Raw genomic sequence first — 121,828 nt, 5'->3', positions numbered from 1 at the left:
TGTTTTAGGATTTATGTAAGTATAAGAATTAGGGTTACATCTTACACTTTAAATTAGTTGTGTGGAATTGGTCTAAAAGATAGATTTGTGCGTTACTTGATTTTAGGAAAACACTTGGTTTAAAATCTCATCTTTTTGAATTTATGAAAAGGATTTTATTTTCTCTTATTTTCGAAATATTAGTTAAAAAATAAAATCTGAGTTTTGGTTTTCCAAAACTTGCGGACTACTCTCCATGACTTAGTTCATGTCATGGTCTTACACATTGAGAAGATTGTGTCCCTAATTTTAGGGCATATTATGCTTAGTGGGTTTAGAGTAGTGGCAACATGGATATGCAGCACAAAGATGTTTTCCAAAGTAAATTTGACCTATAAATAGCCAATTAATTTCAGTTGGAAAAACTCACCCTCTCAAATAGATTTCATATTTTGTTTTCTTTTAATCGAGTCTAAGAGCCCAAGTCCACATTAGTAAAATAGAGTGTTTTTATGTTCTTATACTAGAGCTAATTCTTTTGAGTTGTATTTTTTGGGAATTGGGAAGTTTGAGTGAACTTCAGTTTTAGCTTTGAGTGAAGCTAGGAAAAAGAGAAGAGAGAAAGAGAAGAGAAGGATAACAAGTTGGGCTGACTTGTTGCTTGAGGCTTTGAATTCGTTGAGGAACTTGAAATTAGAGTCTTTAGTTTGTAATAGGTATTGCCCTATTCTCGTGAAGATTTTTTTTCCTAAAATCTCATGGGGTCTTGGTTTTTCTCCTTGTTTAGGGCCAACGAGTTTTCCACATAAAATCACTCTTGCACTTTAAGTTCCTTACGATTGTTTTTATTTTCGCAAAAAGTTTGACAAATCTGTCATACTACAATCCAACTCCCTTTCCTTCTTATAGTTTTTATAGAAACTACAACAATTCATAGCACTCTTTTCACTCTAACATAGTTGAGTCTCTCAAAAACTGAGAGACAAGGAGTACCTAGTCAAGAGCCATTGCAAGTCCAATATTATGAGATATTTGGTTATGAAGAAAATTTTCTAGCCAGAATGTCGTTTAAGGTGGCCCAATGACCAATATTATGTGAAAGAAATTTTGGACTAGTATATTATTTTAGATTTTTTTTTTATTCTCAAATATTTGTTGTTGAATCTTAAAGTAGTATTGTACAGTTAGATTCCTACACCAAAACTTAATCATTACATATATATATATATATATATATATATATATATATATACACGGGGTGATTTTGTAACACTCTAGAAATTTCTTTCCTTTAAAATACCTGTTTTGCCCTTTTTAAAAACTCAAAATAGGAAAATCTAAGATATTACCGCCACCGTGATAACGGCTAAGGCAATTATCAAAGACACACAGCGGAAGACTATCTTTAAAAACATTCAAAACAAGTCAACTTAGAAAGTCAACCAAACGAAAGTAAAGTCAAACCAAAGTAAAACGAAATCAACCTACAACTTGGAACCATTGTAGGCCCTTATTAAAACCGAGCAATACCAAAACCTTTGCGTTAGTCTCACAAGTAAAGATAAATATACAATATTCAAAGCAATAAAACACATCATATTCCTATGGAAACTAAGCATGATTCGCTCTTCACTCATGCCCTTCATGAATATGCTTCATTACCTGAAAAGCTTTTCTCTACTTGTCCCCACTACTCGCCATTAGAAATGGGTCGTCGTAGGGCCAAGATAAAGACAAGGTCAAACAAACATACAAACATACAATCAGCAATGCTAAGTACATAAGAGTAAATAAAACACGCTAACATGCTTTCACCCTATCATCACACGACTTACCTTGTTGCTCATGTTTACAAGCATACAACATATTCAATGACCAACTAATACATAACTAATTTATTAATTAGCTTGATTACGCATCGAACGAGTTTTCCCCTAACCTGCCCCAATAAAGGGGTACTAACACGGGAGCTAACCGTGCTAATATAAAAGAACCACTCGTAAGTGGCGGAATTCCTACGCATAATAATAAAAGGAAAATACAACGTCCTGTACTCCCAGTAGAAGTTATGGTTAAATATAAAACCCCATAACTCCCCCTATATGTTCATACTCAAGGTGTATACGTTCCAAGAGTTTTGGTGCGTAATGTCTTTCACTTTACGTTATTTACATATTATTAAACTTGGTGATGACTCTCAAACCATGACATAATCAAACATTATAATTATCCAAACAACTAAACATTTTAATTTAATTCTTGAATAATTAGTGACCACATAATATTTAATGTTGAACCCTTTTTAAATCTACCTCGGTGTCAAAGACACCTTAAACGCATAATGCGCCAAAATTCCTATCCCTCGGTGTTAGAAATACCTTAAGTGCACTAAGGCACCAAAAATATAATTTTATTCCTCGTGTACAAAGACACTTAAATAACTCATTTCTCATGCTTATAGCATCAATAAAAATTACATGAACCATAATAAAATTCCTTTTTAATATTCCAAACCAAATTAAACATTTAGTTTAATTAAATAAATCTTCAAACATGCCAATAATAAAATTATGGTTCAATGACAATATTCCAATATCACCAATTTCAATAAGTAATTTATTTCAACCAATCATGCTTCACAAATAATTCACCAAAACCATTCTCAATTCGATCAATCCATTTCAAATCACCATTCTCATTTCAATTCAACCATTCTAACCAATTCCTAGCATGACATTAACTTGGAATCACTTAAATAATCCTAGCATGTTTCTACATGTTTAATAAACTTCTAAGTACGCGTACATACCTCAAATAAGCTCTTATAATAGCCGAGTACACTACAACAATTTCCGAACCAAGTCTCCTACATAAAGGGACAATAATACTATATTAATTACCCTTGTATACACAATTTCCAGCAATTTAAAACCCACTTTAAACAACTTATAATAATCTGAAAATTACTTTAAAACCCCTGATTAACTTCTCTTTAAATGGGTAATTAAACCCTTTCATTAAAATCACAATACTACTACTGTAAATAATATTCTAGCAATAATACTTTGTTAAAAACTCCTTAAAACTCATCAAAAATCATATCTTTATACTTGGTTAATAATCAAAATTAATGGGTATTCAAAACCCCCAAATTAATTTATACAAAAACCCTAAAAATTAAGTCTAAAATAAATTAAAACCCTAACTTTTAATACTTTACAAAAATCCAAAATCAAACCTCTTTATAATTTGAAATTTATACTCTTTAATCATAAAAACATAATTATAAAACGTACTAATCATACTCTAATAATTAAAATCAAAATCCCAAAATATATACTACTTAAAAATAAACTACTACCTCTGTTTCATATTATTTGCAACGATTAGAAATTTTTCCTCTCTATTTTATGTCAAATCGTTGCAAATAATATGTAACAGAGGTAGTAAAAAAAACAAGAGGAGGGAGTAGGGTGGCTCACGGCCAAGGTGGGTGGTCGTCGGGCCTGTAGCGATGACCGACGACGTGGTTGGTGGCGGTGGTGAGGTGGCAGCGGCGGTGCTGGGGTGGCAGCAAGCCCATGCACAGCAGGTGGTCCCTGCATGAAACAAAGAACAAAAGGAAAAGAAAGGGGAAAGAGAAAAAGAAAAGGAAAATTGTTTACCTTGACCATTTGGTCTTTTGGGTGGCAAAATTTTGGGGATTAAATGAGTATTTATAGTATAGGGTTGTTTAGGGTAAGTTTGGGCTTTATAAAAATTGTGGACTTGAATAATAAAATAGATAGCCCAAATGTAAAAATAGAATGATTGGGTTTATTATGAAGGTGGACTATATTCGGATTGAACACTTACTAACCCAAAAATTAAACCTTGTATTATTTAAATCCCATAATAAAAATAATTTGACCCAAAATTATATTTCACAAAAAAAAAAAAATAATTTATAAAGTATATTAAAAATACGAGGTATTACAGATTCCACTGAAAATAAGGCTTATGCTGAAAACAAGACTTTTGCTGAAAACAACAAATCTCAACCATTCATTATTAGCACAAAAGATCAGACGGTTTAAAAGCCCTAAGATCTTTCCAACCTTACATATAATCAATTCAACAGTGTTAAAGGTCACTACATACTAAAATTACCTTATCTAAATTGACGACATTTACATAGAGTCACTATATATAAAAATTACATAACTATATCAATTTGAAAATAATTACATAGAGGTCACTAATATGAACTTAGGGTAATTATATCAATTTGACCCCATTTACCTAGAGGTCACTATATATAAAAATAAGGTAATTATATAAAGCTATATTAATTTTGACGACATTTACACAAAGGTCACTATATATAAAAATAAGGTAAAAATATCAATTTTGACAGCGCTTGCACATAGGTCACTATATATAAAAATAAGGTAGTTTTATAAATTTGACGACTTTACACAAAGGTCACTATATATAAAAATAAGGTAACTATATACATTAAGGTCACTATCTACAAAAATAAGATAATTATATCAATTGATAATTATATCAATTTTGACCACATTTATATTAAGGTCACTATATAAAAATAGGGTAACTATATCAATTTTGACCATATTCTCATAGAAGCCACTATTATACAAAAGAAGGGTAACTATATCAATTTTGACCACATTTACATAAAGGTCACTATATACAAAAATATCAATTTTGACGGCGGTTGTACAGAGATCACTTTATATATATATATATATATATATATATATATATATATATATAAAGGTAACTTTATCAATTTTGACGAGATTTACACAAAGGTCACTATATATAAATATAAGGTAACTATATCATTGATAACTGTATACAAATAGAGGTAACCATATCATTGATAACTATATTATTGGTGCATATATGCAAAATTGTAAATAGAGATCACTATATATAAAATAAGGTATCTATATCATTATAACTATATACAAATAGAGTTCACTATTTATAACAACAAAGATATCATTACATGTCAAAACAGAGTTACTATATGTAAGCCTACGTAGGATTTGAACCTACATCCCATGTGTACCCGTAATTACACATTGCTTGACTCACTTAAGCTAATAGGCTTTTAACGCACCAACCTAGAAAAAACTACCTCATCTTCGTAATTTACAAAAGGTTTGTAAATAAAGTCATTATGAAATTCGTGTTGATGATGATGTCTAAGATGTAGTAATTTATTTAGAATCATAATCTTTTTAAGCATTCCAATTAACACCAAAAGCAACACCACAATTATAACGATGATCATAGATATGGGCACACATTCCTCTGTTATCTCATCATATTGGATTAAGTGTTGTAAAGTTTACTACTCCAAACTTCTTCTCAAGGTCATTGTATTAAGTGTTAGCACTGAACCCACATACCAACAATGATATACAAATTTTAATGCAAGGAAAGCTGTAATCTTTCAATAACCATTGCTCTTTGTTTTTGATATGTTGCACAATTATACCAATTTATTTTGCCGTCTAGCAATGATCCAGCTGATCAGTTTTGTAGTTTGAGCATCAAGTATATACCAAGCATCATTGAATAAAACTTTGAAAGAGTACTATGACAACAGTGGACTTCAACACAATAGTTGTTCTTAGTTTCCTCATATAATCAGTAATACAATATATCTAGTAACTAATCTCATTAGAGTGGTAAAATTAGTCAACGCAGAAATAATAATAGGCTCGGTTTGTCTATTCATTACTGCCTAAAGCAACAAGACATCATAATAGCTAGTACATAATTTACCAAACCTAGGCCTGTTAATCTCTCTCCTCCTCCTATACTCTATGCAATATGAAGATTTCGAGGAATTTTTGGTGCTCTAATATCACTAATTAAAAATAATATCCAATTTTACTCAAATCAAGCTAAAATCAAACTAAAATCAAGCTAAAATCACACATAAAAACCCAATTTACACAAATTAAGAAAAAATATACAAATGAATCTCAAATAATACCACACAAAAAATTAAGTTGAATTTAAACATAATTTCCCAAACCTAGGCCTGCTAATCTCTCTCCTCCTCCTATACTCAACAGAACACAAAACCATATGCAAATACACTGAAATTCACATCCAACAAGCCACAATCTCAACAAAACCTCCGTTTTCTCATTGCCGCTTCAGATAATATAATAATTATGGCAACAAACACAAAAATCGTGAAAATTAAATTAAACAAGCCACAAATTGAAATTTAAATCAAAACTCAAAAAAATCAAATCGATAATCAGTTTGATTTCAGAAAAACATAGAAAATACAAAATTAAACATAAATATAGAACCTAAAAATAACATTATAGCTCAAAAACAACAATATGATGAAATTAATTTGATTTTAAAAATAAACTCACCGATTCGTGACCTAAAATAAAGAAAAATTAATCAAATAAGGTAAAAATCATCTCATAAAGCGAAATTTAAAACGATAATTCACTTGATAGATTATAGACAATGATGGCAACGAATTTGATGAGAATCGAAGCAATTACACTATGATATGGAGATACTGCATAAAGTTTGAAGAACATTTGAGAAATTAGGAGAGAGAAATGACAGGAGAGAGAAAATAATGCATGATAATGAAGGAGGAGATAGAAAGGAAAGGCTTTTGTTCGTAATTGAGAGAAAAAAAAACCAACCGTCAAATTTGATATGTTAGTGGTAGATTATAATCCATGGTCAATATGTTATGTTTTCAGTTTTCAGCTTAAGTCTTATTTTCACATGATCCACTCCCTATATATATATATATATAGAGAGAGAGAGAGTATTTATAGACTACTCCGTGTTCACTAAAAACCAGGTACCATATATATATATATATATATATATATATATATATATATATATATATATATACACGTTCCACTTAACTGTCTAATAAGACTAATAAACAAAATTTAGAGTCGTCACCTTATTTTTATCCGAATAAGGATGGATTTTAAAACAGTCAATTTTAAGAAATAAAACTAAAAAAAAAAAAAAAAAAAAAAACAATTGTTAACTCCATAAAGATAAATAAGGCACAGGGTTCGGGGTTTATCTTAAGAGAATCGAACGTCTGGAACTCGTCTTCCCTTCCGTTCTAAGGAACGGGCTCTTACTATTGCGTTGTTAAAAGTCAAATTTTAAGACATGTTAATCACAAAAAAAAATGATTCAATAATTAATATAAGGTAGGTTTGAACACCAAAGTTGCACTACGTACCGATCATAGTGAAAATTTTGAATTCACTCACGGATCAAAACCTTCGTAGTTCGGACAGATGTCATGTTTTAAATAACCAATTCCATTGGGTTTTTAATTTGGGTAGTTAACATAAACGTCATTTTTTGTAAGTGGGATCTTAGTGATCTTTGACGGATTCACTCATAAAAGTAAAATGAACCACCTTGGTTGAGGAAATCACCCCAATTAGTGATCACCAAAAATGTCTTTTGAAGAAGACAATTCAACAAATGCGTTCCAATTGACGCCTTTTTAGTGGGTCAAGGTATTTTTTGGAGTGAAACTGTAAGGGTTCACTGTATAATCTCACTTTGGGTTTAAAAACACTCAAGGGTAATTTTTGTAAGGTTTTAAGGGTTATGTGTTTAGGCTTAATGGAGTTGACCAAATAAAACACGACACCTGTCAAGGCCTTACTTCCAAATAAAAGGGAACAATAAACTATTTAATCATATCTGATTGTCAATTAATCCATCGGGTAATTATAATGGGATATAAGCTTATTTTTATGGAGATGGATAATTGTTACAACCTTATACAACTAAATAATTAATCTTAACCTCATGTTTGAAATTGAGGCCATAACCTTATATTAACTATCATTAATTATTAGAAATAAACAAGCAAAGTTATGATTCATTCTTGTGTTACAAAAGGATTTGAAATGAGAAGGTTCACAAAATTATAAAAAATTTTAAAGTTTGTCAAAACTTTTATTTCTGAAGTCGTAATAAAATTAAAGTCCGTAAGACATCACTTATTTCGAAAGTCATCTTTTAAATAATATTAAAGATTTTTTTAAAAACATCTTTTGGATTTAGAGTTTGTCAAAAATTCTTATTTCTAAAGTCATCTTTAAAATAAGATTAAGATTTCTTAAAACAACATTTAGAATTAAAGCTTGTTAAAACTCTTATTTCTAAAGTCATCTCTTAAATAAAAATAAAGCATTTAAGACTCTTAATAACTAAGTTTCATAAATGAAAAATACATAATATAGTGTAATATAGGTTCCATGACACCGTTAGTTTCTTAAAAATAAATTAATACAATTTTAAAAAACAATCAAGAGAAAAAAAAACGTGCCTTTTTCATCTCTTTGACAGCTTAAACTAAAAAAAATCATTAAAAATCATAGAAAATCGAAAAAATTATTGTGAGATACGGTAGGAAAGCTCTTGAAAAGTTCTATCACTTGAGCTAAAGAAATAGAACTGCTTCTGGGTGTAAGGGTTGTTTCATAGGCCATCTTTGGGACGTGGTAAGAAACTCTTCACACTTGAACATCCTTTAAATAAACTCTTAATTCCTTAGGTTTTTAAGCTCACTTTAAGAAGGAAATTATTTTTAAAAAAATATCTTAGACAAACACATGAATGTATTAACCTTTCATATTTAAAATGCATTAGAAAGAGATGCAATGCAAAATGCAATTAACCCCCCCTCTTTGTAACCTATCAACTCACCAATAGGTTTGGCTTTCTAATTTGCAGTAATGAAAGATTTAGGGTTAATTTAGCACCTAATATCGTCATTACCCCTATTGGTATCATCACATGGAAACAAACACATTAGTTAGCTTAATAATAATAATAATAATTAAATAAATTAAGAAAGGAATAAAGATAATACCTTGAGCTAGATGTAGCAATTTTTTGGATAACCTCTTTTGTTTATCAAGGATGAAAAGATGATAACTCCTTAATTAAAATGCAATAAAAGAGACAAAGTGATATTTTTTGGAATTTTGAGATATTAAAAGAAATTAGTGCAAAATAAAGCTAAGGAACTTTTTTTTGATTTTTGATTATAGAAAATAAACTTGAAAAATAAAACTAAATCTTAAGAAATAAACTTTTTTTTTTTATTTTAATATAGAATAAGAATACTTAAATAATTAACTAATTTTTTAACAAAGATGAAAATAACAACAATACTTGAACTTGAATTTTTTTTTTTTTTTATACGAATTGAAGATAATAACAATACTTAAATAAAATAACAACTTAATTATATGATGCTTTTAATAAGCCAATAACTTAAAAATAAAGCTAAATTAGAGAGATTTTAACTAAAGCAAAATATTAGAGGAGAATTTTTTTTAGAGAGAATTTTTAGAGAGAGAATTTGTAGGAAATTTTGGTGTGTTAAAATGAGAAAATTAGGGGGGGTATTTATAGGAAAATAAAGGGGTTAATTTGTAAATAAAAAAAAGTAAATAAAATATAATTCGAGGATTATAAAGGTAAATATCAAGATTTTGGTAATAATGAGAATCTTGATATTAAATTTTTCGTTTTATATGTAACAAACTACTTAATCTGTTTTGCAACACTTAAACTGATAAAATAAAGAAAATCGTAATTAAATCAGACTCTAATATTCATATAATTAAAAGGTTCTAAAATGCCATGACATTACAAAAAAGAAAATATATAACCAAGTCATGTCACAACTCAAAAATACTCACATGGTATACGTATGGCAGAGTGCTTACATTTATTTAGTGACTTTTATACTCACCAAGGTACTAAAACAATACTTATAAAACAAACATCTCCCTAAGATGTAAGCTCTGAAAGTTACACACAGACATTAGGTTACAATACTAGTAGGGTTGGACATAATATTTCAGAGTTTATATAAAAAGTATAAAAAAAATAACCCCTGCCCTTATTAGACAGTACATATAAATTTACCCAAGAACATCTAACCATACGACAAAACCTTATAAATACGAGCATTACAAATAATAACTCTTACTAAAAATATAAAGTAATGTAAATCATATAAAATCATAAGATTGACATGATCAAAGTGAAAATACACCATGTAAAATTACACAATATTAAGTCATACGACATAAATTTAAGGTAGTCTGGAGTAAAATATATTCCCTTAACCGAATGACCTAAAAAAAGGGTAAACTCTTATCTTACCTCATTCTACTAAAACATAAATTTATATTTATCATAGTCGTAATGGAAAAAAAAAGATAAAAGGTACAAAACTAGATCAAAACAACAGGCAAACGAATAAAACAGAAGACCAAATTCATGTCGGGAACGTAACGGAAAATACTATTTGAATAGTGTCAAATAGTGTTTGAATAGTGTCAAATAATAGTGTTTTGAATAGTGATATGCAATATGTGACGCGTTTGAAATCTAGCGGTCCCAATTAGCGTCAGATAAATATTGATACAATTGATCCAAATTGAAATTTATTGAATACAATATTAACCGCGGGGGATAAAAAAAAGTAACGTTAATTCACTATTGACGATTGTTTATCAAAATTGACGAAAGAATACACAAACTAGACCGAATAAACAAATCATAAAAAAAGATAAAAGACAAAAGAAAAAGAAAAAAAAAAGAAAAAAAAAAAGTAATACAAAACAACAAAACGAAATGGCCTAAACAATATATCAGAAAGCCATGCATTTAATCAGCGAAGAGAAAGAATGAAAAAACTCGATCCTAAAATAATGTTGAAAATACACTATTCATCTAAAGCTACGCGTAACAAACATACACAATTATACATACGTATCCCTCTTTTACTCTCGTCCATACAACACCTAGATAAATATCGACGGGTTTGGTCCGAACTTGTATTTATCGGAACAAGTATTAACTGCGTAATAAAAAGACAATGACATGTTAACAAGCGTATATAAAAGGAGGTCCCTTTAGCACTACAACATGTAGTACCTATTTAGGTGTGGGAATGTTTGTCATTTCCCTACATTGGTTGGGCATGAGTCTTTAGAGTAGCGGACTTTATAGGTAAACTGGTCATATAATAGGGTATTGCACAAATCGCAAAAAACACTAGATAAAATAATAAAAAAATAAAAAATACTCTAACAATCTAAGTGAACATACGAATATACTTATTATACTCTAAAGGAGTAAACAATACTTGTTTATAAAGAAAATGATATATTCCCCTGACGAGACAAAAAATATTATACTTTATACTTATGCGATTATTATAGATATACATGTATAAAAATACAGTATAAATTGCCTACTTTTTACTATAAAAAGAAAATTGCCCTTATCCAAAATCTCCACTCACTACTTAATTCTAATCTTCTTCCATCTCCCTCCTTACCTGAAAAAACCAAACAAAAACCACCATTAATTTCGGCCACCATGTTTCAAGATAACCAAAAAGATCAGCCTGTCTTTACTTTTGAGGAAGACATGAGGATGATACGGGTGTACTTCATGTACATTGTGGGACTAGTGATCCTCCTAATGGCTGCATTAATTTACTTGTTAATTCACAAGTAAAGCCCGAAAAGAACTTCGGTGGAGCAGAGTAAAAATGCATGTGGTGTTAGCTGTATTTCAATATTTAATAATTTAGTAATTTAGAAGTACAAATTGTAACATGTATTTTGGAAATTATGAATAAAAATCATTATTATTACTCGTTTTCTTTGTTTTAAATAATAAAAAAAAAACGTCATTAAGTTTATAAAAATATTTAGCAAAATAATGATAATTATTTGCAAAAACAATAAAGATAATAATAGTGATAATTACAAAAGTAGGATCAAAATTTGGTGTCTACAATATAAATATATATATATATATATATATATATATATATATATATAAAATAAAATAAAATAAATAGCTAGAATATTAGTCTTATCTGAATGTATGGATGTTCATAGAACTCTTTTCATTATAACTCTTAGTTGAGTCTCTCAAAAACCGGGAGACAAGGAGTACCTAATCAAGAGCCAGTGCAAGTCCCAAAGAAATTTACTCCCTCCGTTCCACAATGATGTTCTTGTTTGGATCTTTGACTTTTTTAAAAAAAGAGAGAATCTTCTAAATTTTCCGTGATGTATAATACTCCCTCTGTCCCCAAAACTTCGATCCTTTTGGCCTAATTTTAGTCCCAAAATAATCGACCTATTTGCATTAAAATACCCACCAATTTACAACAATGTTTGTGCAAAATTAGCTTCCTCATATAAAATTTTGTTTTTTCATATATTTTTAATACTTTATCTCTCTACTTTTTTACAAACCCCATGTAAATTTATCTTTTCAATATGTTTTTATTTCTTTTTATTCAAGTTTCTTAATAACTGCGAAATCAACCCAAAAGGGTCGAAGTTTTGGGGACGGAGGGAGTAACAAATATAGTCATGTGAGATCTAGTTTGATTCGTCTTGGTGAGTATATTATTAATAGGAAAAGTATTGTGTAGAACGGACTCACGTGAGTCCAATCATACAAAAAAAAAATTAATTGTTAGAAATTAGATAATAATGGTCAGATATTTGATAATAAGTATAAAAAATTAGATAATAAGTGTCAGAAATTAGATATTATTAGTCAGGTATTAGATAATAAGTATCAGAAATTATATAATACTGGTCAGATATTAAATAATAAGTATCAGAAATTTGATAATAAGTGTCAGATATTAGAAAATATTGATCAGATATTAGACAATATTGATCAGATATTAGACATATATTCGGTAAATACACAGCTGCTACAATAAAAAGCCTTACTGCATTTAGTGATCTGAAAACCAGCAGCAGAGCTTCATGACCAAGGGATTATTAAATTATGCACCATGAAATCAAGTGATGAGCAAATGACACTCACGCTACCATCTCAACTACGTTTGCAGTTTGCACGAAGGACTAAGAGAAAATGAAAATTTTCCATCAACTATCAAATACAGAGCATGAACCAAGGCAGTAAAACAGATTAAATAAACAAGCTAAGGGTGCACATCAAAACTTGAACAGAAAGAATGAACATTTGAAGCAAGGGTGGAGTAGCGACTAAGAGTTGTTCGATTGGTGCGTATTGTGTGCGATGGATGGAGCAGCGAGTAGGGGTTTTGGCTGGGCGAGTGGTGGACGGTACTACGGGTAAGCAGTTGGGTATGGGAGGGGGAGGGTGGTCGTCGGCCGCCGACAAATGGCTAGGTAGTGGACTAGTGGTAGTGGCAGTGGGTGAGGACTGCATGTGTGATTATAAACCGGATTCACGTGAAACGATCTCACGCAAAACCTTCTCTTATTAATATCCAACTTTTATAATTTTTGATAGTGTGGGATTAAAGATATTTACGGTTAAATATGGGTAAAAATTTGCATCGATTTATGAAATAGGAACATCATTCTGAAACGGATAGAGTATGACTTTAGGTCATTAGAATTGCTCGTTTGACTAGTATCACACCTCGTCATTTTTAGTCTTATTCTGGTTGACTATGAAAGCTCTCCCATCCCACACCTTCCATCCAAGTTCAAGTCTTTCATACTATAAGAAGGCTAACTCAACAAGGTTGCTACTTAATTAGCCCTCTACTCGTCCCTTATTGTGATGGTAATCAAGCATCGAGGTCAATTGGCCTCTCTATAAATTACCCTTATATTGTTATCAAGCATTCGAAATTTCGAACCAAGACATATGTAGTGCCTGCCTTATTTATCGTAATTGTACTCGAGTCCATATCCTAGAACAGGTTGTGTATAATAGTTGCAATGAGTTTGTTAGCGTTTTAGCATATTAATCAAGCTCTTTGTTTCTTCCTTGCTAAAAAAAAAATGAATGCTAATGATGTATGGATCAGACTCATTAGAGTATTATGTATATTTACATTTGGTGGGCTGTTGGACAAGGGTTAAACTAGGCCCAATGTGCATAGTTTGAAGCTTGCAAATGTCTAAGAGGCTAAAGAGTAAAATCCGAAAATATAGATATTATCAAAGGAGCCAAAAACGACTTTTCTTTTATTAGCAGTTGCACATTTACTCAAGAAGAATGCATCACTCACTTGAATATCCACCCTTCATTTTTACAAATAATGAATCCTACGGTTTAAAGTATATTGGATGATGACAATAATCTCAACAAGAATGCATCACTCACTTGAATATCCACCCTTCATTTTTACAAATAACGAATCCAACGGTTTAAAATATATTGGATGCTGACAATAATAAGTTACCTTATTATTAATATCCTTTGTTCTTGTTGTCGTGAGAAATAGTATAAATACCCATCTTACTTTGTTGCAATTTCATGCAATACATTTTGTCTATTATTTCTCATTTCTCCAACAAAATTGTAAACTCAAAAGAAGAATTTTCAAGTTTATTTCCACATTCAAGAAATAAAAATGGTAATTTATTATGTATTTAAATCATTTTGTGCAATTTTTTTTTTTTTTTTTTTTAAAAAAATTTAAGAAGAAATAAAATGATATGGTAAACTGTTATGCAGTCTTATTCCTTTTCAACAAGGCTTTTTTCGGTTTTGGATGGAGAATAAAGAAGTCTCATTTAAACTCTTTAATTAGAAGATCAAGTTTTGGTCAATTTTATTACTCCATATTATTTTATGGTCTAAGAAACTTTTACTATGTCTAATATCAAGTACATATATAGAGGGTAGAGTAAAGTCTAAGAAACTTTTACTATGTCTAATATCAAGTACATATATAGAGGGTAGAGTAAAATTGATATTCACTAATACAAATCTTAGTATAGTATTTTTTTTAAAGTGTAAAGTCGTGTCATATTTTAAATTTTTGAGTGTTTGAAATAAACAAATTCATATGTATATGTTTCTTCCAAGTCAGAATTGAATGAAATTTCTTATATCGATCTACATTTGTGCCTTTAATTAACTACATATGTATTTTTCATTGTTTATTGCAGTCTCTCATCAACACCAACACCAATGAATTCCAGGTGATACATCTATTCCACAAAAATCAAATTTAAATTGTCATAATCTCTATTTTTAGAAATTCATAAGCCTTATTGCAAATTTTCTATTTTCAGGCTGAATTTACTCAAAAATCCGCTAGAGTAAAGTCATTGGACCTTCATCCAGTGCAACCATGGTAATTTAATGAACGATTTTCAACAACCATTCATATATATAAACTTGTGTGCCCTGTATAGTTTACCATATTTGCATTTAATTAACAAAACAAACTATTTATTTAGTCTTTATAAAAACGCATGTAAAAGGCAACTGGATTTTTTTTTTTTGGAACTCCGTAAAAATATTGTTATACATAGCATGTCAATAAGGCATTAACTAATTGTTATCACTTATCAGTAAATATGTAGATAGAAACTAAAATACATCTTCCTAGTTAAAAAAAATAAATTGTAATCCCCTAAATATGCAGGGTCTTGGTTGGTCTTTACTCTGGAACAGTCCAAATTTGGAACTATCAGTCGAAGGTAATAATCGAGATGTTTCATATTTATAAATTGATTTTCTTTTGCTATTTTACTTTCTACTTGAAATTTACAACTTATTTATTTTCTAATCTTTTTTCTCTCAGAGTATGGAGAAATCGTTCGAGGTTACTACCAATGTACCAGGCATGTCTTCGATTTTCCCTAAGAGCCTATTATGTATACCCGGGTGTATCAAACTTTTACTTGGTACTCCATATATGTTATGTCTTGTTAATAAAGTAGCTATGTGATAATTTTGACAGTGAGATCAGCAATATTTGTAACACAAAAGGATTGGATAGTAATTGGGAGCGATGACAAAATGATCCGAGTGTATGACTACAAAACTGAAGAGAAGGTGAAGGAGTTTATAGCACATGATGATTACGTGAGGGACATTGTTGTTCATCCCACTCTTCCATACATTTTAACCGCATCCGATGATAAACAAATCAAGCTCTGGGATTGGGAAATCGATTGGGTTTGTACTCGAACCTTCCAAGGACACTCACATTATGTGATGCAGGTGGCTATCAACCCGAATGACCATAACAACTTTGTGAGTGTATCTCTTGATGGATCGATTAAGGTACGTACTACATAGGAATTTTGATCATATATAACATCACTGCCTGACTAATTAAAGTTGGAATGGTTTCTCAAGAAAACTACTAGTATTAATAATAAACCTAACCATAAGACATTTGTAAAGATTATCATGATTAGATTTGTGAAACATTGATTTAGAGAATCAACACATTTAGAATTGCACAATAGTCATATTTGAGTCTATTAATTATATTAATTTTGTCATTATTATCTCTTCTATTAATATAGATATGGAATCTTGACAACTCGAACCCAATTACATCAGTAGTTGCCCATAACACTGGAGTTAACTGCGTTGATTATTACTTAACAAGTGATAATAAACTCTATATATTCACTGGTTCGGATGATTTTACCACAAAGGTTAGTTCATACTCTATGCTTATTACATTAATATTATGATATATTGATAATAGTTTTCATATATTATGATTTCAATTCAATGAAAATCTAATTTCTGATAGCATGTAAAAATTAGGTATGGAACTATGAAAATATGAACTGTGTTGAAGTGTTAAAAGGACACACAAACAATGTGTCTACAGCTCTTGTTCATCCTAACCTTCCGCTCATTTTTACCGGATCTGAGGACAAAACAATTAAAATTTGGAATGCAATCACTTACAAGTAAGATTCTTACTCCTTTCAAACATTTTTTATTATTAATTTTCATTTTGTTGTGGTTTTTCTTTCTTAAAGCAACATATATATGTTTTCATTTTCATACAATTTCATTTTTGTATATTACTCCGATGATATAATCAAATTTCTTTAAATAGGCTGGAGAAGACCCTAGATCAAGGTCTTGGACGAGTGTGGACACTTAAGTATGACAAAATTTCCAACCAGTAAGACTATCAAGCTTATCCTTTATTTGAAAAACTTTAATTTTGGGTTCAAATTACTAATCATGATTTTGGGTTCAATGTGTTAGGATTGTTATTGGCTGTGACGAGGGATTTCTCGTGGGAAAGTTTGAGCCTTGAAGAATTCGAACTGTGGGATGTCTTGGAACCAAATTTGAGCAGATTGATGTCTACCTGAAATGCTGAATATGCGTTTATTTTCTAAAGATTTTAGCATGCACTGCGTGCATTTAGATCTAGTGCTACAATAAATAAAGGGCCATTGTCCTACATATTAATGTATTTTCATACTTTGCAACACCATTAATTTTAGGACTAATATGATGTTATTTGAGAAGCTTTAGAACTTCCTCTATTTTGCTTAATCTAGTTTTTTTTTTCCCTTTCTTTCATATGCACTCCTTGTGTTCTTTTTGGTTCCATTCACTTTTCATTTTTGGTCGAGCTATTATGTTTTACTCACTTTGCTATATTCGATTTGGCATACCCCTTTTACAATTTTACCCCTTCAATTCCACATATCAATTTTTCATACTCTCTTTTCATTTATTCACCTTTTCTTTACACAAACCCACTTATTTACATTTGCTATCTTACTTTATTCTACACCCATTCACATTCTTCAATAATTTTTAAATTGCGTATTTATAGTAAGCGAGTAGAACATAAGAGAATCGATATAGCATTTTTTTTCTTAACATATTAGTTTATCTTAAAATGTTTTTTTTTTTAACTAGCGAAGAAGTAAGGAAAGGAAGAGATTGGAAAGACAACATGGTTAAAGAAGAGAAAGCAGTGGGGGATCCAGAAAAATATTTAACGGGGTTAAAATGCATTTGATTAATTTTAATGGGGTCCTTTGACATAAAAACAAAAATGTAATTTTTTAAAAAATTAATAATTTTATTAAAAAAAATTCTTTTTTTTTATGCTCAAGTGGCCGGGGTCAAGAGACCCCATTCAAATGGCTTGCGTCCGCCACTTAGAGAAAGGAAGGGGAAATGTGAGCTCCACTTTTTTCCCTCCAATTCTCTTCAATATTGGAGGGATCATGCTTAACTATTAAAATGAGAGGAAAAATGAATCTCTCCCTCTCCTTCCCCCAAATGTATACATCAAATGTTTTCTACCAATCCCAATATTTTTTTAATAAAATTATTGGAATGGGTAGAAAAATGAATACTAGTTAATGTATAACTCAAATGTTGTATATTAAAAATAACAGGCCAAAGGTTATACTCCTCCGTCCCTTTTGAAGGAAAATCACGGGAATTAAGGTGAAAAATGTGAAGTAATGAAAGTATATGGGAAAGTAAAATTTTCAATTAATAAAGTAATAAAAGTGCATAGGAAAGAGACATTTCCAATTAAAAAAATAATTAAAGTACAAGGGAAAGATAAATTGATAGATTCAAGAGTGTAAAACATTAAATTAGTCAAAAGTTTACACCATTTTTATGGCAAATGTTAGGGTAAAATAGGAAGATGACTTAATAAGAACAAAAAAAAAATAAGGGTATAAAAGTCTTTCTATGTATCTTAATAATTATGAAAATGTGAAATGTGACAAACATTTTTTTTAATTTTTTTTAAGAACCAAATGTGACAAACATTTAGGGACACCAAAAATGACAAAAGTGACAATCAAATGGGGACAAAGGGAGTATTATTATTTAAAAAATTTCCTTAAATATATATAAAGTATAAAACTCTTTTTTTTTAATTTTTTTTTATTTGAAACTAAGTATGAAACTCATGTTATTTCTAAAACAGATGGAATACGAAAGTAACGCCAACAATCTAGCTATCTATAACTATTACTAAACAAATTACCGCTTACATCATAACTATACACGTGGCATCTTCTTATTAAAAATTTTCCCTCTAAAACTATTGTTGACATCATTTTTATTTATTTATTTATTTTGTTATATTTTTATTTTTTATGATTATTTTTTTTTCTTTTTCAAGGTTAAGCTAACATTTTTAAAATTTTATTATAGTTATGAAGTTAATTATAGTATTTATGTCCTCCATTTTAGCTTAATAAATTTAACGAGAGAGATCAGGATTACTACGTTTTGCTTAAAAAATTTAGGTTACACCATTACAAGTAAATTTTTTTTACCATTGAAATCGTGCATCTCACGGGACTAACCTTGTATCTATTAAAGAGGTTTCTCCAAAACCTTAATCCTCAATTCTCATGCACTCTCTCTCTCTCTCTCTCTCTCTCTTTTTTTAATTGCACTATTCTCCAAATAACATTCATCTCCTTTTCCTTTCCAAATAAAAAAACTTCCCTAAAAAAATAAAAAAAAAAAACAACTTTCTAAATAACTTCTACTTCTAATATTTTTATTATTCCCCCCCCCCTTTTTTTTGAACTTATTTCCCTTATATATCTTAATATATACACATACTTTCTATTTTACTTAATATAACAAAAAAAACACACACACACACAAAAATTACCTATTTTAATACATCATCTAATAAATTGCTTTTTAGAAATTCCAAAATTACAAGAAATCTATATTATTATTGGCTTTATTGCACATTTTTTTTCTAACATTTTTGCATAATACGTGCAAATCAATCTTTAAATTATGTGTACTTCATTTAAGAAAAAAAAAATTACAACCACCATAATATTGAGTAACCCCTTTACCGAGTAACCCTTGACCAACTTAGTAACCCCTACACAAATAACCGGCCACACGGTGTGGTCGGCCACATATGAAACTTTGTGAAACAAAAATTTATACATCATATGTTTTCTACCCATCCCAATAATTTCGCTTTTTTTTTTTTTGAGGAAATTCAATATCTACCGACATTTCACTTTGTGTTGTTTTCCTTCACGTATAATATAATCCGTGCATTTTTCCATTGAGCATAATATAATCCGTGCATTAGCACGGGTACGCACATTGACTGATATTTCAAAACAAAAAAAAGACGTTCAATAACTACCTTATTATTAATCCAATAATCATAAAAAAAATAAAAAAAAAGAAGAAGAAGAACACATTTTCTGTGCGATCAGTCACCAATGTGGGTGCTTGCAAAAAAACAAAGTAACTCTAATAACATTGACGGAGTAACCCTTTTAACACTAAAGGGGTTACTTCTAGAACACTGGATAGATAAGGGTCTGTTCTCTTCAGATTAATTTCAGTTTAGTTCAGTTCCAATAAGTTCAATTCAGTTCAGTTCTTAATTTACTTCTCTCATAAAATATTCAATTCAGTTCAGCTTATTTCAGTCAATCAGAACAGGTCCTAACTCTTATAAAACTGATAAATAACTTTTATAATAGAAGGTCACACGGTGTGACCACCCATAATTATCATATAAATTTAACTTTTTGTATTTGAAACATAATTTTTGTTATTAAATTTTTTTAAATAACATTATATATACCTGTGCATTACACTAGACACTTTAGTTACTTACAAGTCACGAGTATTAATACTCCCTCCGTTTCAATTTGTTAGTCCCATATACTATTTTGGGCGTTTTAAAAAGATCTACCTATATTGACTATATTCCACTTTTAACTTAGTTTTTATTTCCTATTTCATACATATTAGTTACTTACAAGTCACGAGTATTAATACTCCCCCCGTTTCAATTTGTTAGTCCCATATACTATTTTGGGCGTTTTAAAAAGATCTACCTATATTGACTATATTCCACTTTTAACTTAGTTTTTATTTCCTATTTCATACATATTAAATTCTGATTGGTTTAATTAATTGATGGTGAATTGATGACATGACTCTAAATCTAGAAATTATTCCCTTGACTTATGCAATTATGTTTGATGGTTTTCAAAAAAAATCAAAACAATCTAAATAAGGCAAAACTATTTATGAATTATTTTTTAATTTAATGTTAGATTCCAAATATTCTTATTTTCTTATTTTATGTGATTGATTTAATATGGAACTATCATATTGAAACGGAAGGAGCATGTATTATTAATATATACTTCGTTGGTGTCAAAAAAAATATATACATTATATATATACTTCGTACTACGTACGTATTATTGAGCATTGTATTGAAGAACGTTGATTTTCTTTGTCTTATTAATCTGAATTTTTTTGTTGAAGCGGAGCATTCTCTCCTCCATTGAAGCGACTTCTGAGGTAAGATGTTTTTTCAAAATTATCAAATATCAATTTCACAATCTAGTGTTAACCGTCAATTTAATTTGGGTTCGGATTGATTATTGAACTATTAGTTATAATTAATTATTCCGCACTGCTATTCATATCAAAAGCGAGATGAATTGTTGTTAGAATATATGATATAATTATCATATATGCAATTTATTGTACTTATCTTTATTTTAGTTAAGTAAATATTTTAATGTATATCTTAGCATGTATATGGCCTAACTTGAAGGTTTACGTTTCCTTGTCAACAACCATAATTGTAGGCTTATAGTTGACTTGTATGTTGTATATATTTGCACAATATTGCTAATGAGAAGGCATCGAATTCCATTCTTTCATGGTATCGGCTTTTTTCGATCCTCACCCTAACAATTCCCTATCTTCTCTTCTTCTACTTCCGCTGCTATTCTCATGGCTGAATCATCAAAATTTCATCCTGCTCTCACCATTTCTAATGTGAAATCCCTCATTCCCATCACATTAGATGCCCAACATGGCATGTACCATTCTTGGTCGGCTCTCTTCAAGGTTCTTGTTAGGGTCCATGATTTGCATAATCATATAAATCCTCCTACGGAGGAAACTGAAATTGCCGCATATGCAGCATCTAAGGTCGCCGATCCAGCCTTTTGGAAGCGTCTTGATGTCGCGGTTCTCAATTGGATATACGGGAATATATCCCCCGATCTCTTCACTGCTATCTTGCTAAAGGACGACACCGCTCAAGGGGCTTGGGCGCGTCTCGAGTCTATGTTACAGGACAACAAAGTCTCACGGGCTACTCATTTGGAGGAGGAGCTTGCGGACCTCGACTTTGAGAATTTCTCGTCAATTGATAGCTATTGCAACCACATCAAGTCACTTGCTGATCAACTTGCCGATGTGGATGCTCCCTTTTCTGACAGTCGGCTTGTGCTCAAGCTAACGGCTGGATTATCGGAAGCCTATGCCGGAACGGTTGACATAATTCAGAATCAAGAGCCATTGCCCTCCTTCAAAAGTTGTCGCTCCCGACTCAAACTTGCGGAGAGGACGATTAAAAATTACCTTGCCAAGGAAGGAAGTTCAAGCAATCACTTACCTACTGCTCTTGTCGCCGGCACCTCTGGCCACCACGGATCGGACAGCAACTCCGTCTCCTCTTCTTCTCACTCCAACTCCAAAGGAAACAAGCAAAAGAAGTCAGGCTCCAAATCTTCTGGAAAGGGCCACAACAACAACACCAATCCGCAAATTGTACCACAAACCTAACCCCCTCTTGGGCCCCACCGGTGCCTTTCAATTGGGAGCAGCAGCCATGGGCTGCCTGGGCTCCGTGGGTGGCGCAATGGCCCAACCCGCCCCCTGTCCATACCCTGCTTCCTCTTGGGCTTCGAGACCAGCCCACAATGCAGGGGGTCGGTCACCTAAGCCGGGTATTTTGTGTTGGGTTTCGATTAGTCCGACTCACTACGGAAGAAAACCCGAGCCAAGACCACACTCACAATAATTATAACCATAAAGCATAACTAACTTAAACAACAAGATTAAGAAAGGGATTAATACCTTTGGCGCGTGTTTCGCTCACTAAAAGAGCTCTTACTTCGAAAGCTCTAAGCCCCGCTCACACGAGGACCTCCAACGAAGTCCACCCGCAACTCGACCCCCGAAAATGGTCCAATTCTTAGGGGTTAGCTAAGCCCGACCTAAACCCGAGTAATTATATGTGTTCAAAGGTTTTCTCAATGGAGATTCCTTTTTCAACACCTTACTCAAGTGATTTTCCCAATACCCCAACTTGGGTATTTATAGGGAAAAACAAGAGTGAGATTTTCTCTTCCATCAATGTGGGAGAATTGATTTTTCTATTTTATTTTTAAATCAAAAATAAAATTAATTATCAAGATACTAATAAATCAACAAGTGGCATATTCATGAGAGAGGTTAGGTGAGGACCATTTGGAAGGGGGGGACCAAACTTGCTCCCCATTCCTCTCCCATAGCCGTCCAACATAACACTCAAGCCCCAATCTATGCGCGCCACGTGGCACCCACACTTGGGCACCAAAGCACCCCAACTGCTTGTTGCTGCCGCACACTCGGCCCAACAGGTCACGCACATATGTGCTGGCTGCTTGGTTGTGGCCTACTGCTAGCGAGCCACAGACCAATGTGTGGGCTGCTAGCCGTGGCCTGCTAGCATGCTAGCCTTGGTGTTAGAATCCGCCTTTTTTTCTATGTACCCTCTTCCTTTTCCTTGTATTTTCCTTAGGTTTTACCTTCTAAGTCTTTTCCTTTTATTTTCTAGACTCTAGGGAGTATTATTGTGTTACTGTAGTTTTAGTGTTCACTTGTATTTCTCTATGCAATCAATATAAAGCTCTTTAAGGAGTGATTGGTTATTGAATCATAGCTTCTTACCCAATTGCCATTGCTTTAAGACTTGTGTGTTGTTTTAAGCTTTTATAGATATTGTGCTTACCTTGTTTTAAAGCATCCCCCTCCAAAAGACGTCTCCATTTCGTCGGTTCAGCTTGTGCCCGCTTTGAAGCATCGGCCGTCACAAGCCCCGACTCCGCACCCGTGGTTGACGAGTGCTTCCTTGACATACCCTTGGTCCGTGTTGCTTTGTGCTCACGAACCTTTCCTGCTCTAGGCTTGCGTCCTTGTCATCAATAGACAAGAGCGCACCGCACGATCCGGTGTCAGATTATTCGGACCGTGACAGTTGGTATCAGAGCCGGCTCATTCTAAAGTTGTCCAACATGGTGATGCCTGAACATGCTGATACGTGGGAAGAGAGAATTTCCTGGCTAGAAGGCAAATCGGAATTTTGGGCTATACTCGAAGAAAGAGTACCTAAGCTCGAAGATATAGTAATAAAACAAGTTGAGCAAATAGAAAAGCTGGAGTCAATGGTTGATGGGTTGACGGAGCAGCTCAATTTCGTTCAAGGAGTAGCGGACGAGGCTCAAGACAAATGTGCTACCCTGATGCGTCCCCAAAGAGGACTCGGGGGAAGTAGGAGTAAGATAAAACCTCCCAAACCTCGAACCTTTAATGGCACAAGAGACTCAAAGGAAGTCGATAACTTCATCTTCGATATGGAACAATACTTCCGCATATGCCAATTGGAAGATGATCTTAAGGTTGACACGGCCACAATGTACTTGGTGGACGATGCGAAACTCTGGTGGCGAACTAAGTACGCCGACATACAAGCAAAGAGGACGTCGGTAGATACTTGGGAGGATTTAAAGAAGGAGCTGATAGCTCAATTTTATCCAGAGAACACGGAGTTCGTGGCTCGTACAAAGTTGGCCACCTTACAACACAAGACCTCTATTCGGGAGTATGTAAAAGAATATTCCGCGTGCATGCTAGAGATTCATGACATGTCCGAGAAGGACCGCCTGTTTAATTTTGTACGAGGCTTGAAGGATTGGGCCCAGAGAGAGATTTGGCGCCAGAAGATAGACACCTTGTCGGGGGCCATAGCCGCAGCTGAAAGGTTGATGGACTACTCGTCGGATAAGGGACTAAATCAGAAGAAAGGAGCTAGTGGATCAGCATCCAGTACCCCAAAGAGTAACACGGGGAACTCCCAAGTCAGTTCGAACATCATGGGGAGTAGGTACAAAAGTGGTGGAGATGACCCCCGAAGGAATGGAGCGTTCGCGTCGACTAACAGAGGTGCGGCCTCAAGCTCCACCTCATGGAATAAGCCCCTCACTTGTATCCTTTGTCGCGGGCCTCACAAATGCTTCAAGTGTCGCCACAAAGGAGAAATTGACAACCTTCAGAAGAAACTCTCCTCGATGTCATTCGAACAGGAGAAAGTGGAGAGCAGGGAAGAGGCGGAGAACGACGAAGAAGAAACCTCGAGACTAAGTTCAATACGTTTCATGTACTCCATGGGAGCAGACGCGTCGGAACTGATGTACGTGGAAGTATTGATTAATGGGAAAAGGGTCAAAGCTATGTTTGACACTGGAGCCACCCACAACTTTGTCACCAGGGAGATTGCTAGCCAGTTGGGGTTGGAAGTGATACGAGGCGGAGGCCGCATTAAGTCTGTCAACGCAGAAGCTCAACCTATCCACGGTATCACCAAGAACGTTAAAGCCAAGATTGGGGACTGGAATGGCACTCTCGATTTCACAGTGGCACCGATGGATGATTTCAAGATGGTATTAGGAATGGATTTTCTCCGTGTCAGCAAAGCTGTTCCAATGCCCCACCTGGGCTCCCTACTTGTTGACGGAAACCATCCTTGTCTCTTGCGAACGTGTTCGCCGGGAAAAACGGGGGAATGTAAGAAGGGCTCTCTGTTGTCCGTAATGCAACTCAAGAAGGGAATGAAGAGAAATGAGCCAACATTCCTTGCTACCCTCTCGCTGAAAGAAGATGAGATAGAGACTGACCTCCCTCCTGCCATGAAGAGATTGCTCGAAGAATTTGCTAACCTTCTTCCTAAGGAGCTGCTGAAATCACTTCCTCCTCGGAGAGCCATCGATCATACCATACAGTTGGTGCCAGGAGATAGACCTCCCACGCGAAGCCCCTACCGAATGGCACCTCCCGAGTTAGCGGAACTGCGCAGACAGCTTGATGAGTTACTCCAATCTGGGTTCATCCGACCTTCTAAGGCACCGTATGGAGCACCAGTTCTCTTTCAGAAGAAACAAGATGGGAGTTTGAGATTATGCATCGATTATCGAGCCTTAAACAAGCTTACAGTGAGAAATCACTACCCTATACCTTTGGTGGCCGACTTATTCGACCAATTGGGTGATGCTGTTTACTTCACCAAACATGATCTTCGGTCGGGCTATCATCAAGTTCGGATTGCCCAAGGAGACGAACAGAAGACAGCCTGCGTCACCAGATATGGAGCTTTCGAGTGGTTGGTTATGCCGTTTGGGCTGACAAACGCTCCAGCAACATTCTGCACGTTGATGAACCAAGTCTTCCACGAGTACCTTGATAAGTTTGTAGTGGTATACTTAGACGACATTGTGATCTTTAGCCGCACCCTTGAAGACCACCTGGAGCACTTGAGAAAGGTATTCTTGAAATTAAGAGAACATCATTTGTTTGTGAAGCAGGAGAAATGCGCTTTCGCTCAGAAAGAAGTGGGCTTCCTCGGACACTTGGTAGGTGGAGGTCGCATCATAATGGATTCAAAGAAAATCAAAGCCATCAACGACTAGCAGGCTCCAAAGAATGTTTTAGAATTAAGATCGTTCTTGGGGCTAGCTAACTACTACCTCCGTTTCATTCAGAGATATTCGACAATTGCTAACCCCTTCACAGACTTGTTGAAGAAGGATCGGAAATGGAGTTGGGCAGACGAGCAGCAGGGAGCTTTTCTCAAGCTTAAGGAAGCGGTGACGAAAGAGCCTGTCCTAACCCTTCCAAACACCAACAAACCATTCGAAGTTGAGACCGATGCATTAGACTTTGCTCTAGGTGGGGTCCTTTTGCAGGAAGGCCACCCGATCGCTTATGAGAGCCGAAAGCTGAGTGGAGCCGAAAAAAGATATGCTGCTCAAGAAAAGGAGTTACTGGCTATCGTCCACTGCTTGAGAGGGTGGAGGCACTATCTGCTGGGATCCAAGTTCCTTGTTCGCACCGACAATACCGCAGCAAGCCACTTCCTTACCCAACCGATGCTAACAGGAAAGCAAGCACGATGGCAGGAAGTGCTCGCTGATTTTGATGTGGAGTTCACCTATAGAACAGGAGCCAGTAATCGGGTAGCGGATGTTTTGAGTCGACGAGTTGACTTGGCTGCAGTACGGATGTTGTCTCCTCTAGCCGCCAGCAATGTTTCTACCTCAGTAAAAGATCAGGTCAAGCAACACCTATCCGAAGACCCCATGACGAGCACCCTCAAGGGATTGATTGAAAACGGGAAGACAAGACGTTTTTGGATGGACGGGGATCTCATCTACACCAAAGGCAACAAACTATTCATACCAAAAGCGGGAGGCCTGCGGAGGATGCTTCTGAAAAAATGCCATGATACCCTATGGGCTGGACACCCTGGCTAGCAGAGGACCTTAATCTTGTTGTCCATGGGTTATTATTGGCCAGCAATGAAGGGGGGTGTCATCAACTACACCCAAACTTGCTTAGTTTGCGAACAAGACAAAGTTGATCGTCAGAAGCCTGGAGGTCTTTTAGACTCTATGTCCGTTCCAGCACGTCCGTGGGAGAGTGTGTCTATGGATTTTATTAGTGGTCTACCTAAGGTGGATCAATATTCAGTTGTAATGGTGGTGATCGACAGGTTTTCGAAGTATGCTACCTTCGTCCCCGTGTAGAAGGCTTGCGGTGCTGAGGAGACAGCGGCGCTGTTTTTCAAACACATTGTGAAGTATTGGGGGTTGCCTCAAAGCATCGTCAGTGACAAAGATACCAGATTCACGAGCATATTTTGCATAGAGTTGTTCAAGCTAATGGGGTCGAACTTAACCATGTCTTCATGTCACCACCCCCAATCCGACGGGCAAACAGAGAGATTCAACGGTCTCTTAGAGGAATACTTGAGGCATTTCGTCAACTCCAATCAGAAAGACTGGGTGAAAATCCTTGACGTCGCTCAACTCTGCTTCAACGCCCAAAAGAGCTCCGCTTCCAACAAAAGTCCGTTTGAGTTGGTGATGGGCCAACAACCTCTTTTACCTCACACCATAACAACGTCTGAAGAAGGGAGAAGCCGCGAAGCCCGGGAATTCAAGGAAGAGTGGCAACAAAACATGGAAGTTGCTCGCGCTTACCTAAAGCGGGCAGCAAGGAGAATGAAGAAATGAGCCGATCAGAACAGGAGGCCACAAGAGTTTGATGTTGGGGACATGGTAATGGTGAAGGTGCTACCGGAACAGCTGAAGTTCCTCAGAGGGAAAGATCGCCGACTAATCAGGAAATATGAAGGCCTCATCCGCATTACTAAACGGATTGGGAAGAACGCATACAAGGTTGAACCCCCAGTGTGGATGAAGATACACCCTGTCTTCCACGTCAGTCGTCTCAAGCCCTATCATCCAGATCAAGAGGACAACAACCGCAACACCAGCAACCGCGCCAACATCAGAACGAGGACGAGGACAACACCTGCAACAGAAGATTAGTCTTTTATGTTTTGCTTTGTAAGTCGACGAGGTCGTCGACAGCTCAAGTGGGGGAGGATGTTAGAATCCGCCTCTTTTTCTATGTACCCCCTTCCTTTTCCTTGTATTTTCCTTAGGTTTTACCTTCTAAGTCTTTTCCTTTTATTTTCTAGACTTTAGGGAGTATTATTGTGTTACTGTAGTTTCAATGTTCACTTGTATTTCTCTATGCAATCAATATAAAGCTCTTTAAAGAGTGATTGGTTATTGAATCATAGCTCCTTACCCCATTGCCATTGCTTTAAGACTTGTGTGTTGTTTTAAGCCTTTATAGATATTGTGCTTACCTTGTTTTAAAGCATCCCCCTCCAAAAGACGCCTCCATTTCGTCGGTTCCGCTTGTGCCCACTTTGAAGCATCGGCCGTCACAAGCCCCGACTCCGCACCCGTGGTTGACGAGTGCTTCCTTGAGATACCCTTGGTCCGTGTTGCTGTGTGCTCACGAACCTTTCCCGCTCTAAGCTTGCGTCCTTGTCATCAATAAACAAGAGCGCGCCGCACGATCCGGTGTCAGATTATTCGGACCGTGACACTTGGCTTGCTAGCATGCCTCGCACATTTGTGCAGGTTGCTAGCCTTGGCCTGCTGCTAGCATGCCTTGCACATTTGTGCGGGCTGCTAGCCTTGGCCTGCTGCTAGCAATGGTGCGCTAGCATGCACCAGCCAGCCTAGGCTCGGCTTGGTGTGCTTTCTAGCCACCTTGCTAGGCCATATGCCCCTAACACTTGGTTTGCTCGGGGCATTCCGATGCCAGGGGTATTTTGGTAATTTTGTTGATTTATTAGTAATTTTCTCTTCTTGTCTTTTATTATTTTCGACTCGACTTCCGACGCTCGGTTTCGACGCTCCAAGCTCGAATTTCCGACGTCTAAATATAAATTACTCGGACGACTCATTAATTCCTTCCGAATTAATTCGTCGCGTCGGTTCGTCAGTTGCTTGGGTGTGACCCGAAGGGTTCAGTCAAGATTAAGCTGTAATATTAATTATACATTAATATTACTGATCTGAAGCGGCCTCCATCCAGGCATTCCGATCACTTGACCTCACTGAATAATTAGCTTTCTAATAATTCCGAACCCTCTATCGGAATAATACACTTGTTCGAAGGACATCATTCGTTTCATTTTGGGCTCGAGGCCACAAGTCAGTCTTCCTATGCTCCCACGTATACATAAGCTGCTATGCACACTCTCTCGTTCCCTCAACCGGACGGTAATTATTACATGGATACCGGCGCCACTGCTCATATGACTGCGAATCAAGGTATTCTTTCTTCCTATGTTAATTCGAGCATTCATCATAATAACATTTTTGTTGGTAGTGGTGATTTAATTCCAATAGTTGGTCACGGTAAAACTACTTTGCCCACTCTCTATCCGCCTTCTGCCCTAAACAATGTCTTACATGCTCCTAAATTAATCAAAAATTTGATTTCAGTCCGTAAATTCACTACTGATAATATGGTTTCAATTGAATTTGATCCCTTTGGGTTTTCTATGAATGACTTACAGATGGGAACCGAACTTCTGAGATGTGACAGTGCGGGGGACCTTTTCTCTTCTCCAATTCACAAGCCAACTCTCATGACAATCACTCTGCCTTTACTGCTATCACTTCCGATCCCTGGCATCAACGCTTGGGTCATCCCGGTGCTCCTGTTCTTAGATCTCTAAGTAGTAAAAAAATTAATTGATTGTAATAAGGCTTGTAATTCTTTTTGTTCTTCTTGTCCTTTAGAAAAACTATCAAAATTTCCTTTTTTTGATTTTGTGTCGCACACTGTTCTTCCTTTTGACATTATTCATAATGATCTTTGGACATCTCCTATTATTAGTTCTCCGGCCATTGTTATTATGTTTTGTTTCTTGATGATTATAGCAAGTTTTTATGGACTTTTCCCATTGCAAAAATTCCAAGTAAAACACTTGTTCAAATACTTTCATTCAATTGTTCAAACACAATTCGAACGTAACATAAAAACTTTTCAATGTGACAATGGCACTGAATATATAAATGGGACTTTTAAAGAATACTTTGATCACCATGGTATGCTATTTCGCCTTTCTTGTCCCCACACTTCCCCTCAAAATGGAAAAGCCGAGCGACACATTAAATCAATAAATAATATCATTCGGACCTTACTTGATCATGCCTCCCTACCTCTCTCTTTTTGGCACCATGCCTTAGAAATAGCTACTTATCTCATCTTTCCAACCAAAGTTCTAGGATTTCAGTCACCTACTCAAATTCTATATCAATGCGATCCAATTTATTCTGAATTGCGTGTTTTTGGTTGTCTTTGTTTTCCTCTCTTTCCTACCACTTCTATACATAAATTGCAAGAACGGTCCACTCCTTGTGTCTACCTAGGACCCGCCTCAAACCATCGTGGTTCTAAGTGCTAGGACATGTCCAATGGAAAAATTCTTATTTGTCGTAATGTGAAATTTGTCGAAACTGAGTTCCCTTTCTCCAATTCACTCACCTCAAATAGAGGATTATAATTTTTTGGATTATAATCCATTAATTTCCCATTTAAAAGCACAAAGCACTCCTTAACCTCCCTTCACACCTCCTGACACAGGGGCAGCCACACCCATCGTTCACCACTCGGGCATTGGGTCGAGCCAGGCTACCCCAGCCACGGATTCTGCTACAGCTGTTGGTTCTCCAGCGCCCGCTAGGTCGTCCACCTAGACTCGAGTTCTTGGCATCCCCCCCTCCCCTCGCACTGTTAGCTGCAGCTTGATAAGTCGATATTATACCATTATTCTTGGGTTATTTGGAATGCATTTACCATAGAATTTCAACTTATAGTTCGTGTTTTTGTATGTTTTATCCAAGTTGGACTCGATTTCTTCTATTCTGGTTGTTTGGTTGTTATATTGTGATTTCAGGATGAAATGGAGCATTTAGAATGATGATGAGGATGCCACGACATTTTGAGGTGGATTGGAGAGCTTTGCTGGAGTGTTAGATGATGATTGATGATAATGCTACATGGCCGTGTACCATAAGCTACATGGTCGTGTGATTCTTCCATCCACGCTTACATGCTACATGGCCGTGTACCCTTAACTACACGGTCATGCGATAGTTCCAAGTATGAATGTTTGCTACATGGTCGTGTACCACGAGCTACACGGTCGTGTGATGCCATCTCCATATGAAGTCTACCTACACGGTCGTGTACCTCTCAGCTACACGATCGTGTACGTATATGATGAAATCTAAAGATCAAGTATAGGTCAGCTACACGGTCGTGTACCCATCAGCACACGGCCGTGTACGTGTGCGCAGAAGATTTATTTCCTTTATTATTTTATGTTTATTTTTAGGAAAGTATAAATAGGGGTTTTAACCCTATTTTAAAACATCTAATTTTCATTATAGCCTTTTCCATTCTACGTTGTTTTGTGAGAGAGAACATAGAACTCCATTGAAGCATTCATCTTAATTCAATTTCAAGTATTTCTCTTTCATTTTTAATCTCTTTAATTTTCTATTGTTATTATGTTTTCTTTAATTATTTGTCTTGTTATTTCTATTATCATGTGTGAGTAGTTTCATAATCTAGGGTTAGGTTGAACCCTAATATGGATTGATGTGTTATTTGATTCCCAATTCCCAATTTAATTAATTTATAATTCCTCTTTGTTAGGGTTGGTTTTATTATCAATTATTAACTAGAAATAGTATTATTGAATGTGATTAGGTTTACAACGAAAGTTGATTCTTAATTGATTTTAGAACCCTAATTAAAAGTTGGAGCTTTTATGCATGAAAATAGCTAATTGTTCTTGCTAGGACTTATAGGATGCCGTTCTCAATGTCTTTAATATGTATGATTCCATGAAAATAGGTATGATTGCATGTTAGGGAAGCTATTAGTTGATCGAAAGAAACTCTTAGTATTGTTTTAGGGAGCATCTGTCCTGTGGAATGTTTATTGATTTAATTGAGGGAAAGGGATTGTTCTATTGCATTGATTCATGTTAGTGGGGATACTTAATCTTAGATGTTTTTAGTTCTTGATTAATTCCATAGTATTATATTCATTGCTTATTAGTTGATATTGCTCTTAGTTATTAATTCTATCGATATTGATTGGTTACTCGCTTAGTATTTACTTGAGTTTATTTAATTAGTTGAACCATAGTCTCTTGGGATCCGACCCTTACTTGCCCGTCTACATAGTAGTGGTCTTGTTAGGTTATTTTTGTTAGGTACGCGACACGCCTATCAAATTTTGGCGCCGTTGCCGGGGACTAACGGTTTCATTCTAGTTATTTGTGATTCGTTTTTACTAAGCATTTATTTTGTTGCTTCGGCTATTGTTCCTTGTGTTTTTGATTTCTTTGCTTTTAGTTTCTTAGTTGCATGCAAACTCGAAGTTCAGGTTCAGATGATTTAACACCTTTTGATTCTGAGATTGAAGCTACTGCAAGAAGACGAAGAAGTAAAAGGAGGAAAAATCGAAATACAAGAGACATGGGCGATCTAGGAAATAAATCTCTTTTAGAGTATGGAATTCCTGATACAACAACCGGATTCCTCTCTAGTATTGTTAGACCACCTGTCACCGCTCAGAGTTTTGAGTTGAAGCCCCAATTCATACAGTTCATCTCCAATGATTCTTTTGCGGGCTCACCTAATGATTGCCCAGTGAGTCACATTGATAGTTTCTTGGAGAAGTGTGACACCATGAAGCTCAATGGTGTCACTGATGATGCTATTAGACTACGCCTTTTCCCTTTTTCACTACGGGATAGAGCCAGGGAGTGGTTACGAGATGAAGGTATTGGTTCTTTTGATACGTGGGACAAGCTTGCCAAGGCCTTTCTTGTCAAATTCTTGGGGCAAGAGAAAACAGCAAAATTAAGGAACGAGCTATCTACTTTCCATCAATCCAATGACGAATCCCTATATGAGGCATGGAGAAGATTTAAGCGATTGCAAAGACAATGCCCTCACCATGGTATTCCAGAGTGGATGTTGATCCAAACGTTCTATAATGGTTTGACCCATGAGTTTCGCATATACATTGACGCTGCGTCCGGAGGTTCTATCATGACGAAGAACCCAACCGATGCGAAGGATTTGATTGAGAAGATGGCAGCTAATGATAATTACCATCCAAGGGGACGAAATGCTATCAACATAGGTAATAAACATGATGTTGATGCTCTAACCATGTTGAATAGTTCTGTGCAGGCACTAACTCATAAAGTCAATCAACTCCAAGTTGATTCCCCTCGACCCTCGATGGAAACTTGTCAAATGTGTGGATTGCAAGGCCATACTGCGCGGGAGTGTCAACCCAATTATGATGGAATGACGATTGAGCAAGCTAACGCTTTTTATACCAAGACCTCCACAAGGCCATTTGATGAAGGGTGGAGAAATCATCAAGGGTTCTCATACAAGAACACTCAAGCTATAACGAATCCTCCACCACCATCCGCTTTTCAAGCAAGGGCACCTTTCAATCATCAATCCACACAACCACCACCACCCCAGACCTCAACATTTGATCTTGAATCAATTATGAAGGATTTTACTACCTCCCAAATTCAACAACAAGAGCTTATATCAAGGCAATTTGAGCTACAAGCAAAGCAAAATGAATATTTTCAAAACTCAATCCAATTGCTCACCGCTCAAAATAAGAGGATAGAGACTCATCTTTCTCAACTTTCACAACAAGTGAGTCATCTAACAACTCTTCAAGATCAAGCAAAAGTCCAGACGAAACAATGCAATGCAATATTCGTGAAGAGTGTTGAATCAACTATAGGAGGACTAGAAGAGAAAGCGTGCAATGTGGAGTCAAGAACAGAGAAGAATGAGAAAGAAGGTCCCAAATATGTCGCTCCACAAGCATATGAGGAGCCGATGCCTTTCCCGCAAAGGTTATCAAAAGCCGTGCTCGATAAGCATTTTGGGAAGTATTCTGAGACTCTTAAAAAGGTATATGCTACCATTCCTTTTTCCGATCTTGTAATTCAAATGCCTCAATTTGCAAATTTTGTGAAAGGAATTTTAGATCATAATCACAATGATAAAGGATTAGAAAATTTGGTAGTAAAGGAACAATGTTCTAATCTTTTACATGATAGCCTACCACCTAAATTGCATGATCCCGGTAGTTTTACTATCCCTTGCATGATAAACGAAACATATTTTGATAGGGTCTTGTGTGATCTAGGTGCTAGTGTTAACTTAATGCCTTCTTCAGTGTATGACAAATTAGGCTTGAAAAACCTTAAACCTTCCCCCGTATCTCTTCAGATGGCTGATAGAACTGTTAGACTCGCTAAGGGTGTAGTTGAAGATGTATTAGTTGGAATTGGTGAACTTGTCTTTCCTGTTGACTTTATTGTAGTGGATATGAAAGAAGACCATAAGATCCCACTTATCTTTGGTCGCCCTTTTCTTGCTACAAGTCAAGCTTTAATAGATGTACCTAAAGGACAAGTGACCATTAGAGCTCAAGATAAACAAGTTGTGTTTAAGCTTTTCAATGACCATAATTTTACTTTTGATGGTGGTACTTGTTTGAGAATTGATGCTACTAACCCTTGGGTTGATAAGTGTGTTTCTAATAGAAATCTTGTGAGCAAAAATGACTATATTCCACCACATGATGGATTTAACTACATCAAAACAAGGTCGGATACAAAGCACATCAACTCTAATTTGAAGGAGTTGTTTGGAGGTGGATATATTAATGAGCAATGTCACGGAGTATCTTCTCCGTGTGGTGATCCAGGTTGAGCTAAAAAAGGAGGTCGAGCTTATGACCTTAAACAAGCGCTAAATGGGAGGCAACCCATTCCCTTTTTTTGTTTTTTTCCCTTTATTTTCTATTTCTTGTTTTTGTTTTTGTTTTTCTTTAGTGTCTTGGGGATATGATGCGACGTTTTTTTAGGGCGGTCCCAGCTCCGCCCTTAGGTATAATCCCTCCTCTGCTAGTAGGGCCTAGTTTTCGCTTTCTCTTGCTTGTTCTTATTCGATATATGTTCACATTGAGGACAATGTGAAGTTTAGCTTGGGGGAGAGATTACTTTTTGCTTTGGGTTGTATATATACGACTATGCCTCAATGATGATATGTAATATATGTGTAATTTTAAAAATTGAAAAACTTGTTTTTGAAAACCCATTCACTGATTGGCTTGGGATTGAACTTGTTTGTGGCTAGAATGGTCTCCCCGCTCGACCAATATGGATAGCTTGAGTACCTATGTGAGACTTTTGAGCCATTGTTGACTGGTACATCTTATTTCAGTCATTCTTTTCATGTGTGTTAGATTTTCCTTCCTGTAATTTGATTCTTGGATTTGCTTTACGATTATTTGAGACTTATGATGCAATGTGGAAGAGTGATTGAAGTTCCTCTTAGATAATTAGAGCCAAAACTTCTTAGGTGTTTGATGCTTATTCTATTTTCTTTTTATTTTACATTAACTCTTAGGATGAACCAATTTGAGCCACGATTTCCCTTCTTTGTCGCCTTACATTTTACGCCTGAGAGCCTTTTTGTAGGTTTATTTGATGGAGAATCAATGTATTAATTTATGCCCTGTTGAGTTATGTTTGGAAAATAAAGAGAAAGAAAAAAAGAAGTTAGTTAAAAACAAGAGCAAAAATGAAAAAATTCAGAAAAATAAGTTTGTGTATGCTCTAAGTTTCAAGGAAAAAAATAAGTTGAAAAAAAAGAAAAAATAATGAGAAAAAGAGGAAAAAAAATGTGAAGTTTTCATGAGAATTCGAGATTGAAATCCATGAAGAAGAAAGAAAGACAATATTTGTCATGGAAATCTATGTTGTCTTGTGAAGGAAAGTGAGAATAAGGGCATGCTTGTATGTTGTGCGGAGGATATAAGGTTGGTTTGAACCCGACATTTGACTATGTAGTGGGATTAGGATTTTTGTTATTTTTGAGCACCACATTCCCAAATGACATCGTCCAACCCCATATAACCAAGCCTACCTTTATTTAGGATCTCATGACTTCCATACTTGCATCATCGCTTTACAAGTGGAGAAAATCTATTAGCAAATCTAAAGAGGACAATTGCATGAAGTCGACGTGCATAATTGCGATTAGGATGAGTGATTTCTTATTCTAACCCTTGTAAACACATGAGTGGCTTGTTTGTTTTATTTTGCACAACTAAAGTGAGATGCTATTCATATATGACTGAGTTGGTTAGGGGAGATGTGTGGAAATATTGGTTGTCAATTTCGAGTGCTTGAAGTTTATGGTGGTTTTATAATCAATGACTTACATTTCTTGTTTTTTACTTGGTTTTAATTCATTGGCACATATATTCTTGCTTGAGGGGCTATCTTACTCTTCTTGTGTTTCATGTTTCAATGCTTGAGGACAAGCATTGATCTAGCTTGGGGGAGTTTGATAAGTCGATATTATACCATTATTCTTGGGTTATTTGGAATGCATTTACCATAGAATTTCAACTTATAGTTCGTGTTTTTGTATGTTTTATCCAAGTTGGACTCGATTTCTTCTATTCTGGTTGTTTGGTTGTTATATTGTGATTTCAGGATGAAATGGAGCATTTAGAATGATGATGAGGATGCCACGACATTTTGAGGTGGATTGGAGAGCTTTGCTGGAGTGTTAGATGATGATTGATGATAATGCTACATGGCCGTGTACCATAAGCTACATGGTCGTGTGATTCTTCCATCCACGCTTACATGCTACATGGCCGTGTACCCTTAACTACACGGTCATGCGATAGTTCCAAGTATGAATGTTTGCTACATGGTCGTGTACCACGAGCTACACGGTCGTGTGATGCCATCTCCATATGAAGTCTACCTACACGGTCGTGTACCTCTCAGCTACACGATCGTGTACGTATATGATGAAATCTAAAGATCAAGTATAGGTCAGCTACACGGTCGTGTACCCATCAGCACACGGCCGTGTACGTGTGCGCAGAAGATTTATTTCCTTTATTATTTTATGTTTATTTTTAGGAAAGTATAAATAGGGGTTTTAACCCTATTTTAAAACATCTAATTTTCATTATAGCCTTTTCCATTCTACGTTGTTTTGTGAGAGAGAACATAGAACTCCATTGAAGCATTCATCTTAATTCAATTTCAAGTATTTCTCTTTCATTTTTAATCTCTTTAATTTTCTATTGTTATTATGTTTTCTTTAATTATTTGTCTTGTTATTTCTATTATCATGTGTGAGTAGTTTCATAATCTAGGGTTAGGTTGAACCCTAATATGGATTGATGTGTTATTTGATTCCCAATTCCCAATTTAATTAATTTATAATTCCTCTTTGTTAGGGTTGGTTTTATTATCAATTATTAACTAGAAATAGTATTATTGAATGTGATTAGGTTTACAACGAAAGTTGATTCTTAATTGATTTTAGAACCCTAATTAAAAGTTGGAGCTTTTATGCATGAAAATAGCTAATTGTTCTTGCTAGGACTTATAGGATGCCGTTCTCAATGTCTTTAATATGTATGATTCCATGAAAATAGGTATGATTGCATGTTAGGGAAGCTATTAGTTGATCGAAAGAAACTCTTAGTATTGTTTTAGGGAGCATCTGTCCTGTGGAATGTTTATTGATTTAATTGAGGGAAAGGGATTGTTCTATTGCATTGATTCATGTTAGTGGGGATACTTAATCTTAGATGTTTTTAGTTCTTGATTAATTCCATAGTATTATATTCATTGCTTATTAGTTGATATTGCTCTTAGTTATTAATTCTATCGATATTGATTGGTTACTCGCTTAGTATTTACTTGAGTCTATTTAATTAGTTGAACCATAGTCTCTTGGGATCCGACCCTTACTTGCCCGTCTACATAGTAGTGGTCTTGTTAGGTTATTTTTGTTAGGTACGCGACACGCCTATCAAATTTTGCAGCTCTCCCCCTTCCCCGCAACCTGACCCGAGCACTCACACACCCTCCTTGCAGCTCGGCCAGCCTGTCACTCCTCCCTCTCCCCCACCATCGCTCCTTGACCAAACAACAACACGCCAAAAGCCTGTACCTATCTCCCACAGCATGATCACAAGAGCAAAATATGGTATCGCTAAGCCTAATTCTAAATATTTTCACAATTTAAACACCATGACTACACCTAACATCTCTCCTTTACCCAAGGACCCCGTTAGTGCTATTCGTGATCCAAATTGGAAAAATGCAATGTTAGATGAATATAATGGTCTTATTAATAATGATACATGGGAATTGGTTCCGAGGCCACCGGATGTTAATGTTATCAGGTTAATGTGGATTTTTCATCATAAGAAAAAATCTGATGGTTCATTTGAGAGGTATAAAGCAAGGCTTGTAGGTAATGGGAAAACTCAGAGGCAAGGTATTAATTGTGATGAAACTTTTAGTCCGGTTGTAAAACCGACAACCATTCGCACTGTTCTAAGCATTTCTCTTTCGAAATCATGGCCTATTCATCAATTAGATGTCTTCTTGCGTGGATATCTCAATGAAACAGTCTATATGCACCAACCTATGGGGTGACAAGAGTCATCCTGATCATGTTTGCTTACTCAAAAAATCTCTTTATGGTCTCAAACAGGCTCGTGGAGCCTGGTATCGGCGATTTGCAGATTTTGTCACCACAATTGGGTTTTCTAACAATAAATCTGATACTTCTTTGTTCATTTACAAACAGGGTTCAGAGATGGCTTACATTATGTTATATGTTGATGATATTATTCTGACAGCATCTTCTACTCATCTCAGAAAACATTTTATGACTCTTTTGGGAAATGAATTTGCTATGAAGGATCTTGGTCCTCCGAGTTTCTTTCTAGGGATTGCAGTGACTCACAGTACAACTAGTATGTTTTTGTCCCAGAAACAATATGCTACAGAAATCATTGCCAGGGCCGGAATGTCAAACTGTAGCCCATGTCATACGCCTGTTGACACTAAACCAAAACTTAGTGCCTCTGCTGACGTCCCATATGAGAATCCCACTAAGTATCGAAGTCTGGACGGTGCATTGCAATATCTTACTTTTACTCGGCCCGACGTCTCTTATGTAGTACAGCAGATATGCCTTCACATGCACAATCCCAAAAACGAACATATGAATGCCCTCAAACGTATTTTATGTTATCTGCAAGGTACTTTATCTCATGGTCTTCATCTTTATAAATCTTCCTTCAAAAAGCTCATTTCTTATACTGATGCTGATTGGGGAAGATGCCCTGACACCCGACGCTCCACTTCGGGTTATTGTGTTTTTCTTGGTGACAACTAGGTCTCTTGGTCATCAAAACGACAACCGACTTTGTCCAAATCTAGTGCAGAGGCCGAGTACCGCGGCGTTGCTAATGTTGTCTCTGATTCTTATTGGATCAGAAATTTACTTCTAGAGCTACATTGTCCGATCACTATAGCAACCGTGGTATACTGTGACAACGTGAGTGCCATTTATCTTTCCAGTAATTCGGTGCAACATCAACACACCAAACATATAGAAATGGGCATTCATTTTGTTCGTGAAAAAGTAGCTAAAGGCGAAGTTCGGGTTCTCCATGTTCCCTCCCGTTATCAGATTGCAGATATCTTCACAAAAAGACTTCCTCGGGTTCTATTTGATGATTTTCGGGACAGCCTTAGCGTTCGTGCACCTACCACTACAACTGCGGGGGTGTGTTAGAATATATGATATAATTATTATATATTCAATTTATTGCACTTATCGTTATTTTAGTTAAGTAAATATTTTAATGTATATCTTAGCATGTATATGGCCTAACTTGTAGGCTTATGTTTTCTTGTCAACAGCCATAATTGTAGGCTTATAGTTGACTTGTATGCTGTATATATTTGCACAGTATTGCTAATGAGAAGGCATCGAATTCCATTCTTTCAATTACATTTGATGATTGAGTCAAAATTTAATCGAATCATGTTCTTGATTTAGGGTTTAGGGATATTTGATTACGAGTATTTGGTTATTTTCCCAATTATATTTATTTGTTCATGTAATTTCCTGATTTAGTCTATAATTTCCTGGGACAACTGTGTATCTTTTTACAGAAATTGTTGGGTCTTAATGTAAAGTTTGTTAAATGTACTTATATGTTTTGTTTTGTGATATGAATTGAAAGGCATCTGTTTGTCCTTTGGAGATGGAATCGTCGAATTCAAATGAAAAGAAACAAGTACAAGAACGAGTGGGTTTGAAACAAGTACAAGAACGACTGCTTATGATTGACCTTATGGGGTTGAGCCGTTAAGGTATCATACCGGGGAGATGCCAGATGCTGATGAATTACGCAGAAGATTTGCAAAAGGTTTTAAAGAGCATATTAGAAAAAGAACCATTACTAATATGGATCAAGCTCCTAAACAGTAAACAGGACTGATTCTAACTTCCTAGTCTTTCAATAATTTCATTTTTAGGAAAACTTTTTAGATTTTTGCTACTTTCTTTAGTTTAGTGATTGATATCAACAGGGTGGCATCGTCTGGGTCAGGTGAGAACCTAATATTTCAGTTGGAGAATGTGCTTATACTTGATTTAATTCTTCCTGGTTGAAAGAAACCAAAGGATAATATCTGTAATGGTGGATATCATGACATTATCTGGTTATCCGAGGTGCTTCTGTCTGGCTGCCTTTTGTATTCCCTGAGAAATTGTTTGTTATTTGCATGATAGTAGCATTCCTTTTTTTTTTTTTTCCTTCTTTTGGGATTCAGCAATTATCCTGATAAAGTTATTGTTATATAAATATGTAGGTGGGAAGGAGTATCATTTTTTTTTTTTTTTTAGAGAAGCCAGAGCAAGTGCATGACTTACAGGACGAATCTGTGAAGCAAAACACAGAAATTCTCCAGAGACTCCCATGTCTTGAACTTTGAATTATAAATAAATAACAAAGGAGCAAATGTCTGGTTTATCTAGAGAATGTTGTTTGCCAACTAATGTAAAATTCAGTTCATAAGGATCGAAAGCAAAAGCTCTCCCTAACTTAAATCCTTCAGGCAACCTCAAAGTAAATATCATAACTTTTTTTAATGGGGAAAACAGTTTCAAAAATAATTAAACATAAGGAATCTACAATGATTATATAGATCGGTAAACCACATATTGTAGAGAAAATAACTTGCTACTCGTATTAAAAATACATTCAAAGTAAGGAATTTTTTCATTACCTACAAATAAAAAATTAAAAACTGAAACATGCTACTCACTTGTAGAAAAGGCATTTCCTTTTCAGATTTGACAATGCAATTAAATAAAGATTAAAGCTTGAATATTGATTGAAAATGGCAAGATTCACGAAAGACAGATTAATAGCTTTACACTATCACTCTCAAAATAGCTTGAGGTTATCACTCTCTAACCATGACTTATTTAAAGGACCTAGCTAAATAATACTCCCTCCGTCCCTTAATTAGATTTCTACTTCTAGCATTTATTCCTAACTTAAGGGACGGAGGGAGTACAACTTTACTAACTTTACTACCCTTTGTCTTTACCTAATTTGAGATTGAGAAATCAAACCAGGGCAAATACCATTATAACGGAGATCGTTTTGGAGGCAAGATGGACTTCTTCCTTCTTCTAGTGCGAGTGCAAGAATAGCTAACTTTAACCGGTGACCCTCTAGCATTTTCAACTGGTGACCCTCTAGAATCAAGCGTCTTCAACGTATAGATAGACGGACTATATATCAAGCACATTCTCTCTTAATGAAATTGCCTAAGAGGACCGCTGAAATCTGGAACCTGCTATCCAGATCTAAAATTGTAGGTAGATAATGTTCCTGGCATTGCGATGATTAGGACATCATTGTACAAAAACAGGGGATTAAAATATGTGCAAAATACATCTTTGATGTCACCATCGCGAGGATATTTATCTTCCTCACACCAGTGCACATTCATGTAATCAGCAAGACATGGAAACCTGAACGCAGCAGGTACCCAATGAGGGGGTTCATTATAGTCCTTCAACTGCCAAATCTTTATTTCATATATATAAGCACAAACATAGTGAATACAACCGTTGTATTCTCCCAAGCAACGTCTTAGGGAAGTATTCTCATCTGATGTTATATGTGGCAACTTGATGACTTGGCACGACTCTTTTCTGATGTCAAATACTACCACATAGAAACCTTCGCACACAACATGAATACCATTGCGGGATGAATTATGTGTAATCCAGTGACATCGATCAGATACAAAGGCATGGCTTTCAGGACGAATCCTTGAAGCAAAACACATAAATTCTCTAGTGACTCTCCATGTCTTGGTCTTTGAATTATAAATAACAAAGGAGCAAAAGTCTGGTTTATCTAGAGAAAACTGTATGCCAACTAACGTAAAACTCAGTTCACGAGGATCGAAAGCAAAAGAAAAAGCAAAAGCTCTCCCCAATCCCAACTTATACTCTTCAGGCAACCTCAAGGAAATCCATTCCCTTGTAGCTGGGTTGCATACATAAAATACTACTGGAAATACTACTGGTTCAAAGGGACGAATTCGGCCACAGATATGACACATGTGCATAGCAATAACCTTACAAGAGCGGCAACACAGTATACCATTTGAGGAGCCAACCAAAGCAGTTGTTTCAGGGAGGAAATCTAATAAACTACTTGTACTTAACTCTCTACTATCCATACTAGTATACAAGGGTAAAAGAACAGCAGTACGACAACAATGCCAAATTTGTTGTGTAAAAATACCAGCAGGGAAACAAGAATTTACCATCTTCGAAGAATAAGAATGTTGAAAAATAGGGTCTGAAACAAAATCATACCACCTTTTACAAGTGCACTTGAACATCAAGACTGACTTAGGAGGTAGGCTTAATAGAATATATTGAACTAGATCAGTACCCAGAACACATAAATTATCTTCCATGTTGTAAATTATATATGTCAGCTAATCCTGTCAAAATAAAAGCAATTTACATAAGATTATATTAATACTTGAAATCTTTTTCTAGGAGATTGAAAAACAAAACAAAAAGGCAAAAATTGTTAAACAATTTCAAAACCAATTATAAATCTTATTTTCAGGATCAATTTTCTTTGAAAATTACATAACTTACTCAACAAAAGTGAAATAACAAAATCACACAATTAACTATGTGTGATTTTGAGGGTAGGAGAAGGAATCTAGGGTGGTATCGGAACATAATTAACTATGATAAACTAACATGATGTCTAACATTAAAGGGTTGTGCAATGCATTAGCAACCAAATTTGATTCAATTATCAAATTATCAAATTTACATAAAAATTGGGATATGTGATTCAATTATCAAATTAGGCTCATAATTTTCTTTTCTAGCACCATAATTGCTGGTTATGATCTTTCCTAATCTTATTCCTCCCTCCGTCCCTTTATTACATACTTGTATTCCTTTTTGGGGTGATCAAAATTAAGTGTCTGTTTCTATTTATAGGTTGTACTTTTTTACAATATTATTCTCTTTTTGATGATTTGTCACCCTTTTTCTTTTTCTTTTTCTTTTTTGTATTTTAACATCAATTCCTAATACTTTCTCTCTCCTAATTCCCAACCACTTTTTCTTTCTCTCTATCTCACTCTAACCCCACATGCATATTTATACTCCCAATTATTAGTTTTAAGGAATCTTTAACTTTCTTAATTCCCGTACAAAATGAGAAATAAGCATGTAATAAAGGGACGGAGGGAGTATTATTTAGAACCAATAGTTCAGAGTTTCGATCAAAGATGAACAATGGATTTTTATGATATTAGTAAGAGATACAACAACTTACCTAATGGAGAACGTGAAGTGAGATGTAGAGTGCGCTTCAATGGAGGACTGAGAGAGAGAGGGGGGGAGCAAGAGGAGGAGGCACTACACTAGGCAAGGGATTTATTAGTGGGCCAGATCCGTCCAATAGACAATGGGCTGAGGGCCTAAGTCTTATACGCGCTAATTTTAAAGTGCACCGTAGTGTACCCATAGGTGTACCACGTCTATACTTCTGAACATTTAGTAAAAAAATATGAATGGATCCTCTCACATGTTCAATGTTACAAATTTTGAACATTTAGTAAAAAAATTATCTAAACATCGCAAATTTTAAAAATTTAGTGAAAAAAATTAACAATCATTGCAATGCACCACGCTTAACTTTTGAACATTTAGAAAAAACAAACCTGAACAATCGCAAATTTTGAACATTTAGTAAAAGTATCTAAACATCACAAATTTTGAACATTTAGTTGATAAATATGAACAATCGCAATGCACCACGCCTATACTTTTGAACATTTTGTAAAAAAAATATGACCATCGCAAATTTGAAACATTTAGTAGAAAAATCTTAACGTTCGCAATTTTGAACATGTAGTATATTAAAATACAACACTATATAATAAACATCAATTTTTCGAAAGAAGTTTGTCTGACTTGGAATAATTGAATAATTTTGTAATATAAACAGAACATTTACTTTATGTAAAATGAATATTTCCTTATAAAACTAGGTTAGGTTCCGTGTCATACACGGTATACTTTAATATTCATTGTTAATTTAATATTATATTTAATTAAAAATATTAAAAATTATCTAAAATTATTGTGAACAAATTTTGACATTATTTTCTTCTTATTTCACGTCTTTACAAAAATATAAACATAGAATATCACGTGAAAGAGTTGTTTAGTCGAATGAGTATTTTAAAATTGTATCGTTGATCATATGGGTAATTTTAAAATTTCAAACACAAATTGATGTATTGTTTTACTTATCATAAATAGGAGTATTTTAAAATTAAATATACAATCTTAAGAGAGTAGGACTTTATTAAAAAAAAAAATTGAGATATTGGTATTAATAAATAAACCCTTTTTCTTGAGATCGTTTAAGGTTGTATGTTGTTTACTCACTAACCATATATCTAATCACAATCAAGTGCAATGTATATATATACCTCATGTGGTCTAAATAGTTTATAACAATAACAACTCATATGTTATTCATTAATTAATGTCTCTGATTTTTTTTAAAAAAAAATTCAATATTAAAAGTTAATTAATTTTGATTTTTCATTAAATATTATGCAATTTTGTTTTGTAAATTCCCATTTTGGTTTTTCCCTACAAATTATTATGTTGGACAACATTTTTTTTTAAGAAGAGTAGTTGGGTAATACTATCTTTAATCTTTGCGATTAAATTCCATCTTTTGTTGTATAGTAAATATATAGCAGAAGAAGTTTCCTCAAGAAAAAAAAATTAATTAAATAGTTGAAGAAGATACATATTTTTGGTGTGATTATTGTAAAGTATATGAAGATTATATTCTTAAAAAAAATCTCAAAGATTAAGTAATTATATGTTGCCAAAAGTCCCAAAATGCATACCTTAGATTGTCAGATCCCTCTATAGAATGTAAAAGATTATTACTTATTTTATACGGTTAATTAAGACAATTATTATTATGTGATAATTTCCTAAAATAAAAGTTTTTAAAAAGATTGCTTTTTTTTCCAAAAATTGAAAAAAAAATAATAAAGACACACCAGAAATTGACACGTGTGGTGTGTCTTGTAGTATATTGTTATTGATTGATTGATATGAACACATAAAATTGCATGTTTATGTTCAATTTTTGTGACGTGTTCATATTTTTTACTAAATGTTTTCATTTTTTATAAAAGCGTTCAATTTTTTTTTTTTACTAAATGTACAAAAGTATAGACGTGGTGCACCTATTTGTGGTGCAATGGTGCATAGAGGTGCTAATTGAGCAGAGCAACTCGCGAGTAGTTCAAACTCAACTCTGTCAACGCTCGGTCAAAACTCGACTTATGTTGGCTCGTGCTCGCTCAAATCAGCTTGAAACTCGATAAGTGTAAAAGAATTTCAATATTTTTCTATTCTTCTATCTTTAAAAACAAGTATTTACCTTGATACTTAATAAATTAAAATTAATAAAATTGAGGAAAAATTTATGTAAAGAGAAAAAAATATAATCAACAAATGTTTGAATTTAAAGAGACTTAAACATCTAAACGAGCAACTCGTGATCGACTCGGCTCAACTCGATACTTAACGAGCACGGTCAAGAAATCCTCTACTCGTGATCGACTCGCTCGGTTAGCACCCCTAGGCCCCATAGGTGCACATAATAATTACTCCCTTCGTGTTTAATAAGTGTTACAGTTTAACTGGCACATAATTTTAGGCAACTAATTAACTTAATTAAAATAAGAGGTAAGTAGGGGAGTTGGAGTATTAAGAAATTGTAAAAGAAAGATAATGGGGTTAATAGTTTATTGAAAGGTTTCTTCCTTGGAAGGGTTTTTTGGTTCCCTTTAGGGTTTTCCCTTGGAAGGGTTTTTCTAGCCTCCATTGCTAGATTTTTTCTGCTTTTTTGAAGGTTTTCCTCACTTTTTCCTTTTCTCTTTCTCTTTCATCTCTTTTCTTCTGATCTAAATTGTAAATTTTTGTAGGGGCTTCCACTTGTGTATAATACCCCGTATTTCCTAATTAATTAATTAATTATTATTTTTAAAAAGGGTATTTTAGTAATTCAACTTACTATTTAAATCTTGGAGCCAAAATGATATTTGAATTTTGGCGCCAAAAGTATTTTAAAAACAAATTATTATTTTGGATAAGATTTCCCATTTATCCTATTTTAAAAACCGGATTATTTACATATTTCGGATATTTTAATTAAAGCAAAATAATTTTTTTAACTAATTAATTATTATGGCCGAAATTACCTAATAACTAGCTAGGATTTTAGGATTTTCCATGTATGGAAAATCTTATTTTTCATGGTTATTTATTGGTAAATAATTGGTAATTAATTAATTAATTATTATTCTATATTATTTATACAATTATTTTATTCCTTAAAAACCGAGCAAAATATTCCTAAATATATCTAGAGGAATCCGAAAATTAGAGCTATGGTAAGCTCCATATTTTCGGCCCTCATGAAATATTTTGGGGGAATTTAATTGGTAAAATTATATTTTGATTATCTCCCAAAATCTCCTATTTTCCTTAATTCTAATTCTCCATCTTTTTAATATCCAATCATCATATTTTCTTGCCATTCATTCTTCTTAATTATTCCCCAAGTAATTCCAATTTCCTTAATATTTTTCATGACATACATACCTTCCATATTCAATTATACACAATCTCTTTAATATCAAAATTTTCCTTAATACTTTTATTCACTTCTCCAAGTAATCCCTTAAACCCTACTTGTCATTCTTCCCACATTCTCTTGCTATAAGTCTTGCATGAGCTAGCCTATAAATACCCCTCCATACCTCTCACATTCTTCACACCAATTCTCTTTTTTTCTTCTCTTCTTTTTACATAAATCATCCGTTTATCTTTGAAGCCAATTTTCGGACACTTCTGGTCAGTTTTTGGAGTATTGCTGTTTCACAGAAGATTGTTCCTCTTGAAAAATCCTTGAGGTTAGGCTCAAGAATCACCCAATTCGGAGTTATATCAAAGGAGTTATAGCCTCTGCAAGTTCTGCCTATTCTTTCCAACGAAAATTCAATTCTTCTCTTTTCCTTGGTTTCTTATCTTTTCTTCTTCTCTTCTCTTATTCAATTATTATTATTATTATTATTATTATGGGGGATTTATAAAAATTATTATGAGTAGTTTTAATTATATAAAATTAGATTTTTAATGATGTTTATGAAAATTAATTTAAAAGGTTCATGTACATATAGTTGGGGGGTTTTTAGTTGTTGTGATTATTTTTTAACCTTATATTGATTAAGGTTATATTTATTTGTAGGGTGTGTTCGATCAAGAATCTTAAAGTTCCTTTTGTGTGTGTTTGCTAAGCGAGGATCAAGGTACCTTAGGTGGTTAGATACCTTGAAAGTGATTGGTTTGAATAAGCATGTTTGAATGATTTTTGATGATTGAATTAAAATATGATTTATGAAATAAAAGCATGTTTAAATAAATTGGAGTATTGATTTTATATCATGTTTTAAATAATTAAAATTATTATTCATGTTTAAAAGGTTTGATTTTGAAAGCATATGGATTTAAATAAAAAGCGAGTTTGAATTATTATTATTAAAGGTTGGAATTATTGGATTTAAAGAGGATTTATTGAATTATTATTATTTATGCTTTACAAGCATGTTGGTAATCCCACTATGCGGATTTGGTTTATTGATAAGGCCTTGGACTTTGTATGACCGGGTCTTTCCTCTAGAATAGCCTTGTAACATAAGGAGACTAGCTTGGGGAGTGTGCACACTCAGGAGAGGAATTGGTTTATTTGGTTTTATTGGTTTTAATATGAGGAATTGGTTTTAAAATAATTAGAATTGGTTTTATTGATTATTGAGATTGGAATATTGAGAATTGGTTTTGAATCATGAGTTTGGAATTATTGGATTAATTATTGGAATTGGTTTTAAAACATGTTTGCGAATAAATTGAGTTTAATTATCTTACACTTATCGTACTTAGCATATTTTGCTAACTCGTACTTCCTATTTGTTTTGGTTCGTCCTGTTTACCGTAATGGTAAGCAGTGTTATTTCAGGTGGAGTGAATAAATTGATGCATTGGAGTCCCGGGATTTGGTTTCATCTAAATTAGGAGTTTTGGTCTTGTATTTAATTTGAGTACTCATGACATTGGTTCTATAATAAAGAAGAGTTTTGAAGTTTCCGCTGCAAAGTATTGATTTATTTAGTAAGTGTGAGTAGCCTTGCTGTAGACACCCATTTGTGTCTCCCCAAAACCAAACCCAGTGATGAATACCTTTTGCGTCGAATGATAATCGAATAAAGTGAAAGTGTGAAGGGTCACGTGTTGCGGTTAGTTTTTATTTAAAATTCTTTCTTTCTATTTTCAAAAAACAACTCTATTTTATGAAAACAGCCAATCCAGTTTAGTTTGGTCCCCGACTAAGGTCCAATAATAGTGTAGTTGGATGGGGTTTGCAAAGAGCTTTCCAACGATATATTATAAGCCCAATTCCGATGAATAACGAGGAAGTTATGGCCAAAATACTAAACTGGGCCCAGTTGATCTTTACATGTGGTCCGATGATATAGGGGAGGGCCCAATGTTAATTATTATTCCTAAATTTATTAGAATTAATTATAGTCTTCTAGAATTCTCTAAAAGGTTCTTTTAAGTCCTAATAAAATTAGAATTAATAATTATATTTTGATAAGTTTTACTTGGAATAAATATTATTTTATATACGATTTCAGTTTTCATACGGACTTTACGAGTCAATTTTGATTGATAAGTGGACTCCGTGTTTGAAAGCGCGTAGGAATCCAGACTGTCGTTGCGCGACAAGCCTTGTCGCCACGCGACAGAGCTTGTCGCCAAGCGACAAGTCTGGTTTTGCGGCGACAGCGTGGAGTTTTATTCCTTATCAAATTCTACCTATTTTCGGACTGTTTTCTTATAAATAGGGTCCTGAACCTCCGTTTTTATTCATCAAGAATCAAGGAATTCCAATCTACAATCAATCTATTCTCTAAATTCTAAGCTCTCATCTCTTTATCTTTTCACAAACAAAATTCCACATACACGAGATCTAGAAACACCTAGCCGAGTTCGAAGTTGCCTTCGCCCTAGACATGAAAGGTTATAATTTCCGAGGGTTTAGTCCCTAATCTCTATTTCAATTATTTAATTTAATTGTTTGATTTTATATTTTTTTTGAAGTTACTGACGCGTGTATTTTGTTATTAGAAAGAGATACGAGGCATCCAAGTAAGTACTTTAATTGTTTAATTGATCTTATGGTATAGAAATCATGTTAAGATTGTTATTTATTAATTCCTAGCATCATGGTTAGGATGTTATTATTGCTTTCTAGTATAATGTTTAGGGTGCTTCCTATGCTTTCTAATATCATATCAATATCATGTTAGTATCATGTTAGGGCTAAAGCTTTGATCTTTACTGCTTAGTGACATGTTAGGATTTGTTACTGATCTTGTTAGTATCATGCCTAGGATCTTGCTAATATTATGCTTTAACATGATTATAATTGTTATGATTATTATGATAATTATTATGTTGCTTGATATTATATTTTATTTGTTGTTGCTTGATCACACCTTTTTATGCATGTTTAAAGGGAATTTGTACTTGTAATCACGCTTAATAAGATAATTAATAATCTTGTTTAGGCTAATTTGATTATAATTCAAGTGATCGCCAATAATAGTTTTATTTGTGCATTAATATTCAACCAACATAGATAAACAGGTTTAGGGTTAACCTAATGTTTGCATGTTAGTCAGAAAGCGCACATGAATACAAGAAGAATGAAGAAGAGGCCTATTTTTAGGGCAGGTTCAATCTCTTTTAGGTTGGATTTGTACCTTCATCCCCGAACCCTATTTGGTTCAAGACCTTTTGGAGTTGACGATCTCATGGATCATTAAGGGGTGTAATCTTCACCTTGTGAACGGTTTACAAGTTCCTAAAACTTGTTGGCGACTCTTTTGCTCTAGCTTCCTTCCCTTTGGACGTCACCATACTTAAGTGTATGATCACAGTGGGGCTCAAGTGTGGGATGGCTTGAAATATTCCCTACACTTGCGTAATCACGCGGCGGTAATACGCCTAAGTCTATCTCTACGGTATAATTATACGTATTATACTAGTATTTCCGTAGAGGAAGATTTGGGGGTGTTACATGGTGTTTTTACCGGTGGTAAGCCTCAAAAAAAAACTTTTTAATTGCTTTCAATAAATGGATCCCATCTTTATGATGGTGTTTATTCAATTAGGGTTATTTTCTTTGTTTGTTCGTGTGCTAAAGTTTGAAGATTTAGGGTTTCATCGTCTCCAGAAGTATCTAGAAGGCCATATGAGTTTTTTCACTCAAACAACTACTCATCCGTGGATCTCAAGCTGAATTAGTGCTAACTCACATATTGTATTGGTTCGGATGAAGTTTTTTTATTAAGGCGACCGTTGATCGAATTTGCGATGTAACTAGTTCTAAGGTGATTTGTACTTGTATTGGAATTTCAGATTTCCTAGGAATTGTTTGTAAGTGCCGTTTGGCTATCTTTCATTAATGAAATCCTTTTTCTTCTCGTAAAAAAAATAGTTTATTGAAAAGTAATGAATGTGAGAAGAATAATATAATAAAAAGTAGCAGTGGGTTTAGATGGGGGCCATGAGAGAAGAGAAATATAATATTTAAATGTAGTTTTTTACCAAAAAAAGGAACTGTAACACTTACTAAAATTCGACCGGATTTGGTAATTGTAACACTTATTAAAACACCGAGGGAGTATTGAGTATTGACCAAACTAACATTTAAATTCTAACACAGCCCAATACCAAAACTACAAATTTTTAACCAAAAAAAAAAAAAAAAAAAAAGTTTTTAAAAAAGAAAACCCTAGTGAGGGTAAAATGGGTAACAAAAATAAATAAACAAGAAGCAGAAAAGCTGGACTGCAATTCACCTATATATTCCCTTAAACCCTTCCGCCTCTTTCAAATTCTTGCAAAACGCTCCTCTCTCTCTCCTCCTTAAACCCTAAACCCCTATTTTTCATCTTCGATCTTCCGCCATGTCTATGCAATTTTGGGGTATGTTTAATCAAACTCTTCAATTTTTCTTTGATTTCTTAAATTTCTGGATTTTTGTTGTTTTTCGTGTCAATTTTACTTGATTTTGTGTTCGATATTTTTACGCGGAGTTTTCATTTTGATTTTTGTTTATTATTGCTGGAGTTTTATTTGATTGTATGATATTAGCTGTTTTGATTGATGGACTTGTGTTGTTTGTGATTATATGTGTGTTGATTTTAGGTTTTGGTGTTTTTGATTCAGTTTTCTGTAGTTTTGAAATTCGTGAATATATTCGCTGTTTGATTGATGATGATATATGAATTTTCATTTGATTTTATGTTGGTGTTGATATATAATGTGAAATTTCATGATAATTAGTACTGAAATGTAGCTTAAACTGTGTAAAAAAAATTTGCTGAAGTTTTGAAAGTTTGAAATGAACCATAACATAAGGTGTAAAAAAAATTTAAGATTATGATTCTAAAATATAATTAAATCAGAAAAATTTTGAATGCTGGAATGTTGTTTTTGCCGTCACCTATTTAGCTAATTGTTTTAGGTAGTTCATAGTCTCAATTAGATTGAATAGCTCTTATTGCCGAACACGGTTGTAATTAGGTCAGTTTTACACTTTTACCCCATTTTTAGGGGTATGTGGAACTTCAGTTTTCACCTGTTCTGTCATTTATGTTTGTTTTGGAGTGTTCTTGTTGTGAAAATGAGAGTGTATGCAATTTTAGGCTTAATGTTATGATGAATGAGTGTGGCTTTTCCTTGGCATGTGTGCCAGTCTATTGCGGGCTTGCGGCGACAGTAGCTCTTCAAGTGCTAAGTCATTTTGCGCATTTGTTGTTGTATAGGTGTTGAGGTTAAGTCCAAGGTGTCTAGCAAGGTGGAACTCGAATTTGGCAATGTCATCCATCTATCTCAGGTACATGAATTGGTACCTAGAATTCTTGGCTTTGATTAAATGCTGGAGTTTATAGTAGGCTTACTTTGGTTTTTCTGTTTTGTCAGGCTACACTAAGTGACGTGAAAAAGGATAACGAGCCTGTAGTACTTCGTGTCAAGGTAGATGGCAAGGATCATGTTCTTGGAATTCTAAGCCAGTCCACCCCTCAATTGTCCTTCGACTTGGTGTTTGATTCTGAGTTTGAGATCTCGCACAACTACAAGAATGGAAGCGTTCACTTTTTGGGATACCAGACAGAGATGCCCATGAGATATCCTTGCTAACCAATTTTTAGCTTTAATTTGTTTCATTGGTCTTATATTGAATATTGCAATTGAAAGTGATTGATGCTCTAAAATTTTAACATATATTAGATGTGCAGAAATAGTTTCTTTAGTTTGTGCGAATAACGCTAGTAGTTCACACCTGACCTGTTGAATGTGTTGTTCAGGTTTTTTTTTTTTTTTTTTTTTTTTTTTTTTTTTTTTTTAAAAAATTTTTTTTTTTATGTTATTCAATTGCTTAAAAGAATTTATTTCTATTTTGACTTGTATTATCTGGCTTCCTTGACTTTGTTTCTTCTTGTGCCACTGATGATGAAATGATGTCTGATGACGATGATGAATCAGATGAAGAGGTTCCAATTTTGCAGCAAGAAAATGGTAGATATTTTTTTAGAACAAAGTATTTGAGTTTTGTGTTTATTTTATGCATGGCCTGATGTTATTATGTCTCAGGAGTAGCCGCTGCTGCAGCTCCTAAGCCAAAGGCTGCTGCGAAGCCTGTCAAAAATGCTCCTGTTGAAGAAGACAGTGATGAAGATGATAGTGATGATGATGACTCTAGTGATGAGGTACCACCAACTCATAGTCTTACATAATATTTAGATGTGTTAACTGTTGCACAAGTTAATCTTTTTTTTTTTTTTTTTTGTTATGATTGTGGTATATATGTTGACCTGGAGTATGTATTGCTATTGCAGGACATGCCAACACCTTTCAGCAGTGAAGTTAGTAGTGACAGCGACGATGATGAAGAGGATGATGACCATGATGATGAGTCAGATGAGGACACACCAGCAAAGGCACCTGCAAAGGTGGGCATTCGTTTTACTATCTATGAAGTATATAATATAGTTGTATCAAGTTAGCATTGTTTATCTTATGTATTTGTGTTTTAGGCTGCATCTGGCAAGAAAAGGCCTAACGCTGATGCTAAGACACCCGAGTCTAAGAAGGCTAAGCTTGTCACTCCCCAGAAAACAGGTTGGCTTTCAGTGTCCAGTTGCAGCATATCTTCCTCTTTTATACAGTTGCGCATGTTGTATCTTGCTTTAGACTGACAATTCCTATGTGATCGTCTGCCAGATGGAAAGAAGGGTGCTGCTCACACAGCAACCCCCCACCCGTCGAAGAAAGGTGGCAAGACTCCTGGTGACAAGTCAGCTTCCAAGTCCGCTGGCTCAGCATCTTGCGATTCTTGCAAGAAGTAAGTCTATTCTAAGATTTGTATACATCTAATTTGTAAACTTGAAATGTCTCTGGTTTGAAGCTGACATGTTGTGTCAATGTTTTGCAGGACCTTTAACTCAGACGTTGCTCTGCAATCTCACAACAAGGCCAAGCATTCTGCCAAGTAGAGTGTTCATCATTTAAATGGGTTTTGTATGAATGATTAGTGAAAAGAAGAGGGGAAGGAGCTTAGTCTCAAATTTTGGTGTCTTTTTTTGGTTTTTTGGGTCTTCAATTGTTTGTGGGAGGGATGTGACTATCTGTCGGAGGATGTTATCTAGATCAGAGTAGAACTTTCAATATTATGTTATTCCTGCAAAATATTTGCTATATCAATGATTAAGTCGAAATTTTATGAGTACTTGTGTTGTGTCGTGTCTGTTTCCACTGTAGTATTATGTCTGTCTGCTTATGGTGTTGCTCATTACCTCCCCCCTCTGAATTGGGGATGTTTCTAGAAATATGGGAGAGATGCACCAGTCATACGGAGTAATTACTTAGGGGTACAATTACCTTAAATGCTCTTTACCTGCTTATCTTCCACATGTATACTTAAGGTCTGTTCTGATTGATTGAGTTGAACTAAATTGAATATTTTATGAGAGAAGAAAATTACGAACTGAACTGAAAATAATCTAAAGAAAATAGGCCCCTAGTGATTGGTATCCCCTAGAAGTAACAAATCCTGCCATATTCATTTGTTTTTTAAAATGAATTCAGTAAAAATTGCCTTCATAAAACATGTTTATGTTAATATTGTGTTTTGATGTTCTACTATTCAGTATTGCTATCAAGGGTTAACTGTATGATTGAAAAATTGTTCAGATATATAGCATGATTTCATATTAAAAAAAAAGGGTCTGCATAATATAAAGACATACATACATTAGAAACCAGAAAGTACCGACTTATTCTAGAAATTCTGAGGAGTTACTGCGAATAGAACAATCACTAGCCAAGGAAAGGATTGAAGGAATGATTTTCGGCAAGCGAGTCGTAAAAGAAAAAAAGTTCACCACCCCTCTTCAGATGAAACAACAAGAAACAAGCTTCAGTAATTCCTTTCGAAGGCTTTAAACTGGTGATCGAAACTCCTCGATAACATACAATATGCAAACGGAACCCTCCAACATTGCCAAAAAATGTTAACCCATACGCGAGTCATGGTTAAAAAAAAAAAAAAAAATAAATTCAAACACATCTGTTTTGGGGCATTTTTAACAAGTGTTGATATATATCCTAATATCTACAACGGCCTAACTTGGAATTCGTTAATCACTTGCTCCCTAAAAAGCTACTTGTACTTCCCCAGTTCAACATTGAATTCAGATACATAATACATAAAATCTAAAGTCAAGAAAACTTAAACAAGTCCTAGATTTAATTTCCAGTAATATCACAATCGCTACTATTACTAGCCAAACAAACTTAAATGACAGCAAAATTTCAACAAACAAAAACTCCAGTAAGATGGCATTCCTATTGACAAGAAGCAATAAGAAAATTGTTTACTAAATAACACAATTGGCTCAATTGACATTATGTCTGTCCAGTACAAGCAAGCATCCAATACTAGTATCCTACAGAATTAAATTAGTAAGATTGGCAGTCCTAAACTTCCTGCTAAACCGTTGGTCTAAAATACAAAACGCTACAAAGTTTAATATCCAACTAAAGCTTAAGATCAAATGAAAAAGAAACAGAATTACATAATTCTTTCAAAACCCTTTAAACCCGAAACACCTCTTTCCAAGAACCAGCAACCTGCAACCTGCAACCTGCAACCTACAACCTGCAACCTGCAAACGCAACCCTCCAATATTTCCAAAAATAGATCACCTGTACACAAAATTCCACCATAAACTCAGGTTAAAAAGATGCTTGTTCCTGAAGCAGGAAAAACTGCACCTGCAAAACTCATAAACGTAAGATCTTGACCGAGGATATATTATTGAGGAGGATAAAACCTAAAAAACAACCATGTGAGAAACTTTGCTGTCACTACTCTGGAAGTGCTGTGGCTTATTCCTGACTGTATCAAATAAGGGTTTTTCTTTTTAAAAACCAGACTAAACAGAATTATGTCCATGGACCATTTTAAGACAACAAAATCATACAGCAAAAAAGCATTATAGAACATTAAGTAACAATGAAGAGTTTTTTAATCTACAATATTTTGTAACTGAATGACACAGCAGGATGTCAAAATGTCAAACAAAGATTTAACCAATGTATAAGTTACAATGAAATATGACTATTAGGAGATATTGGAGAGCAAGGTTAAGCCTGCACATCCTACCACAGAAAGAAACATACACAAAGAAAGATGCAAACATAAAATTTTAAGATAAGTTTGATTAGAGGGCAAGATAAAAAGTTAAAAATAAGACACAATGAAATTTTTGCAAAAAAATCTTTTGATAGAGAAGAGAATGGTATGATACTAAACACGAAATTAGGAAGATGAATCTAAATCAGAGTTCTATCCATATAATTTTGCCTTTAAAAGAAGTCACAGAACAAACAATTAATATGCATGCAACACTAGACAAAATTAACAGCTCTGTCGGAATAAAAATATGATGAATTCAAGATTGAAAAAGGGAACTTAGAGAAGAAAACATTTTGAACACAACATGCATCATGCAATATGAAAGAAGTTTGTTAATAAAAAGGAGAAAACACATCACATTCCATATGTGACCTAAGTGTGAACCTGCACACCTGCACATTGGAAAATGGGCTGTAAGAAAAATTTAATTAAACTTTTGGACTAAGCCATTGTGAGTAATCTTTAACAAGCCACACCATGAATAAATAAAAAGTAAGAAACGAACCATGTCCAAGTTAATCAATATCCCTCCTGATGAGTTTGTTGTACTGGCTGCTGGAATCCATAGTTTTCTTCACCATTGCATGCACCTTCATTGTAATAGACATCATTACTGTTGCCAGCATCAGTCTGCATCTTAGCAGCCTCTTCCTTTTCCCTATTCCATTGCTCAATTTTTGCTCGCCTCTCTTCACTACCTTCCCTGCTAGGGCTTCTTCTGTCCCTCTTACTAGCAGGACTTCTGCTTCTTCCCCGCCTGTGATCAGGGCTAGTGCTTCTATGCCTCCTGCTTCTACTTTCATAATAGCTATCCCTATCATCATGTCTTTTGCTGCTATGACTACGCCCATGGTGTCGGTCATCATAGTCATAGCTTCTGCGTCTGTATGGACTTCTACTACGGCTTCTGCTTCTGCTATGTCTTCTTCTATACCTCCCAAACAATTGACGTCTCAACTCCCTGACCATACACATTCAAAAGTTAACACAGGCTCCAGCAATACATACAGCTGAAAGAATATCAACAAGACACCATTGAACTTACCTGCTGATCCTCTTCAGATGCATAAAGTTACAATATCCACCTCGATTGCAATTATTTTCTTCATATTGCCTGCAAGTTGCTTCGCGAAAATCTGTGACTGGAGAGAAGTCTACGATAATAGGACGACCTACAAAGCACATTGCAGATCAACTGCATTAATATCATATGATTCATTATCTATATAAAACCCAGAAAAGGCTTCCAAAGCAAGATTCTAACAAGGCTTAAAAGTAAAAATAGTATAATACCAGCATAGAATCTCCCAGTTAAATTACGATGTGCATTAGCAGCTTCTTCTTCTTCCCTGTACTGAACATAAACATTGCCCACCTGACAAAGGTTGGATGAAACAGCACAACTAAGATTTTGGCTGCACATTTCAAAATTATGGCTAGACGAAATGTAAATGTGATAAACATACTTACCATATGGTCAGCCAGATTGTCACAGATATTTAGAGACTCAATTTCTCCATATTTGTTTAATTCCTCAAATAGATCTTCATAAAAATCCTAGGAGTTCATACCAAAATAAAAATAATCAGGGCCAAGAGACAAAATGTTATCCAACTTAATTATTTGCTTGTAGAAGAATTACAAGTGCTAAATTCCAGTCCAAAGTATTTATCACATTAAACTTAGACACTACAAAACAATATGATTCTTGAATAATTTAATTTAGAATACCCATTAAAGTATCTATACTATCAAGACAGTGAGTTATTGACTACCTAAAAAAGTTGCAAGTAAACAACAAGGTCCATAACACACAAGCATACAACTAACATCATGTCCTCGAAAAAATAATACATTTCCTTTTTCCCTATGATCATCCTCCTGGTGCAAAATTCCAGTAGTCTTAGCAGCAATGTAACTACATCAACTGAACAAGCACCCAATCACAATTTCCCTCAATCCCCGAAAAACAACGATCTTTCTCGTTACCAACGCCAAGTAAGTTTCTTGAATGACAATATTAAAACCTCCACAATCCTCTTATACAAGCAATCAAGCACACAACACAACAGGTTATCGCTAAGAAATCAGCTCACCATAACTTTAATTTATCATAATTTCCCAAAAGAAAACCCAACATTACAAATTAATACAATCAAATAACTAATCTGCAAGCAAAATTAGACTGCTTTCACGATCTAATTTATTTTCTAACACGAAAGAGAACCGATTAATCAATCAATAATAAATAGTGAGAACCGCATAGTTTTAGATTTAGATTATCCAAAACCAGAAACAAATTATCAAACAACCACAAAAATTTGAGGAAATTTTATAACTTAAGATTAACACAATCAATTAATCAACCGTAAAACTTAAGGAAACTTAAAATTTTTAATAAACACAGCCGAAAACAATCAATTATCAGCTGCAAAACTTTAATAAACGCATGATTTTAGATTATCACGAAGCGAAGTAGCAAAAGAAATCAATAAATCAAATGCAAAACTTTCAAAATTCATAAATTTAGATTGATACAAACAGAAAACAAACAAATAATCAACTGCGAAAATTTTGAAATCATTCTGAAGCAGAATCAATTAATCAGCTGCAAACTTTAATCCAAAATTAATACGTAATTTAAGATTTACACGAACCAAAAACAATCAATCAAAAAAAATATTAAAATCAAACTAAAAAATTACCTCAAAATGTTCCTGAATTTTGCGAGGATCAATAGGATTACCCTGAGCATCAACACCAGGAGTAATCATATCAGGACGTTGATACATATTAGACAACAAAAGCGTAGGACTAATACTAGGCTTAGTATGAAGCCTTGAACATCGATCGCCATGTCTGCATGCTCCGATCTTAAAGTAGAAAGGACAATTAACTCTATCTTTTTCAGTACCAAAAATGGAGGCCAAGTTTTTCGCCATTGTTGATTGATTCAAGCTTTTTTCTGAGTTTTCTCTCTGAGAATTGAGATCGATCTAGGGTTTCTTCTTGTTTTTGTCACTGTTTGTGTAGAAGATTGAAGAACACGAGATTGAGGGATATAATTAGTTCTATGGTTTCTGGATAGTTCTATAATTTTGTTTTACGACAAAGTATTTGTTTATATATTTTGATTGTGAAAAAGTAAACATATTAGCTGGTTTGCCCGAGTGGTTAAGGGGGCAGACTTAAGATCTGCTGCACATAAGTGCGCGTGGGTTCGAACCCCACAGCCAGCATTTAGCACTATTTTTTGTTTTATACTAGTTTAACTTATTAGCCTAACAAAGAGGTGAAATATTATTTATTTGGGTAGTAAGAAAATTACTAACATAAAATGTATTTAAAAAAATATTTAATATAAAATATAAAATTAAATGTATATTATATAAATAATATAAAATATATCATTTAATATAAAATATATTATAAAAATAATATAATAGAGAAAATAGACTAAATATTTCTCAATATACCTACTCTGGTGGCCGGCGTACCATGAGTTAGAATTATATAAAGCAAATTTTCCAAAATATAATGGTTTCTAATTTTTTTTAAACACTCTTCATTACGATATTTACTACTTCTGTTTTCCATCTCCTTCTAATCCTTCTCCTCCCCCTTCTTATAATTCTCCTCCACCCCATCATCAGCCTTCGATATCTTGGCGCTATAATGATCTAAGGGGCTATGCAAAACCATAACATGGAACAAGGTCCCAACACCCGGACAAAGATTCTCTTTGCATGGTGGATGACATATGAATAGCACCGGTCACTTTAAGTTAAAATGCACTCAGGACCCTAAAATATATATTGCCTCTGTTTCTTATTTCGTGCAACAAAAAAATATTTTTGCCTCCGTTTTCTTATTTCGTGCAAGAAAAAAATATTTTTGCCTCCGTTTCTTATTTTGTGCAAGAAAAAAAAAAATTATGTCTCCAAGAAAAGAATAAACCCTATACCCTAAAGAAAACTATATTTGAATATGCAATAAAAACAAACATGTAAAAAAGTATTTTACGTAACAATTTGCAATGGGGGATTTTGTATGGTAGTTGACGTAGGAGCATCTATCACATTTAACAATTAAAGCAAGAATCTTCCTAAAATACTTATGATTTTGTGAAGCATAAATTTTAAGTGAGGGAGAAAAACTGGAAAAGAGTGTAATTGAGGGAGGACTATTTTTTTTTTTTTTTTTTTTTTTTTTTTTTTGTGGTGTAGAGAGAGGACTAGAATATAATTTTGTGAAACATAAATGTTCAAAGTTAAGGAGGGAAAGAATGTGATTGAGGTTAAGAGAACTGAAATCACAAATTTTTAAAAAAAGCCGGTGTTCATTAATTTAATGAATGGCGAAATTTTCGGGCAAGCAATGTAGTGGGTATGCACGTGCGGTGTAATGATTGCTAAAATTGAATAAAGAAATAAAAGTTTCTCTCTCCTCGTTTTTCTCTTGCTTTCTCTCTCCTCGTTTTTCTCTCTCTAAAACCAGTTAACTTGCGATTGCGATCGTTTTCTCTGTCCTCCATTGTTGCTTTTCGAGCTTTTTCTCTCTTTTCTTTCACTTGTGAAGTTGTTTATCGCTTAATTCTGGTTAGTTTACTTATTTTTTTGAGATTTTTGTTAGTTTAAATTGTTTTGGTTCTTCGATTTTTAGGTTTTTTTATTTTGATTTTGTTTTCGTTTTTTGTAGTGTTAGTTTCAGCAATGGTGAAGAAGAAGATTACAAAGAAGGCTGTAGATGCTGAAGAAGGTGTGTTTATTTAAATTTTTCATCATTTTTTCGAATTTTCAATTGAATTTTCGCTTATATATGTCGAATTAGTAGTGTATGTTATTTTTTATTGTTTTCTGTTGATTTATTATGCATATTATGATAATTGAATTTCAATTTTGAAGTTATTATGTTTAATTTTGCTTTATTTTATTGTTCATTGTGATAATTGGTTCAAAATTTGATATATATGTGTTGTGGTGTTGTTACATGTTAAACAAATTTTGCATGTTTGTTTTTAGAAGTTTTATTCATTATTCTTCAAATTTTGATGTTAGGTTTTAGTTAGATTATGAGAATAGTATGCATATCTGCATTGTGTTTGTGTATATGTGTTTGAGTACCAGTAATATGTGCATTGTGCATTGTGCATTGTGTGTGAGTAATATATACATATGTTATTTATATGCATGACAAATGTTATTTTATGCTTTGAAAAGGGTCACTTTATGCTGTGAAAAGGGTCACTTTATTCTGTCAAAAGGGTCACGTTTGTATTTAAAAGGGTTACTTGTTGTAATTTAAAGGGTGACTTTATGCAGTGAAAAGGGTCACTTTATATAGTTAAAAGGGTCACTTTATGCTTGTTAAAGGGTTACTTTTTAGTTAAAAGGATTACTTGTTGTATTTTAAGGGTGACTTTATGCAGTAAAAAGGGTCACTTTATTCTTTTAAAAGGGTCACTTTTTGCATTTAAAAGGATTTTTATGCATATATTCTAAATTTTCCCATGAGTAATTTGTGAATTTGTAATTTATGGTTATCCTCTGTATTAATTAGATATAGGTGGTTCAATAGGTGGATATCGTTATAAATTGCCTTCAAGGGGAAAAGGAATGGGTAAAGAGCCTGCTAAAAAGAACAAGACAGCTCCTGAGAAGGACAAACCAGAGTCTAAAACTGTGAAGGCTAAAACTGTTCCTAAGGAGGCCAAAGCAGAGCCTCAGAAGGTTAAAGCAGCTCCTAAGAAGTCTAAAATTGTATCTAAGAAGGCCAAAGCAGATGCTGAATTGCAAGTAGTTTCTGATTCTGATTCTGATACTGTTGTGTAAGTATAAATGTTTTTTGTTTTGTATTTTTTAATCATATATATCATGATTCTGATTCTGATATTGTTTTACTTATATTATTATTATTTAGGGAAAAAAGACCCTTGATTGCAAGGTGCAGACCACACACATTGGAATTAATGATGAGTACTTTTAGTCCTAATCAACAAAAAGCTGTTGAAGAAATAGGTTTTGGTGGTTTATTACATCTGAAATTGAAAACTTTGAATCGTCAAATGCTACATTGGCTGGTTGAACACTTTAATGGTGGTAGCTGCATGTTCACTATTGCTGCTGGTAAAGAGTTTGTAGTTACTAAAAATGATATATGTGATGTCTTTGGCTTGCCTATGAGTGAGATTGTTGTTCCTGAACTTCAGAAGACTCCTGAAGAAGGTAGTGTAGATAAACGTATCATTCAGTCATGGAGACTTGATTATGGTCTTACTGAGAAGCAACCTCTGCATTTGTCAAAAGTGGAGTCTAGGATGGTTGATTTGGATGATGGTTGACTTGATTATGCCTTGTATTAGGAATCACCTGCATTGAAAATAAAGGGGTCACTTTATGCTGTTAAAAGGGTTACTTTATGCACTAAAAAGGATAACTTTATGCAGATAAAAGGGTAACTTTTATGTGAAAAGAAAAACTTTATTGTCAGATCTCAAATCTGTAAGATGTCAATATAAATCTTTTACCTCCAGAATTGCATTTGCCATTGCTTGGTCCTGGTCAGTGAATATTGAAGTTGGTTTTCTATCCTCCATAGCTTTGAAGAAGGTTTGTAATAACCACACAAATGAATCTGTTGTTTCATCCCCAATAAAAGCACATGCAAACATACAATTATGCCAGTGATTATTTATGCCAACAAATGGAGCACATATAAGATTATATCTGTTGGTTCTGTATGTTGTATCAAAGACAAGAACATCTCCATATATCCTATAGTCTTCTAGCATTATTGAATCTCTCCAAAAGATATTGCAAATTCTTTCTTCTTTGTCAAACTTCACTCTAAAAAAGAAGTTTGGATCCTCTGATTGTTCTTGACTTAAAATGTTCACTAAAGTTTGAGCATCTCCAGCCTCAATTTGTTCCATTCTTAACCTTGAGCAGAAATTCAGGTGATCTACAACACTATGGCCTACATTCTGTTCTCCTCCAGCCTCTGTAGCCATGTAATAGTAAGTGTCCATTGTAGTTAAACCTGAAGATTTCATTGTTTTGATTGCTTCAGCTTTTTCCTCTGTCATTTTTCTTTCAGAACGATGCAAATAATGCCACTGTGGCTTTGTTAGCTCGTGGTTATGCTGAATAACATGAGACACCACCTCAAACTGTCCTTCTTTATTCACTTTTGCTCTTATGCATGCCTTGCAATTTGATCTTGTAATGGCTACTTGTCTTGGCTTTCTTGCTTTTACATTTACATCCTCTTCATCAACCATTTCAACTAACTTTGTTTTCTTCTGACCTGAATGTCTCTTTCCCTCAGCAGAACACACATAGTTTTTCTCAGTTACTATTTTTGTGTGTTGTTTGAATCTAGTTGTATGTTTTCTTATTGAAAATCCCAATATAGCAGCATGTTTTTCATACAATTCCAAAATTTCTTCAAAAGTCTCTCTTACCACACCAACAAATGATCCTCTAAGATCTAAACCAGAAGCATCAATTGGATTTGTATCTGTTATTTAATACAAACAAATCAGATAATAACCACAGCCAGCATAAAAAAAGGGAAACATTCGTGTGAAAATAGGGTAACTTTTATGCATGAAAAAGGTAACATTTAGGCATTCAAAGGGTTACTTTTTGCATACAATTTGAATTTTCAGCATACAATCTGAGTGTAACATTTGTGCATAAATAGGGTCACTTTTAAGCATGAAAAGGGTAACATTTAGACATTCAAAGGGTTACTTTTTGCATACAATCTGAATTTTCAGCATACAACATGAGTGTAACATTTGTGCATAAATAGGGTCACTTTTAAGCATGAAAAGGGTAACATTTAGGCAATCAAAGGGTTACTTTTTGCATGCAATCTCAAAAGTTCTGCATTCTATCTGAGGGTAACATTTAGGCATAAATAGGGTCACGTTTATGCATAAAAAGGGTAACAATTATGTATTCAAAGGGTTCTTTTTTGCATACAATCTCAAAAATTTATAGAAATTACCTTCAGTTGCATTTATTTTGGTTGTTTGTTCTGAATTTGAATCAATTGATTTATCAGGAACCACTTGATTTTCAGCATTGTGTATTACGTCTTCTGCATTATCAATTGCTTCATTTGCATTATCAATTGCTTCATCTGCATTGTCTGGATGGTTGAATATTGGTACGAATTCATCTCCAAAACAATAAGTTTCTTCTTCTTCTATAATCGATCGATTTAAATCGATTTCAAATTCAGTCTCAACTTGCCTCTGTTTTTGTAGCAATTCGTGAATGAGATTGCTGCATTTTGTTGTATCGAAAGTCGAATTCTCCATTGATGATCGATTTCTGCAATTTGTAAGTTTTCTCAATTATTTTCTCCTCAATTGATGATCGAATTCTTCTATTTGTGCGTTTTCTCACCTTTTTTCTCCTTGATTGATGATCGATTTCTGCAATTTTTGCGTTTTCTAACCTTTTTTCTCCTCGATTGATGATCGTTTTTTGCAATTTTTGCGATTTCTCACTTTCTCTCTCCTCAATGGATGATCGAGAGCTGCGTTTTCTCACTTTCTCTCTCCTCCATTGTTCTGCGTTTTTTTGATTTTTAGGTATAAAATTCCTCGATTTTAAATTCCGCGATTTAAAAAAAAAAAAAACAATAAATAAGTTGCACGTGAGAAAAACCCGATGTACAGTAAAAATACTGTACACCGGGTACATGCAAATGGAATTGAACTGAAATATGATTTAATTTGGTGAAACATAAATGTTAAAAGTTAGGGTCTTAGGAAGGGAAAGAATGTGTAGTGGTATTATTGTTAAGTGTTAACAAGAATATGTATTCTCTTCTTGAAGTATAAAATCAGCAACAACTAATGAATTGTTTGTTAAATAAAGCAAAAATTGTGCTTGCTCTAAAAATTGACTGTTCCACAATATGAAGAGATAATCAACAAGAACTTTCATTTGATATAAAGTTAAGCGGTCGATATACTCGAGTTCCTTTAGATTTATATTACAAATCTATAAACCTATACTAAAAGCAAATAAGTAATGACACTTGTCACTACTTTATGAAAAATTTTCCCGCCTTTTTGTTTTTTTTCCTTTTTTCTTCTCCTATCTTTTATTTAAGGAAATTAAAGGAAACAATTGGAAGGTGGAACATATTAAGTTAATAACATATTATATATAAGTAATATAATAAGTCAACCATAAGATTCACAAATCTGTACAAAATATCAAATATTTTAAAGTTAAATTAAAGCTTGACAACAATTGTGTTATACTAAACGTTTTGCATACTAAATCAATACTAGCTATATATAACTTCGTCTTTACATATAAAATAATTAATAGTTTCATAGATCAAATCAGAAGAAGAAAAAAAAAGAGAGGCTTTGGATATAGCTAGATATAGGGCTAATAATTTAAGATGATAAAAAAAACCAAAGGGAATGAATTGAAAGAGACACAATGTGAATGATCCAATAAAGTCCAAAATGTCGCATGTTTGAACTTATTTATTTAAATATGTCTTAAACTGAGTAAGTTTACATATTGAACTATTGCTTTACTTTTTTTTTTTTTTTGAATTTTATTTGTTACATATAATTAATTTAAAATGATTTTTTTTTTAAATTTATAGCCGTGCATGGCACGGGACTTAAAACTAGTTACAACTAAATATAAAGCAATACTTGTTTTGTAGCACAGTCGTGACACCATAATTTTTTTACTTGCTAAAAACACAAAAAGAAAAAAAAATCTACATTATTTTCATTCTCTTCATTACGATACTTCCTACTTCTGCTTCTCCACCACCATCTCTTTTTAATCTTCCTCCTCCCCCATCATCAGACTTCGCTATCTTGGCGCTACAATGGTCGGCCCAAGGGGTTATGCAGAGCTACAATATCTTTGCATGGTGGATGACTTGTGAATAACATTCATCACTCTAAGTTAAGATGCACCTATGGACCTTACAATGCAAGTGCATTACAGGCAGTATGATACTCGTATTATTTATACAAATTGTTACAATTTTAATTATTATTTATACTCGTATTATTTCTTCTAAATAATATAAATTGTTACAATTTTAGTTACTTACACCTCATGTAATATACTTTTTTTTGCAAATGATATAGTCATATATTGGCTAGGTTTTCAACAAAGTAACATCAATTTGTGGAGACATGAGTGGAGAAAACATGGCCATATAGTGACATGCTGTGAAAGTTTGTTCAAGCTTTAATGGAGATTCAATGGAGAATAAAGGAATGCTTCTAGATGTCACGAAGAAGGAAAAAACTTATGTGGACTTAGTTCACAATAAAAGTATTGTGGATTTGAGGTACATACGCGCGCAACTGACATTATATTGAATATAGTGACCCCAATTTTAACATAGTGATTTATAGATCTTTATTAAAAAGTGTGTGACGTTTGATATTATTGTGAACCTGAAATACACACGTCTCATACCCTCAGCCGACGTTCATATTGCCTAGTATATTAAACTTTCATTAAAAAAGTTTTGTCTCTTATGACCTTTATTTATAATAACAAAATGACTTTTATTTTAACGTACTAACCTTTAATTTGACATAGTAACCTTTTTATATTTAATAGACTAAGGTGGCTAACGCGCTCGATGCGCGTGCCATAGTTAGTCATGTCCGAAAAGCTTTTTCACTTGTTGGTTATACTAATAAGAAAAGCTATATAAACAAATATTATAGGGTATAAATATCCGCACACTATTCTAAATAGTATTAAAAAAAAACATTAATGAATAAAAAAAAGAAAAAAAAAGCCAATTATTATTGATGAAGGTAAAATAAAAGCTTGTACATATTAATAAGGTTAAACATGTAAATGCACATTTTGAAGGATATAATTGACATCACACTATTCATAGGAGTAATTTTAACCTTACCTCCGTTTTTTTTAGTTGACACGTATTTCTTTTTAAGATGTTTTTTTTAGTTGATACGTTTCCTTCTTGGGTATGTTTTTTACCTTGTTTTTTAGTGTACCCGACTTGCTTTATCATTTTCTCCCCCTTCCTTAATATGTGTGCCTAAATTGAACGCGTCAACTAAATGAAAACGGAGAAAGTACTTTATAGGTAGGAAAATTAACATCAATGAATGGAAAAAACAAGAAGCCAATTAACATATTGATGAAGGTAAAATAAAAGCGGGAAATTCTCAATGGTAGCCCCTTACTTTTGCTTATTCTCAATGGCAGCCAATTTTTTTTTGCATTTTCAATGGTAGCCTTCAACTTTTAAAAAGTTGCAACCGTAACCTTATTAAGTCTAAACCGTCAAATATCCGTTAACTTTAAATTTTGTCAACATCTTCTCTCTCTTAACCAATTTCTCTCCCCTTCCCTTCACTCATCTTCCATGGCAGCCACCTCCAACCCCAAAACCCTCCACCCGCAATAACCTCCACTCTAACAACCACTACATCTCCATCCCCCCTTCCATTGCAACAACCAACCCCTCTCTATCTCCCCTCCACTTAACCATAGCAACCTCCCACAGACCCACGAAATTGGCCACCAACAACCCCAAAACCCACCACAAAATCAGCCATCCACCCCACCCACGAAAACACCCCATGGAATCGCTGCCCAACAAAAACCCCACCCAAGAAACCCGCAACTCACAAAATTACCACCTACACCTACCAAAACCCCTCCAAAAACGAAATACCCTTGCGAAAACCCCACCCACCTCAACCCATGAAAATCTTAATTGACCACCCATATGCACGAAAAGCCCATCCACGAAAATGAAGAACCCTAAAATTGATTGAAAATAAAAAGGGGGAGTATGGAGAAATGAAAAGCAGTTGATGGACATTTACAAATTTATCAAATAATGGTGAAGGTGGAGAGCTAAATCTATGGAGTTTGGAGGTTGAAGGGAAAGGTGAAATAAGGAGGATGGAGGTATTTGGGGGGTATTCTCTCTTTATATATATATTTTATAATTATTGGAATTCGTAGACCGTAGTTAGATTTAACGGAAAATCATCATTAAGGTTACGGTTGTAAAAATGTGAAAGTTTAGGGCTACCAATGAGAATTGGAAAAAAAATTGGCTATCATTGAGAAAAAGCAAAAAGAGAGGGCTACCATTGAGAATTTCCCAATAAAAGCTTGTACATATTAATATGGTTAAACATGTAAATGCTCATTTTGAAGGGTATAATTGGCAACACACTATTCATAAGAGTAATCTCATACTTTTTAGAAGGTAGGGATATAACGACTTTAGTGTCTCCGGTATTAATGGTCCACGATAAATTAATGTAAATCAAATCTATTTAGAGTTTGTATATGAAGAATGGAGGAAGAACAGGGGAGAAAATTGCAATGCCACCCCCCAACTAAATAAGTTAAATTACTATTATATCTGTAACAACCCCGATTTACTAGCTAATAATAAATAATAAATAAAGGAAAAATAAACAACCTTTAAATAAAATCGCAGAAGCATAAACTTAAATCGGAGGTATTACTGCCACATTTGACAACCTGTCAAGTGCTAAGGCTTACAAAATCTCAATAATTACAACTCAATAAAACTAATAAATGCAACTGTACAAAACTCGAGCTCCTTTAGTTATGATCACTTGTTTAACCTGCTTAAACAAAGTTGACTACTCACCCATTAAGGACAAGTTTCAAAATAGATCGTCGTAGGGCCACCATAAGAAAAAGACATGGCCGCAAACACAAATAGCACAACAAAACAACACACACGCAAACCAGCAAAAAGCTGAGTAATCACCACATATCAGAATACAATGAATAATAGAATATTTATATAATTAGATCACTTAAACAATGTAGTTGGAAATTACATTACACATATACACCTCAAAGGTTAAAAACTTTGTACTATATCAAACCTAGAATAATAATACAATCCTTCACTCAATTAACTCATAACCAATAAGTGTGCCATGCCTTTTGTTCTATACCTAGCCTTGGACATGAGTAATTCGAATAAATAAACCAACAAGTATAAAAACTTGAATACTCTCAATAACCAGAAAACACCTTGAACCAGACCACATACGAGCCAAATACCATTGTAGGGGACCATAGAAAAATATAAATAAAGATCGTACCTTATTCTTAACTCATGATTATCATCCTCTTACCAACATGCCAAGCATTAAGGTATATAATGTCGAGCCTCAAACTAAGAACAAAATAATAATTCTCAACCTTTTGATCTCATACTTGATTAAATAATCATTTACAAGCTAATATTTAGTATCTCAACAATGACACATGTTCCCAAATAACACAACAATTCGATTCATAAAACGTCTCAACCCTTATAGGAAAATAATTCTAATACCCAAATATAATCAAATCTCACAACCCAAAAATAATACTCTGCATTAATAACCCTAAAACCTCAATAAAACAACAGTCCATAATAACAACAACATTAAAAACCCTAGCATAGTTGTACGATCAATTATATATATACAATAAAATAATACGATACTCGATCAAATCCAATCACATCATATAATATCATAATAATTAATAATATATGCGTATAAGATTACAAATAATAGATCATAGAATTCATACATAATTATACATACGATATATAATACAAACAACTCCAATATAAGTTTCTTGTGATTACCTTTCGACAAATTGCAATTGAACTACGACATTCAAAGCAAGACATAAATCTTACTGACCTTGCAAGTTCAATCCACAACCTTCACAAAATTAAACAAACATATCGTGGGGCTTCTTTATAAATCAATGAATAAGCTAAGGAAAATTGGAAAATAAAATAAAGAATTTTAACAAGAATCAATTTTGGGTTTGATTAATGAATCTACAAGAACAGGAAAACGGCTTCGGCTGCATTAATTTTTTTTTTTTTTTTTTTTTTTTTTTTTTTTTTTTTTTTTAATAAAACGTCTTTTAAAGTTTAAGAATATTTATAGCGTTTAAAATAATTTATGTAGGCTTTAAATTGTACACGAAATAGGGTTATAAAACTTTTCGAACTTTAAATTAAAAAATATGAAATTAGGAAATTTGTTTAATAAATAAAAATAAATTATTTTTTTATAAAAATATATTATATAAAGTCATAAAATATTCGGATATTAAGCATTTTAATGAGTTTAAAGCCCTCAATTGCTGGAATTTAGTTATACACACTACTTTTTAATTACTGAGTTAGAGTTTGATTACCCATAAAAGGGAAAAAGGTTTTAATGATTTAAATATGATTTCCTAGTCTAAAAGAGATGTTTTATATTAAATAAGTATGCTGAATTTTATTTAAGTTATGAAAACTAAGTCTTTCTGAAAGGATTTGAAGTAACCACTTTAAGAAAAGGTTTTATGGTTTTTTATTTCATTAAAAGGGGTTGATTAGTAAGGTTTAAAGAGTATTATAATTGCTGGAAATTTGTGAGAATAGTGGATTAATTATAGTTATGTATTTTTATTTGTAGGAAGTTTCGAGCTAAGTGATTTCTAGCGAGTGTGGCCGATTTTAGGCGATATTCAAGGTACGTATGTGCATAAGAATATTTGTGTATGCGTAGTATCATGTTAGGATTGTGAAATATGATTGAGTGATGAATTATTAGCATGTTTGGTTAATTATATGCTTGGAATTGATGTTGGTTAATTATATGCAAGCATGTGAAGTGATATTAGAAGCATGATACAAGTTGAACATATGTGAATCATGGAAGTATGTTTTATTTTCAAGTATCAAGGAAGCATGAAATTAATAAGCAAGACTTATGGATGTTTAAAAGAGCTATAATTAGAATTATTGAGCATGATTCATGAATTTAATTCTCACCCATTTATTATTGGTGTTAGTCAAGAAGTTAGTTTATATATTTACTCGCTTAAGTAAGTTGAGATTGAGTCAAGGAAGTTTATTAGCGCATTCAATGCACCAAGGTAGTAATCGTGCAATTTTGTGAACAAACTAGGCAACGAACCTTAGTTAAAATAAATAGTATGTGCTCACTAATTAATTCAAGAATGAATTGGAAGTATGTATTGAATGTTGTTATGTTTATTCTTGATTGATTGGCTGGAGTCATCACATGTTAAATTGGTAAATCACGTAAAGTGTAAAAGGATACGCACCAAAACTCTTGGAACGTATGTATACACCTTGAGTATGTACACATGGGGGAGTTATGTAACTTTATATTTGAGCATAGCTTCTACATGGGTACAGGACGCTGAACTTTATTTTATTATTTATGCGCTGGAATTCTGTTACCAAGTGTGACATATTAGGTGCCAATTGGGGTAGCTCCCTGATTGGAAGCTCCATTTTTAATGAGCTATTTTTAAGGAAGAAACTCATTCGATGCGTAATCCAAAGCTATTATTTAATAATTAATATTGCTAGTTATGAGTCAAAGGTAAGTTGACTTGTGATTGTATGACAAGCATGTTTTAATTATTTTATTGATGATAGGAGATATTCATGTTAGTGTTGTGCATATGTACTCAGCTTTAGTTGATTCGTACTTTTGTGTTTGTGTTTGACTTTCCTTTGGTTGGCCCTACTATGACCCATTTATATGGCGAGTAGAGGGTTGAAATAAAGGAGAAGTGACAGGTACTTGGAGCATGAAGAGCATGATGGGAATGAGTGCCGAGAGTTACTTGTTATGCTTTCCTAGTTTTATGTTTTGAATTGTTGGATTATTGACTATGGATTAACCTTAGCTTGTTATGTTTCTTTTAAGTTGGATTTTTAAAGGGTCATGTTTGGATTGGTTTCAACTTGTGGATTATTTATTTTTACTTTTGTTTTGAGGTTGTGAACTCAAGTTTTATTTTGAAAGTTGGTTTTTATTTTAGACTTTCACTGTGTGACTTTGAAAAATAGCCTTAGCCGTTATCACGGTGGCAGTAATATTTTGGATATTTCCTTAAATGAGTTTTATTTAGAGTAGAAAATGTATTTTTAAAGAAGAGAATTTCCAGGGTATTACAAAGCGGTATCTGAGAACTTTGGTTGGATTTTTATTACCACTAAAGCCAAAAACGTTTTCTTTAGGTACCTATGTTTTTAAAGCTCGGCCAAGTACTTATTTAAACAAGTTTGAATTTTTTTTAAGAGGTTCGAATTTTTTTTTTAGTACTGAAATTCTTTTTCTTTTTTTTAAGTGGTCCAGATTTTTTTTAGTGAGGGCCGATTTTTTTTTATATTTTTTTTTAAAAAAATAGGGGTTCGAATTTTTTTTTATTTGTTCAAATAAATATTTTCGAAAATATATTTCAATTTAAATAAAGTAAAAAATTAAATTTTGTGTGCAGGTATGCGAAGGAATAAAGGTATGCAATTATGTGTTAATTGCTTTTAAAATCATGTGGTGAGATTGGGTAGGAAAGAATGGACATATAGGCTAGAATTGTATGTCAGCATATTTTATTTATATGAGGTGTTCAAAGCATGTTGAATGATAGTATGTATCTATGTGATAGCATGTTTATGTGTGGAAACATAAATTGTATGATTGAGTACCAAACTTAAATTTTTGCAAAGAACTGTATACTTGATTAAATAAAGAGTTTTCTTTATTGAGTCATAACCCAAAATACCTTGCAGGATGTTTGATTTACCTAGTAGATTCTCTTCCATGGACACTCTATTAAAGAAGGACTATGAGCATGTTTGGGATTATATTCGCAGGGTTCGCTTTTACTGTACCTATATATCTGATGTGTTTGGGGAGCATCATCTAGACTAACCTGATTATGTCTCTAACTATCCACCCTATGAAGCTATTAAGAGTCGTTCCGTGATTTTCATTTGCCTAATGGCGTAGCTAACTATACTAAGCATAAGGATTCTAATGGTCAGTGGGGAGCGGATTGGAGATACTTGTATCGTTACATTGCTCACAAATAATTTATTCATCTTAACCCTCAATATGCTTCTCAACCTCCTCCTTAGCATAACTTTGGCCAAATTCCACATCAAAATGCACCTTACTACTCTTTAAAAATGATGATCCCATGTCTGAGTCAGAACCTGAGCCAAGTTATGCGAGTCAAGGTGAACCTATGGAGCAAGACAGTGTGTCTGGAGATTCTTCATGTGAAGTTATTCCTAATCCAAATCTTCCAAGTCCTCCGGTCATTATTAACTTAGAATCTGATGAGTCTGATGAAGACCTTGAGGAAGATGATGATGATGACAATGGTGGTGATAATGGGAGTTATCCTGAGTATAAAGGAAGTACAGAGAGATCAAAGACAAGATTGACAATGTCAACATTTGAAGATTTTAGATTAACTTTCCTTTAGTGTTTTAAGTATCTATTCTTTATTCATAGTTACAGTTTAATAAAGTTGTGTGAGTAATAAGTAGCAGAGCTACATTGGGATAGTTCAAACATTTCTTTTCAGTATTTCAATAAAATATTATAATTTCTTTTCAAATTCATTTCCTTCTCTCAAAATGAGCTTACCAAATGTTAATTATTACTATTGCTTTCTGTAAATGGTATCAAGGGAAATGACTCAAAAATATTTTTGTGATGTGCTTACTTAAGTGAAATGGTTGCATGACAACCAATAAAATGTGTTGAAATATTAGTGGGAGAAATGAGCAGTTGCTTCTACTATAATTCAAATGAGTGCTTGTATGCTTGGATTCAAGTAGTTTAGTTATTGTTAAGTTGCAAGAGAGTTGTGACTTTGAAAAATAACCTTAGCCGTTATCACGGTGGCGGTGATATTTTGGATATTTCCTTTAAAGAGTTTTATTTATAATAGAAAATGTATTTTTAAAGAAGGGAATTTCCAGGGTATTACAAAAAGTGGCGAGCTTAATAGGCCAAGTTGGGCTTTTTCAAACTGAGTCCGGATTTAAAACTATAATAATCTTTTTGCCTTCTTCAAACCCGCCCTATTTTCGAGTCTGATTGAACCAGATCATACTTGATCACCTTTAGGATTTGGGCTTGTTTGGTTGACCACCAAAACATAAAAGTTGTAAAGTTATGTAAACTTCTAATACATACATAACAAACATAACATTAAATTTTTTTTGGGGTAAATTCTCAATGGTACTCTTAAGATTTTTTTTTTCCCTCAATGGTAAATACTAAAAAAAAACAAATTATCAACGATAATCTATAACTAGGAAAAATACTTCAATGGTAACATTAATGACATTAATTCATAATTATTAGCCTACCCTAGTTAACTAAAGGGATAATGACAAATATAACCCTTTTAATTAAATAAAAAAATTACAAAAACCCCAGCCACCCCAACCACAACCCACTACTAGCCCCCCTCCCTGCCAACCGCGGCCAACGACCCTCTCCCTCCCTTCTCCTGGTGCCGGCGAGCCTTTCCTTCCCTCGATTCCCAGCCAGCCACCATCTCCTTCCCCGATTCTTTTTCCTTCCTCCGATTCCCAACTCACTCAAATCAAACTACACTACCAACACAAACTTGTGGAGAGAGAAAAACCCTAAAAAAACCTTCAATCTCCTGCGGTAAAACCTCCTAAGAACATCCAAAAGCAAATTCCATCAACCACCAACGAAAATCCCGACATGGAAACCCACCTCTCCCCTTCCTCAATTTGCTCTGATCTCCTTCCTCGATTTTTGGTTGAAATTTCTAGGCTTTTTAGGGGCGAAATTATCAGCTTTTGATTTGAATTCTAGTCGTTCATTGCTCGATTCAGGGTATTTTAGGGGGTTTTGGGTCTATTTTTTCTCGAAAATGAGTTTGACTTGGATTTTCTCGAATATGGGGGGTTTTGGCTTAGATTTGCTGGGGTTTTCGGTGAAGAGCAGGTGGGGTTGAGGAGGTGGAAGAAGGGTTTTGGAAATTGGCACCAATGAAGAAGGGGAATTGGGTGGTTTAGGGGTCGCGACGACAAAGGGGAGGGGGTTCAGCCAGGCACTGGTGTCGGGGAGGGATTTGGGTGGTTGCTACTGGCGTCGGCCGGGATCAAGGGGTTGGGACTGGCGAGGAAGAAGTAGGTGTTGTGTTTTTTTTCAATAGAGGTATTTTAGGCATTTATGTTTTAAAACATTAACCATGGTTAATATTTCCTTAAAATGCTTAGCTAATGTTACCAATCTTACCACGGAATTTGAATTAGTTTTACAACTTCAAGATTATCAAAGATAATTTGATATTTAGTGTTTACCATTGAGAAAAAAAAAAAACCTTAAGAGTACCATGAGAATTTCCTTTTTTTTTTTGTCTATATTGGGCGATAATCTATCTATACTTATATTAAAACTCCAAGGCAAGGAGTGCAATTCCGCCATGTGTCACTTTTTTTGTTTCATGTTGCCACATCATTTTTCTTCAACTTATAAATTTGCCACCTCAGAGATTACATGTTAATGATATTTCATTTATTAGTAAAAAAAAAAGTTTTTTCTCCCAATTCAAAGTTTGTAACCGATGTTATTTACAATGATTTTAATTATTGGTCTTAATAAAGAATTGAACAATTCAATTTTTATTGAATTGCTTGAAATGGAGCAGTTTAAAAAGTAACCGATGATCAATTGTCAATCAATTGAAATTCTACAACTGAACAATGAATGGGTGAGTTAATTAGTCAACAAATCCATTCTTATAAGTAAGAAAACCTAAATTATAGTTGTTGGAAACGATTCACTAACCTTGGCCTCTTGGAACATGTTTTTTGGGCGAGTATCTTGATTTCTTATTTGTCTACAAAATTATTTGGCCTTGACATGCAAGGTGATTTATTTGTATTCATGTTTTTATACATTTATGATTTATCAATGCAAATAAACTTTAGCCTAAGCTATATTGGTTTTACACTTCTTTTACAAGCATTTTGGTTTTAATGATTGTGTAATAATATGTATGAATTAGCTATGGAGTATATTTTAGTCTCGGATTCCATTAATTAGCTCAATATATAGCTAGTTTGATATAAATTTTTCATATAAAGCACTTAAGGTTATAATGTTATAGTGTATAAACCTCACTATATATTTTGCTAATTAGCTAAATGCTTATTATTATTATTATTATTATTATTATTATTGGTCTTATTTTGTGGGTACCATCTATAATATATTATTATATAATTAAAAATCAAATGACAACACGCTGCCACCACGTGTCATCGTACTTTTGTATGATTTGGCGCCGCATGAGCGCTACGTGTTGCATTATGTGTCATTAAACATCATCTTAAAACTCTTCATATATGTAACCTTCTATTGTATTTAATTTTCCCATAGAATGTAACTCATAAGTAATTGCATATTATCAAACAATTTAATTTGTAAGAGATTAATCACATACTAATGGTCATTGATTCCTTGGATAGTAATTTTCAAGATTCAATGCTAGTCAAGCAATTGTACAAAGTACAATAATATTTACATAAGTTATAATAGCACTCATTAATCTTAAATTAACTATTATTTATTTATTCACTTAAAAATATTGTTGAACATTTTAAATTTTGATCAAACTTACAAATTTATAGTGATCTGATCCGGGGTATCACTCAGGTCAATAACTAGTTTAAAATACAAAGTAAATTTTCTTTGGGTGGTAATTTTAAAAAGTCTGTTATTATTTGTGAGTTGTAAAATACTAGTACAAATTTTTGTAATGGAAAAATGGAATCTAATAATCCCACCTTTAGTGTGTCTTCCATAAACGATCTGACTGTAATACCCCGTATTTTTGAAACGTATTTTCTAATTAGTATTCTCTTAAAAAGGGTATTTTAGTAATTTATTTTACTATTTGAATTTTGGAGCCAAAATGATATTTGAATTTCGATGCCAAAAGTATTTTAAAAACTCAATTATTATTTTTGGATTTTGGATAAGATTTATTATCCATTTATTTTATTTTAAAAACCGGATTATTTATATATATTTCGGATATTTTAATTAAACAAAATTATATTTTATTATTTATTTAAAAGGGCCAAAAATTCCTAAATTATTAATTAAGATTTTCGGATTTTCTATGTGTAGAAAATCTGATTTTCTTAGTTATTTTATTTAGTGAATAATTGGAATTTTATTAATTAATTATTTTATACAATAAATATTATTTACACAATTATTTTTAATTCCTTAAAAATATCAAATTAATTCCCTAAATATCTAAAGCCACCATGATGGATTTTTGGGTGACTTATTTTCGTAAATTATATTTTTAATTATCTCCCAAAATCTCTTATTTTCCTTAATTCTAATTCTCCATCTATTTAATATCTAATCATCATATTTTCTTGCCATTCATTCTTCTTAGTTATTCCCCAAGTAATTCTAATTTCCTTATTATTTTTCATAACAAACATACCTTCCATATTCAAGTATATACAATCACCTTAATGTCCAAACTTTCCTTAATTCTTTTATTCACTTCTCCAAATAATATCCTTAATTCCTTTTTACCATAATTCTTCCCACATTCTCTTGCCATAATTCTTGCATGAGCTAGCCTATAAATACCCCTTCATACCTCTCATATTCTTCACACCAAAAACCCAATTATCTTCTTCTCTCTTATTCTTCTTTTCCCTAAACCTTTTCATACTTTTCTTCTCCTCTTTTCATACAAATATTATCCCGTATACCTTTGAAGCCAGTTTTCGAGCACTTCTGGTCAGTTTTTAGGGTATTGATATTTCATAGAAGATTGTTCCTCTCGAAAAATCCTTGAGGTTAGGTTCAAGAATCACCCAATTCGGGGTTATATTGAAGGAGTTATGACCTCCGCAAGTTCTGCCTATTCTTTCCAACGAAAATTCAATTCTCTTTAATCCTATTCTTTATCTTCTTCATGGTTAGTTTTCTATAATACAAATACCTATTTCAAAACTATAATTTTATATTAAAGTATTATTTTAAAAGAGTTTTATAGTCCATGCACATTAGATTTGAGTTTATGTTGTGATAACCTTATGGTTATGATATTTGTAAGGTATATTCGTGATTGAACTTTGAAAGTGCGAAGTGTTGATTGATATTCGGAATCAAGGTTCTTGAGGTTCTTTTTGTGTGATTTTTCTAACAAGGATCAAGGTACGTTTAGGTGGCTAGATACCTTTGAAAGTGATTGGTTTGAATAACATGGTTTACATGATTTGATTGGTGATTGAATTAAATTGATTTGAATTATGATTTTGAAATAAATTATGTTTAAAGATATTGATTTTAATAAAAGTAGTTTGAATGATTGATTTTTAAATCATGTTTTGAATGGTTTGAATTACTTATCGTGTTTAAATAAAGGAATTGAATTTTAAAAGGTTTGTTGAATTAAATAAAAGGTTTTTCAAGGAAGAGTTATTGATTTTGAAAAGTTATTAATATGAGATTTTATTCTCAAGTATCTATTTAAAAGGTTTTGATTTTGAAAGTATGTGGAAATTATTAAAAAAGGAGTTTGAATTATATTGGAATTTATTGGATATTAAAAGGACTTATTGAACCATTGAATTATTATTATTATTAATGCTTTATAAGCATGTTGGTAATCGCACTATGCGGATTTGGTTTATTGATAAGGCCTTGGACTTTGTATGACCGGGTCTTTCCTCAAGAATAGCCTTGTAATATAAGGAGACTAGCTTGGGGGGTGTGCACACTTGGGTGAGGAATTGGATTAAAAGAAATTGGTTCATAATGAAGGAATTGGATTTTTAAAGGAATTGGTTTTATTAATTATTTTGATTATTGAATCATTGAAATTGATTTTGGAATAATGAGTTTGGAATTTATTGGATTAATTATTGGAATTAATTTTGAAAGCATGTTTGCAAATAAATTGAGTTTACATTATCTTGCACTTATCGTACTTAGTATATTTTGCTAATCTGTATTTCTTATTTGTTTTGGTTCGCCCTGTTTACCGTAATGGTAAGCAGTGTTGGCTATTTTCAGGTGGAGTCAAAATTGAGCATATGGAGTTCCGGGAATGGTTTCACCTAGATTAGGAAGTGTTGGTCTTGTGTCTTTATTTTGAGTACTCATAACAATGTTACTATTTTTATAAGTATTAATAAAAGAAAGTTGAGTTTCTGCTGCAAGTTTTGTTATTGAGTTAAGTATTTTGAGTAGCCTTGCGTAATCACGCGGCGTTAATACGCCTAAATCTATCTCTACGGTATAATTATACGTATTATACTGGTATTTCCGTAGAGGGAGATTTGGGGGTGTTACCTTTTGAAATTCCAGAAACAAAGCCACCTTTAACATAGATATTCCATTAATGATCCTTTTGACCTATTATCGGTTAAACCAATCAATTTTTTTTTATTTTAATTCATCTCCTCCCACCTCCCTTCCATGGTTACCACCTTAGCTGCCACCCAAACCACCACCTCCTCAACTCCTCACTCCTCATCGGCCACCACTCGCCCAGCCACCACCAATCGCAACCCTCACACAACCCCACCAACAACCCTCTAACTCCCACGCATTCCTCCACCAGCAACCCCCTACCACCCACGCATTCCTCCACCAACCATGACTTCTTTTGCCATGGCAAGGTCATTTCGCCATCCCAAATATTTCCCCTAGCTGCAGCCCCCACCCCGCCCCTACCTTAGCTGAAACCCGAACCCCATTTAAAACCCTAACCCCCATCTAAACTGAACATCATCACCCAAAACCATATTTCGTGTGTGAAATTGTACGGTATGAATGAAATTTAATCAATCCTACAACCATGATTGAGCTTAAACCATTGATGAAAGATGTTGAGGATCTGGATCGTAGATGATGATGCGTGGTGATGATGAAGTGCACAACCAAGAAGAAAGACGCGTAGTGATGATTGAATCAATCACTCGCCGGTTTGGGTTGCCAGTGAAGGGATGATGCCTGAGTTGGATTGCCGGGGAAGGGATACGGTTGCGACAGTGATGTGAAGGGGCGGGGATGACGCCTAAGTTGGGTTGCCAGGGAAGGGATGCGATCATGCGACAATGGTTTTGGTTTGTTGTTTTTTTTTTAATTGAAAAAAAAGAATAAACCTATTAAACGTTGACACATGTCATAAAACCTAAGAAAACCAATTACCAAAATAATCCAACCGATCAGGGGTCGTTAATAGAAGATCCATGTTAAAAGTGAGATTGTTTCTGAAATTTTAAAAGGTGGGATTGTTTATGGAAGACACAATAACGCTTTGTTTGAATAGAAAACATGGAAGGAAAGGAAGGGGAGGGATAGAAGAGGAAGGGAAGAGAGAAGAAAGGGAGGGGGAGGTGAGCTCTATTTTCCCTCTAAATCTCTCCAATTTTGGAGGAATTATGCTTATTAAGGCGAAAGGAAAAATGGATCCTCCCTTTTCTTTCCCTTCCTTCCCCAATCCTTTATCCAAACAAAAGAGTTTGTACCCCTCCAGTTATACAAATTCTTAAATGGACATGGTTCACACTAATCTATTGTGGACCAATAACATTAGAGAAACTATGGTTATTTTATTAATAAAAAAAAGTCACTATAATAAAATGAAGGTCACTATGTTAAAAATAAAAGCCATTTTGGTAATATATAGGGTATAAGAAGTTAATTTTTTTTTATGAAATATTTTATAAGGTCAATATAAATAATAAAGGTCACTATGTTAAGATTAGGGTCATAACGTCGTACTTTAAGTTCACAATAGTATTAAACGTTAAACAACTTTTAATAAAGTTTAGTATGTTAAAAATAAGGTTACTATGTCAAAAATAAGGGTCACTATGTTCAATATAATGTCAGTTGCGTGTGTATAAACCTCGGGTCCACAATAATATTATTGTGGACAGGTACACGCAAGTATTTTTGCTGTTCTCTTCCTTTCTTTTCCTTCCATTTCCTTCTATCCAAACAAGGTATAAAGGTGGGATTATTAGATTCCATTTTTTCTTTTGGAATTAAATTACCAATTTAAAATTTCCATGATTTGTAATTCTTGAGTGGCAAACTTTGAAATAGTCGTTACTCATTAAGCAGCAGCTTCATAAATTAAGTAAAAGGCCTATTCCACACAAATTATCAACTCTGACTTCGAATATACTAATTTTACAGAAATCAAAATCAAATTATAAATCAATTTGAGATTTCTGAGTATTTTCTGGGGTTTAATTTTGATCTTATCGATTGAAATCAGAGCGAAATAGAGGAAGTTTGTTCAGATAAATAATGGGGTTCCTTGTTACATCCCTAATATTCTTGGTGATCGGAATTATTGCTTCTCTTTGTACCAGAATTTGCTTCAATCGTGGCCCTTCTACCAATTTGTAATCTCTCTTTCTCTCTCCTCTTACTGGATCTTTGCTCATTTTTAGCTCTGCATTGTTGTTTGTTGTTTGATGGTTAATGATTGTTGATGTTCCTTTGTTTTGTTGATTGACTTGTTTAAATTGGGATTTGGGGTTTAGTTTTAAGTAATTTGGATTATAACTGATTTTCATTTTTAGTGGAGTCTTGAATTGATTTGATGCATTGAAGAATGAAGTGTTTTTGTGTTGAAAACTTGAAATCATTGTTTAAAAACTTTGATAGTGAGGCCTTGTTTACTTCAACTTAAAAAAATATTATTCTGTAAAAATAATTTGATTTGATGGTAGTGTATGTTTACCGGCGAGGGTTTGAGTTGATAGAGTAAGCAAAAAAAATGGAGTGATCTTCTGTCGATAAAGATGAGTGGGTGATTGGGGGAAAGAGAATGGAGAAGTCATGACTTGGTGATTGATTTGAAGAAAATTACATTTGAGTGTGCAAGTTTGTTGGATTGTAGATCTATTATGAGGGGCTTTATTATGCGAGGAATATCTTGGCTCGATTTCACAATTGCACTATGTTTGGATAACAATAGGGAAGGAGAGGGTGGGGAAGGAATAAGAGGGAAGGGAAAGGGAAGTGAGGGGCAAGAGAAGGTGACCTTCCATTTTCCTCCCAAATCTTTCAAACAATGAAGGGATTTGGTTTATTAAAAGGGGAAAGAAAATGGATACTCCTAATTCCCTTTCCTTCCCTCCTAGCATTAGGTATCCACTACCAAAACAAAGGATGATGCATCCTTTCTCTTCTTTCCTTTCCATCCATTTCTCTCTATCCAAACACAGTGTTGATGTTTAAAATATTTCTCTGAGAAGATTTCATGCTCAACAAATCAAGCATATTATGTGTGCGGGAGGAGCTTTTTTTTTTTTTTTTTTTTTTTTTTTTTTTTTTTTTGGGGGGGGGGGGGGGGTTTGATGTATCACTCTTGTTTTGCACATAACATATGAATCCAAACAAAGACAAATTGACCTTAGGAGATGAATAAGTTGGGTGTTGCTATCTACTAGATGAGGACGAAGATATTTTTTTGTTTTCCTGATAGTTCTACTTTTCAGCTCGCTTGTTTATTGTATTTGGCTCTTTTATGTGGCAGGTCACTTAGTTAATTCTAGCAAGGTAAATTGATAACTTCAAAATTGATTTTGGGTGTAATAGGACCTTTTTCTCATCCTATGAACCTATGTGATCTACAAATTGTCAAAGTTATCCCTTAGCATTTTTATCTCATTGAACATAATCTGGACTCTGGAGTAGTCTTCTTGTACAAATGATTGTTTTACTTGTTAATGTTGTTAATCTAGTGACTGAAGTATTTTAATTTGTGCAGGTTCCACCTAACATTGGTTATTACAGCAACAGTTTGCTGCTGGATGATGTAAGTCTATTACTTTCCTTAAATCTATACCGGTTAAGTGAATCAAAATATTGCACTGGCTGAGTAACTATGTAAAACCACAAAATGTTGTACCAGCAATTGTATTAGCTTTTTTCTCTATCATATGTGAATGACTTTTGTGCAATTCTATAATTATGTGAATGACTTTTGTGCAATTCTATATGATAAAATGCACTGGAAATTATAAATCACTTCTAGACCTCCATTTGTTTCATGTCATTCGAATATGAAATTTTCTTTCTCTGAGAAAGTGACTAGTTGTTCTGTAGGCTGAGGTCTGCAGATGGAGTACTAGCAACTGTCATCTCATGTCACCACTTCAAATCTCTCTTCTTATTTTCCACTGGGAAAGACTATAGCTGCTTTGCTTCTTCAATTGAACCATTGGGATAAACAAAATCATGACTGTGCCTGAAAAGGCTTCAACTCAATGAGGAATATTGCAAAAGTGGGTTTTGTATGGCAAGCTTTTGTTTTCTTAGGAGAGAAGGAAGAAACACAAGGAGGTGACATAGTGATTCAAAATTATTGTGACAAATATGTTTCCTTCCGTCCCGGTGTAAGCTCTATGGACTATGGAATGATGCCAAGTTTCAAGTTTAGTGCATAACTTTGTTGATAAAAGATGAGTACTTTCAAATTTTGGTCAATTGGTGACAGCTTGCAAAAATCCTTACTTCCCTAGAGAGAGAAAGATTTTTGTGATGAACTGCAGGCTACAAAAAGCATGTATAATTATCCCCACTTACATCAAGAAATATTATTAGTCTACTTTTCTAAGTAATATTATCCAAGAGTCTGTTGGAGAAGTTGTCTCCGCTTCTGAGTATTTGCCTTTGTAGACCCCTCAGATCAGATTCTCATTAATTGTGCTGCTAGTTGTTACAATTGTTTTTTTTTTTTTTTTTTTCAAAATTTATTTATTAGGCTTTGTATGCTCCACTAAAAAGGCTAGCTGTACTAGTATAGGGAATAGATGATTACTGCCTTTATTGGCTAGACATTCCTAGAATGCAGTTTGAAGAATTTACAGTCATGAGAATTTGGCAGGGATAATGGTTGATCTGGTTTGGTAATCAATTCTGTTGACCTCTATAGTAGTTTGCATACCATGCATAGTTCCGTGCAGTTATAGACCATTTTTGCCTAGGTTTATTTGACAATTTGTTAGTTCTATTGTATATTCCATTCAAATCGGAGATGCTGGAAAGATTTGGAATAACTGTTGACGGTGCTTATGGTTTTATATCCTTTCTCACTGTTGTTTATATAGATCTCTATTTGTGTAGGTGGGCTATTGTATATCTTGCGCAGATGAAGCCCCTCATCAACCCTATACTTAATGAAGCAGAGTGAGTTAGGTTTGTGGGTGAAATTTAGAAAGAGTGCTACTTTATATACCATATGTTACCAGTTTGCAGATCTTTAGAGGAGCTCATTAAGAGCGGTGCTAGCAACAATTTCTCATGTGGATTTGTATGTAATTCTATTATTGCAGGGAATAAAAATATTCCTTCTTTTTTTGGCTTTGATTATTCCCTTTTATTTTTAAGCACCAATCTACTTGCTTGAATTGGTTTTGTGGATGAAATAAAATCAATTGGTGGATCACAAATATAGGCATGAAAAAAATTTGATGTGCCACATTAGTTGTTTGGGCGTAATGATTTAGCCAGTTTTAGTTATTTTTGTTGATCTCATTTAATTTTAAACCCAATAGGGTTTATTGATACATATCATTTGATCAATTCCAATAAAAAAAATTAAAACTGAACTTGTCTCCCTTTCTAATTTTATACGACTATATTACTTTCTTATCAACTGATAAGGTAAGTTTTGCAATTACGGAAGTTTTATTTTCTTTGTAATGGGTTTGTTTGGTTGGGCTTGTACTCAGAGCTACTAAATCAGACAAAAGTTCTGGAGCTGTAGAAAGGGAGTGGAATAAAGTGGACATTGGTGAGAGACTTTGATCAATTGAAGGAATTCAGCAGAGACCCTTATGATCAGTATGAAGTCAAATGCATTGTAGGGAAGAGCCTGTTTCTCTGGCATGTTCATTTGCCTGTCAAGGACTATGCTAAGGTTTCTGAGGGCTTAGTTTTAGTTGATGAAGTAGCAAAGAAGCTGATCGAGTTTTTTTTAACATTAGATTAGATATGTAGGGGGAGAAGCCATAGGTGAGCGCAATTGGCACCTGAGCTGGGTTAGGGTGCTAATGGGGTCAGATCCAAGTTGCAGCCTATGCCTTTATGGTTGTTCATTTGAAGATAGAGAAAGAATGGATGTTCATTGTAAGGAGCTAGAGCAAAGATCCAACATCAATGAAATTTTTAGTAGCAAGGAAGAAATTATAGAACGAGTAGGGTACATTAAGAAGCTGAGCACACCAACAGTTTTTTACTTAGTTGTTGCAGATAGTCTGTTGGAAGACAAGACAATATTGAATGGCTGGCAAGAAGGCTTGCTTCCTTTCCTGAAAAAGAAGCTAGGTGTTAAGTCATATTTATGACAAATAACCTTATCTTATCAAGTCAGCCATTGACTATGAAGTATTCTTACAGCAGATGTTTTTGTGGGAAATTGGGAAAAGCTTTTCTACTTTCTCTAGTTTCATAGCACTTGAGAGGACACAAAAGAGATCCGCAAGGGAGTTTCAATTTCTTGTAACAACAGCATAAGGTAGCCTTCATATGCCTACAATATAATGTGACTTTAGTAGTTCACGAAAGTGGCTGATAACCGAAGCATCCAATTCGCTCCAACAGAAAGGCATGGATGAAGATCGGTCCTCTCTCAGACTTCTGTTGTCCTGATAAGCATAGAAGAGGACCTTTCAGAAGGACGCTTGTTGACCAATGTGTCAGACACGAGCCTTCAATCTACTAGTTATGGTTCCAATTATGTCACATGTTGTCTGTCTTTCCTTGCTATTCTTGAGCATATTATGTGCATAACATTCTTGATATACTGATTGCTGGTATGATTTGAAATCTTAATATTCGTAATTTGATTGAAAATGAGAGCAAATAGCTTGGGGCATAACATATTATTTTGTACTTGAGCTTTCTTTTTGGATATGCTCTACCAGCATCTTGGTATATCGATGAAGTCACCAAAGGAATGCTGTTCCCAGCTTCAGGGAATTTACAGGTTTTATTGTTGGGATTAGATATTATTTTATTGCATTTCCATTCTTTGATGCTGTTTTTTATCGAAAGGTGTACATAAAACAGTAGTATTTGAAATATTACCTTTTTATATCCAGGATTAAATATTATTGTCTTGCTTTTCCACTTTTCGACCTTTGTATATCCTGTATATTGGCATTCTGCAATGGCATTATAATGGAAAAGCTTTGCTACCCTGCATTGAAACATTGATGCACTTTTATTCTTTTAGAGCTTGAAAACTGAACTTAATTGTCTCCTTGTTAAAAGCTGTTGACTGTAGACTTGAAACACTTCAGGTTGGTACACATTGATTCTGCTTTCATCACATTTGATTGCTGATTCTTCTTATTAATTGTTTTTCAGTCCTTCTTTCCCTCTTCGAGCATGATTTTCTATGTTGGTTGGAGTGAGCCCTTTGCTTACTGCTTTGAAGTAGAGATTTTTCTGTGAAGTTTCTATGCTTTTTTGCTAATGTTCAGGCATGTCATCCATTGGTTTGGAGCTTAATTTTTAGCATGGGCTATTTGGATATGATCTGAAGATAGATTCATGGTTTAGATCCTTGGTTTCTATACCACAAAGATAATGCTGGCTTCATCTGTTTTCTGTTTATTTCCCATTTTATTTATACAAAGAGTCATAGCCTTACAAAATTATGAGATTGGGGTACATTGAATTTGAATTTCAGACTCCATGTTGTATGTATCCTAATTTTACTCCTTGAGCTCCCCATCTTCTGTCCATAATTAGTGTATACATGGTTATATTCGTTAGTAAACTTGTTATGGCACAAAAGAGCAATGATCATGTTCTTTAAAACTTTTGAACTCCGGGTATGTTGTGAAATATATGGAAGTGGCCTCTATTGCATTCGAAGCAGAAGAATTCATTCTTCAGAAAGATAGAGTTCACTACCATAGTCTGAGAATTCGCTGTGGAGACCCACTAAAGATGATAAGAAATCAATGGGAAGACCATTTTAGATTTCTGCAGCGCTTTGGTGAACTGAAATTTGTCCGTACATTCTATTGCACCTCTTCAAGTAGGTATAGAAGTTGTTTAAACTTTTCATGATCATGCTTTATTTGGTGCTGAAATGTTGTATTGAAATTCGTTATGCATTATGAGTGGTAAATTATTGCTTATGCTCCTCACTTCTAAATGAATCTGGTAGTTCTGATTTTTGACATACCTAGCAACGTGCAATTAAATTTTAACTATTAATTCATGGCAGTCTGAAAGAGCAATTGCTAAGTTGTATTTGAATGTTTATTGCCATAGGGGCAAGTCTGCGTACAGCTTAACTTTTGTAAGCCTTGTTGGTGGTAGGGGCTGTGTTAAGATAATAGGATTCTAGTTGTTCTGTTGCTGCTGCATTTTAAATATATTGTATATGTGTTCAACATAAGAAGAATTGTAGGTGCATTTCTCTCGGGATGCACTTATTTCTCAAAGGGGGAGGCAGGTTCAGTTATGGTGTTTCAACCTAATACATAGAATATCTAGTTTGGCATTGTTTGGTAGCCTATTGGATATGCTGTAAAAAAGTAATTTCTTTTGTGTATTAATTATAAAGTGCTAATTGGCTAACATATAATAGATTACTTCCTCAAACATCAAAATTAATAGCTAAAGCTACCAGTTGATTAAACGAATATATATAGCTATACTAACAGCTGGTCAAGCAAGCCAACTTCCAAAAACTAACAAACTGCAAAACAAGCCTTTGTCCAATTACTGTGAAGTACATTAGTTACTGAACTTCAGTTTCAGTTTGTGTTGCTTATAAGTTTTAATTTAAACTGTACTCATGTTTATATTTCTGTGCAACTTCATGTATCGTGCTGCATATGCTGAAATTTTTTGACTGCATTCCCAAATTCATTTGTTTCTGCTGTACTGGTCAAGGTCCGTATAGTTTCTTGAAGCCATCCCTAATATATTGTGATTTTATTGTCTACAGGCTTTTAGAATTGCGCATTGTTTCAATCACTCCACTCCAACTGATTTTGAATAGAGTTTACTAGGCCAAAGCTGTGTTAATCCTGGATAGAACCAACCGGTGTAATAATTTGCGTTCGACTTAAAGTGTTCCCTTGGTATGGTGTTTGGGCTATGTGGAGCCGTCTTCCATTCAGATAAGTTTCATTTCACTTCTTTCTGTATTATGCACCTAGATTGAACATAATTAGTATATTCTGTAGACATATAATTTATATGAACTTGTACTGTAGTTGCATTATTGATAGAAATAGTTATAGGAATCAGTCTACCGTGGAAAACATTGGTCTCATTAAGAATATAATTTCTATCCTTCCAAATGTCATGAACATATGGCTAGAAATGTTGATCTATAATTTGCTGGATTCTTCTTTGAGTCACTAAATGTCAAGGTGAAATTACTAAAACAAGTAAACAACCCTTTCTTTTCATCTATTTTCACACATTACCCTCATTGTTTATTCTTTCTCAACTCCTATCACTGGGATCTCACTACCTGGGGATCCTGAGGCACTGACCCTGCTGTGAACATCAGAAAATGGTGGCGGAAACTACTAGTGTCAACAAGATGTACGCTTTAACCCATGGTCAAGTGTGCTGAAAGCCTACTGGTGTCGACACAAGTAAATATCCTTGTGTCCATGTATCGATCTGGATCATATCTTATAATATTTCAAGGTGTCCAAGCCCATGTCAGAGTACTCCTGAGTTCCAACAATTGTACATGACTGAAACTAATATTTTGAGTAACGTGTGAAACCATATTCGGACATGAGTTTAGGCTTGCACTCCTAACTAGTTGTAATGTGCAAATTCCACACACCTTGTCATTTAGAAGGCTATTCATGACCAATCTAGGCTTTAATATGCATTATTAGATGAGTCTTATGCATTTTTTTTTTCCTCTGAAATTTCCTTACTTGAGAAGTACAAGATAAGGAATTATTTTTTCTTTATCAAGTCCAAGATTGTCAAAATAGATGCATCATGCATTTAATAGGCTATATGCAGATTGTGAAGTGAAGCGGGCTCTTGTTAGTATGAAAGCTTATAAGGTACCCGAGCCAGATGGATTCCAGCCAATCTTTTATCAATCTTATATCAATCTTATTGGGACATTGTTGCTTCTAGTTTGTTGAATTTAGTGAAGAATGTCTTAGAGGGAAAGGAATTTCCCGAGGGATGAACGACGCCTTTTTTGTCTTAATACCTAAGGTCGATCAGCCCCAAAGAACGAATCAATTTCGGCCTATAGGGCTTTGTAATATTGTATATAAGATCGTAACAAAGGTTATTGTTAACCGCTTAAAGCCTTTGTTGCCAAAACTTATCTCGCCCACGCAGTGTAGTTTTGTGCCGAAACGCCAAATAATAGATAATGTGATTATTGTTCAGGGGATGCTTCACACAATGAGGAAAAAACAGGGGAAAATTGGTTATATGGCTGCGAAGATCGACTTTGAAAAGGCGTATGATCGGTTGCGGTGGAGTTTTATTAGAGATTCGTTGCTTGAACTCCGGTTGCCCCAATCAATGGTTGATATTGTCATGAACTGTATTAGTTCTGCTAAACTTCAAATTTTGTGGAATGGGGAACCGACTACTCAATTTTCTCCTACTCGTGGTATTCGTCAGGGAGATCCGCTATCTCCTTACTTATATGTAATTTGTATAGAGAGCTTGACACATCTAATTGAACATGAAGTGAATTTGGGATGTTGGAAACCTGTGAGAGTGTGTAGAAAAGGTCCGAGTATTTCGAATTTGGCCTTTGCGGATGACTTGATTTTATTTTGTGAGGCTTCAGTTGAGCAGGCTATTATCATGAAAAGCTGTTTAGATAGGTTCTGCAATGTTTCAGGGAGTAAAGTCAGTTGTGATAAGTCAACTGTCTTTTTTTCCAATAATACTGATGTTGATATTAGGGGGGCTTTTTGCGGGGAACTAGGTATGGAGGAAACCGAAGACCTGGGAATGTATCTTGGAGTCCCTACTATTAATCGAAGAGTGCACAAGCAGGATTATCAATATTTAATTGATAAGATTAATGCTAAATTGGCAAGTTGGAAGGCAAAAACTCTCTCTTTAGCTGGAAGAGCGACATTGGTTCAGTCTTGTATTTCGTCTATTCCGTATTACACTATGCAGACTATTAAGTTACCTCGCTCAATTTGTGATGACATAGATAGGAAGACTCGAAATTTTTTGTGGGGTGACATGGATGAAACTCCAGAGTGCACTTGGTGGCATGGGAGAATATTACCAAGACAAAGAAGGAGGGTGGACTTGGTTTAAGGTCAATGCGGCAAGCGAATTCGGCTTTTCTTGCTAAGCTTGGGTGGAGGGTTCTTGCTGAAAAAGATTCTCTTTGGTCTTAGGTCTTGCAAAATAAATATTGTGTCGGGAAATGCAATATTGATATGTTTAAGCAACGTCACGATGCCTCCAATGCTTGGAGGGGTATCCTAGATAATGTGAATATTCTGAAAAAAGGGATAAGCGTTGCGGTAGGTAATGGAAGTGATACGCTATTTTGGAAGCAAAAGTGGGCAGCCCTTGCCCCTTTGATCGAGTTGGCTGATGTGAGCCCTCCGAATTCTATCCTTAATTATACTGTGCGTGATATGTGAGATATGAATATTAGGTGGAGATTGGATCTTTTTTAGGATTTTTTTTCCTGATGATGTGCTTCAAATCATCTCCACTCATGAATTAATTGAGGATGAAGAAGCAATTGATGAAATTTTCTGGAATGGTGAGGCGTCATGAGGATTTAGTATCAGCTCTACTATTCAAATTTTGAGAAACAGAGAAGCTCCTAGCTCGATCAACATTCGTGAGGCTAAGCTGATTTGGAGGGCTTTAGTTCCTTAAAGGATTCGTATGTTCCTGTGGCTTGCTTCGCAGGATAGAATCATGTCCAATGGTAATAGGTTTATGCGTAAACTTACTAATGACCCTTGGTGTTTGATTTGTGGTGAACCTGAGGAGAATACCGAGCATATTCTCCGTCTTTGCCCTGCTGCTAGATCCGTGTGGCGTAAGTTGGGGTGGAATGACAGTAATATTAGGGGAGGAGGACCTTTCAAAGAGTGGTTATTCATGAATTTAGAAGGTGGGTTCCCCAATCCGAATGAAGATTGGTCTATCTTGTTTGCGATTACTGTTTGGTGGCTGTGGTGTCGGAGGAACGAGAGATGCTTTAATAATGAGGCAAAGATCCCTTTGGATCAAGGGGCTTTTATCTTTGCTAGAGTGGGTGATGTGAGGCGTGCTTTATTAAAGGATCCTGAGCATATGCGTGATATTAAGAAGGCAAGAGTTGAATGCTTGATCAGGTGGATGGCTCCTAGAGAAGGGTGGGTGAAGTTAAATACCGATGGGGCTGCTAAAGGAAACTCGGGGAAGGCCGGTGCTGGTGAGAGCTGCTGGCTGCATTTGCCTTTAGTTGCAGGGTCTGTTCAAGCACCAGGGGAGAATTATTTGGTGTCCTCCGTGGACTGGCTGTAGCTTGGAACAAGGGGTTTCACAAAGTTCAAGTGAACGTTGACTCGGAGGCAGTGGTGAAGTTGTTGGTTGATGAATGTCTTGCACATTTACCCTTAGTTCATATCATTCGAAGATGCAGAGCCTTAGTTCAGAGACAAGGGTGGGATGTTGAAGTCTCACATTGTTATCGGGAAGCTAATCGAGTCGTAGATTGGTTGGCTAACTTTGGTGTTAATGCTTCTCGTAGTATTACCTTCTTTGAGGTGGTCTCGGAGGACCTTCGTGCCGTTTTATTGGAGGATTTGGGGGGAGCAACGAGGATTCGTCTAGTGCCTAGCAACTGATTATAGTGGTTGGGTTTAGTTTCGTTTTTGTTCTGTTTTTGTTTTGTTTTTGTGTGCTGTGTGTTTTGTTGCTTTTCCTATTTTGGGGCTTGCCCCTCTCCTTCACCAAAAAAAAAAAAAAAAAAGAATCATTAACTTAATCATTTTCATATTTATGATTCTAGCTTAAGTGGTTAGAGCTTCCCTCTCAATTCCAGGAGATCTTAGGACGGATCTATTCTCACTCTTGCCCTTTATGGCTCTCTAAACACGAAAAAAATGATTCTCATTTTATTATTTGGTCTAAAATTTCATTTGTATTCACAAGATTCTACATTTTTGAAAGCAATAAAATTGTATCAAGAGCTCTTTGTTGCGCACGATTTTACTAGCTTCTCTTTTTTTTTTTTCAATTTTTCTTCGAGATAAATTTTCTTAGGTAAGACAATAACCTAAGTCATATGCTCAAGAGGGAAGTATTCTAAAAATATGTAATAAGAATCAACATACGGTTTCTAAATAGGAAAAATTAACAAAAATAGTCCAAACTATTATCTCCCTTCTCATTTTAATCCTAACTAAAGTTTAAATCAAAATCTAATATATATATATAAATAAAGTAGACATTTTTTGGGAGCATTTGGCACGCCACATAAGAAAATGTATTATTTTGTCCAATGAAAAATTAGATTAATAATTTATTTTAGAATTAAAAAATTTACTCACCACTTAAGCAAAAGTGACGAATAAGATTCAAGAATTTTGACACATAGGTAAAAATAACGAATAGAGAATATTAAAATTTAAATTATTTTTAAAAACCAATAATTATATTCTCAAAAAAAAAAGTAATAATTATCTTTTTTACATATATGGATGCAAATTTTTTATTGCAAATATCTTTAATCTCTCCCTAACAAATATTAAAAAAGTTTGATTTTAATAATGTACTCATTGAGACGAATAAAACTATATCTCATATGACTAATTCCCCATAATTTTAATAGTTAAACAATTATAAATGAGACTAACATTTTAAACAGAACGAGTATATTAAATAAACGCATAGGCAAAAGACTTATTATAATCAATAAAAAAACGAGATTTATCATTTCTTTTTTGAATTAAAAATTTAATTTGTCACATAAGCAAAATTAGTGAATAAGGTTTGAGATTTTAAATTCAAGCATCACATAAAATAAATAAAACAACAAAAGATAACTTTAGGGTTAAAATTGAAAAATTATCTTATGATATTAGGAATTTTATCCATATATTTAATGAATGATCTTCATAAATTTACAAAATTTTAAATTAAATAAAAATGATTTACTAAAACCGTGGATGCACGGGCTTACATCTAGTAATCCCAACTATAGGGGAATACTCTCAAATTAATCTCTCTTACTTATAACCTGTAATAACGGTTAAAGTTTTTTTTTTTTTTTTTTTTTTTTTTTTTTTTTTTTTTGGTGAGAATTACTTTTTATTTATATAATTTAATGATTGTCACCCACCATTCACTTAACCATCACCAGATTCACCCCCAAAACTTACGAACACTAACCACCGCCCCTTCCGTCCACCACCTCATCAGTCGTCACTACCATAATTTCTTGCTATCTAACCGGCCACAATGGACCCACCACCTGTCCACCTCCCCCTGCCACACCATAACCACAACAACCCCTTGACCCCCTCATCTCCCCTCCTTGACCCCACCTACATCCTTATTCGCTACCCCGGCATCAACCGCATCTCCTTCCCCTTTGACACCTCACACTTCATCTCCTAGTTCTGCGGTCGTTTGGAGTGGTTGTTGCAGGAGAAATTGTTGTAGATTGTTGTTGGTGGTTGGTGGTGCTTGATGGAGATATGCGGTTGGGGTGGGCGGGTGGCACAAAGGGTGGTTTGGCTGGAAAGATACGTTTGGTGGCTGGGGTCTGGGGGTGTAAAGGTAGTTTAATGGATGGACTTGGTTTGGGTAGGTGGTGAGATCAGAGGGTGGTAGCGGGAGTTTGGGTTTTGAGAGTATGTGATTTTTTTTTTCTTTTTTTACTTTATTAATAATGTTAAATAATCAAACCAATTATATGTTGACACATTGTTCAATTTACCTGATTAATAGGTTAGCAAAAGGTTGAGACTAATTTGAGAAACAACCCTAAAGTTAGGATTATTTTGATTTAAACTTTAGTTGGGATTAAAATGAGAAGGGAGATAATAGTTTGGATTATTTTTGTTAATTTTTCCTTATAAATAAAGAGTAAAGAAATTACAAATCTTACATTAATATATATTTAGACTGTAAACTTTCTCCTTATGGATTATTTATGAACCCGTACATATTTATTAGTGGTGGGTAGCATGAAAAACTCAAACCAATTGAGTACAATAAAGAAAAATTTTAAAACTTAAATAGAGTAGAGATTTTTCTAAATATACTTAAATAGATCAAACATATTCATTTTTTGAGCTTAGGTAGCTGTTGCAGCTTCGGAAATTAATTGAAACGCCTTTTCCACACACGGCATAAACTTTTGGGGATCAATGAAGCCATTCTCAACAACAAAACCAAGTCTTATATTATCCATATAGGTCAGCACTGACACTATTAAACTCTGTAATAAGACACCAGAAACTATATGTTAATATTTGAGATTAATAGAGTAGTCAATCTTATCCCAAAACTTCAACAGTAAAACAGTAAAACATAGATAATTTTGGTAATCAATTAAAGAGATGCACAAATTAATTATCTTACCATATTAATTCCAGTTGGTACGAAGTAAAAGCCATTGACAGGGTGGTTTGCAAAACTAACTTGGTCAGTTGGCCCAATCATATTCGTGATTGCAAAGCTACAATTCTTCCATCTTCGTTCAAGTGTTCGTGCAGCAGCCTACAAATTAAGGTGAATATTTATGTTAATCAGCCTACAAACCGGGAAAAAAACTCTAATAAGTAATAACCATTTGAGTTATCCCTCACTTTCAACCATTGTAATAATAAACCTTTTTAATTATCTGTTTTCTTATAAATTATAATGGCTACTACAGTTTGACATATATTCAAACTTGTGTTTATCAATACAAAACATTAAATATTATTATATATTTCTCATTATATTCCCTCCGTTCTATATTATTTGCAATATTTATTCATAAAGAATATCATAAAAAGTAAAGTCAGATTACAAACAAAATAGAACCGGGAGTATTTAATTGTATGTATTATAAAAAATTTAATATATATATATATATATATATATATATATATATATATATATATAACAAACCTCAAGGCCTCCAATTGTCCTTATAACCTCAAGCAAGCTAGCCATGAGATGGAGACCAAGTGCACCATTCCTCTTCCTTTTGATAATATTGTGTGCTTTCTTGATAAATTGGAGTGGCTTTATAAGATCATCATCCTCCAAATGTGGGAATGGTACTTCAATATTTGTAATTCTATTTCCAAATATCTTTCCTTTGCGCATCTCTTCTGCGCTAAAATTTCCCTTCATACTCCTAACGTTGACAAATATCGTTGCTGTCGATTGTTTTTTCTTTAATTGTCCTGGGTCTTTTTCTCGAATGTACAATTGAGTTCCAAGAAAGATTATCCCAACAATGATATCATTTACAGTCTATTTCACAACAACAAATCAACAATACACAAGTTATATAAATCGCGATCAATAAATATACGTTTTAAAGAAAACATAAAAAAAGGAGTAAATTTTATAACAAGCTATCTTACCACTCCAAGAAGTGTCTTGATTCTTTTGACATCGTCAAGAGAAAAAGTCATTGAGCAAACCCTAGTCGAACCTGGAAGACTCGTGTCTATATTTCCCGACCTAATTGGGGTTTGATCATCTTCAATAAATATTGATCCAACACTTTGTCCAAAATCATACAATGAATAGAAGATAGGAGCTATAAATCTTGGAACAATATTAAACATGCTCATCACAATTTGCTTCGTGTTAGACATCTTCCTTTGAATGGTACTCGAAGTACTTTTAGAAGGAAAAGTACAAGGTAGCGTAGGATCATCGACTCGTTTAACACAAGAGAGAAAAACTCCCATCATAGAAGTACCATCACCAATTGCATGATGAACTTTGAATACGAGAATTCCTTTTGCATTGATGTGCTTTGGGTTGTTGATAATGTGAATTTCCCATAGAGGTTTTTGTTGTGGAAGTTGTGAAGTAGATATAGATGATATGTAATCATCATAATGGTCCTTATAACTTTCTGCGGATAAATCTTCTGAGAAATTTGGTACTTTGATATGATCTTCCCCATTCACTTCTACTTTCTTCCACATTTTCTTACCCTTTCCATCATTAATCTGACAAGAACAATATATTATTAAAATTGTGCATGGAAAAACATATTGAGTAATATAAACCTATGACTTTCATTTGACTTTTCTGTTTGCGAATTAACATAGTATGATAAAATTTAATTCAAATCTAGACTCATTAGATTAGTTTTTTTCACCTTGCATGTTAGGCCCCGTTCTCTTCACTTTATTTTTGCTGAACTGAAATTATTTTTACTGAAACAAAATTATATTTGCTGAACTTAAATTATTTTTACTGAATTTAAATTAATTTTAATGAACTGAAATTATTTTTGTTGAATTGAAATTATTTTTACTGATTTTGTATTATAATTGTTCTTTAAGAAAACTGAATTTTACTGAACTGAACTTATTTTTACTGAACTGAAATTATTTTTACTGAACTGAAATTAATTTTACTGAACTGAACTTATTTTTACTGAATTGAAATTATTTTTACTTAATATTATTTTTTAAGGTGAAGAGAACAGGGTCTTAGTAGTTCATAAGCTCAACCATCAATAACAATAACAATGTACTAAAAGACACACCACCAATGACACGTGTTATTTCCTGATGTATCTATAGTGTTTTTTTTTTTAATCTATTTAGAAAACAAATCTAATCTTATACAAAAATAAAAGAACAAAAAAAATTTAATGCCTTCTTCCACAATATATATTGATACCATAAATAATAAACTTAAGTAAAAAACTAAAAAAAAAAAAAAAATCAAATTCTTAACTTAATTTGTGACATGTAATATGTACTACTAAACCATCACTACAACAAGGGATTTTTTTTTTTTTTTTAAAATTAAAGACTTTTGTATTTAATTGTGTATGAAAAACTTGCCGAGAAATATATGAAAAAATATTTTAAGTCAGCTAATTATAGTAAAAAAAAAAATATTGCATAAGAGAGAAAGAATAATAATGTGTAGTAAAAAGGAAATCTATTTACGGGTTATACAATATTTTAAGATATTTATTTGATTAACAAGAAGAAAATGATATAAATATGTAAGTGAAATATATAAATATACATATATGAGTATTTAAAAATAACTATTTTGCTAATAATAGACTCTTTCATAATAAATTCATTTTACAAAGTAATAACTTAGACATTTCTATTTTATTTTTAAAATTATCGTGCATAGCACGGGACCTAACCTTGTATAATATAATGAATACGAGTACAAAGTATATATGAAGTATAAGCAAGGTTTATGCTACCTATCTAATAACGTGCATTTATTATTTCACATAAACTATACCAAAAGAAATAACATAGGCCTAAATGTCTAAATCTAACTAGGAATTTTTTTTTTATTTTTTAAAGATTCCTATATTATTACTTATTTATTTAAAAACCTATTTTATTTAATGTAGTAGTTACAAAATTTTTACACCCCTTGCTTATTAGTACTTGTAGCAATTTAATGTATACACACTTAAAATTTGACATTAAATTACTCCTTCAGTTTTATAATGTTAGTCTCATATGGAATCAATCACATAAAATAAGAAAAGAAGAATATTTGGAATCTAACATTAAAGTACAAAATAATTCATAAATAGCTTACCTTATTTAAGTTTTTTGATTGTTTTTTGGGAAAGCATAAGTCATAATGCATAATTTAAGGTAGAGGTTTCCATACTTAGAAACATGTCATCAATCCACAATTAATTAATTCAAAAAAAAATTAAGTTACAAATGGAATATATTCAATATGAGTAAATATTTTTAAAACACCTAAAATAGTATATAAGACTAACATTATGAAACGGAGGGAGTATTGCTTATTAGATAAGTTAGGGTATAATCTCGAGTGAAGATTCACCTAACTTTTGTATTTTTCCTTCAAAAATTAAAAAATTAAATTATAGTTTATACCAAAGAAAACATTATTATTATTATGTAAGATTTCGTTAAATTAGTTTATACATATACTTTAATATATATATATATATATATATATATATATATATATATATATATATATATATATATATATATATATATATATATAGTTAAATTTCGAGACAATGGACTTGGGCAACTCGAACCAAGAAGAGGAGAGTTTGGTCCACAAATTAGGCTTAAGAGCTTCCATACTAAAACCAATTCGCAATAGTAGGAATAAATCCTCTATCTTATAAAGTGGAATCACCTCTTCTCAACATCGAATAAAGGCTCCTTAATCAGGGGCTTGACAAATACCCAGTAATGAACAACCCAACAAACCTGGCTCTGATACCATATCAAATTTTGAGACAACATGAAATGGGCCTGGCCTACCCGAACAAAGAGGAGGAGAGTTTGGTTCACAAATATGGCTTAATAGCTTCCATACTAAACCAATTGACAATATTAGGAATAACTCCTCTAACTTATAAAGTGGAACCGCCTCTCCTCTTTCTCCAATGTGAGACAATCATAAGTGAGTTACAATGGGTTTCAACATACACACACACACACATTATATATATATATATATATATATATATATATATATATATATATATATATATATATATATATATATATATATATATATATATATATATATATATATACAGACTTATGGACAATCAATAACTTAATACTAAAACAGACACTGGAAGAGACACGTGTCATATCCTGGTGCTATTTTTTCCCTCCAAAACTCCCCTTCCCTTTTTAACCCCTTTTTTTTTGTTAATATTTGATTCTTTAATAATATATCATCCCAAATCTTTTATATTATCTTTATGACAAATATATATTCCTTTTTATTTGGCGTTCATAATTATTCTATATATACATTTACCTAAATAACTATTTTAACTTCTTTCAAAAAAAAAAAAAAAAAAAAAATTCAACTCCTTTTTAACTATCTTTTAAATGGAGTATTATTAGATTTTGCCACAAAAGTTCTAATAAATTGATTTATTTAATAGATGTTAAAGAAATTACTTTAAAACATCACTTAATAATTTTGTTTTTCAAATACCTCTAGCTAATACTAAGTATTTTATTTCAATTTCAATTCGATATAACTATATATTCAAGTTAATTACAATTTTGTTTATGAAATTTTACTACTATACGTACATATTATCACAAATTGATTTATAGAGTACAGTATAGCTATACAATAAATGTTGTGTTTTACAAATGATTTTTTAGATATAAAGGTGATATATTATTTGTAGTTTTGTGTATGTTTGCACTTTTGCTAATGATTTTAGTGGAGATTTTAGTTTGTTGTTCGATTGATTTTTGATGTTTATTAAAAATGCATTTATAAATAAGTATTCACTAATATGACCACTAGACCTGATCAAGCCCTGCCTGAAAAATCCTCGAGTTCGGGCAGACTAAAAAATCCATTTTTAGATAATTTGTTGCTTTGCCTATTAATATATATTATGACATTATAATTCTCTATATTTGATTTGTATGTTTTATCAAATTTTATTTGTTGGATATAATTAATTTTCTTAAAAAAAAATTAGACTTATCGTCCATGACACGGGCCTTAAGCTAGTTTAATAATATAAGACACACCATCCTTTTTCCTAATATATATATATATATATATATATATATATATATATATATATATATATATATATATATATATATATATATATATATTTTGTGACTTTGTCACCACAAAAATTATAGCCACCACCACATTATGAAGTTAAATTGTACTTCAATATTTTTTTCCATTTGTTGTCACATTTTAACTTTCATATACACAATCTCTTTCACCTTTTTATTTTTATTATTATTTTTTATATAAAATGAAAAATAGTTATTTATGCTTTGTTACAATCATCTCAATATATATCAAAATATAAATCACTAATTAAAGATATCAATGATTGAATATATACGCACATTATTTGTTTGTCACACATTATAGACGTAAAATATAATAGAATGATATAGAGAGAGCGAGAGAGAAAAACTACCACAATAGAGGAGAAACGGGGATGAGCGTTAGCGTAAACATCCTTGATGAAAGCAAAGATGGTTAGAAAATCAACAGGAATTTCGAGCTCCATAAAACCAAGAACATAGAGTGTTACCACCTCACTCAAAAGGTACTCAGTAGTTGGACTTACTGGCTCATCCAACTCTAAGCTCTCGTTCTTAACTTTGGTATTAACCCTCAATTTTGAATAATCCATTGTTTAAAAACTTTTTTTTTTTTTGAAGTATGCAATAAACTACAAGTCTACAACACTTATTTAATTTAATATTTTTAAAAAGGTTGAACAAATGATTCCTATTTATAGATACTTCAAAAGGCTAGCTAAAGTGCGTAATAAGTAGCAAACCTTGGATTGTTGACAAGTACACGTATGATATGATAATCCTTTAGAATATAAAAAAAATGTTAGTTTTAATAAACGTTTTTGGAATGGTCCTGTATTACTCCGTACATTTTTTTTGTAATAAATTTTGGTGACATTATGGAGAAGTTTGCGGGAAACTTCATTGTATTTAATGAGAATTCATGGTTGAAAGAAACTTTAGTAATTGATCGTCTTTAATTTGTGTTAGGAATATTCTTATATCGGATGACTTATATTAGTTATATACCATCATTCAATGTAACAAGTCATTAATTACCTTGTTTGTCCTCCCCTTAAGCTTTAAATGGTCTCAAAACCAAATTACCAATTAACGATCACCGTATAAATACCATCATTCACAGGTGACAATGATTTCTTAGAACCTCTCCACCAGAGATTAAAAGATTTCTTATGTTCTTCCAACATTGAACATCACCGAACCTCCAAATTACTTCCACTGATCTATTTTAGTTGACACGTTTTGCTATTGATGCGCTTATTCACATATTGTATTATATTAAGTTTTATGAAATTAGTTACGACAAAATATAGTCATATGTGATCTTTTTAATTGAATCATCTTGATGTATATTTTTATTAATATTCACTATATGCAATGTTTTACTTATTGATAATTTGAAATATTTATCATTAGCAAACATGATATAGCAAGTACACCTCACTTTAACCTCCGAACACAAACATTATGAAGTTTCACTGCAAACTCTCCATAATGTCACCAACCTTAACCTTTTTTTTACAATAAGAACATTGCAAATCTAAGAAATTTTGATCTTATGATCACTTATACTCATGAATCGTACCTTACATTGCTAATTAATGTTTGTTCATAAGAAGACTAATATCAATGTTTTCAATAATACATATCTTTGATCAACAATATGAAATTTAATATTTTAAAATTATACATTGAGATGATTAAAACAAGATTTGTGTTAGTATATATTTCGTATAATTTAATTATGGATAACTATATATGGTTGAAATTTCTTTTTTTAAAATTAAATTTTTTTTCCCTATGTTTCGATCTTCAGCCTTACCCTTAAATCTCAATCTGATTGCATGCGCCTTGAATACATGATTTGATAGAGTAATTAAGTAATATGGTCGTTTGTTTTGGGATTTGATTCCAGTCAGACCAAAGGCTTGTTTAGGAGAACCTTGGCATTTAAGGGGTGGAGCGATCTTTTAATTCATCAACTGAATCCGACCTTTGCAAGGCATGCACAATTAATAGTGATCCGAGGAGCTTGGAAGGTTAAATGAATTACAGGAGGTTGAGAGGCTTTTAGATTATGTCTCTTTTGCATGTCAAACATTGGGGAGTTCAAGGGCTAAACCAGAGGCCATTGTAGATTTGTTGCCCAATGGGAATGGTATGGAGTGTGCTGCCAAAAGTCCTACAAGTGGAGTTTCTCCGCTTGTGTCAGATGACAAGGTTCCTAAAGATCTGGAAAGTGTGTCCTTTCCAAAGTTAGTAAAAGCAAGATAATGGTTTGTGAAAGCACATGTTTAGATCTTCTTTATTATCTGGTTCTTCTCTTTAGATTACTACCTCTAATTTGCAACGTCTTATGCACGTTAATGTGCTCAGATTTACCATTCGAGGTTCATGTTTGTAATGACGATTCGAGTTGTCCCTATTAAACTAAAATTTTGAAAGGGATCCCCAAGGTGATAATAGAGGCCAGGGAAGCAGAGGCCTCGATTTCTTCGGTCACTCCTTTTGGTGGCTCAAAGCACCAAGCAGTTCCCTCTCAAACGGTCTTATGTGCTTCTTCCCAATCGATCATAATTGATGCTTCAAATCATGTTTCAGAAGAGCTGATCATGACTCCAACATTTTACGTTAGTATGATGGAAGTGGTTGCTTCTCAGGGATTTGTAGGAAGTCAATAGGAACCAAAATTCCAATTTTTAGCTTTTCCATCAAGGCTCAGAGTTTTGACTCGCTTGAATCACCAACAAATGACTATTTCTCAATTTCTTCCTTAAATGCTAGGTAAGGTATGTTATGATAGGTTTTCTATAGGTTGTAAGATGGATTGTGTAGGCTCAAACATCCGGCTTCGTCTCTTGATTTGGAGTCCAGCAAGTTGGCCCGTATGAAGCTTGCTCGCATTGGTCCTTCTTGGGTCTTTGTCACTTAGGGCCTGTTCTGATTGACTGAATTGAGCTGAACTGAACTTATTGGAGCTGAGCTGAGCTGAGCTGAACTGAACTTAATATTTTATGAGAGAAGGAAATTAAGGACTGAACTGAACTGACTTGTTGGAACTGAATTGAACTGAAAATAAGCTAAAGAGAACATACAGTTAATGTAGTTGTCCTTGTCTTGTGTGTTTTGGATTGTAATCTTGTTATTCTGTTTAATGAATTTCTTGTTAAAAAAAAAAAATTGTGATCAAAATTTGTCTCTTCATATGAATTATTCCAATTTCAATTCAATAATCAAATAAGGTGGATCAAATCGAATCCAGTGATTTAGAGTATAATTTGCATTTCAGATCAAATATTTATGGTCCAAAAACCGTGTATGGATGTATCAGTTTGCTAGGTATGGAAAGACATGGATAGGAAATATTTTGTGTCAAGTCTTGTTTACAATTGAAAAAAATTAGTTTCAAGTTTAAGAAAAGGAAAATTTGTAAATTGCAGCCATTTAAAGTTCGTATTTTGCAAATTACAGCCATTTAAAAACAAAATTGCAAATTGTAGCCCAAAAGTTCGTATAAATTATAAATTGCAGCCCGATTCAACATTTTCATCGGTTTCCAAGTCGAAAGATCTTCGATTAAGGTTTTAGGGGTCATTTTAGCCCTTAGGAACCCGAATTGAGCTCGGGATTAGCAAAAAAAATAACACAAGTGTCTCGTTTTGCGTAACAAAAATGTATCGATTTGTGAAAAACTGTAAAAATGAGACACTTACGTTATGCTAATTTCGAGCTCAATTCGGACTCCTAAGAACTAAAATGACCCCTAAAACTTTAACCGAAGATTTTTCGACATGTAAACCGATGAAAAAGTTGAATCGGGTCGCAATTTACAATTTATATGAACTTTTGGGCTGCAATTTGCAATTTTTTATTTAAATGGCTGCAATCTGCAAAATACGAACTTTAAATGGCTGTAATTTGCAAATTTCCCTTAAGAAAATCGAAAGTTTAAGCATTAACTTCGCATTAATTATGTTGGGTGGTGGATAGTAGTTGACGTGAAAATGAGTTTGATGGAATGTGTAGAGATTGAAGCTTAGCACACCACACCACTAAAACTTTACTTGCTATTGCTTGGCTGCTGCCATGCAATTGAACGACCACACGTTTATAGAAATTTCCACATCCCAACTTCTATACTTCATGAAGTGGCAACGAGAATTAACAGGAGAAGGTTTTAGTAGTTGCGAGTAATAAAAGAAGGAAGGCAAATTATTAGACAAGAGTACGAAACAAATACATTAATAGATTTTTTTGTGAGAAACTACCTTATATATATCAAATTTTGTAAAAAACTACATTATAAAAAATATTGTTGTAAAAAACTACCTTATAAAAACTAAATGTTAGAAATTGCTACCATGTGCTTGATTTAACAATAAAAGAGATGGGGAATTAGGGGTTATAGACACGGAGGCTATGGAGAAATTGGGTGGGAAAAGAGAAAAAATGATTGAAAATGGGTCATTAAACGTCTCTTATTCAATGCAATAATCCGGTAAAAGGTAACTTCTTACAACATTAAGTGTTTTACAAGGTAGTTTCTTACAACATTTAGTGTTTATGACGTAGTTTCTTATAATACTTTTTTAATAAAGTAATTTTTCACAAAAACTGAAATATATATATATATATATATATATATATATATATATATATATATATATATTATATATAGTCTTAAATTAACTGAGTATAACTCGAGACAATCTTACAACTGTGTAGCCATTATAATCTTTTAATATAAATTATTCATCTTTAAGACATATTAACTAAAAAAAACATTTTTAAATAATGGTACTAGTTCAAGTGTCACATGATGCTCTTCTCAATTAATTCATTATTCAAGTTTTAAAACTAAAGTTTTAACCACTAAGCCAGTGTCTTATGGAAAATTCCTAATTCTTCCTAACCTTGATATGTTTTGTGAACGTATGTTTACAAAATAAATGACCTTTTATAATGAAAAAAACTATCTCTATTTACATTTTGTATAACAAGAGAAAATCTAAGTTTATAACCTTCAGGAGTAAAATAGTAAATTCAAGTGTACTGTGAGGGATATAATTGTAATTTGTAATTGAGCTTGTACAACTCTACTAGTGAATTTATGTCGTTAACTTCACCATTAAACACCTCTGCCATTGTAGAGACCTTCCTTCACCATTAAAAATTCGTGAGCAGCTAGCTACTTAGCTATGATTTGTATAAGGCCATATTCACTTTGTTGGGTTTGAGAAGTGTGGAGAACGGTTCAAGGAGGCTAAGATATGAGTTTAAGCTATGGGCTATTGCTTGGTGTTAAGCAATGGTGGATAACAAAGAGCTGACTTCAAATGGACATATCTCAAGATCTAGAAGTGATATTGAGATGATTCAAGTTGGAGGTGATAGCTCGTCTCAAGAACTTTCCAACGACTTGTCATAAGCTAAATTTGGCCAAGAAACGAGGAAGATATGACTGTTTTACGAGAAGCTGTTCAGTAGGGGAAGTCAGAGCGGCCGCTCCTCTCTAGAGAAACGCCTGCTCCTTCGAGGCTCGTTTTGGCTACTCGTCCAGTTTGTTGGAGCGCCCGCTCCTGTACTTTGGAGCGCCCGCTCAACTAGGTTTTTCGGGGCTCTGTTTTTTTCGCGTTTGAGCCTCGATTTTACGGTCTTGATTTCTCCTTTGTTAGTAACTTATAGTCTTAGCCCTTGGATTATTTGCCTTGTATTTGGACTACATATACTCTTGTATTGTCATTGTAAGGGAGTAATAGGATGTAGGGGAAAGATGTAGAGGGAGAAAGCCTCATGAAATACCCAAATACTTAGGGTTTGAGTGTTTGAGAGGGTGAGTTTGGGGTGGGAGCTTTCATGGTGATTGAAAGCTTGTAAACTACATTAATCTTCATCAAATTGTTACTCCATAGTGGATTGGTGGGTTTTTCTCCCGGTTCTCGGGTTTTCCACGGTAAATTCTCCTTGTCTCGTTTATTACTTGTTTTTCCGTTTTCGTTGTTGTTAATTGTCGTTAATCGCAAACTTACTAGCACATTCGGTTAATCCCTTTCACACTTCACCATTTGAAACTATTTTTGCCAAACTTAAGTAGTTTTGATTGAACCGAAATTATTTTTGCTCAACTTGAATTATTTTTACTAAATTAAATTATTTTTATTTAACTGAACTTATTTTTACTAAACTGAAAATATTTGTAATTAATATTATTTTTATAAAATAAAGTGAATAGGGCCAAACTTAGTAAATGAAAAGGTTGAACTTTGAAGGGTCCAAGTTTTTTCATTATTTATTAACTAAAGGGACTAGTTTTCTAATTGAGGGTCTAAGTTTTTTCATCCTCTGTTATTTAACTAATTTTGGCCTGAAAATTGCACTCAGACCCCAAAAACCAAAATAAAAATAAATAAATAAATAAATATAAAAATTGGAACTTAAACACAAACTTTCTTAAAATCTTAGACCCCAAATGTATGCTTTACTCTCTAATCTATGGTTTAGAACTTTAGATTCTTTGACTTATCATAACTTATCTTTCTCTCATTTATCAGTGTTAGAAAGCATTTTCTTAAATCAAGCATGTTCATGTAAATTGACATTAAATTCCTTGACTTATCATGAATTACCTTAGAGTTATGCTTTTGTAACTAATCTCCCAAATATCTCCTCTCATCTTCAATGTAGGACAAGAATCAGATTCTTTACATAATTTGAGACATACACTAATAAAAATATTATGTAGATTTTACCTTAATAAATTTATTTTTAATTGTGTATTAGAAGGTACAACAAATCCACTTTGAACATCAAATCGATAACACATACTTTTGACTTATCATGTGAAATGCATGCTAGCTAACTCAAGGTATCTCGATCTTGTTGTACTAGTGGGGATAAAGGATATATGGTTCTTGGAGGATGTGTGTGCGAAAGATATATAGAGAGAGCTAAATAGAAAAAATGTAAAAGATAGATAAATTTCCCTTTATAGTGATGGATGAGCTTATTGATGAGCTATCATCTAGTGCTTATGTATTCTATTATTCTGCAAGATAGATCGATCTTAGATATTATCAATTTAAGGTGCATTAAAACTCACAATGGTATGGGCACTATGAATTTCTAGGAATTCCTTTTGGGTTCACTAGACTTCCTTTCAAGGATGGATGAACCACATTTTAATTCCTCTCTATCTTAAGAAAATGTGTCTTTATTAGTCTTCTTTGATGACATATTGGTGTACAATTCTTAGCTTCTTTGGTATTGAACGCATGTTGAACATTTGAATAATGTGCTTCAATTGATGAAACAAAATACCTTATTCATATAAAGAAGTAATTTAACTGTTCTTTTGGCATCTGTGAGGTGGAATAAGGGCATTTTATCTCAACAATGAACGGAGTACGTAAATTGACCCCCAAAAGGTAGAAACCGTGAGAGAGAGAGAGAAAGAGAAGAAATTATATTATTATATTATGAATGAATGAATTATTTTATGATTCCTAGCTAAGCTAGTTCCCTACCTATTATTTTTTTATATATTTAAGAGAACGTATCAATTTCTTAGGAATAGACTATAAGTATATCTAAGTTCTTGTAATCTGCACCAATATGCATTATTAGATGATTCGTCTTATGTATCGTAGCAATGTTATTTTTGCTGAAATTTCCTTAGAGTTGATAAATACAAGATGAGGAATTATTTTTTCTTTATCAAGTCCAAGTTTGTCAAAAATAGATGTATCGTGCATTTAGTAGGTCACTAGAAACAATCGAATCATTAACTTTATCATTTTCATAATTATGATTCTCATTTTATTGATCCAAACTTTCATTTGATTGATCCTAATCTTCATTTGACTGATCAAAGTAATTACAAGATTCTACATTTTTTAAAGCATTATAATTGTATCAAGAGCTCTTTGTTGCGCACGATCTTACTAACTTCTCTTTGTTTTTCTTATCTATTTTTTCTCTTCGAGATAAAATTAGTTAGGGAAAACCATAAACTAAGTCAAATCCTCAAGAAGAAAGCTAAGTATTCTAAAAGTATGTATTAAGTATAAACATAAAGTTAATAAATAAAGAGTAAAAAAGTTACAAATCTTTCATTCATATATAATAAGGCTGTAAATTATTACTTATACACAAACTTTCTCCTTATGAATTATTTATGAACCCGTTCATATATATTATTGGTGGGTAGCATGAAAAACTCAAACCAATTTAGCACAATAAAGAAAAATTTTAAAACTTAAATAGAGTAGAGAAGAGTTTTCTATATATACTTGTATATATAAGACATATTTATAATTTTGAAGTAGTTGTTGCAGCTTCGAAAATTAATTGGAACGCCTTTTCAACACACGGCATAAACTTTTGGGGATCAATGAAGCCATTCTCAACAACAAAACCAAGTCTTATATTATCCATATAGGTCAGCACGGACACTATTAAACTCTGTAATAAGATCACGATAAAGTATATGTTAATTTTTGAGATTCATAAATAGAGTAATCAATCTTGTCCTAAAAGTTCAACAACAAAAACTGTAAAACATAGATAATTTTGGTAATCAAATAAAAAGATGCACAAAATATCTTACCATATTAATTCCAGTTGGTACGAAGTAAAAGCCATTGATAGGGTGGTTTCCAAAACTAACTTGGTCAGTTGGCCCAATCATATTCGTGATTGCAAAGCTACAATTCTTCCATCTTCGTTCAAGTGTTCGTGCAACAGCCTACAAAGGTGAACATTTATGTCATCTATACATCTATATTGTTTGTGTTCATTTAATTTAAACATTGTAATAAGCCTTTTTTATTTTCTGTTTTCTAATAATGGCTACTACAGTTTGATTTTCAAACTTGTGTTTGTCAATGCAAAACATTAAATAATATGAGCTAAGATACTTCAATTAGCGGTTTGTGGAGGCGGATGTACCATGAGCATGGTGCATCCGTTCCCCAAAAAAAAAAAAAAAAAAAAAAAACGGAAAGAACATTGTATAGAGATGTAAAGAACATTTAGCTAAAATGAAAAGAATATTTAGCTAAAGTGAAAAGAACATGTTACAGAATTGTAAAGATTAAAGAACATTTATCTAAAGTAAAAAAAAAAAAAAGCACATTGTTAAATATAATGAACGTAATAATTTCTGAGCGTCTATTTTAAAAGAACATGAAGAATATAATAAAAGAACATAAGAGATGTAAAATAAGAACATAGAGCTATTAATAACAATGAACATAACACTATCTTATAAAGAACATCATCTTCAACCTTTGCCACATTATTCTCAAATTCAACATTCAAATTCATCAAATTTCAAAAAAGGAAAATAAACAATGAATTTTATGATTACTAAATTTCTAATTCAAATCTAAAATAACACAAGTAATGAAAAATAAGTACAAAATTTCATTCAAAATTACCTTCGATCTTTTGTTTAACAAATCCACATATTTACCTTCATTAACAATCACTCCATTAACAAAACAATGATGAAAAGCACCACGAAACTCTATCTAAATGCGCATCTATCGTCTATTATTTATTAATAGAATTTCTTTTTCTCTATAAATTTTCTATTTCTCTCTCTAAGATTTTTATTCCTCTCTCTAAAAAATTCAAACAAGTGAAATTAAAATATGAAGAAATATACAAATTTCGAAATTCAGATTGGGAAATAATTACCAAAACTGTTCAATTATGGAACAAATAATTCATTTAAAGATTGAAAAGCGAGGTATTCTTTAAAAGATACTATTATGTTCTTTCAGGATTTTTTTTTTTTTGAATAAAACAATATTCATTATATTATCATGTTCTTTATTAATAGAATAACAAAATAACTATATGCTCCTTACAAAACAATTATATGTTCATTACAAAACAACCATATGTGATGTTCTTTATAAAATAATTATATGTTCTTTACAAAACAAATATATGTACTTTACTGAACAACTATATGTTCATTCCGCCTTTTTTTTTTTAAAGAAAACCGGTTGGACGAAGTATGGTGCATCCGCCTCCACGGAAAAAATTTCATATTAAATGGGATTCAACTTTTTGATAAATATTGTGTTTGGGGTCCAACTTTTTTTTTACTTTGTGTTTGGGGTCTAAGTTGGAAATTCCGGTGAGTTAACTTTAGTTTAACTCACCGTTAACCTTAGATTAAAAAAAGTTAGACCCACTAATCTAATAAATATAGACCCTTAATGCATTTAATTATAGAGATTGATGACAAAATTCTTTTTTTTTTTTGAATAATGATAAAAATATTTTTATTAAACTAAAATCATTGATAATTTTTTTTTTTTGGCCAAAAAAAAATCTGATTTAATTTAAACGATAAAATGTGTTAGTAATACTTCGTAACTTTTATAATTTATAAAATAAATGACTTTCATAAAAAAAAATATTACAAGTATCATAATTATTTACAAAATAATTTTTAATTTTTTATTGTACCTGAATTCTCTAGAATAAGGGTGCGATAAAAATATCCAATTTTTTTCACAATAACTACTAGGTATGTCAGTTATGCATTAAATATTGAAATCTAAGTTTATAAAATAAGATTCATATTTTATTAAATTCTTAGTTTATTAAAAATTTGATTCTTAGTATTATTATCAATTTTACACTTTTAATTAATTAGTGAAAAATATTCTACAAAAATTGTGAATAAACAAAATTTATTTATTTTCTTCTAAATTACATATTCAATGAAATGAAGCTTGAACTATTAATTTATTATTAAAGAACTAATTAGCTAAATATGTATTTTTAAAGTGTGCTTACACTACAAAAAAAAATGGTTAAATTGTTATTAATAATAAAAAGTTTAATATAAGAAATGGTATTACTATAACTAGATTATAAAAAAATAAAAAAATAAAAAATACTAAAAGGGTCCAAGTTTTTCGATTTTTCTAATTGGTTGTTTTATTTTTATTTTTTTAAAAAAGAAATTTCTTTATTCGTTAACTAGAAGGGTCCAAGTTTTTTTGCACATAATTAATTAAATCTCACCGAAAAACATATTCTAGAACACAAACATAAAGTAAAAAAAAAAAATAAATAAATAAAAAAAAAAAAAAAAAAAAAAAAGTTAAGACCCCAAACACAATATTTTCCAAAAAGTTGGACCCCTTTTGTAATCTTAACTCTAAATATTACTATATAATATATTTCTCATTATAACTCCCTCTGCCCCTTATTGTTTGTAACATTTAATTAAAAAAAGATCTCCAGAAAAAGTGAGTTCATATTACAAACAATATGGAGGGATTATGTAATTGTTAAAAGCATAAAAAAAATTAATTTTAGAAAATAAATAAGATAACAAACCTTTAGGCCTCCAATTGTCCTTATAACCTCAAGCAGGCCAGCCATGAGATGGAGACCAAGTGCACCATTCCTCTTCCTTTTGATAATATTGTGTGCTTTCTTGATAAATTGGAGTGGCTTTATAAGATCATCATCCTCCAAATGTGGGAATGGTACTTCAATATTTGTAATTCTATTTCCAAATATCTTTCCTTTGCGCATCTCTTCTGCGTTAAAATTTCCCTTCATACTCCTAACGTTGACAAATATCGTTGCTGTCGATTGTTTTTTCTTTAATTGTCCTGGGTCTTTTTCTCGAATGTACAATTGAGTTCCAAGAAATATTATCCCAACAATGATATCATTTACAGTCTATTTCACAACAACAATACATAAATTAAAATAGGAAGTTATATAAAGAAAGTGTTATTCCCTCCGTGTTTTAATAAGTGTTACAGTTTGACCAAACACGCTTGTCGAGATATGACTTTGACCATTAATTTATCTAATCATATGTTAATAATTATAAGAAAGTTTATATTATGAAAGTATACGTTATAACGAATCTAACAATGTTTTATACAATAACATTTGTTTTTTTTTTATATATTAGTAAATTAATCAAGTCAAACCCATTATGTGAATAGTGAAAAAAGTCAAATTGTAACACTTATTAAAACACGGAGGAAGTAATTATTTGCGGCCAATAAATTTATTTAAAAGAAAAAATAAAAAAAAATAAAAAAAAAGGGAATAAATTTTATAAAAAGCTATCTTACCACTCCAAGTAGTGTCTTGATTCTTTTGACATCATCGATAGGAAATGTCATTGAGCAAACTCTAGTCGAACCTGGAAGTCTTGTGTCTATATTTCCCGACCTAATTGGGGTTTGATCATCTTCAATAAATACTGATCCAACACCTTGTCCAAAATCATACAATGAATAGATGATAGGAGCTATAAATCTAGGAACAATATTGAACATGTTCATCACAATTTGCTCTGTGTTAGACATCTTTCTTTGAATGGTACTCGAAGTACTTTTTGAAGGGAAAGTACAAGGTAACGTAGGATCATCGACTCGTTTAACACAAGAGAGAAAAACACCCATGAGTGAAGTACCATCACCAATTGCATGATGAACTTTGAATAAGAAGATTCCTTTTGCATTGATGTGTTTTGGGTTGTTGATAATGTGAAGTTCCCATAAAGGTTTGTGTTGTGGAAGTTGTGAAGTAGCTATAGATGATATGTAATCTTCATAACAGTCCTTATAACTTTCGGCAGATAAATCTTCTGGGAAATTTATTACTTTAATATGATCTTCGACATTCACTTCTACTTTCTTCCACATTTTCTTCCCCTTTTGATCTTCAATCTGACAAGTACGAAGTACAATATATTATTAAAATCCATCGTGCATTGACATGATATGCATATTTAGGAATATAAACCTACCTACAATTAAGTTAGTTTTATATAAAGTATGACTTTCATTTGACTGTTAGTTCTATTATTAGCCAATTAATGCAGTATTACAAAATTTAATTCAAATCTAGACTCATTACTGGTGGGCCTGTTCACATTTATTGAAATAAGCTTAACTGAACTGAACTAATTGAAGCTGAACTTAATATTTTATGAGAGAAGGAAATTAATTAAGAGTTGAATTGAACTGAATTGATTGGAGCTGAACTGAATTGAACTTCTACATTAGTTTTTTTTTTTTCTCCTTGTTAGTGTTGACTAAACGAATAATGTTACCTACATAGCCGCTATGAAAGTCCATAAGCTCAACCATGTTATACATGGTAGACCACTTAAATAAATATACTGTATAAGAAGTATTGCTGTGAGGATTTTTTTTTTTTTTTTTTTTTTTTTTTTTTTTTTTTTTTTTTTAATAAAGATTCTTATATTATTACTTATTTATTTAAAAAGTTATTTTATTTAATGTAGTAGTTCCAAAATTTTTACATCCCTTACTTATTAGTACTTGTAAAAATTTAATTTACACACCATATAAATAAATTTGACATTAAAGTATAGTATATACCAAATACAACACATACTTTCAGATTATTACATTTTTTGAAATTTTTTATTACTGTGTAATTAGATATACTACGTATTCATGAACAAAATTAGTCACCAAGATGACAAGCTCAGTGTACCTATAATATATATTTTGACTTAGTCACCACAAACATTATAGCCACAAACATTTTTTTTCATGTATTGTCACATTTTAATTAACTTAAAATTATTCATAAACACAACATCTTTCACATTTTTATTTTTATTATTGTTTTTGTTTTATATGGAATGAAAAGGGTCTGAATCCTCTATCCCATTCTTATGTCCCATTTCATGTCCCATTCTTTTTGATTGGTCCATGTCACTTTAAATATCAATATTAATATTAAAAAAAATTTAATAGCAAATTAAATTACTCCTATACATAATTTATATATTCTAGTCCTTATCTATTTTTTTTCTCTCCTTTTTACAATTACGTTTAATTCAATCTCATCATTTTTTTTTCTTTATACTACCTCCATTACTCTAGAAGAACCCTAAGTTATTGTTAACTTTGTTACAATCATCTCAGTATATATTTCTAAAATATATATCAACCATTAAAGATATCAATGATTGAATATATACATTATTGTTTTTTTGTCACACGTTATAGATATAAAATATAATACAATGATAGAGAGATAGAGAGAAAAAACTACCACAATAGAAGAGAAACGGGGATGAGCTTTAGCAAAGACATCCTTGATGAAACCAAAGATAGTTAAAAAATCAACAGGAATTTCCAACTCCATAAAACCAAGAACGTAGAGTGTTACCACTTCACTCAAAAAGTATTCAGTTGTTGGACTTACTGGCTCATCCAACTCTAAGCTCTCGTTTTTAACTTTGGTGTTAACCCTCAATTTTGAATATTCCATTTTTTTAAGAACTTTTTTTTTTATGCAATAAACTACAACACTTATTTAATTTTATAATTTAGAAAGGTTGAGCAAATTATCCATATTTATAGATACTTCAAGAGGCTAATGTACGTAGTAAGTAGCAAACCTTGTATTGGTGACAATTACGTACGATATGACATAAAAATCCTGTAGAAAACCAAAAAACATGTAATTTTTAATAAACGTTTTTGAAATGGTCTTTTATTATTAAATGAGAATTCATGGTTGAATAAAAAATAATATTTGATCGTCTTTGTGTGAGGAATTTTCCTACCTCGGATGATCCATGACAAGAATGCGTCATGACATACGTTACTAGTCGATTAATCAATGTAACAAGTCTCAAAATGGATTAACCATCACCATATAGCTAGATACCATCATTCACGGGTCGTAGTCGACAGTGATTTATTAGAACCTCTCCATCAGATATTAAAAGATTTCATTTGTTCTTCCAACATTGAGTATCACCGAACCCCCAAAATATTTCCTTTGTTCTATTTTAGTTGATATACATGACACATTTTTGCATATTGATGATATTTACAAATTATATTAGATTAGATTTTTGGATATTAGTTTTGACAAAATATTGTCATATGGAGTCTTGTTTAATTTAAATTACCTTATGTATATTATATTAATATTTACTATTTATAATTTATTTACTTATTAATAATTTAAGATATTAGCCTTTAAACTTGTATGGCAAACATGATATAGCAAGTACCTCACTTTAACCTCCAAAACATTATGAAGTTTCCCCACACACTCTCCATAATGTCACCAATCTTAACCTTTTTTACAATGAGAACATTGTAAAAGTAAGAAATTGTGATCTGAACATCGTAAAACTAAGAAATTGTGATCTTGTGATCATTTATACTCATGAATGATATGGTACCTTACATTAAATTTAACTTGGTTCCAAATTAAAACACATTATTGCTAATTAATGTTTGTTCATATATAAGACGACTAATTTGATTTCAATGCATATCTTTGATCAGCAATTATAAATTTTAATATATTCAAGTTATACATTGAGACGATTAAAATAAGATTTGTGTTAGTATATACTTCATATAGTTTACTTATGAATAACTATGGTTGAAATTTCTTTTTTTAAATAATTTTTTTTTTCTATGTTTCGATCTTCAACCTTGCCTTAAATCTCAGTCTGGTTGCATGTGCTTTGAAATTACAGGTATTTGATAGAGTAATTAAGTCCCAAGTTATATGTTCTTCATTTGTTTTGGGATTTCCTGTCATACCAAAGGCTTGTTAAGGAGAGCCTTGGCATTTAAGGGATTGAGCGATCTTTTATCTACTAAATCCAACCTTTGCAAGGTATGCACAGTTAATAGTTATGTATTCGAGGAACCTGGAAGGTTAAATGAATTACAGGAGGTTGAGAGGATGTTATATTGTGCCTCTTTTTTCGTATCTATCAAACATTAGGGAGTTCACGGGTTAAGCCAAAATCTATATTTGTTTATGTTAAGGAGTTTGTCATGTGGAGGTCATTATTGAAGATTTGTTGCCCAATGGGAATGGTATGGATTGTGCTGATGAAACATGGGCTTTCACTGCTAGTGTCAGATGATAAGGTTTCTAAGGATTTGGAAAGTGTTTCCATTCCAAAGTCAGTAAAAGCTTGATGATGGCTGGTTTGCAAAAGCACATAATAATGTTTCGATTCTGTGTATGTTCTGGTTCTTCTCTAGTTCTCTTCAGATTACATCTCTAATTTGCAGCGTCTTATGCACATTAATGCGCTCAGATTTACCATTCGAGAATCTTTTGTAATGACAATTCGGGTTGTCCTTCATCAACTAAACTTTTGAAAGTGATCCCCCAAGATAACAATTAAGGGAAGCAGAGGCCTCTATTTTAATTTGTCGATCACTCCTTTTGATGGCTCAAATCACCAAGCAGTTCCCTCACAAAAGGTCTTGTGCTTCTTCTCATTCGACCATAATTAATGCGCAAATCATGTTTCAGAAGAGCTGATCATGACTCCAACATTTCACGGTAGTCTGATGGAAGTAGCTGCTTCATTCTCATCAGGGTTTTGACTCGCTTGAACCACCAACAAAGGACTATTTATCAGTTTCTTCCTTAGACTCTAGGTAAGGTATGTTATGATAGGTTTTCTATAGGTTGCAAGATGGATTGTGTAGCTCAAAGCGTCATTTGACTTTGTCTCTTGATTTGGAGTCTAGCAAGTTGGACCGTTAGAAGCTTGCTCGCATTGGTCCTTGGTCTTTGTCATTTAATGTTCTTGTAAAAAAAAAAAAAAAAATTATGATCAAAATTTCTCTCTTCAAATGAATTATTCCAATTTAAATAATCAAATAGGATTGGATCAAATCAAATCCATTGATTTAGAGTATAGTTTGGATTTCATATCAGATATTTATAGTCCAAAAACCGAGTATGTATGTGTTAGTTTGGTAGGTAGGAAAAGACATGGATAGGAAATATTCCATGTCAAGTTTATTAATAAGGCAAAAGCTAACGAACGCCTCAAGAGCGTTGGATAAGCTAGTTAAAGTAAAAATATTATATTAAAATTAACATTAATTGCACCGATCAATGCGTGATTTTATTATGCTTTCCCAAATTAATACTATATCATTTTAGGTAATATTTTAAATTTGTATCCAACGTTCCGAGACGTTCGTTACCAAGATCCTATTTGTAATTGAAAAAAAAAAGGTTAGTTTCATGTTTAAGAAAATCAAAAGTTTTAGTATTGACTTGGCATTAAATATGGTGGGTAGTGGATAGTAGTTGACGTAAAAACTGAGTTTGATGGATTGTGTCTAGATTGAAGCTTAGAACACCACGAAACATTACTTCCTAGCTTGGCTGCTGCCATGCAATTGAATGATCATTTTTATAGTAAGGTCCCGTTCACTTCACCTTATTTTTGCTTAATTGAAATTATTTTTACTGAAACAAAATTATATTTACTGAACTTAAATTAATTTTACTGAACTAAAATTATTTTTGCTGAACTGAAATTAATTTTACTGAACTGAACTTATTTTTACTGAACTGAAATTATTTTTACTTAATATTATTTTTTAAGGTAAAATGAACAGGGCCTAATTTCCACATCCTAACTTCTATACTTCATCATGCAGTGGCAACGAGAATTAGAAGGACGAGAAAATTGAGCCATTAAAGTTGTTCCCTTGACGTTTTAGTAGTTGCGAGTAATTTAAAAAGAAAGAATGTGAATTATTAGACAAGAGTATGAACAAAATAAATCTATACTAATATATTAAAAGACGTTTATAACAATGTCCACCTGCCACGTAAACTCTCCTCACTGCACCACGTCACCTACTAAATTACTCATAATGCCATGTGGCTTTCCCTTTCATTTGTTTTCATTGCAAGTCATGCATTTATAATAATTAAAAAAGTCCTTCACAAGATTTGAAGACACAGATTTTATTTTCCCAAATTTTTTCAAATCGATTTAATTGACGAACTATTTTGCAGTAGCCATGGTTTATTTGAAGGATATCAAATGTGCTTTGTGGTCTCCCTGAACCTCCAAGATGATGATGCAAGTTTCCTCTTCCCTTTGTTTTTAACCATGGTAGAAAACATAAAAATTAAATAAAAAAAAACCCTATAAAAGAGGAAAGTTTGTGTTATTTAGATGAAATACTACAAGAGGGGGTACGGTGAATTTTAGCATGGAGCTTGCTAGTTACTTTTTGCGGAATTGAAAGAAACATACCACAATAAAGAAATAGTACTGCAAGAGAGATTTTACGAGGAAAACTTCCTACGCCAAATAGGAAGTGAAAAACCTCGACCTCAAGGGATTTTGACTCAAAACATTCAACAAAAATAGGTCAACGACTTTGTTACAACCTATGAGGAACTTGAGCCTCTACCGAGTTCCTCAACGAACTCATATCCCCAACAATTATTCCCTCTAATAGTTGCAGCTCGAAATCTTCCCTCAAAGATCTCTCTTCTCACTCAAGACTTTATTCAAAGCCTTACTCATTTTCTTTCTCTCAATCTTCATTCAAAGCTTTCTCTACATACAAAGAACTCACTCAAGTCCTCACCCCAATAACTCAAACCCTTATAAATTCCCCATTACAAGAGTTCACTCAAACCCTTAAACAACTCTCAAATACATATAAAAGACATGGATTGGAGTCAAAAACATTTTCTCCATGATCTCCTTATTTTCTCTACTAAAAAGCTGTTTCAAATTAAACGTAAGAAGTTATATTTGTAACACCCCCAAATCTCCCTCTACGGAAATACTAGTATAATACATATAATTATACTGTAGAGATAGAATTAGGCATATTACCGCCGCGTGATTACGCAAGGCTACTCAAACTTACTAAACAAAACCAATACTTTGCAGCGGAAAACTTCAATACTCTTCTTTTATTAATAATAGACTATAAATAGTAACCATTGTCATGAGTACTCAAAAATAAACATAAAAACCAACATTTCCTAATCTAGGTGAAACCATTCCCGAGACTCCATATGCTCAATTATTGACTCCACCTGAAATTAGTCAACATTGCTTACCATTAAGGTAAACAGGGCGAACCAAAACAAAACAATAAATACGGATTAGCAAAATATGCTAAGTACGATAAGTGCAAGATAATTAAACTCAATTTATTAGCAAACATGCTTTTGAAATCAATTCCATCCTTTCCAATGATTTAACCAATAATTCCAATTCAAATTTTCAAAACCAATTTCAATAATCAATATCAATAGTCAATTCAATAAATCAATTCCTCTTTAAAATCCAATTCCTTTAAAATCAATTCCTTTTAATCCAATTCCTCACCCAAGTGTGCACACCCCCAAGCTAGTCTCCTTATATTACAAGGCTATTCTTGAGGAAAGACTCGGTCATACAATGTCTAAGGCCTTATCAATAAACCAAATCCGCATAGTGGGATTACCAACATGCTTGTAAAGCATTAATAATAATACTTCAATCAATCCTCTTTAAATCCAATAATTCCAACTTTTAATAATAATAATTCAAACTCCTTTTTATTTAGTTCCACATGCTTTCAAAATCAAATCTTTTAAACATGAATAATAATTTTAATTATTTAAAACATGACATAAAATCAATACTCCAATTTATTTATCAAAACCAATTTATTTAAATATGCTTTTATTTCATAAATCATAATTCAATTCAATTTAATTCAATCATCATAAAATCATTCAAACATACTTATTCAACCCAATCACTTTCAAGGTATCTAGCCACCTAGCGTACCTTGATCCTTGCTTAGCAAAATTACACAAAAGAACCCTCAAGAATCTTGATCGAACACACCCGACAAATAAATATAACCTTAATCAATATAAGGTTAACAAATAATCACAAAAATTAAATTAAAAACCTCCCAACTATATGTACATGAACCTTTTAAATTAATTTCTTATAAACATCATTAAAAAATCTGATTTTATATAATTAAAACTACTCATAATAATTTTTATAAATCCCCCATAATAATAATAATAATAATAATTGAATAAGAGAAGAGAAGAAGAAAAGATAAGAAACCAAGGAAAAGAGAAGAATTGGATTTGCATTGAAAAGAATAGGTAGAACTTGCCGTGTCTGTAACTCCTTCGATATAACTCCGAATTGGGTGATTCTTAAGCTTAACCTCCGAAAAGAATAGGAACAATCTTTCGTGAAACGTCAATACCCCAAAAACTAACCAGAAATGCCCGAAAATTGGCTTCAAAAACGAGATGATTTGTGTAAAAAGAGGAGAAGAAAAGAAGAAAATTGGTGTGAAGAATGTGAGAGGTATGGAGGGGTATTTATAGGCTAGCTCATGCAAGAATTATGGCTAGAGAATGTGGGAAGATTATGGCAAGTAGGGTTTATGGAATTACTTGGAGAAGTGAATGAAAGGAATATGGAAAGTTTTGATATTAAGGTGATTGTGTATAATTAAATATGGAAGGTATGTTTGTCATGAAAAAAAAAGCAAGGACGATTACTTGAGGAATAATCAAGAGAAATAAAAAGGTAAGAAAATATGATAATCAAATATTAAGAAGATGGAAAAATAGAATTAAGGAAATTAATAGATTTTTGGGAGATAATTAAAAATACAATTTACCAAAATAATTTCCCCCAAAATAACACAAGAGGGCTGAAAATCATATGCTTTCCATAGCTCAAATTTTCGGATTTCTCTAGTAGTATTTAGGAAGATTTTGCTCGGTTTTAAGGAATAAAAATAATTGTGTAAATAATATAGAATAATTAATTAATTAAATACCAATTATTCACCAATAAATAACTAAGAAAATCAAATTTTCTATACATAGAAAATCTGAATTTCCTAGCTAAATAAATGGGAATTTTTGGCCATTTAATATAATTAATAAAATATAATTTTGCTTTAATTAAAATATCCGAAATATATAAATAATCCGGTTTTTAAAATAAGATAAATGGATAATAAATCTTATCCAAAATAATAATTAGATTTCAAAATACTTTTGGCGCCAAAATTCAAATATCATTTTGGCTCCAAATAATAAATTTACTAAAATACCATTTTTATAAAATAATTCCTAATTAATTAATTAGAAAATACGTATGAAAATACCGGGTATTACAATATTTTATTTTCCAAAAACTAAATAATTAAAAATATAAAATATAAAATAATAAAATCCTAAGTTCCTAACCAAATCAGATTTTTATCAATTAAAAATTGATTCGGATTTTATTAAAAATATTTTATCCTAAAATAACTAACCCACTTAATTTGAAATACTAAACTAATTAGAGATTAGATAGGAAACAACCTAAAAACAAATCCCTAAAATATAGAAGAAGCTAAGGAGGATAAATTATCTTTTTGATTAATATGAAAATCAGATTTTATTTTAAAAACTTATCTTTTATAAAATAAAATCTATTTAAAATAAATTATACCAAATGAAAACTAACTACCTAGAATGCAAGCAAAGATAATGCAATGACTACTCACGTTGAAAACTG

At 33.0% G+C, this 121,828-nt stretch overlaps 5 protein-coding genes, 2 non-coding genes and 1 pseudogene across 9 annotated transcripts; 4 read left to right on the top strand and 4 right to left on the bottom strand.

Annotated features, from left to right (window-relative positions):
* Positions 1 to 14,356: 14,356 nt before the first annotated feature.
* On the top strand, positions 14,357 to 17,315 carry LOC145587861 (coatomer subunit beta'-1-like). The gene is made up of 10 exons (XM_081644535.1): positions 14,357 to 14,446; positions 14,985 to 15,017; positions 15,111 to 15,172; positions 15,467 to 15,521; positions 15,626 to 15,665; positions 15,785 to 16,110; positions 16,359 to 16,493; positions 16,609 to 16,757; positions 16,910 to 16,978; positions 17,065 to 17,315. The coding sequence occupies exons 1-10, from the start codon at positions 14,444 to 14,446 to the stop codon at positions 17,114 to 17,116; spliced, it is 924 nt and encodes a 307-aa protein (XP_081500661.1). The 5' UTR covers positions 14,357 to 14,443; the 3' UTR covers positions 17,117 to 17,315.
* Positions 17,316 to 33,215: 15,900 nt separating this feature from the next.
* On the bottom strand, positions 33,216 to 33,322 carry LOC145590247 (small nucleolar RNA R71). Its single transcript, XR_014101885.1, has one exon. It is a non-coding gene; the product is annotated as a small nucleolar RNA R71 (small nucleolar RNA).
* An 18,523-nt stretch (positions 33,323 to 51,845) lies between these two features.
* On the top strand, positions 51,846 to 54,771 carry LOC145587860 (histone deacetylase HDT1-like). The gene is made up of 9 exons (XM_081644534.1): positions 51,846 to 51,965; positions 52,808 to 52,878; positions 52,965 to 53,170; positions 53,491 to 53,561; positions 53,637 to 53,752; positions 53,882 to 53,995; positions 54,080 to 54,164; positions 54,267 to 54,387; positions 54,478 to 54,771. Exons 1-9 carry the CDS (start codon positions 51,947 to 51,949, stop codon positions 54,536 to 54,538), a joined length of 864 nt encoding a protein of 287 aa, XP_081500660.1. The 5' UTR covers positions 51,846 to 51,946; the 3' UTR covers positions 54,539 to 54,771.
* Positions 54,772 to 55,906: 1,135 nt separating this feature from the next.
* LOC145589616 (splicing factor U2af small subunit B-like) lies at positions 55,907 to 59,783 on the bottom strand. Of its 3 annotated transcripts, none has more exons than XM_081646271.1 (6): positions 59,448 to 59,783; positions 58,213 to 58,299; positions 58,036 to 58,117; positions 57,788 to 57,914; positions 57,248 to 57,703; positions 55,907 to 56,318 (listed from the first exon to the last, which is right to left on the bottom strand). In XM_081646271.1, the coding sequence occupies exons 1-5, from the start codon at positions 59,682 to 59,684 to the stop codon at positions 57,262 to 57,264; spliced, it is 975 nt and encodes a 324-aa protein (XP_081502397.1). In that variant the 5' UTR covers positions 59,685 to 59,783; the 3' UTR covers positions 55,907 to 56,318; positions 57,248 to 57,261. The 3 variants fall into 3 exon arrangements, with proteins under 3 accessions (XP_081502397.1, XP_081502396.1, XP_081502398.1); XM_081646270.1 differs by having other exon boundaries at positions 55,907 to 56,249; XM_081646272.1 differs by lacking the exon at positions 55,907 to 56,318 and adding an exon at positions 56,326 to 57,134.
* Positions 59,784 to 59,898: 115 nt separating this feature from the next.
* TRNAL-UAA (transfer RNA leucine (anticodon UAA)) lies at positions 59,899 to 59,981 on the top strand. Its single transcript has one exon. It is a non-coding gene; the product is annotated as a tRNA-Leu (tRNA).
* Positions 59,982 to 73,805: 13,824 nt separating this feature from the next.
* Positions 73,806 to 86,320, top strand: LOC145588884 (O-fucosyltransferase 23-like; annotated as a pseudogene).
* Positions 86,321 to 94,758: 8,438 nt separating this feature from the next.
* Positions 94,759 to 101,115, bottom strand: LOC145587859 (wax ester synthase/diacylglycerol acyltransferase 5-like). Its single transcript, XM_081644533.1, has 5 exons — positions 100,815 to 101,115; positions 96,253 to 96,852; positions 95,789 to 96,139; positions 95,255 to 95,392; positions 94,759 to 95,111 (listed from the first exon to the last, which is right to left on the bottom strand). Exons 1-5 carry the CDS (start codon positions 101,031 to 101,033, stop codon positions 94,968 to 94,970), a joined length of 1,452 nt encoding a protein of 483 aa, XP_081500659.1. The 5' UTR covers positions 101,034 to 101,115; the 3' UTR covers positions 94,759 to 94,967.
* Positions 101,116 to 110,135: 9,020 nt separating this feature from the next.
* LOC145588883 (wax ester synthase/diacylglycerol acyltransferase 6-like) lies at positions 110,136 to 114,744 on the bottom strand. Its single transcript, XM_081645477.1, has 4 exons — positions 114,526 to 114,744; positions 112,563 to 113,162; positions 111,805 to 112,155; positions 110,136 to 110,144 (listed from the first exon to the last, which is right to left on the bottom strand). Exons 1-4 carry the CDS (start codon positions 114,742 to 114,744, stop codon positions 110,136 to 110,138), a joined length of 1,179 nt encoding a protein of 392 aa, XP_081501603.1.
* Between the last annotated feature and the right edge of the window lie 7,084 nt (positions 114,745 to 121,828).

This window comes from Chenopodium album, chromosome 17 (genome assembly GCF_948465745.1).
Source record: "Chenopodium album chromosome 17, dcCheAlbu1.1, whole genome shotgun sequence".
In the NCBI taxonomy this organism is placed as follows: domain Eukaryota; kingdom Viridiplantae; phylum Streptophyta; class Magnoliopsida; order Caryophyllales; family Amaranthaceae; genus Chenopodium; species Chenopodium album.
This window is presented reverse-complemented; position numbering and strand designations above follow the sequence as displayed.

What these genes read in the sequence shown, in the direction of transcription:
- LOC145587861 (XM_081644535.1), top strand. An exon ending in CTTCATCCAGTGCAACCATG is followed by an intron (nt 15,173 to 15,466) that starts GTAATTTAATGA and finishes CTAAATATGCAG; the next exon opens with GGTCTTGGTTGGTCTTTACT. An exon ending in TGGAATGCAATCACTTACAA is followed by an intron (nt 16,758 to 16,909) that starts GTAAGATTCTTA and finishes TTCTTTAAATAG; the next exon opens with GCTGGAGAAGACCCTAGATC.
- LOC145587860 (XM_081644534.1), top strand. An exon ending in ATGATGACTCTAGTGATGAG is followed by an intron (nt 53,753 to 53,881) that starts GTACCACCAACT and finishes TTGCTATTGCAG; the next exon opens with GACATGCCAACACCTTTCAG. An exon ending in TGTCACTCCCCAGAAAACAG is followed by an intron (nt 54,165 to 54,266) that starts GTTGGCTTTCAG and finishes ATCGTCTGCCAG; the next exon opens with ATGGAAAGAAGGGTGCTGCT.
- LOC145589616 (XM_081646271.1), bottom strand. Translation starts at nt 59,684, where the DNA reads ATGGCGAAAAACTTGGCCTCCATTTTTGGTACTGAAAAAGATAGAGTT. An exon ending in AACTGGGAGATTCTATGCTG is followed by an intron (nt 57,915 to 58,035) that starts GTATTATACTAT and finishes TGTGCTTTGTAG; the next exon opens with GTCGTCCTATTATCGTAGAC. An exon ending in CATCTGAAGAGGATCAGCAG is followed by an intron (nt 57,704 to 57,787) that starts GTAAGTTCAATG and finishes GTGTATGGTCAG; the next exon opens with GGAGTTGAGACGTCAATTGT.
- LOC145587859 (XM_081644533.1), bottom strand. Translation starts at nt 101,033, where the DNA reads ATGGATTATTCAAAATTGAGGGTTAATACCAAAGTTAAGAACGAGAGC. An exon ending in TCAAGACACTTCTTGGAGTG is followed by an intron (nt 96,140 to 96,252) that starts GTAAGATAGCTT and finishes GTTGTGAAATAG; the next exon opens with ACTGTAAATGATATCATTGT. An exon ending in TACCAACTGGAATTAATATG is followed by an intron (nt 95,112 to 95,254) that starts GTAAGATAATTA and finishes GTCTTATTACAG; the next exon opens with AGTTTAATAGTGTCAGTGCT.
- LOC145588883 (XM_081645477.1), bottom strand. Translation starts at nt 114,744, where the DNA reads ATGGAATATTCAAAATTGAGGGTTAACACCAAAGTTAAAAACGAGAGC. An exon ending in CCCGTTTCTCTTCTATTGTG is followed by an intron (nt 113,163 to 114,525) that starts GTAGTTTTTTCT and finishes CGTACTTGTCAG; the next exon opens with ATTGAAGATCAAAAGGGGAA. An exon ending in TCAAGACACTACTTGGAGTG is followed by an intron (nt 112,156 to 112,562) that starts GTAAGATAGCTT and finishes GTTGTGAAATAG; the next exon opens with ACTGTAAATGATATCATTGT.